We start from the raw sequence: 144,179 nt of genomic DNA on the forward strand, positions 1-144,179 counted from the left end.
CAATCTTTTTGACCTCATTACTGTTTTGATATTAGGCCCCCTGAAGTCCAAAAGAGACGTATTTGGCTTATGTGGTACAATAAAATCATACACGAATTATTGCCAAAGATGAAATGGTGTTTAATATTCTTTAGATTATATTTATATAAACGTGCTTTTAGTAGGTGTTCCAAAATTATATGAGATTTCTGCGATTCTGATATGTCTTAGTATATATTATCAGTAGTAATTATGATTGTTATGTAAAATTGACACAGAAATAACAAAATTTCCTTGTCAGTTGTATCTTTAACCATGGCTAAGACTTTTGTCATTCACAATTGTTGTCTTACTTTGATCCTTTTATAGGGTGGTTTATAATCAGCTATAGAACTCTGAGGAGTATTATTAAATATAGGTTTCTGATAAATTTAGAAATTATGCCATTGGGCCAGGAATGGTGGGTCACACCTGTAATCCCAGCACTTTGGGAGGCCGAGGCGGGTGGATCCCGAGGTGAGGAGTTCGAGACCAGCCTGGCCAACATGGTGAAACCTCGTCTTTACTAAAAATACAAAAAATTAGCCATGCGTGGTGGTGGGCAGCTGTAATCCCAGCTACTCATGAGGCTGAGGCAGAAGAATCACTTGAACCCAGGAGGCGGAGGTTGCAGTGAGCCGAGATCAAGCCATTGCACTCCCATCTGGGCAACAAAAGTGAAATTCCATCTTAAAAAAAAAAGATAAAAAAAGAAATTGTGCCAATGGAATAGAGTGAAAAACTTTCAGAACTTTTATGGAGAGCTGAATGTATTCATAAAGTTTACTGATCCAATATCAAGTAGAACAGGACTGAATAGAATACTGCAATACTATTTTATGACCTGTTTAAAACATTTGCTGATTCTTTTGGTCAGAGTCAAGAAAATTTTCTCTTCTTTTAAGCTATTTATAGCTTTTAAAAATTGAGCAAAGTGTACTCTAATGAGCAAGATTTAAAACATAATTTCTTTCTACCTAATTTCTCCAAAATTTGGAAACTATTTGTGAGTATTCTTAACTTATGGCAATATTGTTATTTGCATAAGTTCAATAAGAATTTATTTCATAACCAGACACAATTGGAGACACTAGAATGACATAGTTTCAGGCGGCCTTGAGAAAATGAGTCTGACTTATGGAATTGATAAAAGCCCCTTGGAAAAGCTGGCCTCATACCTTGTCCTTTACAGGGTTCTAACTTCTGGTAAGTAAGGAATGTCACTTTCTGACAGGTCCAGGAACCCCAAGTTTTCTTGGGACCTCAAAAAGAGAGGAATTAACCCAATTCATTCAGTTATCTGTGGGCACAGATAAATCCTTGGCTGAGCTTGAGACTTTTAAAAAGGTCTAATCTTAGATTTGTTATGGAAACGTTTCCAGCAAAGCCATTTTTTTTTAAAAAGAGCCTATATGGCAAATGATGACTCTTGCTGCACTTTATGCAAATAATCAAGCCAAGTATAATAAGACTAAAACTTATTTTACAAATAATTGGTACTACTCTCATTTTGTCTTTAATAAAATTGGGGAATTGGAGAAAAATTACACTTAAAAATAAACTATAGTACACCTATTATTAGTACATTCTAGCCTTGTCCAGTGTTTTTCCATTTTTATTATTTTCTGCAATTTGGACTGAATCCTAAATTTTTTGTAGCTACAAATCTCCAAAATAATGTTTTCAATTTCTTTTCCTTTTCCCCCCATTTTCCCAGATTTGAAATCACTAAAAAAAATTAAACTGCACTTTTCTTAAAGCCCTGTGAACTGAAGCTAGACAACTTAAACTTCAATGGAAAATAACAGCAACATATTTATATACATAAACCATTTTCATACCTGCCTACTGATATATGGACTTCAGGGTAATATGGCCTATATCAGTTTTCTAGGATTGTTCTCCCTTTTTTGTTTCTCATTTCCTCCTTTTTTCTCTGTTCGCTTTCTCCCTTACTCCCCCTAATTCTACTTCATGGGATGTGGGACTTCACAACCTACTAAAAATGAGCTTGCCTAACTAACAACATGGGACCTATCCATCTAGGAATGAACTGTCACAGTCATAAGAGATCAGGCAAAAGCCAAGACCACAGACTCAGTTCTTTTAAAATGCCTTCTCTGAAAGATTTTTAAAATGAAAGGGGGGATAAATGTGAAAGGAAGAGAAAAACTTGGACCCCAATTCACTATGCCAAAAGGAAAAAATTAAGCTGAAAGCTGTGTCATGCAAGATGCTACCTTTCCTTTTGTTCCTAATCAAATAGCTACATATAAAAGGATAAATATCTCCCAATAGCTACTCTGTGTTCACCTTATCTTATGTAAAGTGCTGATTTACTGAGCACGTGATGAATACATAATTAACTATTCCCCTACCTGTTCCTTTTCTCTTGCAACGTGGGGATTACTATCCCTTCCCTTTTTCCTCTGCAGCCCACTTTCCCCCTTTAAATACTGAAGGTTTTAAATTCATCTTTGGAGAAAGGCACAGACCATAGACTCTTTCTGTGACTTTGTGTTTTTTACTTCTGGGCATGTCCTTAACCTTGGCAAAATAAACTTACAAATTGATTGAGACCTGTCTCAGATACTTTTTGGTTTATAAAGCAATGAACAAAATGTACTACAACGTGTAAGTGGTTTGTGTCTTCTAACCTAGCCAAGCTTATGCAATGTCTGTATGTTCTTTGCCTTCATGGCTAGAATTATGGCTTTCATGATTTAATGTGTATATTATTGGACCAAACTTGAAGGTGTCTCTTCACGGCCCTGTTTGTCATTAATTGCTTGCCTTTTAGGTCTATCTGCTCCAAAAGTTCTCCCCACTCTGCCATTGGAGTTCTTCCTTGTTTCAGTTATTCACACATCAACTTCACAGTTGCTGCATGTACTATTACTTATTTTACATTTTTATTTTGGTCAAACTTAAATTGACATACTTCTCTAAGCTTTTTCTCGAACTAAGCACTAACAACTGCAAAAATGCACATAAGATTTATGACAAATCGAAGAAAATGTTCACAAAACATATCTGACCAAGGTCTTGTATCCAGAATACATAAAGCTTACAACTCAATATGAAAACAACCCAATTAAAGATGGGCAAAAGATTAAATAGATGTCCTACAGAAGACAACACACCAACAGCCAATGAGCATGTGTTAACATGTTCAACTTGGTTAGACATCAGACAAGTGCAAAGTAAAACCAATGAAAATAGCTTTGCTCTTCCTCTAGGATCCTTGGAATGATATTCCTCCTTTCCTTATATTTTTGTATTACGCTAGAATAAATCCTATTTTGGATTTTTAAAATTTGCTCGGTTTTGAATGAGGAGTAACCTTGCCCTGATCTTCTCAACAGACAGGTATAAACTGTCTTTGGCCCTATTCTTTGCCTGCTTGGGTGCTGTTCTAATTCCTTTTCAGATGTATACCTACATGGTTCATGTGCACAACTCCTAACTCAATTCCCAGTGTTTACTTGTTTTTTTCCTAGCATGGATTATCTAAGATATGATTTTCTCAAGCCTGGTTTTCTCACATTCTGAAAATAACTGAAAGCATGAATGTTGTAAAACCTTAGCATAAACTGCTAATAACCCTCTTGTTCCTGTTCCCCCTCAGAGAACTGTACTTATGGAAACTACACCTTCCAGGACTCATGTTGCTTCTGATAGTCTTCCACCTGGTTCATATACAATTATTTTGGGGAGTTAACAATCTTTAGGTGTAGAGTGAAGTACTAGTGGATAAGACAGAAACTGTGATTGCCTTAAAAATCAGTCTCACAAAGAAGAGTGAAATCGCCATTTTCTCCTTTGGAAAGATCTTGTGGCCTGGCACGGTGGCTCATGCCCATAATCCCAACACTTTGGGAGGCTGAGGCAGGCGGATCACCTGAGGTCAGGAGTTTGAGACCAGCCTCACCAACATGGTGAAATCTCGTCTCTGCTAAAATACAAAATTAGCTGGGCATCAACGTGCGTGCCTGTAATCCCAGCTACTAAGGAGACTGAGGTAGAAGAATCACTTGAACCCAGTGGGCAGAGGTTGCAGTGAGCCGAGACTGTACCATTGCACTCCAGCCTGGGCAAAAAGAGCGAAACTCTAAGAAAAAAAAAAAAATAGGAAAGATCTTGTGTGGTCTGACTAAACCATGAGGCAGGTAGTATTGTGAACCTTTGATTCCATCTCACAGCCCAGGAGTTTAACTTAGTGAAAATTCTTCTCAGAGTTTAATAATAGTTTTATCAGCAGAGCTATTTTAATCCACTTCACCCCAGAAATATTTAAATGGAAAATACAGAGAGACTGGAGACCAGATGACATTTTTTATTATGCATTTGCATTATTTCACATCTTCAGAATAACAATACTAATGCAACCACTGCCAAAACTACTGAAATAGTTTAGCATATATCTATACTCTTTCTTTTTTAACCCTCATTTTGTTTTAGTTTTACAAGTTTAATGTTCTCCAATCCTTTTATTGATGACTCTCTAGTCTTTCTGGTTGTTTAAAGCTTGTTCTTTTGTAGATTACTTAGGAAAGGCTTTGGAAAACAATAGTTACCAAGTTTTTGCATTCTATACTGGTTTATGCCTTTATATTCACAATTAAGTTTTGTTGGGTGTAAAATCCTTGGCTCACATTTTTTTCCATCAGGATATCAAATGTGGTACAACACTTTCTTAAGGCATAAGGCAATGCTGTTGAAAAGTCTGGTGATGATCTAATTTTCTTTCCCTTTTAAGTAATTAGTTTTTGTTTAGATAACTAAAGACATTTACTTTTTATGGTTCAGTAATTTTACTAAAATTTATATTAATGTTGGTCTTTTTGGATGTATACTCTCTGGTGCTCTTTCAACATTAATTTCAATTTTTTTTGTTAATTTCATGATGATTTTTCATTAAGTAGAGTTTTTAGTATTTTTTTCTTTGATTTTTGTCTTCAAGGACTACTGTTATTCATATGTTGGATATTCTTTGCCTATCTTCACTATTTACCACTTCCTCTAGAATCCTTTTTATTTGTTTTATTTTTTGAGATGGAGTTTCACTCTTGTTGCCCAGGCTGGAGTGCAAAGGTGCAATCTCGGCTCACTGCAACCTCCGCCTCCTGGGTTCAGGCAATTATCCTGCCTCAGCCTCCCAAGTAGCAGGGATTACAGGCATATGCCACCACATCTGGCTAATTTTGTATTTTTAGTAGAGACAGGGTTTCTCCATGTTGGTCAGGCTGGTCTCGACCTCAGGTGATCCACCTGCCTCGGACTCCCAAAGTGCTGGGATTACAGGCATGAGCCACCACACACGGGCCTCCTTTTTATTTTTATTTTTTTAAAGATTTACATTCTTTTTACTCTTTTCTTCTTATATAATACGTATTTCCTCTTGTGCTCTTTCTAGTTTAGTCTTAGTATCCAAAAACATTTTTGTATCTTTACTGAGATATGGTTCAAATTAGATACAATTCATCTACTTAAAATGTACAATTCAACATTTTTAAGTATATTCATAAGTATGTGCAACCATAACCACACTCAACTTTAGAATATTTTAGCATTTCAAAAACATCCTCCCAACCCTTTAGTTATTATCCCCTATTCCTGTATCCCCTGAGCAGCCACTTAATTACTTTATGTCTCATAGATTTGCCTGTTCTAGACATTTCACAGGAATAGAATCACTGCTGATAAAGACATATCCAAGAAATTAAACCAAGAAAAAGAGGTTTAATTGGACTTACTGTTCCACATGCCTGGGGAGGCCTCAGAATCATGGCGGTAGGTTAAAGATACCTCTTACGGAGTGGCAGCAAGAGAAATGAGTAAGATGCAAAAGCAGAACCCCCTAATAAAATCATCAGATCTCATGAGGCTTATTCTCTACCATGATAACAGTATGGGGGAAACCACCCCCATGATTCAAATTATCTCCCACAAGGTCCCATGTATAACACATGGGAATTATGGGAGTACGATTCAAGGTGAAATTTGGGAGGGGACACAGAGCCAAACCATATCATCCCACCCCTGGCCCCTCCAAATCTTATGTCCTCACATTTCAAAACCAATCATGCATTCCCAACAGTACTACAAAGTCTTCATTTATTTCAGCATTAACCCAAAAGTCCACAGTTCGAAAGTCTCACCTGAGACAAGGCAAGTCCCTTCCACTTATGAGCCTGTAAAATCAAAAGCAAGCTAGTTACTTCCTAGATACAATGAGGGTATAGGTATTGGGTAAATACAGCCATTCCACATGGGAGAAATTGGCCAAAACAAAGGGGTTACAGGGCCCATGCAAGTCCAAAATCCAGCGGGGCAGTCAAATTTTAAAGCTCCAAAATGATCTCCTTTGACTCCAGGTCTCACATCCAGGTCACACTGATGCAAGAGGTGGGTTCCCATGGTCTTGGGCAGCTCTGGCCCTGTGGCTTTCAGGGTACAGCCTCCATCCTGGCTGCTTTCATGGGCTGGTGTTGAGTGTCTGTAGCTTTTCCAGGCACCTGGTACAAGATGTAAGTCGATCTACCATTCTGGGGTCTGGAGGACAGTGGTCCTCTTCTCACAGCTCCACTAAGCAGTGTCCCAGTAGTGACTCTGTGTGGGGGCTCCAACCCCACATTTCCCTTCTGCACTGCCCTAGCAGAGGTTCTCCATGAGAGCCCCACCCCTGCAGCAAACTTCTGCCTGGGCATCCAGGCATTTCCATACCTCTTCCAAAATCTAGGCAGAGGTTCCCAAACCCCATTTCTTGACTTCTGTGCATGACCCACATGCTCAACATCACGTGGAAGTTGCCAAGGCTTGAGGCTTTCACCCTCTGAAGCCATGGCTTGCGTTTTATGTTGGACCCTTTCAGCCATGGCCAGAATGGCTAGGAAACAGGGCACCAAGTCCTTGGACTGCACACAGCACAAGGACCCTAGGCCCTGCCCACAAAACCATTTTTACCATTTTTTCCTCCTAGACCTCCAGGTCTGTGATAGAAGAGGCTGCCACAAACATCTCTGACATGCCCTGGAAACATTTTCCCCATTGTCTTGGAAATTAACATTCAGCTCCTTGTTACTTATGCAAATATCTACAGCCAGCTTGAATTTCTCCTCAGAAAACAGGATTTTCTTTTCTATCGCATTGTCAAGCTGCTAATTTTCTGAACTTTAATGCTCTGCTTCCCTTTTAAAACTGAATGCCTTTAGCAACACTTGAGTCACCTCTTGAATGCTTTGCTGCTTAGAAATTTCTTCCACCAGATACCCTTAATCATCTCTCTCAAGTTCAGAGTTCCACAAATCTCTAGGGCAGGGGCAAAATGCCACCAATCTCTTTGCTAAATCATAACAAGAGTCACCTTTGTTCCAGTTCTCAACAGCTTCCTCATCTCCACCTGAGACCACCTCAGCCTAGATTTCATTGTCCATATCATTATCAGTATTTTTGTCAAAGCCATTCAACAAGTCTCAAGGAAGTTCCAAACTGTCCCATTTTCCTGTCTTCTTCTGAGCCCTCTAAACTGTTCCAATCTCTGCCTGTTACCAAGTTCCAAAGCTGCTTCCACATTCCCGGTATCTTTGCAGCAATACCCTACTCTACTGGTACCAATTTACTGTATTAGTCCATTTTCATGCTGCTGATAAAAGATTTACCTGAGACTGGGGAAAAAAAAGAGGTTTAATTGGACTTACTGTTCCACATGGCTGGGGAGGCCTCAGAATCATGGCAGGAGGTGAAAGGCACTTCTTACATGGTGGCCGCAAGAGAAAATGAGTAAGATGCAAAAGCGGAAACCCCTGATAAAACCACCAGGCCTTGTGAGAGTTATTCACTACCACGAGAACAGTATGAGGGAAACTGCCCCCATGATTCAAATTATCTCGCACTGGGTCCCTCCCACAACACGTGGGAATTATAAGAGTACAATTCAAGATGAGATTTGGGTGGTGACACCCAGCCAAACCATATCAGGATGTTTGGGTTGTTTCCACATTTTAACTCTACGTATAAGGCTGCACCCAAGATAACGCTTCCATTCCATGAATGGGGGCTAGCTACGCATCAAAAGAGAACTTTAACAAAGAAAGTAAACTCATTTTTGAATTTTAAGATCACTCTGGCATTCTGTGAGGTCTGCTAAACTTGCAATGCTGGGTGAAGATGACTTCACAAAAAAACCAATGTTGAAAGACACCAAGAGACTGTAACTAGTTGAGATTCCATTTTTCCTTTATAATTTATTTGCCACAATTTTAAATACTGTAGATCATACAGAATCTGTTTTTTCTGCCCAAAAATGGGGGTCCGTTATCAACAGACTCAGCCCCAGCCTGGTTCAGGACAAGCTGTGTGGTTCAGAAGGTAGATCACAGAGCAGGTTGTACCCATGCCTTTGCCAGCATAATGAAGTTGACTCTTTTGGGGTGTCAAAGCTCCTCTCATGTTCTGTTACATTAAGGTAAAAACTGAGGGCCCATAGCAAGGGCCCCTATCTAGACAAAGCCTAATCATCTTATCTTGGACAAATTTCTCTGTTCTTTCTATAGCCTGTGGTAGACAAAACGTGCCCATCAAAGATGTCAACACCCAAATGCCTGCAACCTTTGAATATATTATATAGGAAAAGGGACTTTACAGCTATAATTAAAATTATAGATTTTTAAAATAGGAAGATTACCCTGGATATCTGGGTGGGTCCAATCTAACCACATGAGATCTTAAAAGCAGTGAACTCTTGCTAGGGCAAGAAAGATACGGCAGAAGGGGAATTCAGAGAGATTGAAAGTATAAGATTCATCTACTAATGCTGAAGAGGCCCACAAGGGAATTCAGAGAGATTGAAAGCATGAGATTCATCTATAATGCTGAAGAGGGTCACACAGAAAGTATGAGAAGGAATGTGGGCAGATTCTAGAAACAAAGACTAGCCCACAGCTAACAGCTAGCAAGGAAATGGGGAACTCGGTCCTACAACTGCAAGGAACTGAAATCTACCTAATGAGGCTGAAAGAACTCTTATCTAGGGACTTCCCCTTACAGCCTCTAGCTAAGAGCCCAGATCAGCTGACAATCTGATTTCAGCCTTCTGAGGCTTTAAGCAGAGGACCCAGTTGAGCCACATTGTGCCTAGATTTCTGGGCCATGGAACTGTGAGATAATAAATGGGTGTTGTTTTAAGCTACTAAGTTTGTAGTAATTTGATCTAGCAGCAATAGAAAATTAATACATAAATTTTTTTTTAAAAAAGCAGAATTTGCAAGCAAATGTGACTTTGAGCGTAATTCTTTTTCTTCAATGCAAATATGTGATGTAGGAGTCTTTGAGTTATTTGCTTGAGAATAACAGTGATAAACTATACTCCTATCTGTGCTCCTCAGTATTTGGTTGCATTCATTGGAAGACTGAGGCTCTACTTGGGGGATTTTTTTCCTCCAAGTCCTTCTAGAATACCCTGGAATGGAGAATGAATTTTAGGAGATCAGGACTGCAGCATGAAGATGAATTATCAAGCTACTGTACTAATCCAGCTGAGGGATGACAGGACAGGGTTAGCTGGTAGGGAAGAGTCAGACTGGAGAAGGGGACATTGATGTTGATTCCTAATAGTTCTAGAATGGCTTACTAAGTGGATGGTGGGGTGGTATGCAGGAAGCAAATGGATATTGAAAACTGAAGCTCAGCTGATTCTCAAATTAGTCACTCCCATTTGGGAATTAACATGTTAAGTTGATAAAATCATGTCAGTGGAGATTACCCAGGAGATATTTATGGATTTGTTTTAAAATATAAAACATAAAAGGAGGAATGAGGAAGCATTACATATAGCCACTAATAGAGAGGAGAATCTGCTGCTTGGGACTGGAGAGAGAAAAAAGAAGAGGCTTAGAAAAGATGAGAAAGATGTTGGCTAAGTTAGATTTGATACATCGCAAATGAACTAAAAAAAAGTGGTACATGGTCTCTTTTTGTATTAGTCCATTTTCACACTGCTATAAAGAACTACCTGAGACTGGATAATTTATGAAGAAAAGAGGTTTAATTGACTCACTGTTCTGCATGGCTGGGGAGGCCTCAGGAAACGTACAATTATGGTAGAAAGCAAAGAAGAAGCAAGGACCTTCTTCATAAGACAGAAGGAGGTGGGGAGGAAATGCCACACTTTTAAACCATCAGATCTCATGAGAACTCACTTACCATCACGTGAACAGCATGGGGGCAATCACTCCCATGATCCAATCACTTTCCACCAGGACCCTCCCTCGACATGTGGGAATTACAATTTGAGATGAGATTTGGGTGAGGACACAGAGCCAAATCATCTCACCCTTAGATGGAAAAAAATAAGTAGGGGGAAGGCATGAAGCTACAAAAAGTTCTTGTTAGCTACCAGGGAACACTACCAGTCCAGGACAGCTAGATTCCTGTCTTTGTGAATAATGATGATGGTGGAATTGGCTACAGAAGACAGAGGCACAGGAAAAAGTGATAGTGTTCAACCAGCCATTTGCACATAGGAAGCTTCACAAGCTGGGTGTCTGTAATTTGGGGAATATTAATATTGTGTTCCTCTTGAGTATATTATTCATTCAGCAAAGATTTAGCTGTTTACAAAATCATTTAGAGAAATTGGAGACTCTTTCATCCCCTATTTCTGTGAAAATATTGCAGCTGTACTAAGACTGAAAAATCCTAGTTAGCTTATATAGTAGCTACCTATGCATTCAACACTTTCCTCACGAAAAGCTCACAATGACTATTCTTGGTACCCTTTGTTGATCTGAATCTGTGAAAGTATTTGACAGTTGCACAAAGCAGCAGGGAGAGAAAATAAGTTGCCCACATGCAAGAACCTAAGAGGGCTTCCTGCTGAACCACCAGTTGTGGAGAAAGCAGCCAACCAGGGGAAGAACCATTCAAGGCAGAATGTTCCTCATTTTTCCAGCTGATTTAGATGGACTAAAGAATTAAAATTCAACCCATTCCAAAGCACCAAATAATAACTTTATGCTGTGGAACTAGACACTATACTTTCATTCTCTTTCCTAATGTCTTTGTTTTTGGCTAAGAATAAAAATAGCTGTCAAAGTTCCCTCTCTCAAGCTCTGTTAACACACCTAGTCCAAAGGCGCATGTGGGTCATGTCTCTAATGTATTTTATTGCTGCCTTTTAAAATTCCCCTTGAGATGCTGGCCCAATATTGTTGCATTCAACCACATTTCTACCACAAGGATTAAAAAGAACTTACGCATAATTTTATTCTATTGTGCATCAATGCCATACACACACACACAAATGTTTGGATCACTTAATAAGTTATAACATTCTATGTTTTAACATTAAAAACAAGGACATAAATGATCATTTCCTGAGTTAACAGTGCAATGTAAAATTTCATCTGTATTGCTAATAAGACATTTTATAGCATAGAAACATGATCAAAGTGATCATTTACTTTATTATGTCATAAAACACAAGTGCTTATTGTAGAACAGTGATATAATTTAAATGGCAAGGAAATTTGTGATTCATAACAAAGAATCCTGTATGTATTTGTTGCCATGATTAACTTTCCAGGTAAAATATCAATAGTAAAATAAGTTATGGTACAAAAGAAAGCCAAGAAGTTATCTATACTGAAGGAACATTTGATTTCATTTAAGAAACTGAAGGCTGGATTCTAGTTAACCTTTTATTATGTGCAAAAATGTTCTCTTAAAAAACCCTAAGCAATCACAAATTTAGATAAACTAGTTGAATAAAGGACAATGACAGCTCTTCATTATGCTGTAAAACTATGGATCTCATTTTTGGAAAAGTTGAGATCATGCAGCAACCTGAAAAACAAATAAAAAGCACATGTTTCTTAGGGAAAATGCTTTAAAATGAAGAAATAAGAGCAGTTTACCACCATAATCATGACACTTTTTCATTTTCCCCATTCACTATGTAGTTTTTTTTAATAAAAAAACTATCACTTCTTAAAAAATTAGTGATTAGTAGTAACTCCTAAATATCATGAAATATCTAAGCAGTGCTCAAATTTTCAACTAGCTCATAAATGTCATAATTTAAAAAAATAGTTTCAATCAATATCCAATTAAAATTTACTCATTATGATTGGCTGATAAGTCTTTTAGGCATCCTTCGATCTATAAGATCCCCCAGATCCCCACTCCATCCTGCAATTTATTTGTTGACAAAAATCAGATTTTTATTTGTTGAGTCTCCTAAAACCTTCATTTTTCTACATCCCTGTGGTATTCCTTAATAATATGTCTCTACGTCCTCATATTTTCCATAAGTTAATAAATGGATCTAGAGGCTTGATTAGACACAGGTTCAAATCTTTTTGACAAGACTATTTCATAGGTAATGCTCCTCTATCTGGAGGCATGTAATAAATGGTTGCCTCTCTTTTTGGATGCCAGCTACCATTATGATCTATGTATAGATCCATTAGTTCATTAAGCACTGCAATTGGTGATATTCCACTTCTATCATTCTTTATTCATTAATCAGCTGAGGAATCCTATAAAGAAAAATGTCTGCTCATTTATTATGTGACTATTTAGTAGTATGGCTCATATAACAAAGGGAGAATAAACGTTTAATTTTTTCCCCTTTATTCACCAGTTTTCAAAGAAAGGAGTTGATTCCCCTATTATTCTATCTTCATTCTCCCCCTACTGAACAGGAAAAGCAGAAATACTGCGTATTATTCAACTAGGAAAATAGTATAATAACTACTTTTTTACCACTTACTCTATTATAAATGTTGTCACTTTGCTACGCACTTCACATGCTTAGGTATTATTACTTATTCATTTTTATAGATAAGTGCACTAAAGCTTAGAAAGGTTAAGAACTGCTCTAGGACACCCAGCAAATGATTGTAAGATGCTTGTAAGTGGTAGACCTGGGATTTAAACCCCAGCTGGCAGCTCCCAGAGGGCATATATATACTCACACAAAGGGCCAGTAGGGCACAGGAGCTGAAGCCAACACAGTGCAGCAGTAAAGCCTCTCAGTATCTGGGCCCACGCTACCATTCCATCCTGTTCTCCCAGGAAGCAGCTTCACTCTAGCCAAACCAGTCTAGTCTTTTGTATAAATCTGCACCCCTAACGCATCTGCCAGTTCTCTCTGCCTGTACTATCCCCTTCTCCATCTCTCTTGACTGGTAGGTTTTAGTCCACGTGCAGTGCACATGATTTTTTTGACCATGCAGCTCCTGTCTCTCCAACACACACATCGCTAGGTGAAAGTAACCCATCTCTCCCGGAATTCCTGTAACATCTCGATTTTATCTCTAGTAAGATATTTATGGTGTTCTGAGTCATACTTTAGTTATCAGCATGCGCATTGGTTTCTACCACTAGATAGTGTGGTCCTTGAAAGCAGAGACTGTTTTACTAATCTCTGTAATAAAGTGCATATTTAACGGATAAAGAACCATTACTGGCCAAGTAATGATAAGCTGCTTATCTATATTTAAAAAAAAATAGGTTTGAGTCTTTCTCTGTTATCATACCATACAAATTGACAAATGTTCACCAAATATGGAGAAGATGTCTGGGATGGCTCTATTTATAATATAATCTATGTAGCAGACATGAGGTTAACTTTGGAGCACTATAGGAGTGGACATCATAAGAAAGACTCATTTTTCAGAACAGCAAAAACTATAATAAGAAACCCACATAATTGCCAATCAAGAAAAATACACCACATCCATTAAGATGATGAGGATAAGGAAAGCAAAGAAATGAGTCCTAACTGGAAGTCACAAGGGCAGCTACTATGAATTTTAAGTACTGATTTGAATCAAGTTACATCTCAAAATGCAACTCTATGCAGCATGTTCAGGAGTGAGTAATAACAGGAATCCATATGTAATGATTAATAAATACTCCTGAGCAACTCTGGGTAAGCCAGTTAGTACAGCATTGAAAGACTGGCTCTGAGGTAAAACTGAGAAAAGAAAGCCATATAGGTTCTGGTCAAATTTTTTTTTTTTTTTTTTTTTGAGACGGAGTTCTGCTCTTGTTGCCCACGCTGGAGTGCAAAGGCACGATCTTGGCTCACTGCAACCTCCGCCTCCTAGGTTCAAGCGATCCACCTGCCTCAGCCTCCCAAGTAGCTGGGATTACAGGCGCCCACCACCATGCCCGGCTAATTTTGTATTTTTAGTAGAGACAGGGTTTCACCACGTTGGCCAGGCTGGTCTCGAACTCCTGACCTCAGGTGATCCACCTGCCTTGGCCTCCCCAAGTTTATGGTCAATTTTAAAAATGCAAAAATGCTTCTAATTATTTAAAAGTATTATTATACTGCAATCTATAAAGTACTCATTGAGATACTTCTAAAATAGCAGAAGCAATACAGCAGAAGACAGTACAGTACAGCTCTTAGCCTTTTTTCCTAAAAAAAAAAATTTTTATATTCAAACTATGTTAGTCTTCATTGTAATTTTAATAGTTTTGCTTGAGCTTTAAAAGAGCAAAAGTTTACGCAGAAACTTGAAAAATCTTCTTAAATTGAAAGAGTTTAACTAAAAGAACATTTTTCTTAAAGCATTAAAATACAGAAATATATTTAATTAAAAATAAAATACATTTTAAAGTCAACATGGAAGAAAAAAGTTTTTAATGCCTTTATTGATTTGGGGGGGTCAATCTTTTCTATAATTAAAATCTTAAATAAAAAAGTAAGATAAAAGATTATCTATGAGGACTAAACTCTGATTTTTTTTTTTTTATCTTGCCCAAATTCCTATCTAAGAGGTCTGGGAAGTCATGCCCTACAAACCATAACTTCTCATCAGATGGGTTTTATTTAACCCTATATATCGTGACTTACTGTCCAACCTGACTCTGGTATAACATTATGAGACAAGGAAGAAAATAAATATATTTTACCCCAAAACATGTTTCTTTGCCATATCTTGAAATGGCCCTGCAAATCTATCCTTTGTGGGGGAAAATTTGCATCTGTAAAGAATCCTGTTAACATAGCTAGATCTTTTTCTTCCAGGCCGGCCCAATCTGAAGAGGTTAACTAAGAATCTAATACCTTTTAAAGGTCTGAATAGGAAACATTGTCATCTATCATCTCTAAGGGCAGCCACTGCAAGACTTCAAAAGAACCTTGGTCTCCACAATCTTTTATCTTAACCTGAACATTCCCTTTCTATGGATCTCAGGTCTTTAGACAAACTCAACCAATTGTCAACCAGAAAATATTTAAATGTTTAAACTTACCTAGAGCCTGGAAACCCGTGCTCCGCCCCCAACCCAGCTTTGAGTTGTCCTGCCTTTCTGGACCAAACCAATGTATTTCTTAAATGTATTTGATTGATGTCTCATGCCTCCCTAAAATGTATCAAACCAAGCTATGCCCCGACCACCTCGGGCACACGTTCTCAGGACCTCCTGAGGGTTGTGTCACAGGCCATGGTCACTCATATTTGGCTCAGAATAAATCTCTTCAAAGATCTTACAGAGTTTGACTCTTTTTATCAACATCTAGAAATGTTAGGCTCAGTCACCTACTAAATAAGAATAGGGCACTTAAAAGAGCCATATTTAAAATTATCTAGAAATCCAATAGGGGCTATATTTAACCAAATATTTTAAAGTGCCACTTTAAAGCTAAATCACATTAAGATGAATTTCAAACAGGATTGCCACCACCACTGATTTTTCACGATCCATGCTTCAACTATTAGTCTTGCCTTATTTGTGTTCTAGTCTTCCCTTTTTGTCTTTCTGCTTGACTTTTGATCACATATATTATTTACTAACTTTCACCTAGTTACAGAGAATGAAGATGAAAAGCTACAATGAGATGAACATTCCTCATTAATTACTATATATTATAAAGCTTTGATGGAAGAAGAGGTTGGGCCTAATGTCCCAAATAAGATTGTGGCACCAATCTTCTGAGTGTAACCATAATGGCAGCCATCACGAGCAGAGAACACTGACTGCTAGCTGTAACTTACTTTTGTGTTTTATCTAACAATATGCATAATCCTGACCTCCAGCTCAAACTATACGAAGATTTAAAGACTTTGTTATTTTCTAAAACTGTAAGATTATTAAAGTGCAGTTTCATATAAATAGGAAGAACTGAGAGATGCTTGTTATGAAAGATCTTCATTTCAGGGTTGGGCAGTCTGTTTCCTACTCACCTTACTCCTTGTTCTGTAAATGGCACTGGTCCACAAATGCAGACGAGAACTTTGGATTTGTCCAAATTTCTTTTCAAAAATTCAGAAAGAAGAGCTGGTGAAATATGTCCCTGTTTGCCATTCCATTCAGAAGTAGGTGCTGAGAGAACAAATTCAACATCCAGTCTAGGGAAAAGAAAAACAGTTTTTTAAAGTTTAACATATTATTAACATGTTTCAAGTTCAAGAATATATTTCTCCCCTAAAAGAACAATTTAATATATAAAGACACACTTGCTAGAAAAACACTGAAAAAAATTATAAGATTTAACAAAAACATATAGGTAAATCTATATTTACTAAGGATTAGCTTTTCCTATAGATAAGGAATGTAATTTGGCATTTTTTTTTTAAATTGAACTAATTATCCAAGCATGGTAGCTCACACCTGTAATCCTAGCATCTTGGGAGGCCAAGGTGAGAGGATTGTTTGAGAACAGGAATTTGAGACCAGCCTGGGCAACACAGTGAGACCTAGTTTCTACAAAAAAACAAAAAAAACAAACAAACAAACAAAAAAAAAACTGCTTAAACTTAGCCAGGTGTGGTGGCATGTGCCTGTGGTCCTAGCTATTTGGGAAGCTGAGGCAGGAGGATCGTTTGATCCAGTGAGCTATGATTGCACCAGCCTAGGCGACAGAGCAAGAACCTGTCTCTTAAAAAAGAAATTAATTAAAAATAAATATATAAATGAAATAGAGATCCCAAGGGATCTCAGAGAACGCCACATTTCTATTAATAATCTACTAGTATTGAAACGAAAAGAACAAATATTGCACGTTCTCACTTATGAGTGGAGCTAAACCCTGTGTACATAAGAACATAAAGATGCGAACAATAGACACTGGGGGGTCCAAAAGGAGGGAAGTGTAGGGAAAGGGGCAAGGGCTGAAAACCCTCCTAGTGTGAACTATGTTCACTGTCTAGGTGACAAGATCAATAGAAATCCAGATTTCAGCATCACGCAATATACCCTTGAAACAAATCTGCACATGTACCCCCTGAACCCAAAATAAACAATAATAATATGCGGGTATAAATCACAGCAAATAGCAATTACCAGTGACACATGCATTTTAATCTCTGGCTCAAACCTCTCCAGTGATTTCCAGATCCTTACAACCAGTTTGATTAAGAAGCCTATTTGACTTCTTACTGTCACTGTCTCAAAGGCCCTCAACCTCAACCTCACAATCTCTGTAACTGGCACCACAGTCTGCTTGGTTATACAAGCCAGAAACCTGCCATTTATCCTGGGAACCTCTCTCTCTCTCACCCTCCATATCCAATTCATCACCAAGTCCTGGCTCTAACTCTGTTTACCTTTCAGCCTTCACTGCCATAACACTGCCTGTTCTCTTTCTTCTTTCTGTAATGGCTTTACCACCCCCATTCGTCAGTTTTCAGCTCAAGCATCATTTCCACAGGGAAGTATTGTGCCTCCACAAGGTTGAGGTCCTTTGTTTCATGTGTTGTAGCAATGTTTTCTTTTTCCTTTTCTTCACAGCCATTTACTTCAGATTTTAAATATGTGGTCACTAAGCTGATTACCTATTGTTTACCTTCTCCACTAGACCCTAAACTCCAAGAGAACAGGGGCTATGTCTGCTTTGGCTATCACTGTATCCCTACAGGCCAACACACAGGAGGCACCCACATAGTATAATGAAGCAGATGAAAGCAAAAGGGTACAGGATTAAAACAAAGTCTCACAATGTAACAACAGACTATTTCTTCCCATGGGCTTAGTAATCTATTATACAAATTGCTGGTGAAAAGCCACGGTAAATCAAAATTCTGTGTTGTACCTGCTCTCTCTGCTCTGCTGCAGCAAACACAATTAATTCTTACCATTTCAATAGCATCAAATCGAAAGCAGTTCTAGATGTTCCAGTGAGTAACTGAGTAGCAGGAATTCATGACACATTAATTTAAACCGAATGAAAAAGCTGAAGTGAACAGCTTCTCTTGTGAGGGGACAAAGGAACTAAATATGAAAACAGAAACAAGGTAAGGCTGGTACAGCTGCCCTCACATTGCTGTGCCGCAGCTGGATTAAGTTTCCCAAGAACTGAGGAGCCTGGCACAAGCAGCACAGACCAAAGAAGAGACCAAAGAAGAGCACCAGCAGGGGTTGGAGAACCCCCCTCAGCTCTCCACAGACTCCAGCAGGGGCTGGAGAACCCGCCTCAGCTCTCCACAGACTCCAGCAGGGGCTGGAGAACCCGCCTCAGCTCTCCACAGACTCCAGCAGGGGCTGGAGAACCCCCCTCAGCTCTCCACAGACTCCAGCAGGGGCTGGAGAACCCCCCTCAGCTCTCCACAGACTCCAGCAGGGGCTGGAGAACCCCCCTCAGCTCTCCACAGACTCCAGCAGGGGCTGGAGAACCCCCCTCAGCTCTCCACAGACTCCAGCAGGGGCTGGAGAACCCGCCTCAGCTCTCCACAGACTCCAGCAGGGGCTGGAGAACCCGCCTCAGCTCTCCACAGACTCCAGCAGGGGCTGGAGAACCCGCCTCAGCTCTCCACAGACTCCAGCAGGGGCTGGAGAACCCGCCTCAGCTCTCCACAGACTCCAGCAGGGGCTGGAGAACCCGTCTCAGCTCTCCACAGACTCCAGCAGGGGCTGGAGAACCCGCCTCAGCTCTCCACAGACTCCAGCAGGGGCTGGAGAACCCGCCTCAGCTCTCCACAGACTCCAGCCTCTAGGTCTTTCCATTTGTGGAATGAGGTTGAGAAACGAGTAATCTCTTACATCTCTAATATTCTGTGATTTTATATTAAAAACCCCTACAGAATTATGTTTTATTTCTTAACTTCGAGCTTCCCATTTAGGATTAGCAGCAATGCTAATCCACAAAATAGCCTCCCCAAAGATATTCGCTAACTTACTTTTACCTTCCGAGAACTTAAAACTAAGATAGTTTCAAATAACTTCAGGATGTGATATTTGCTTACTGCTTCATGAGGGCAGGGTCCTTGTCTGTCTTGTTCAGTACTGTATCCAGGCCTCGCTCAATTAAGCACACAAAAAAATGCCTTTTGAATAAAGAAATGTATTTACAAAGAGGCCATGTTGGCTAAAAATAAAAATTGTACTTAAAAGAACAAAGCCATGTGCTTTGTTCTGGGATCCATAAAATTACATATAAAAATGTATATGAATTCACCAGTGCATTTTTCTGGAAAAAAGATCCATAATCTTTCTTTCATCAGATCAAAGGGCCAAAAGCAGCCATAAAACCACTGTCTTAAATTTCCAATTATACATAGATATTTGAATAAAACGTGGAAATTGTCCTGTTAAATTAAAAGATAAAAGATGGTCTCCTGTGGCTCTATTTCAAATAAGCCTATCACTGCAATAAAATTGCTAAACTAATACTGAAGTTTCTGTAGTCTGCTGTAAGTACCTTACTGGGATGCTTTATAAAAAAGACTAATCAGTGATATATTTTCTGCAGGTATCTACTAAATGGTGATAAGTAACAGATCCTTACATAAATGGCATAAACTTCTCATACATTTTGTATTTATTCACATAACGGTCCCTTGACTATAATTTTACACACTCAATGGAAAAGGTGAACAGAAAGCACGGTTGCAATTTAAGGTATTGTAAAGAGGCTGTTATCCTGCTTATCTCCTTTTCATAGGCTGAGAAAAGAGCTTAAACTGGAACAGGAGCATTCCCAAGTTAAGACTCAATAATTCTTTAATGAAAGATTTTTTATATCAAAATATAGATAATTCCTGTGGAATACTCTCTCCTGGGTTTTCTGAATGAAGGTTAACTTACTGTCTAAAAAATTACAGCTTTGAGATGCTGGAGACATGTGGGGGCACACAGTAAACATCTTGAAATTCCTCTATAATTTCAAAAGTGCCAGAAGGGGTTGGGACCCTTGAAAAGGTTACCTGAAAATAAATTCAGATAACCCATAAAATACAAAGTAATATGAAAGAGGGAGAGAACAGACCTGCTTCTGATGAGTGCCTATGTGATCTCAAACGTCAATCTAAGTAAGCTTGTCAAAAATTTCATTTTAAAGTAGGCTGATAGTGATCTGAAATGACAAGTCTTGAAACACAAATGTATTCATTTAGTCTAAATCATTAGCAGTCATCCAACGACTTATTCCCTCCCCAATCAGCTTCAGCAACTTACCTCCTTCATTTTCTCACACAAAGTCCCTTACCTTCCGATTTTTACTGTCACAACTCCAGATCAGGTTCTTATATCTCATCTAAAATATTACATTAACAGCCTTAGCCCTTAATCTATTTGATATACCATTGCCATATTAGTTCCCCTAAAAACTGATACAACTTTGCAACTTTTTTGCTTAAAAGCTTCATTGATTCCTCACTGCTCTCAGATTGGTATTTCAGAGTTCTTGAGGCCCCAGCTTTTCCTGTTTTTCTTTTTTCTAGCTAAAGAAAATGGCTGCAACTGTAGTAAAAATTGCTATGTGCTCACAGGAAAAAAATCCCACAAAACTAGGAATCAAAATTAGATAAAACATATACAATTATATATGTTTCTATAATTACAAGGAAACATTTCTTAAAACGAATCTAATGAAACACTAGTATGCCTCCAGATGTTAGTAGTTATCCCATGAAAGCAGGCTAACTATCAAGTAAGTCTGTGACATAATGGGTTCAAAAAAGTTAAATATATTTCCTTAGAATTTCAGAAAGCCTTAAATATGCTAAGTTCAGAGTAAATCTTCAAGAAGGTATATACTGTTTCCCAAATTTATTCAATCACAGAGTCCATTCCGGGGAACACATTAACATTTCAAAGAACACATTCCAAGCAACACAACATCTGAGGACCATCTCCTGGAAGAAACCAAAAGTGCTATAAGGCTCCAGATTAGTGGGCTGCATATCTGTGTGCATAAGAGGCTGGGGAAAAAGAAACAGTTTCAGGTATACTGTTCAATTTACTTCTTCTTCGGGCATCATCAGCTTTTGCTATCTTAAATGGAACTGCCACATTGCTAGTCCCAATACTGACATCAGAAGACAAAAACATATAGTCCACAGAGCCTGTTAGCACGACAGGGAGATGAGCCGCAGAGTGTCACTGTGCCTTCTTCCTATGTCTATCTGATATACAATATTTACTTCACACATTAATTACATTCAAGGTCTTTCAGCACCTGATTTTAGCCTATCTTGTTTCCTCAATTGTAAACAAAAAGGATCAGAAATGATAACTATTAAGATTCCTTCTAAAACTGATGTAAGGTTTAATGGGTTTATTTTTAGTTATTCTGCATCATTCTTCTTCATGCACAACATTTCAACAAAACAACTCTACTCTGTCATTAAAACACTAGAATATCCTGGCCCTCATGTCTTATGCAATCCCACTACCCAAATTTATTTTCCCGCTCCAAGAAATGCTAATCATTTCCCAAAGCCCAGCTCAAAAGCCCCTTCTTCCATGAAGCTCTGATATTCGCACCCTCACAAAAATGGAATAAAATTCTTTTCGCTAGATATCTATGGTATGTTTTTTGTTCCTCTCAAGGCACAGACTTTACAGTCACTTACGTACTTTAGAACTTCACCACCACTAGGGTAGTCTTACTGATTTCTTACCTTTTTGTAATGTCAAGCACATTTTGCAGGGAGTGAGCACACAAATGTTTACTGATGTAAATGGTCTTCTATCTTCTGTTGGTGCATATAAGTGGGTGAAGAGTCCCCTTTCCTTTGTGACCCATTTCCATGCTGCTTAGAATCCCTTTATTTCTCCTCTTTCTTTTGCCTCAACTAACCTCCCAATACACTCTAGTGTAAAAATAATGACACTAACAACATCACCGCTAAGGACACTGTCAGTGTTAATGTCATCATCAATGACAATGTAGGCTGGGTATAGTATTCTCTGCTAAGTGCTTTCATTTTCAGAGGCTATTTGTCAAAATGTAACAGATGCTGGAGAGGACGTGGAGAAATTTTACACTGGTAGTAGGAGTGCAAATTAGTTCAACCATCTTAGAAAACTGTGGCGATTCCTCAAGGATCTAGAACCAGAAATACCATTTGACCCAGCAATCCCATTACTGGGTATACACGCAAAGGATTATAAGTCATTCTACTATAAAGACACATGCACATGTATGTTTATTGCAGCACTATTCACAATAGCAAAGACTTGGAACCAACCCAAATGCCCATCAATGTTAGATTGGATAAAGAAAATGTGGCATATTACACCATAGAATACTATGCAGCCATAAAAAAAGGATGAGTTCATGTCCTTTGCAGCGACATGGATGAAGCTGGAAACCATCATTCTCAGCAAACTAACACAGGAACAGAAAACCAAACACCGTATGTTCTCACTCATAAGTGGGAGTTGAACAATAAGAACACATGGACACAGGGAGGGGAACATTCCACACTGGGGCCTGTTGGGGGGTTGAGGGGCAGGGGAGGGATGAATTAGGAGAAATGCCTAATGTAGATGATGGGTTGATGGGTGCTGCAAACCACCATGGTACATGTATACCTATGTAACAAACCTGCATGTTCTGCACATGTATCCCAGAACTTAAAGTATAATAGGTATCAAGAGCCTTAAAACATTTTGACCTAATGATTCTTCTTTATCCTCAATAGTTAGAGAGGTATTGAACAATTTCTAGTCACTATGTCAAATAATAGAGAATTAGTTAACTAAATTATGGTATGCTCACATGACTGAACACAATGCAGTTATTAAAAATCATGGTATACTGCAGGATTTACTAACTGGCACAACTGGCACTTTGGGCTGGATAATTCTTTGTTGTAGAAGGGCTGTCCTGTGAATTGTAAGATATTTTGCAGCAATCCTGGCCTCTACTGACTAGGTGTAACACCTCTTCCCTCAGTTGTGACAATAAATGTTTCTGGGGTGGCAGAGTTGCTTAAGGTTGAAAACCACCTGTTGAAAATATTCTTTATGTAAAAAAAACACAATATAATAAGTAGAAATGTAGTTATAAAAATTATAGTTAGTATGACTACATTATTTTAAATATACAAAACAAAAAGGTAGGTATGCATATGAATAGAAAGATACAGACCATAAGGTTCATAATTGTTCTTTGGGTGGTAGGATTATGGGTGATTTTTTTCTTACACCTTTTCTATATAAACATGTATTAATTTTATAAAGAGAAGGGAAAATCAACAAATGCTGTTTATAAAAAAAAGTACCACTACCTTTACTAAAATAAGATTAATGGTTTCCAAGAACGACTCATTTGAAACAAAAGGAAAATATTTGTTATATTTATATACCACAAAATGTTTTCTAGAAGTCAACTTCATTGTCAAACTGTACCACCTGTCCCACCCCTCAAAACTCATTCTACAAAAGCACAGACATCACAGAGCTAGGGCATTCTGCTGATGGGAGCAGGTGGGCCAGCGTGTACTGAATGAACTGAGCCTCATACACTGATCACGTATTTGGGAGAAGGATAAGTGGAATTTAGTGTGGATTTCAGTTTACATAATTAGTTAAATCCACTACTGCACATATTTGCCTTATGTTTTGTCTCATTTTTCATAAGAAGAAAAGGATAAGATTTTGCTAGACTTGGAACGTGGTGAATTGAATCCAAATTGCTAGAACAGTCAAGTTTAATAACACATTTGGATAAAATTTGGGTACACATTTTTTTTTTCTGTTCAGATTTCATACTTAATGACATGAAAATCAGATTGAAATAGAAAGAGTAGTATTCTAAAAATTATTTAGGAAGTATCTATATTTTTGCAATTCTACTGAGGGCAGTAATTAGGGAAAACGAAGAGAATCATTCCCTGGGCTGCATGAGAAAATAAGCAAACACAGTATCGTATCACTGTTGGATCCATGTGTACAGGTCCATAATAGATGTTACACATATTTCATGAATGAATGAATGAATGTCTGCTACAAACATACTAATTCTGGGCTAGGCACCTATATATGCTAACTCACTGATTCCCATGTCCAAATGATTCTGTGCTGTAGGTATTAATGTTTGTTTTATAGATGGAAAAACTGAAGCTCAGCCAGATAGAGTAATTTGCCCAAGGCCAAGAGATTAATAACTTTCCATTATACAATTTTATTTTGAAGAATTCCATTTGCTAGTGATATTATCTAGATAAACTCTGAGGACAAGCATAGCACGCTTGCTGAAAATATTCGATCATATGTCAGCCTCAGAATCCATAATTCCTATCCCTCTCCTTGTTCCACAAAGGATGGAGTAGAAGACCGGGACCTAATTATATAGACAGTAGGGTATTTCTCTTAACTACGAAATTTTTTTTAATATTTACAATTCGATAATAATTTAACGACAGAAGTGTGTTCCAGTAACATATTTTGGCATCAGGAACTTTATTACTAAAACTATAAGTGATATAGAGAGGGTCAAGATGTGGGAAAGAGTGATGATTTACTGTATTAGAAAATGAAGATCCTTAAATGCTAACTAAAATACAACTGTGACTAATTAAAATCATCTCAACTTAAATCTTAACTTTTACTTTCCTTTTTTGCATGGGACACAATAATTATGTTTTGGCTGAATAGTACTAGCAAACCCAACTGATAAGCCTTTAAGGCCAGGGTTCTCCCATTTTTACATCAAGCCTCAGAATATGGTAAAATTCCTGCTAAATCTTCCAAAGCCATATACACAGGCATGGTCATTTTGTTTTCTAGCTAGGGCTTGACCTGACCTCACTAAAACAAAACAAAACAAAACAAAACAAAATAAAAAAACCCAAAATGACGGGAGTCTATGGGGATCATAAATTACACAATACTAGGAGTCAGTGCCTCAAGCAAGGACAGCAAAGTCTCCAGAAAGACGTTAGGGAGGAGAGAGAAAGAGCACACCCAAGCCAGCAAGGGAGAGCAAGAAGAGAGAGAAGGAACAGTAGAGGGAGGATAAAGGCAGGCCAGAAGTTGGAACACTATCACCTCTGTCAGCAAGCTGGAGAGTACCACTCACCTGCTGAGTGCTGTTAGAGCCAGACACCCAGACATGAAAAAAGGGGGCCTTTCCTCATCCTCAAAACTCCAGCCTATGTAATCTCACCAACCCAAATTACGTAGATCAAAATGGAAGAAAAAACACAGTTGACTCTGTTAAAAGATACTTTATGTTCAGAGACTGTCAATACATTAACAATTAATTTATAAATCAAGTTAAAGTCAAAAGTACAATGTGTATTCTTCAAAAAATAAAATTTTACGAAATTTCTTTTATAAGGTAACTATCTAAAAGAATACCTTAGCCAAAAAATCATCAGAAATACTTTTCTAAAAAACCGTCTTAAGCCTACCTATCTCTGTTTACTTTTTAAAAAATTATTATACTTTAAGTTCTGGGATACATGTGTAGAATGTGCAGGTTTGTTACATAGGTATACATGTGCATGGTGGTTTGCTGCACCCATCAACCTGTCATCTACATTAGGTATTTCTCCTAATTCTATCCCTCCCTTTGGCCCCCACCCTGTGACAGGCCCTGGTGTGTGATGTTCCCCTTCCTGTGCCCATATGTTCTCATTGTTCAACTCCCACTTATGAGTGAGAACATGCGGTGTTTGGTTTTCTGTTTCTGTGTTAGATTGCTGAGAATGATGGTTTCCAGCTTCATCCATGTGCCTGCAACGGACACGAACTCATCCTTTTTTATGGCTGCATAGTATTCCATGGTGTAATGTGCCACATTTTCTTTATCCAGTCTATCATTGATGGACATTTAGGTTGGTTCCAAGTCTTTGCTATTGTGAATAGTGCTGCAATAAATATACATGTGCATGTACCTTTACAGTAGAATGATTTATCATGCTTTGGGTATATACCCAGTAATGGGATTGCTGGGTCAAATGGTATTTCTGGTTCTAAATCCTTAAGAAATCACCATACTGTCTTCCACCATAGTTGAACTAATTTACACTCCCACCAACAGTGTAAAAGTGTTCCTATTTCTCCACACCCTCTCCAGCAGGTTGTTTCCTGACTTTTTAAATGATTGCCATTCTAATGATGTGAGATGGTATCTCATTGTGGTTTTGATTTGCACTTCTCTAATGACCAGTATGTTTGTTGGCTGCATAAATGTCTTCTATTGAAAAGTGTCTGTTCATATCCTTAGCCCACACTTTCTCATGGGATTGTTTTTTTTCTTCTAAATTTGTTTAAGCTCCTTGTAGATTCTGGATATTAGCCCTTTGTCAGATGGATAGATTGCAAACATTTTCTCCCATTCTGTAGGTTGCCTGTTCACTCTGATGATAATTTATTTTGCTGTGCAGAAGCTCTTAATTAAATCCCATTTGTCAATTTTGGCTTTTGTTGCCATTGCTTTTGGAGTTTTAGTCATGAAGTCTTTGCCCATGCCTGTGTCCTGAATGGTATTGCCTAAGTTTTCTTCTAGGGTTTTTATGGTTTTAGATTTCACATTTAAATCTTTAATCCATCTTAATTTTTATTTATTTATTTATTTTTTGAGACGGAGTCTGGCTCTGTCGCCCATGCTGGAGTGCAGTGGCTCAATCTCGGCTCACTGCAAGCTCCGCCTCCCGGGTTCACGCCATTCTCCTGCCTCAGCCTCTCTGAGTAGCTGGGACTACAGGCGCCTGCCACCACGCCTGGCTAATTTTTTGTATTTTTAGTAGAGACAGGGTTTCACCGTGGTCTCGATCTCCTGACCTCGTGATCCGCCCGCCTCGGCCTCCCAAAGTGCTGGGATTACAAGCGTGAGCCACCACGCCCGGCCAATCCATCTTAATTTTTGTATAAGGTGTAAGGAAGGGTCCAGTTTCAGTTTTATGCATATGGCTAGTCACTTTTCCCAACACCATTTATTAAACAGGGAATCCTTTCCTGATTGCTTGTTTTTGTCAGGTTTGTGGAAGATCAGACGGTTGTAAATGTGTGGCATTATTTCTGAGGGCTCTGTTCTGTTCCACTAGTCTATATATCTGTTTTGGTACCAGTACCATGCCGTTTTGGTTACTGTGGCCTTGCAGTATAGTTTGAAGTCAGGTAGCATGATGCCTCCGGCTTTGTTCTTTTTGCTTAGGATTGTCTTAGCTATATGAGCTCTTTTTTGTTCCATATGAAATTTAAAATAGTTTTTTTCTAATTCTGTGAAGAAAGTCCATGGTAGCTTGATGGGGATGGCATTAAATCTATAAATTACTTTGGGCAGTATGGCCATTTTCATATTGATTCTTCCTATCCATCAGCATGGAATGTTGTTCCATTTGTTTGTGTCCTCTCTTATTTCCTTGAGTAGTGGTTTGTAGTTCTCCTTGAAGAGGTCCTTCACATCTCTTGTAAGTTGGATTCCTAGGTATTTTATTCTCTTTGTAGCATTTGTGAATGGGAGTTCACTCATGATTTGGCTCCCTGTCTATTATTGGTGTATAGGAATGCTTGAGACTTTTGCACATTGATTTCGTATCCTGAGACTTTGCTGAAGTTGCTTATCAGCTTAAAGAGTTTTGGGGCTGAGATGATGGGGTTTTCTAAATATACAATCACGTCATCTGGAAACAGAGATAATTTGACTTCCTCTTTTCCTATTTGAATACTCTTTCTTTCTTTCTCTTGCCTGACTGCCCTGGCCAGAACTTGCAATATTCTATGTTGAACAGGAGTGGTGAGAGGGGATATCCTTGTCTTGTGCCGGCTTTCAAAGGGAATGCTTCCAGCTTTTGCCCATTCAGCATGATATCAGATGTGGGTTTGCTCTTATTATTTTGAGATATGTTCCATCATACCTAGTTTGAGTGTTTTTAGCATGAAGGGGTGTTGAATTTTATTGAAGGCCTTTTCTGCATCTATTGAGATCATCATGTGTTTTTTGTCATTTGTTCTGTTTATGTGATGCATTATGTTTATTGATTTGTGTATGCTGAATTAGCCTTGCATCCCAGGGATAAAGCCAACTCGATTGTGGTGGAAAAGCTTTTTAATGTGCTGCTGGATTCAGTTTGCAAGTATTTTATTGAGGATTTTTGCATCGATGTTCATCAGGGATATTGGCCTGAAATTTTCTTTTTTTGTTGTGTCTCTGCCAGGTTTTGGTATCAGGATGACGCTGGCCTCATAAAATGAGTTAGGGAGGATTCCCTCTTTTTCTATTGTTTGGAATAGTTTCAGAAGGAATGGTGCCAGCTCCTCTTTGTACCTCTGGTAGAACTCAGCTGTAAATCCGTCTGGTCCTGAGCTTTTTTTGTTTGGTAGGCTATTAATTACTACCTCAATTTCAGAACTTGTTACTGGTCTATTCAAGGATTCAGCTTCTTCCTGGTTTAGTCTTGGGAGGGTGTATGTGTCCAGGAACTTATCCATTTCTTCTAGATCTTCTACTTTATTTGTGTAGAGTTGTTTATAGTATTCTCTGATGGTAGTCTGTGTTTCTGTGGGATCAGTGGTGATCTCCCCTTTATCATTTTTATTGTATCTATTTGATTCTTCTCTCTTTTCTTCTTTATTAGTCTGGCTAGCAGTCTATCCATTCTGTTATTCTTTTCAAAATACCAGCTCCTGGATTCATTGATTTTTTTGAAAGGGTTTTTCATGTCTCTATCTCCTTACATTTTTCTCTAATCTTAGTTATTTCTTGTCTTCTGCTAGCTCTTGAATTTGTTTGCTGTTGCTTCTGTAGTTCTTCTCATTGTGATGTTAGGGTGTCAATTTTAGATCTTTCCCACTTTCTCCTGTAGGCATTTTGTGATATACATTTCCCTCTATACACTGCTTTAGCTGTGTCCCAGAGATTCTGGTACATTGTGTCTTTGTTCTCATTGGTTTCAAAGAACTTATTTATTTCTGCCTTAATTTCGTTATTTACGCAGTAGTCATTCCGGAGCAGGTTGTTCAGTTTCTATGTAGTTGTGCAGTTTTGAGTGAGTTTCTTAATCCTGAGTTCTACTTTGATTGCACTGTGGTCTGGGAGACTGTTATGATTTCTGTTCCTTTGCATTTGCTGAGGAGTGTTTTACTTCCAATTATGTGGTCAATTTTAGAATAAGTGCTATGTGGTACTGTGAAGAATGTATATTCTGTTGATTTGGGGTGAAGAATTCCATAGATGTCTATTAGTTCTGCTTGGTCAAGAGCTGAGTTCAAGTCCTGAATATCTTTATTAATTTTCTGTCTCGTTGACCTGTCTAATATTGACAGTAGGGTGTTAAAGTCTCCCACTATTATTGTGTCAAAGTGTCTCTTTGTAGGTCTCTAAGAACTTGCTTTATGAATCTGGGTGCTCCTGTATTGGGTGCATATATATTTAGGACAGTTAGCTCTTCTTGTTAATCCCTTTAGCATTATGTAATGCCCTTGTCTTTTTTGATCTTTGTTGGTTTAAAGTCTGTTTTATCAGAGACTAGGATTGCAACCCTTGCTTTTTTTTTGCTTTCCATTGGCTTGGTAAATCTTCCTCTATCCCTTTATTTTGAGCCTATGTGTGTCTTTGCACATGAGATGGGTCTCCTGAACACAGCACACTGATGGGTCTTGACTCTTTATCCAATTTCCTAGACTGTGCCTTTTAATTGGGGCAGTTAGCCCGTTTACATTTAAAGTTAATATAGTTATGTGTAAGTTTGATCCTGTCATTATGATGCTAGCTGGTTATTTTGCCCATTAGTTGATACATTTTCTTCATAGTTTCAATGGTCTTTACATTCTGCTATGTTTCTGCAGTGGCTGGTACCAGTTTTTCTTTTTCATATTTAGCGCTTCCTTCAGGAACTCTTGTACGGCAGGCCTGGTGGTAACAAAATCCCTCAGCATTTGCTTGTCTTTAAAGGATTTTATTTCTCCTTTGCTTATGAAGCTTAATTTGGCTGGATATGAAATTCTGGGTTAAAAACTCTTTTCTTTAAGAATGTAGAATATTGGCCCCCAATCTCTTCTGGTTTGTAGGGTTTCTGCAGAGAGATCCCCTGTTAGTCTGATAGGCTTCCCTTTGTGGGTAACCCGACCTTCCTCTCTGGCTGCCCTTAACATTTTTTTCCTTCATTTCAACCTTGGTGAATCTGACGATTATGTCTTGGGGTTGCTCTTCTCAAGAAGTATCTTTGTGGTGTTCTCTGTATTTTCTGAAGTTGAATGTTGGTCTGTGTTACTAGGTTGGGGAAGTTCTCTTGGATGGTATCCAGAAGTGTATTTTCCAACTTGGTTCCATTCTCCCCGTCACTTTCAGGTACACCAAATGTAGTCCCATATTTCTTGGAGGCTTTGTTTATTCCTTTTCATGCTTTTTTCTCTAATATGGTCTTCTCGCTTTATTTCATTGAGTTTGTCTTCAATCTCTGATATCCTTTCTTCCGCTTGATCAATTCGGCTATGGATACTTGTGTATGCTTCACGATGTTCTCGTGCTGTGTTTTTCAGTTCCATCAGGTCATTTATGTTCTTCTCTAAACTGGTTATTCTAGTTAGATACTCCTCTAACCTTTTGTCAAGGTTCTTAGCTTCCTTGCATTGGGTTAGAACACGCTCCTTCAGGAGTTTGTTATTACCCACCTTCCGAAGCCTACTTCTGTCAATTTGTCAAACTCATTATCCGTCCAGTTTTGTTCCCTTGCTAGTGAGGAGTTGTGATCCTTTGGAGGAGAAGAGACATTCTGGTTTTTGGCATTTTCAGCCTTTTTGCATAGGTTTTTCCTCAACTTCATGGATTTATCTACCTTTCGTCTTTGCTGTTGGTGACCTTTGGATGGAGTGTTTGCTTGGTCATCCTTTTTTTTTTTGATGTTGATGCTATTCCTTTCTGTTTGTTAGTTTACCTTATAACAGTCAGGCCCCTCTGCTGCAGGTATGCTGGAGTTTGTCGGGGGTCCACTCTAGACCCTGTTTTCCTGGGTATCACCAGCAGAGGCTGCAGAACAGCAAAGACTGCTGCCTGTTCCTTCCTCTGGAAGCTTCATCCCAGAGGGCACCCACCAAATGCCAGCCAGAGCTCTCCTGTATGAGGTGTCTGCTGACCCCTGCTGGGGGGTGTCTCCCCGTCAGGAGGCTTGGGGGTCAGGGACCCACTTGAGGAGGCAGTCTGTCACTTAGCAGAGCTCGAGCACTGTGCTGGGAGATCCACTGCTCTCTTCAGAGTCAGCAGGCAGGAATATTTAAGTCTGCTGAAGCTGTGCCCACAGCTGCCCCTTCCCCCAGGCGCTCTGTCCCAGGGAGATGGGAATTTTATCTATAAGCCTCTGATTGGGGCTGTTGCCTTTCTTTCAGAGATGCCCTGCAGAGAGAAGGAATCTAGAGAGGCAGTCTGGCTATCATGGCTTTTCGGCGCTGTTGTGGGCTCTGCCTAGTCCGAACTTGCCAATTGCTTTTTTTTTACACTGTGAGTGGAAAACCACCTACTCAAGCCTCAGTAATGGTGGACGCCCCTCCCCCCACCAGGCTCGAGTGTCCCCCATCAACTTCAAACTGCTGTGCTTGCAGCGAGAATTTCCAGCCAGTGGATCTTAGCTTGTTGGGCTCTGTTGGGGTGGGATCCGCTGAGCAAGACCACTTGGCTCCCTGGCTTCAGCCCCCTTTCCAGTGGAGTGAATGGTTCTGTCTCTCTGGTGTTCCAGGTGCCACTGGGGTACAAAAAAAAAATCCTGCAGCTAGCTTGGTGTCTGCCCAAATGGCCGCCCAAGTTTGTGCTTGAAACCCAGGGCCCTGGTGGTGTAGGCACCCAAGGGAATCTCCTGGTCTGCAGGTTGCGAAGACTGTGGAAAAAGCGTAGTATCTGGGCTGGATAGCACAGTCCCTCATGGCACAGTCCCTCGTGGCTTCCCTTGACTAGTGCCAACCACTTGAGCTTCCCGGGTGAGACAACACCCCACCATGCTTCTGCTCGCCCTCCATGGGCTGCACCCACTGCATAACCAGTCCCAATGAGATGAACCAGGTATCTCAGTTGGAAATGCAGAAATCACCCACCTTCTGTATTGGTCTCGCTGGGAGCTGCAGACTGGAGCTGTTCCTATTTGGCCATCTTTCCCGGGAATCGACCAGTTTAAATTCTTTTAAACATTTACTTACAAAAACAGAAGCTCTAACAGTGAAGACAGAAAACAAACATGTATATAGGTGTCCTCTATAACCACAATTCAAATGTGTGAGGGAGGGCTTCACAGGTTCCAAAGCATTTACATGATCTTCTCCAAAGCTCACAATACTTTATGAAGTAGAAAAGACAGCATTATTTTCTTTTGAAGATAAAGAGGCCCCTAGAGGTAAATAATTTGTGAATAAAGTTTCATGCTGGTGAGGAGTAGAATGGCAACTGGAATTTAGGTCTTTAGGCTTCTTGATAAATGCTTCCAATTTTCCACTTTGAAAATGTGTTAAAAAATGCTTGAAAAACTACGAACTTGAACTTCTTTAAATAATTCTCTAAAATGCCACACAACTACTTATAATAAATATTCTTAGGTTTACGTTTTTAGTACGTAAAGAATAGTAAATACTTCAAGGATAAATAAGTTCAGGTGTCATCCTTAATTCTGAAAGTCATTTATTAAAAGACGAAGTGGAGGATGATGGGAGATAGCAGGGAGGGAAAAATGGGAAAAGATCACAGCATTTTCTTATTATGGATATTCAGAAAATATTCAGAAGAACCTCGAGCCGCTGGACAGCTAACAAAGTTCCAAGGGCTTTACTCTTTTAAAAGGCCTAGAATTTTATGTATACCATCCTATCATATACATACATATTTACTTCAGATCTTTTGTGTAATTTATAAAGCCCTAAAATTCTTAGAAATAGCTTTTAATGATTATAGAAATGCTTCATAAAGTACGATAGCTTATTCAATTCACTTTTTGTGAAAAGATTGTTCTGAACTTCCTACTGCTTTCAAATCTTTTTAGGGGAAATAGAGTATATTCATTTAAATTATCTTCTTATTTTAGTTTACTGGGCTGAGCGCTTTAATCAATAAAATAAGATTTTACTTTTGTTATCCTTTCTGTCCCATTCCACTACTGAGTTCAGCTTGACTAGAACATTTTTCTATTGTCTGTACCAGCACTTCCCAAAGTGTGTACCAAGGATCACTAGTGATAGAGCGAAGAAGCGTTAATGCAAACAAACAAAAATAAAGGGAATTTTACTAAGCAATGCATAAAAAATTTCTCTCTTGGAAAGTCACAAAGGATACTAACATATAAAAGGTGTTAGAAATCCCATATCATGTTTAATTTTGCTTAATCCATTCTCACCAAATTCTTATTGTATCAGCCCCAGTATAATAAGAAAAAACTTGCATTACCAAACTGGCTACATTGGAACATTTTCAGTGAAACCCAACTCAGTATAAATCACATAACATGATCATAAAGCCCAATATGCATCTTAGTGACACATATACTTATATATGTGTCACTTATATATTGCCTAGATCTTGCCAGACAGTGTTTCTTTGAGGGAAGGAGAACATTTAACATGATTTCTAGTTAAAGAATTATTGGTTAATTTTTTTTCTTTGAAGGAGCTTCCTGGCCAATCAAAGCTTTAATCAGAGAAGATAAGGCCTAGACTTACTACACAGGTATAAATAACTAAATGCAGAGCTAATATCAGTTTAATACCTTTTATCTTTAAATGCTAATTTCTCCAGTTGACTTCTCCAAATTATATCATCCTCTGTTTTATTGAAGAACATCAGCTTCACTTTCCTTAAAAGAAAAAAAAAACTCAGAAATAACTAATTAATTACATTTAAAATACGCACAAATGGAAAGTCTAAAGTGAACCAGTGTGAATGTTTTAGTGCCCAGTAGGAAACTAAAAATCATCAAAAACTGAAATGAGATAAAAGAACCTAGTTAATAAAATAGCTAGGATTAGAGGAGGCAGAGTAAGAAATGATGAATGAGGAAATGGTAACATGTCCATTAAGGTCCAGGGAGTAATCAATTTAGAATACCTTATACTAACATAACAGCCTCAAAAAGGATAGTAACTAGAGACAAAATTACATACCTGAGACTGGGTATATCAGTCAAAGCATAATTCAGTATTTTAACCATTGGTGTGAAGCCTGTTCCAGCTGCCAACAAAAAGAGATCTTCTAATTCTTGGAACTTGGATATTTTAAAATTGCCCTCAGGACTGCTTACAGAAACCAAATCTCCTAAACAATGAAACATAAGCTAAATCAGAAAAAAACAAAAAACAAAAACAAAACAAAAAACCCAGCAGGGAAACTAAGAAGCCAAAAGTAGCTGAATTTAAAACACTGAGGAGTAACAGTATAAATACTTAACTTGCAGACTATGTATCAGTCTTTAAGATATGTAAGTAGTCTTAAGGATACTCATTAGGCCCCTAAGTATGTCTGAATTATATCATTACAGTCAAATTAATAATGAGGTTTTATGATATAATTTCCCACCACTATTTTGCCAAACCATCTGAAGTCTGAAATTTACAAACTACTGCAAAGTATTTATCCACAAATTATCAATAAAGGATCGATTGCTAAACTAAATTCTAAGTACTTCAAAAGCAGAGTCCATATATATCTGTCTTACATGGTACAGGGTAAAGAACAGATATTCACTATTTACATATTGATTATTAGCCACAGTAACAGGATTAGTAGGAGAGAAAACTGAAATAGAAATGCATTCTAAAATCTTATGTTGATAAACACACCAACTTCTCTTCTACCAAATTTTTGAAAAGACCTATTAAGAAGGGCTGTTCTGAGTTTAATTCCCATAAAAACAAAGCAAGATCAGAAATGCAGTCAACTATACTTAGAGCATGCCACTTACCAATCTAGAATCAACACGGTTGAGAAATCAGTGCCCATTTTCTACAGCCCCGTTAATATAATCACCATGTACCATTCATATGAGAAAATTACCTTTAGGACTAGATTCAGAAACTTGAAATGTAATCTTAAAAAGGAAAAATAAAGCTCCCATAATTTTTAAATGATTTAAAATACTCTTTTAAAATGCTTGGATGCTCGCAATTTTTCCTTTGTTTTCCATTGCAGGATAGTAAGAATCTTGCAGTAGTTGATGAAATAAGTATTTGAAAATAGGGCTGCGCATGGTGGCTCACACCTGTAATCCCAGGACTTGGGGAGGCCAAGGCAGGTGGATCACCTGAGGTCGGGATTTCAAGACCAGCCTGACCAACATGGAGAAACCCCATCTCTACTAAAAATAAAAAAAATTAGCCAGGCATGGTGGCACATGCCTGTAATCCCATCTACTTGGGAGGCTGAGGCAGGAGAATCGCTTGAACCCAGGAGGCGGAGGTTGCGGTGAGCCGAGATTGCGATGCCATTGCACTCCAGCCTGGGCAACAAGAGCAAAACTCCGTCTCAAAAAAAAAAAAATAATAATAATAATAGAAGCTCCCCACTATAGTTTGAAAAAGACCGTAAAATTAGAGTGTCTCTAGGAAAGCCAGATAGTTGTTTACTAAAGAAGGCTCAGAGGATAGTATTAACTTGGTAACTTTTACCCACAGCCCAGTCTTTCCAATGTTAACAAAACTGATTAGACTCACATAAGATAACTGATGCTAATCAAATTCAGAAGAGATTAAAGCACACATGCCAGAATGGCAATTGATTTACAGCTGGGGTTACATGTATCTAGTGACCTGAACATTACAGGTCCCATTGGGGATATCTTGTTTCCAGTATCAGAACACATAGAAAGCCAAATTAATCATGTAAAATCATGTTGCTTAGTGAACATGGGATTGAAACAAAGAGATGGATAATTTTATGGGTTCATTCATTTAGTGTACAACTCTCTAAGTGACACAAATATTTGTGCCATGTCGAGCCTCCCTAAATGAAGTTGAAATAATACTTCTTCTTGTTCTTTGAGCTTTCCCTTTCCACACTCTAGGACAACTCTCCACCCTGCTATGTTCGCAAAAATCTCCGTAAATAGGCTATAATACCATTCCTTAAGTTTCCACTTACTATATTACAATCATGTGTCAGTCCTTCTTTCACAAGGTGATAGTCACCTTCACTAGATTTGTACGTACTCCAAAATACTTCAGGTTCAAATTCATATACAATATTTTGGTTTATGTAACCAAGGATGACTAATTATACCTATTATGTGAAGTAGATATAATTAGCAGAATCATATCTACTACATTTCAGAAAGTAATGTAATTTTGTTTATTTCCAAATTTTAGTAATCCACTTCACTGGTATCCCAATGTATTGCTAATGCTGCCTTGGAAAGAGGAACACTTTCGCCATTAGGTAAAAAGCAGTGAAAAGAAAATACAGAAAAAGGAATAGACACCAAAAGGGAGCAGAAGCAAGAAGAGAAGTTTTTAAATCTTAACAGATCTCATTATAGTTCTTTATTCATTCTTTCAAAGTACCTTTACTGGCTGGGCACAGTGGCTCACACCTGTGATCCCAGCACTTTGGGAGGCCGAGGTGGGCCAAGCACCTAAGGTTAGGAGTTCGAGACCAGCCTGGCCAACACAGTGAAACCTCATCTCTACTAAAAATACAAATATTAGCCAGCATGGTGGTGTGTGCCTGTAATCCCAGCTACTTGGGAGGCTAAGGCAGAAGAATCACTTGAACCCAGGAGGCAGAGGTTGCAGTGAGCTGAGATTGAGCCACTGCACTCCAGCCTGGGCAGCAGACCATCTCAAAAATAAAACAAACAAACAAAAAAACAAAGCACATTTACTGACAGCCTATTATGTACCAACTGCCATGCCAGGTAGTGGAAATACAAAGATAAGTAAGACGATTTCTGCTCTTAAACTCAAAGTCTTATAATGAAGAAATATATTTATTCTTATAATAGAGCTATGAACAAACTGTTAGTTATTGAGGGTTTCAGGGGAAGAGGAGGGCTCCATAAAGTGATATTCTGTTTAGGTCTTTTTATTTACTTTTATTTTTTACTATTATTTTTTTGAGACAGAGTCTCACTCTGTTACCCAGGCTGGAATACAGTGGCATGATCTTGGCTCACTGCAACCTCTGCCTCCCAGGTTTAAGCGATTCTCCTGCCTCAGCCTCCCAAGTAGCTGGGATTACAGGCGCCTGCCATCGTACCCGGCTAATTTTTGTATTTTTAGTAGAAACGGAGTTTCCCCATGTTGGCCAGGCTGGTCTCGAACTCCCGACCTCAAGTGATCTGCCCACCTCAACCTCCCAAAGTGCTGGGATTACAGGCGTGAGCCACCGCACCCAGCCCATGTTTGAGTCTTTTTAAAAAAGCACTTGACAGGTAAAGAAAAGGTTGATGGGCATCTTGGGTGTGGCAACTGCATGTACCTGTGAATGAGGATGACAAATCTGTGGAACTCTGAGTAGCACAAGTATTTTGGTATAGCAAGAGATGAAGCTGGAGAGATTATCAAAGTCTTCGTAGGTCATGTAGTACAGATAATGGGGACCCATCAGAGGTTTCAATGCTGCAAAGCAGCTAGGGTCAGTTGTGAGAAAACAGAAGCCAACGAAGATATGATGAAGGCTTACTATAAGACAGTGGCAGAACGAAGATATGATGAGGGCTTACTATAAGACAGTGGCAGAAGAGGTAGCTGAAAAAGTCACTGAGATGTAGACTCAACAGAACTTAGCGGCTGACTGGACTGGGAGAGAGAAAGTGGGAAGAATCAAGGCCAACTCGAGTTTCCAGATTGGATCAAGGATGAACAGAGATGCTGCAAATAATAAAAATAAGGAGTATGGAGTATGGCCACGCTGGGTAGGACAAGGAGAAGATAACTTTGGTTGCAGACATGTTGAGTTAAAGATATCTGATAGACGCCTGCATGGAGATAACTAGAGGGCAATTTGATCCAATCTAGAGCACAAATGAGGTTAAAAAAAGGTAAAAATACTAACCAATCTGAAGACGATCAAGCTCTGGTGTGAAGAGTCCAGTGGGATAGATTTTTACCAAAAAGTAGATGTATTTATTGTTGGGAAGGACTGGTTCCTTGAACTCTGAGAGTAAGGAACCAGATACAGGTGTATATGGCTTTACTATTTCTGTACCTAGAAAAAAAAAATCACAGCAAAATAATTAAATTCTAAAAATCCAAAAATCTCAATGAAGATGAAACATCCAAATTTTGACACTATCAGTATATATTTAAAATTATATACCTAATGGGTATATAATTCTAATGATTTTTCTATATGTATATAGTATATATACCCCAAGCCTATGTGTGCCAAAACAATTTTCACAAACCAATACTGTACCCATAATATAAACAATCTGTTTTTAGGATGTATAGTCTAATTTAATAGAAATATATGGTAATAATTTTAGACAACCATCTATTCCACCAGCAAATAAACTTTGTAATGGGCCACAACAAAAATGGCATCAAAAGTTTACCATGGAGATGTAAAAAAAAAAGTATCTACCTAATAATTTTAATTATACGCCAAATTTTAAAAAATGGTTACTGATGACCAATGGGATCATTTGGGGGAGAAAAAGGAAGACATTTCACTTTTTACTTTATGTACTTTAAATTGTTTTAATATTTTAACATATTACATGTTACTTTGGAAACTGAATAAAAAGAATGTTAATCCAGCTACTTCTAAGAATATATTATTTTCTTAAAGAGTTAAATAAATAAGAACTCATTTTATTTTAGGTAGCCAAATTCCAAAGAGAAGAATCATCGCATGTTTGAAAGACCAAAAATTTTATACATGGCTCCTTAATGTATACAAAATACATATAGAAATTAAAATGCATTGGCAATAACTGGAGAAGATACCAGCTCTTGAATTAGGTAACCAGGCATTAGTGATGAAAAAGAGAAAACCAGCCATTAGTGATGAAAAACAGAAAACCAGCCATTAGTGATGAAAAACAGAAAACCTTAACAGTGCCTCATCATAATATATCATATCTTCTGAGACCTAGCTGGTAACATTTTAGACGATTGCCGGAAACACTACAGCTGACAGGAGAATTTTACTATTTGCAGCTTCAAAAGGTCAAGAAAATGTTGGACGTCAATAAGAAGGGTATTCAAAACAAGTGAGGTAAATTTAGGATGAAAATGAAAGAAAAAAGAATTCATATTTATACATTTATAGAGCTTCTTATACTGGTAGCACATATAATAAAATCATTTTCAATCATTCACTCATTTTAAATTTTATAGATTGAACTTCATAAATGATACAACCCTAAGTAGCTACTAAGAGACACCAGTATGAGCTTCTAGCAGTTGTCTTCATGGAGGACTATTTGTGCAGTCTCTCATCTCTTTCCTTTAGGGTTTTGTTAGTAATGAATTACAATGCTGGTGGAATCATCTGTCTAAACTACTGGCAATATCTTTGTTCCATATGATAATGTGGTACAGCTATAGTTCCAGCATGTAGGACACGTTGCAGTCACAAACCTGGATTCTGACTATCACTAAATCTAGCTGCCTGAAAACATTTATTAATAACTTAAATGGTTGTTTTCTAGAGAGAATAGTACTGATTTTGAACTGCTTATAAAAGAAGAAAGTGTGTCCCAAAGCCTCTATTCACCTTACCTGTAATAGGTAGCTTGAGGTAAACATGTTGCCCAATGGGCACCTGAAGATGAGTGCTGGGTGGCAGCGTCAAACAGAAAAGCCTCGTATCATGAGTAACATCTTCCTTGGAAATTAACTGGCACTTTCTGTAGTACAAACCTAAAAAGTGATTCATTTTCTCTTATTGACACATAAATAAATAAGAAGTAATACTAAACCACTAAGAGAAAGCACATACTCAGCTTCTGTTTTCTAGAAAGCTTCAATTTCACTAAAATGCCTATACATTTAAAAAATTAATCAATATTTTAAGTTTAATTTTTCCATTTTATTTTCTGAGATATGTGTTGACCAAGACCTGCAAATACTTCTATAACTTGAAAAATGAACTTAATGAGTGTTATTTCCTCATATCTGTTACTATAGCATGTTAAACCATTATGTTCTAAAAAATAACCTAATTTTATTTGATAATGAATAAATTTACATTCTAAAGTCTTTTTTTTTTTTTTTTTTTAAGAGATGGGGTTTCACTATGTTGCCCAGGCTGGTGTCGAACTCCTGGACTCAAGCAATCCATCCACCTTGGCTTCCCAAAGTGTTGAGATTACAGGCATGAGCCACCGTACATTCTAAAATCTTTTCTTACACAATGGAAAAGTCCTGAAACTCAAGCCTTTAAGGCTTAACAACAGTAGCACTATTAAGCAATTTTAGAATATCTCTTTGACAAAGGCAAGAAAGATATACATTCTTGTGTCTCTATGTTTATGTGTATGTATTTTATATACATGATTAGAGAACATTTTAACTATCAAAAATGATTAAAACAAAAACTTTTATGCTTAAAGGTGTAGGTTTTGGTATCTGGAAAATTAATTCAAGTGAAAAGCTGAAGATGGTAGGAATAGGATTATGGTACTAATATGTAAATAGATAAAAGGAATCAAATATTTTTATAAATACTAGAGAAATTTGAAATACTCCAAGCTCAGAAAATATTGTTTGTATACAGAGGAAATAACACCATTTGGATTAGAAGAATTTATTATAGAAGTTCTGAAAGAATTAAGATTTTCACTTGTAAATTATTTTTGAACATAAATAGCATATCAGAATAACATGAAGATATTAACTTTTTATTTCCTCTCTCATAAAATAGTATTTACAGAGATGTAAATGAATAAACCCTGATAATATATTTCTTACTCTAGTTATTCTCTTTTTTTAACCTAAAAATATTCAAGTAGGTGCAGAAATATTTTCTCCAGATCTTAGAAAGTGAAGGGCCAACAGCTAATAATCAATGCTTAGTAGAAAACTAAAATTCACCTACAATCCTAAGAAATCATTTTAGTCACAAGTGAATCCAACTTCCCTTCTCCCTTTTGCTCCCGACCGATCAGTCACTCAATTTTCCACCTGCTATCATGGTAGCAGTAAGTATATAAGCTTAGACTACATCGCTTTATGCAAAGACCTTGGAGTATCACTAGAGGTCACCTCACTCTAGTGCCAGGGCACAGGCTTGGACCAGATTACGGCTAAGAGCCCACCCTAAAGTTATCCCGGAAGGCCTAACAAACACTGGACTAACCAAAGGGTCAAAGGACATAGGCCCATGCACAAGGAGAAATGAAGGTGCAAATGATCTCTTTATTTCTTTCTCCAGACCCTTTCTGGAACCCACAGTAAGAATACAACTAGAGACCCACATACTATATATGTATAAATATTTAACAGTTATAAATCAGACACATAACTGTCAAAGTATGTTCTATGCTATATCTTGAAATATATACCTTCACAAGGTCCTAGAAGGCTAGGTTCAAATTCGGCATTCTTAAACTCCTCAAAGTATCAGTGAGATGGCAGAGGAATGAGACCTGCATTCCCACTGCCTGTCCCCCTTGTCTTCTCATCCTTGGCTCTGTCTGACAATGAGTAGGGGCTTAAATGGGTGTGGATACATTAACACACAAGCTCAAGCTCATGCACTAGCTTTTCACATAAACAGCCCTGGCCACTCCTTGGATAGAAGTAGATTTGGGGTCATTTGGGCAGGGAATTCCATGGTTCTAGATACATACAGGGTGAAGTTGAAAGAAAAAGGATGAGCTCCAGGTGGATACTTCGTGGCCTTGCAACACTTCTCACCTTGTGGGAGGGGTGTGGCTGGAGACAGTCACGTGGGGCTCTCCAAGTGTGGAACCCAGGGCAGGTGCCCCTCTTACGCAGGTCTAAGGACCACAGTGTTGTTTTCTTCTAATAAAATCTAATGCATATCATCTTGAACTTTACAGGTGTATGAGAATGCTCACCTTCTGGATTGACAATTTCTACTCTAGCATTTGCTAGAAAAGTTTGCTATAGTAACCGTGCAACTCTCCAGTGATATTTAAAACACAATGAAATCCTGGGTTACAGTGATTTACTGACTTTCCTTGCTAGGGAGTTGACACAGCATTCTTGTTATTTAACATTACTAAGATAATTTCAATGTTCTACCCATAAAAGCCTGACTATAATTTCAAAAGAACATCCTAACTATAGGTTGCAAGGATTTTAAGAAAGATTTAAGAAAGTTTTCATCTTTCAATTGCATCAAGGAGAAAGACAGCACAGGCAGATGGGAACTGCAGTATATAAGATAAGAAAAAAGAAGTGTACCATCATTCTCAGCAAACTATCTCAAGGACAAAAAACCAAACACCACATGTTCTCACTCATAGGTGGGAATTGAACAATGAGAACACTTGGACACAAGAAGGGGAACATCACACACCGGGGCCTGTTGTGGGGTGAGGGGAGGGGGGAGGGATAGCATTAGGAGATATACCTAATGTAAATGACGAGTTAATGGGTGCAGCACACCAACATGGCACATGGATACACATGTAACAAACCTGCACGTTGTGCGCATGTACCCTAAAACTTAAATAATAAAATATATTATATATATATATATATATATAAACAAAAAAGAAGTATAAGGCAGATGTCACTGACTACTTCAGTCTGCACAATGCCATTATTTAACTGTCTGCTTTTTGGCTTTCTAAGCACACGTAATTATACTAAAAAATGAGAAACTGAAAATAAAGACAGTAAAACAAAAACATAAGACAGAAACATTACTGCCCCAAATACCTAACTTATTTGAATTAAATACATACAATTAATATTCAGATACTCAGGGTACGGCTGAAATACTGAGGATAATAAGACTATTTGGGCATACTTTTTTCTTAATGTTAAAAAGAAATTGTATTTTCCCGTTTAAAAAATAGAATTTCACAAGGCCAAAATAGAAAACACAGGTAAAGTCTTCAATGGGAGATAGAAGAGAAAGAGAAGACTGCACTAGGAGTCCACACTGCCTTCAACTGGCTTCTCCTTCTTGCACTTTTGAAGCACTTAGTTACTCTTATTTTCCCTGCTGGAAACAGAAGCTTATAGAAGTTAAAAAGCCTGTCCGACATCTCAGGGCAGCTAGAAAAGATGTGGGATGGAGTAAGAAGCTATTAGGGTTTCTTGTCCCAACTCAGTAGGCCTTGTTTAAAAAGTTTGAGAACATGACTAGTAATTATTAGTAGCCAATCACTAAAGCCAAGTTGTGGATGCAATGGAAAAGCTCTCGAAGGAAATTAAAAGTCCTACTTCAGTGAGCACATGAATGATCTGATAAGAAAGCGAAATAGCCTTATTGCTGATATGTAGAAAGTCTGAGTGGTCTGGACAGATGAAACCAGCCAGAATACTCCCTTAAGCCAAAAACCTGGTCCAGAGCAAGGTCCTACCTCTTTTCAATTCTAGGAGGGCTGAGAGAGGTGAGGAAGCTACAGAAGAAAAGTTAGAAGCTAGAAGTTGGTTTAAGAGGTTTAAGGAAAGAAGCCATCTGCATGACAGATATCTCCACCAGAGTTCTTGGGTGACTAGGCGCACTGTCAATGAACGATAACAATTTGAAAGGAATCTTTTTTTTTTTTTTCCCACATAGTAAGTCTCAACAGTGGGCTTCAAATGTGGAAGTTTCACCATTCTAGATGCCATTAAGAACATCTGAGATTTATGGGAGGCAGTCAAAATAGCAACATTAATAGGAATTTGGAAGGTGATTCCAGTTCTCACGGATGGCTTCGAAGGGTTCAAGACTTAAGTGGAGGAAGTAACTGCCGATGTGGTGGAAATACAGCAAGAGAACTAGAATTAGAAGTGGAGCCTGAAGATGTGACTGAATTGCTGCAATCTCATGATAAAACTTGGAACAGATGAGCGGTTGCTTCTTAGGGATAAGCAAAAAATGTGGGTTCTTGAGATGGAATCTACTCCTGGCAAAGATGCTGTGAAATATTGTTGAAATGACAACAGAGAATTTAGAATGATACATAAACTTAATTGATAAAACAGCAACAGCGTTTGAGAGGACTGACTCCAATTTAGAAAGCAGTTCTACTGTGAATAAAATGCTATCAGAGAAATCTTTTGTGAAAGAAAGGGTCAATCGATGTGGGCAAACTTCATTTTTTCTTAAGAAGTTGCCACAGCTACCCCAACCTTTAGCAACCACCACCCTAACCAGTCACCAATCATCAGCATCGACGCAAGACTCTCCACCAGCAAAAAGATGAGGATTCACTGAAGACTCAGATAACTGTTTGCATTTTTTAGTAATATATTGTTTTTTTAATTAAAATGCATAAGTCGTTTTTTAGACATAATGCTATTGTATACTTAACAGACTAAAGTATAATGTAAATATAACTTTTACACGCAATGGGAAACCAAAAAAATTGTGTGACCTGCTTTATTGTGATACCCTATTGCGATGGTCTGGAACCCAACCCACAACATCTCCAACACATGCCTGTAAGTGGCTGTTCACATATCAAAATTGTGAGGCAATTTTTTTTTTAAATCTTGTTTCCTAAAACTAATTGACTGGGTTATTTGTTGGCATATCTTTAAAATTACCTTTGTTTGGTGATCCAAGACTCCATATTAAAGACAATATCAATTAAGATAAATGCTAATGTTACCTTGGGTATAGAAATAGCAATTCAATTATCTATTGATTTCTGACCCCTAATAGAGAAGTTCCTCAGCCATCTCTTTCTCTATAGCTTTCTCTCCCCCTGCCTCTTTCTCCCACACACCCCCCAGAGCTACTCACTCATAATCTTCATTTCCGGGAAGAAAAAAATTAATTGGAAGCATCACACTTATAAATTATATTGGTTCAATTCATACAATTTAAAATATTGACCCATTATATTTGGATGGAAGATAAAAAATGAAAGTTTCTCTTCTCTGATTGATGTTCTGTGATTGATGTTCTGATATATGAATCCTTCATGTAAGTATATTCTAGATTTGACATGACAAAACATTATATTAAAAGTTTTTCAACTTATACGCTTGTTTTCAAACAAATTCTTTCAGCTAAGAAACTAGTAAGATGGAGCCAGCATACTATTATCATAAAGTCAATAATTACCGCAATACATATTGAAAATCTAGGAACCACACAATCGGCTGTAAATCTTTAAGGCTACTCACAGCAAGTTAATTATAATACTTTGCTGATGTAAGCATTCGGCTTTGCTAGTGAATAAAATAACCTACAGTTTTTGTCATGATTTAAGGAGGAGAAAAGAGAAAGATGAAATTATCTTTGCTAATGCAGTGAAATAAACAAAAATATCTCCTAAACTCCAAGTCATTTTCCAAAGTGGAAAACCTTCACTGAAAAACACACTATAGCTCCCACTTCAACCAAGAAAGCTAAACCTTTCTTTTTTTATGGTGTTTCAGGATTCAAGGAAAAATTTACAGCAGAAATAAAAGAATTCATGGAAAGCCTCAAGAAATTACAGAGACTATCTGAATGATGGTCGTTCTAACTAGTATTTCCAAATGGAGGTCAGCCCAGGTTCTCAGTAGCACTTATTTCTTGGACTTGGCTTTTACCTGGTTTGCTATGGTTTTTCAATCACTAGATAAGTCAGATAACTTCAGGGAAAGAGACTTCACTCTAAAAATACCTTTTCATTTCCATTGTCCCTTTTCTATTCTTTTCTGATCTGCTATATCACACTATCATTTCTCTCTGTTCTCTCTCCTTACCTCATACCAAAAAATTCAGACTGCTTGCTCTGGTAAAATTAACCCATTTGAACTTTCCTATATATGCCACTTACATTTTTCTCTCTCTACACCCAGCAAAATGCCTGGTGCAATATGCAAGCACTAATGATCTGTGGCTCTACCTGGAAAGTCCCATATAGTTTTTGTTTTGTTTTTTTCTGAAAGCCATGGACCTCACTTTGAAAATACTGCTTCAAATGCACTTCCTTGAGGCAGTCATTCAAGACCAAATTAATCTACGTCTATTCACTTGGGGCTACCACAAAACATGTTTAGTTTGTACTGTATAACTTGTCCTCGTCGGCCTGTTTCCTTATAAAAGTATTCTTCAATTTCATGTTTGCTTATTTTCTATCTTCCACCTGGGAAACTAAATTTCCCATACTCTGTTTCATTCCAGTGCCTAAAACAGTCTCCTACACACAAGGTGTACTCAAAATAAGGCTGCCTCATACTTTTCTGAAAATTATCTACAAATATATTTTCATAGTTGTGAGTTAAAAAGAAATACTTACTGGTCTGTGTCCCTGGTTCCTCACACAGAACTCCTAAAATCTTTGTAAACAGAGACATTAAAAGAATCTTCTATTCTAATATTTGGTCTTTAACCCGGTTCCTGACACTGAGCTCCTAAAACTTTTTGTAATTTCCTAAGTACTATAAGTGTCTTAAACAGAATTCCTAAACCCCTGAGATTTCCTGGGTGATAGAAGCATCTTTTTTTCTAATGGGGAGACTCCTGGTGGGCTCCTGGATAGCCTCAAGATGGGACCTGTCTGCCTGGGAAACCAACCATGTGATTAAAGGATTGGAACCAGCAGCCCCCTTCCTAGATCTCTGAGGACAGGACAGGCTGAAAGTTGAGCTGCTCACCAATGGTCAATGAGGTAATCAATCACACCTATGTAATAAAGCCCCCATAAAAACTCAGAACGACATGGTTTGAAGAGCTTGTGGAAAGCTGAACACATGAAAATATTTGGAGGGTGATGCAATCACTGAGGTCATGGAAGTTCTGTGCCCCTTTTCACATATTTTCCCTATGCATTTCTTCCATCCAGCTATTTATCCGTATCCTTTGTAATATCCTTTACAGTAAAATGATAAACTTAAATGTTTCCCTGAGTTCTGTGAGCCATCCTAGCAAATTTTTGAACCCAAAAAGGAGGCTGTGATAACACTCATTTATAGGTGGCTGGTCAGAAGCATAGATCACAACCTGGAATTTGCAACTGGCATGTGAAGTAGGGGGCAGTCTTGTGGGACTAAGCCCTTAACGTGTGGGGTCTGCCCTGGACTCCAGGATGTATCAGACTTGAGTTAAATTGTAGGACAGACAGTTTGCTGTAGAATTGGTTGCTGGTGAGAAGAAATCTCACACTTTAGTGTTCTGAGTGGAGCGGTAAGACTAGGAAAAAGTTTGTATTTTCCTATCTCATGCAATAAATTATATATGATAATTTTATATATTTAAAGAAGATAAACTGAATACATGCAGTTAGTTCCTTCTGAATCCCCTAAAATAACAACAAAGAGGGTTTTTGTATGTGTGTTTGATTTTTAAGGCATAAGCCCACACAGACAGAAAGAATGGAAATCAGAGACAAAAGCAACAAACTTTAGGAGCTGACAAGGCAGAGAGAAGACTGGTAAATGATTCAACAGACCCAAGACAGATGAATGCTAAGCCAGAAGTGGAGAAAGCCAAGAACCAACACGCTTATAATACAAAATTCCTTTAAGGCTCAGAAACTGGCAGGACCAAGTACCTCTGGCATCAGAATCAAGGTAGAATTAAAATTACTTTCTCAATACAAGTTCATTTAAGAAGGTTGGATGGGTCTTCCCATCCCCTTGAAGTCCTCCCCTACTTAGCACAGCCACATGACTGACACTTCCCCACATGAGCAAAATATAAGAAGTTTGCACTCTAGAGGGTAAACAAGGGGTCTTTGGATTGGGTCTACGCTACAGACTGAATTGTGTCCCCTCACCAAATACATATGTTGAAGTCATAACCCCCAACACCTCAGAATGTGATGATATTTGGAAGTGGGGTCTTCCTTTAAAAGGTAATTAAGTTGGCTCTAATTCATTGTGACTGGTATTTTTATAAAGAGGACATTAGGACACAGACATACAGAAGGAAGACCATCTAAAGAAACAGGAAAAAAGGAGACCATCTACAAGCTAAGGGAAGAAGTCTCAGAAGAGACCAACTCTCCCAAAGACACTCAGTCTGTAGTAGTTTGTTACTGCAGTCCTAGCAAACTAATATAACGTTCTAAGGAAAAAAAAAAAAAAAAGAGAGAAAGAAAAAATTAAGTGACGCTTACAGATATACCAGAAGCTAGTCCCAGCCTTCTTCCCCACATGGCTTCTGAAATGCTGGGTACAAGGTAGGAGATTGTTCACTCTAGGGACTCTTGGCATTGGACTTTTCCCAAAGAAATGTTCCAGCCATATAGTGAATATAACCGTTGACAAGCCACACCCACATGCACAGTTTCCAATTAGTTTTACAGTCCCACCCTGAAATATGAGCAGATAGTAAAAGATTAGGAAACATTCAAAGAAAGCATTTAATATTAAAGACACCATAACAAACGAACAACAAACCTGAGGGACACACAAGTTATACAGTGAGAAGAAAACATTACCATTCTTTAAAAGATAAGCTAATAAGAATAGGATGCTAAAACAAAGGAAAATAAATCAAAGGAGTTATAGAAGTTAAAAATATGAGTAGAAATGAGTAACTCAATAGAAGAGCTAGAAGACACATCTGAAGACATCTTGCAGAAAGTAGAACAAAAGGACAAAACTGAAAATAAGAGAGAAAAGATAAGACAATTAGAAGAATAGTTAAGGAAGTTCAATATGTACAAAGTAAAACAGACCATGGGGAGAAGAAAAACCAATAATAGTTTCCAAGAACTGAAGATCATAAGTTTCCATATTGAAAAGATTAGCACAAAAAATATATACCCAGCATGAAGGATGAAAAATCATCCATGTTCTGGCACATCATTGTGAAATTCCAAAACACTTAGAACAAGGAGCAAATACTACCAATTTCCAAAAAGAAAATACAGGGTATGTTCATTTTGCAAAATATCATCAAGTAGAGCACTTCTAATATGCACCCTTTTCTATATATATGTTAAACTTAGATAAGAAGCTTTTTAAAAATGAAAAGAAATGAATGGTATCATCTTTTAGAAAAGATATGGTTTGGATCTGTGTCCCCATCCAAATCTTAGGTTGAATTGTAATCCCCAGTGTTGGAGGTAGGGCCTAGTTGGAGGTGACTGGAGCATGGGGGCGAATCCTTCATGAATGGTTTAGGACCACCCTCTTGGTGGTGTTCTCATGACAGAGTTTACACAAGATCTGGTTGTTTAAAAGTGTGTAGCACCTCCCCCATCTCTCTCCTCCTCCTTCTCCAGCCATGTAAGATGTGCCTGTTTTCCATTCACCTTCTGCTATGATTGTAAGTTTCCTGGGTCCTCCCCAGAAACGAAGCAAATGCCAGGACCATGCTTCCTATACAGCCTGTGGAACTGTGAGCCAATTAACCTCTTTTCTTTATAAATTATCCAGTCTCAGGTATGTCTTTATAGCAATGTGAGAAGAGACTAAGACAAGAAGTAAACTGAGAAACTAGTTTAATTAAGAAGAAAAATAGTAAACATGTCTTCCTCAATAGGAAAAATATCAAGCAGACATACAAAGCATAAACTTAAACTTGTTTTTGCATCTTTCACAAAAGGGGACCTGAAAGAGTATAAATGGTTGATCAACAGTCTAAGCACAAGTAGGCTTCTTCACTCAGGTATCATTACGTAATGACTTTGCTATGCCTAAACATTAGAGAGTAGAGTCTGAAATTTAACTTCTACGGGAGAAAAAAGCAGGACAACAGACACATTGTCCCTTTCAAACTTCCTAGCGGTAGATACAAGGACCCTTCAGCTCATTTCAAAGCAGCCTTCTAAACTCTGGTACAACTGTACAACTAACAACAATTTCATGAATGTGAAATTAACATAACAAAAGAACACAGCATACCTGTATCTTTCCTTGGAATAAGTGAATTATGATTCTTCAGGGGATGGCCAAGAAAGTCCCAAGAAGTATTCTCTTTTTTTTTTAGAACAATCTCTATTTTTCCCACACTCTCAACAACCCGCACTGAAAAGAAGATAAATTCCATTTGTGTTCAGCGATACTAAATACAAGATTTTATTTTAAAACCAGTATTTCTCAAATAGTACAAGTGCCCTGATCTAATATGAATGGTACTGATTATTAGTGGGATAAATAAGGTTTTGTTTACATATTCAATCACAATCATAATTGTTTATCCTTATATGTTTTATTTTATTAATAGATTCAGATTAATTTCTTTCAAACTAATTTATTAAGGGCCAAACTACTATGTGTTGTTGGTTTTCATACAAGCTCAAATATAGCCATGGCAACTAATTGACATAAAGCTTAAAAAAAAAAAAGGTTGAGATGTACACATTAGTATTGAATGCCCCCACAAAAGCAAATTTAATTCTTTTTTTCTTTTTTTTTTTTTTTTGAGACAGAGTCTTGCTCTGTCGCCCAGGCTGGAGTGCAGTGGTGTGATCTGGGCTCACTGCAAGCTCCAGCTTCCAGGTTCACGCCATTATCCGGCCTCAGCCTCCCGAGTATCTGGAACTACAGGCACCCGCCACCACGCCTGGCTAATTTTTTTATTTTTATTTTTAGTAGAGACGGGGTTTCACTGTGTTAGCCAGGATGGTCTCGATCTCCTGACTTCGTGATCGGCCCACCTCAGCCTCTAATTTGTTTCGTTAACATTCGTTAGTCAGAATCTGAAGGATTCTGATGAGTAAATTCAGTAGACTAATACTGAACCTACTAAACGCAAGAAGAGCCTCATGAGAATGAGCTCCTAGTCAATACAGTAAATTGATAAAGTGCATGTGAATCTTTGATAAAAATATTTTAGATTACCTTTCTATTTATTGAATAATTAAAATGTTTGTGACATGTGGGTATAATAATAAAATATATGCTTTCATATGCTGATTTAAATTTTATGAATTGAACATGCTTTTCAAGATTTAAAGCATATTTAATTTTTCTTCAGAAACAATGTTCTGCTCTCCCCCACAGTGAACACAAAACCCAGTAACAATTTAACTTTTAAAGATAGATGAGTCAAATGAATTCAATTCAATGAGCAGTGATTTGAAGCTTAACCAAAATAAAACCATGGTCTTTGTCTTTAAAGAGCCTGATTTATACAATTTACAGAGCCTATAATGATATATGGAAAAGAGGAAACACTGGACCAGTGTAAGGTACCATGACAGTACTTGAAAACAAGAAAATATCATTCTATCATGAGTCTTCTATTATTAAATAGCTGTGTAAAACCTATGCTGCATGTTTATATGCAGCAATATTCATAATTTAGTATGCTCTCTCAACATTAAACATTTAAATATATAGATGAAAGAAAACTTTGTCTAATATAGTATATTTCTACACGCTGCATGTCAGGAGTGGGGCAGACATGAGGAATGAATAAAAAGGAGACAAGATTTTTTTTTTTTAAGGAGAAAAAAAATAAAGGTTAAAGAGAGAAAAAACAAATGAGGGGGGCCAGTCGGGGCGACATGGTGAAACCCTGTCTCTACAAAAAAAAAATTAGCCAGGTGTGGTGGTGTGTGTACTGTGATCTCAACTACTCAGGAAGCTGAGGTGGGAGGATCACTTCAGCCTGGGAGGCAGAGGTTGCAGTGAGCCAAGATCACACCGCTGCAGTCCAACCTGGGTGATAGAGTGAGACCCCGTCTCACACACAAAAGAGGAATAATGGGGAAAAAAAATAGGAAAAAAACCTGAAACCAGAGGGAGGGGTATATTTAAAAATTAATGTATTTGTTTGTATCTGTACAACAAACGCCCATGACACACATTTACCTATGTAACAAACTTGCACATCCTGCACATGAATCCCAGAACTTAAAAGTTTTTTAAAAAAAGAGAAAACATCACATCTTTGTTTTGCAACATGGAAATATAGACATGGAAAATAAAACAAATGCTAATTTTTCAATTTTTTCTTATCTCTCTCTCTGTACATATGTGTATATGTGCATATATACATAATTTTTGGTTTTTGGTAGCTTACCAGAAAAATCTTCCTGAACCTCATGGCTTAGCCCTAAGACAGACAAATTTATTTAGTTAAACTTCAATTCATACAGTTTTTGAACACCATATGTCATTTAAATGGCTCTTTTATGTACTATTTCAAATCCCTCAGGACAAATAAAACATGTTCTGAGAGACCAAAACAAAGAAATTCTACACAATCAAAATAAAGAATCAAATTATTTAAATATATATATTTTCAATTGTTTCATTTTTCTCACTTTTAACTAAAGAGCAAATACTCAATTGCCCACAAGTGGGTAACCCACACTAGTCCAAGCATGGATGGTTCCAGACTGGGAATCCTACAAACCAAGAGAGGAGCAGGCTACGGAGAGGCAGCAGCTGAAGCACGCAAGCCCCAGTGTGTGAGTGTGCGTGTATGTATGTGAATAGAGGCCAGGTCTGGGTGTAGCTTACCTTTTCTTATTGTTCTCCAAAGTTGACTATCCATTCAGTTATTGAAAAAAAAAATTTTATTGAGCATCTACATGTGACAGGTATTTTCTAGGCATTATGGACACAACAGTTAATAAGACAGAAAAATTTCTGCCCCTATGGAACTTATATTCCAGAAGGGGGAGATGCAAGAAATATGCTTACAAATGTCTGCTATAAATTTCACTGTGTTCATATGGTTATCTGGAATTTACAATTTTGCATTATTTCAGTCATTCCAATGCAATATTGGCAACCAAGAGTTTCATATTTTTAACTGTGGGATTTTTAGTTTTTTAAAATATGTATGCTAGTGTAGGGTTCCCTGGTTTCTACTTTTTTCTCTGTCCTGATAAAAAAATACAAAGTTGGTCTTTAGCCACAAAGGGACTGACAGCTGGAGGGTACAATACAAATTTGTAGTCCAGGCTGCTTTGCTGTAGCCACTGACTTCCTATGGCAGAGCTGGCAAGGAACAGACCAGTGGAATGGGCCACCTACCGAAAGACAGTCAGTAGGACATGTGACCAATGGGCCTTGGAAGACTTCTGGTAGGTGTCAAGCATGAGAGATTTTACAAAGCTGGGCCAACAAATATTTTATATTATTGATTTTGATTGCATCTAATTGCTTAAACTTGGAAAGGTGGGGTCACACCGTCACTTGCTAGTACTTTTATTAGTGTAAAGAAATTACAGGAAAAAAACTGATCAAAAATGACAAACCAAAATGGTAACAGCAGATACAATATTACAGTTACCTAGACTGTAGACCAAGTTATTCCCACATTTAAAGAAAACCAGAGCTCTTTCCATTAATAATAATAAAGTACTCACCAATATGTATAAGATATAAATAATCCTTAATAATTGTTTCTGCTCTAAAGGAATCATTCTGATGATCAACTATTATTGAGTCTAAATTGATATCCTTAAAGAGAAAGCAAAAATAGAAAGATTAGAAAGTAAAATTTTCCCCCAAACTTCTACAACTATAATTTTAATGTGATCTGTGGTAGTTCATATGGTGCTTCTTTATTGAACCTTCAAGCTAAACAAATGTGACTTCTGTTTTTCTCTTACAACGCAGTTCTTCTCCTTCAATGGACATATCAAAATTTTAATTACTACATATTTATCTCTGTTTAATATCTACCTTATCCACTAATCTCTAAGCTCTAAGGTTAAGGGACTATCTTTAGAACATTGTTTGGCACCTAGTAGGTGCTCAATAAATATTTTTTGAATAAGCAATATGGAACCTCCCCACCCCCCAGAAAATTACAATCAGAGCAGAAACCAAGATATTTGTTGTTCATCTTTATCCTTCCTGTAATGTATGATCCTGGGCAAATTACATAACCTCTTGACCTTAGCTTATAAAAAAAATCAATTCACTAACATATTTTTAGATGTCTCTAACTTCTACATAGCCTTGGTGTAAGATATATATTATTTATATTATTCAATGAATACATTATTCCACATGGAAACCGTTCCTTTTCCCTTAGCCATCCATCCTCTGTGTCCCATTGATATTACCAGTACAAGTGGACCTCCCTAGAGCCTGTGCTCTGCGTTTTGAACTGTGTGATGAAGAGACAATATCAAGAGGGAGTGGAAGACAGGATAAGTAGTGCCTCTGGCCGTCTTGGCTCTTTCCAAGCAGAGGCTGGTCACTCCTGCAGAATGACCAAATCATGCTGCAAGAGTCAGAGGAACCCACTGGTCCAGACATGGTTCTGTTACTATAGAAGTAGCATGAATTCTCAAAAATTCCTAGCTGCCAGAGCTTGTCTTTAAATCTACGTATCCCTCGAAGTGTGGGAACCTCAACAGTTGCTGGAGGATGTGCTTGGAGATATTTTAAATTGTCTGCATATTTACCTGATTTTCCAGCTGGACTGTAAGCCTTTTGAAAGTCAGGTCTCTACATATCTGGCCTATCATTAGATCCCTGATAGCTAAGGCTGTGTTCTACATGAAGCAGGTTATAAATACTTAGTGAATGAACTACCTCCCTAACTTTAGTTTTGATGGTTAATGAATTACCTCCCTAACTTCAGGTTCAAATGGGCATCTGAACACCATTAGGGGTTTAAACATACTAAGCCACAGCCACAGCGAAATACCTTCTCCAATCTCAGTTTATGTCTAGGAAATTTGTTCTTATGGTGAAGTTAACTGAGATTCGTTTTTTGTTATCCATGCTTTACACACACACACACACACACACACACACACACACCCACACACACACACAGAAAAACACATAAAATACTTCCTACTCTGATTTTTAAGAGGCTATAGTAATGGCTGTTAAGAGCAGATGTTCTGGAACCAGACTGCCTGAATTCCAAATGCCAGATCTGCCACTCAGTTTGTAACTTTGGGTGAATTACTTAATCTTTTCTTTGTTTCCTCTTCTGTACAAAAGAGATAACAATACTATCTACCTCAAAGAATTGTAGTGAGAAGTAAATAATATAAAAAAGTGTTTAGAAAAAGACCTGGTACATAAATTAACATTTATTATTTACTTCTTTTCTGATTTTAAAGACATATTTACCTTCTGTTTAGTATATATGGCAACGGTGACTAAAGAGCCTGTTTGGAACCAATCATAGCTGTAAAATATAAATAAAAGGATGAACAATTATACTGACAATCATGTGCATTAACACATATTAATCATTAAATGTTTAAAATTTATACTGAGACATATCTGTATTTCTCTAGGTTAAGCTTTTTTTCTAAATAAACAGTGGTCTTACCATGTTACATTCTTCATTATACAGCTGACAACTATTTCTAAATTTAAAATACCTATACTTCCATGTACTCCCACTTGAATAAAAACAAAATATCCTCCACAAGACCCTTTTTATAGAGCCTACACATCTCTTTACTAAAATCTTCTTTTATCAGAGCAAAGCCAAAACAACATATTTTGTTAAACAGCATGAAAAAATGTACATGTTTATTATCTTCATTCCTCCCTGTCACAAATATATTAGTAGTGAAGAAATGAACTCATCAAGGTTGTTTAATGGGTCCATAGTGAAACTTAAAGTGAAACTAAGTCTTCTGTTTTGTTATAGCTATTGATCAGATTGATACTCTTTTTGCACTTATCACCTATATAGGCTAATCTACAGAGGGCATCCTTAGTCCCTAACTTAAAATTGTATATGAAATAATTTAACAAATATAGCAGGATGCTGATGTTAGAATAATATAGACTGGTGGTAGAGAGAAAAGGGGTAAGAGAAAGAACTACAAAGAACACACCTGAAGGCATTTTAAGTGTCACTAACAAAATATATATGTATTGCTTAAGTTACTGTTAACTGTTCAAGACAACTACTGGGCAATACATTTTGAAAAATTCCCATTAAAAATTGATAAAAATGAACTAGATATAAAAAATAGAATATTTAAATACGTTATGGCATGGTCATATGATGGAATGCAGAGGAAAAATGCTTTCACAAAATATTTAACGGCATAGAAAAATGCTTATATGCTGTCATACCCAATATTATAAAAATAGAATAATACGGAAGTAGGTATTATATTAATCTAACTGGAAAATATAAATAATAGTATATATCTAAGGATGGTGAGATTACAACTGATTTTATCACTTTCTTTTGTATTTCTCTATATTCCCTAAGTTTTCTACCATTAATGTATTTTTTTATAATCAGAAAAATATTTCAAAATAGTTTTTTAAAGTATTGGTGTTTAAAATGGATCAAACTTCAGTTATATTTAAAATTCACATTTATGGAACAGCTCATTCTCCAACAACATCTAATAAATGAGGCACTACAGTTCTTGTGTCAAAGATGCATGACTAATAGTAAGCAATAAATCAAACCCAGAGCTACTTTATTTTTTAAATGTATACATTTTTGTATATAATTGATTTAAGTTTAAAAATTTTAAATAAGAATGCATACCTTGGATAACTAGGACCTTCTTTGGCAAGTGTATCTGTTACTTGGCTCTTGGGAAGCATGCCTTTACAAAGAAAGATAGCTATAGTTCATCTACAAAGTATTTTTAATTTTTTGTCTTTTAAGTTAACTTCTTAGTGAAATATCACATATATTCATAGAAGGATACAAATCACAAATGTACTACTCAATATATTTTCATTTGATCTTAGCCAAAAGGCCGTGATAAAGCGAAACATACCCTTGCAGTCAGCACTCTCTTCATGCCCCCTTTTCAGTCACCATCCCTGCCTCAAGAGTAACATGTATTCTGACTACTAACACCATGGTTAGTATTTGCCTGTGTTTGATTTTTATATAAGTAGAATAAGACATGTTCTCTTTTAGTCTGGCTTTTTGTCCAATATTCTAGACATTACAGTTCTTATGTGAAATAAGCATGATAAATAATAAGCAATAAATCAAATCTAGGCTTTCTGAAATTTCATTCATGCTGTTGAATTCATCAGCTTGGTCCTTTTTGTAACTGAGTAGTATTACATTATATGAATAGTTCACAATTTATTCATTCTCCTGTTGATGAACATTCAGGTTGCTTCCAGTTTGGAGCTATTATACACAGTGTTGATATAAATATTCTTTTACAGGTACGTGCATATTCTTAAAGAACACATATCTACATGTTTGAGTTAGTATGAAGGGTGTTTGTATGTTTAGCTTTAGAAGATACTACTGAATGGCTTTTCAAAATGGTTGTACCAATTTACACTTTTTACCACAGTAAAAAGTTTGAAAGTTCCAGCTGCTCCACAACCTCACCAACATGTGGTCTTCTGTCTTTTCCCATTTTACTCACTGTTGTGGGTATGCATTCTTGTGGGTATGCACACCCACAAAATGTATCTTGGGTGTATGATGCATTTTAAAAGCCCACTAATGCTACGGTTTTTAAATGACCTCAGAAAACTCTGAGGCATGGAAGAACTCAAGATATTGCAAACATTAAGTATTTCCCCCCTACAATAGAAGTGCATTGTTTGTATATGGTAAGATTTAGTCTGGAAAAAAGACGTACTGCTGCTACATGACTTTTGAAAATCATTGCATCAATTATATTATTATTTTTCAAACTATACAGGAACAAAAATTAATGGTTAGTATCTGCTGAGTCTTGGGTGCCCAAATTAGAAATCACAGTATTTGACATAAATTTAAGAGTTGCAAGACACCTTTGGGACAAGACAGTTTAGAGGTTTTCAAGATTCTTTTTAGACACAAACCTTTTGTTTCAAGACAAGCTCAAGTGCAAGTAAGATGTAAAACAGTCATATTTTTCTGAATGGGCTGATGGCGAGCCCTGAGTCCAGGCCTTACTCATTCAGCTTCCATTTCTTCCCACATAACTCTGCAGAACACTATTTTCAGATAAACAAAGGAAGCCTCAGAGATGTGACAACAAGGTCACAGCTGTGAACTAATAATTAGCAGTGGGCACTAAAAGAAGAGTGCTCTACTACAAAACTACATGTAAAACAAGAGACGACTACAAGAATTGAATGTATTTTTTCTAATATGGTAAAAGCAAGACAAAATAACCTTATTAAATTAAGAAGCACTGAAAGATTTAAGAGATTAATGTTGTTTCTCTTTCGGAAGTCTCTTAGGTATATAAATAAAAACCAAATGCATCAAAATCTAAGAATTTCTGTAAGAAAACGCTATAAACAGAATTCATAAATTGTAAGTCACCACTGATCTTGTATCACCTAATTAGGACCAGAAAATCTATACTTAAGCTCAGCGCCAGTACTGTGATTTTATGCAAGCCACCGTTTCCTCTTCCTCAAATTGAAACTATTAATAGCAATGAAATGCTCCCTGCAATCTCATGGGTGAGCAAATGAGACAATAATCAAACATTCTAAAAAACTATTTAGTATAATTAAGATATATCTTATTAAAACAGAATAATAAGCCATGGAATGTATCTTAATTAAAAACTAACTAAAAACAAAAAAAAAACCCTCAAACTTTACATAATATTATTTTGAGTAAGTTGAAAGAATAGGGGGTGAGTGTGTAGCGAAAAAAAGTAAGTAATGCAAGGTGGACTGGATGCATGTTCTCCCTTCCATAAGTACTGGTTGATTGAATGCTGTCAATTTGAAGGGATCGGGTCTCTAGTGGAATAGGAAAGTAGTCCAACCCATTCAGTATTTTAAGCAGCTATTGGAATAGTAACATAGAATGCAGGCAGATCACATTTGCAAATACAGAGACATACCACATAGACTTAAATGAGCCAAAAGGGAAAAGCAGCTAATAAGTATATAGATAGACAGATATGTTCCAATCTTATAGGGTCCAGGTCACAAGAGGTAACAGTGCTAACCAAATCACTCGTGGAGTGCTATATTCCATACTTAACGCCACCTTTTACTGAGAAATTAGTCAAATGCAGCGCATCCAAAGAAGGCAACAGAAAAGTATAGGTTCTGGAAGCCACATGTGGTGGAAAGGAAATGCCTAGTCTATCAGTAATCAATCATTAAGCAATGGTTGCTTTTGTAGTGCCACAGAAGAGTCAATCGTCAGACGAAACCAAAGATCAGTCCCTCATTTAATGGAGTGTTATATTATCCAACGAACAACTTCAGGTACTATAAATTGCATAAATTAGTCCACAGTATAGACTATTTCCTCCAGTTAACAAAGAAAAAGGTAACTCATCTGGCAATCTAGCTTGTTAGTTACATTTCTATAACTGTCTTTTGCAAATGAAAGAAAAAAATGTTTCTAAATGTACATCAATATAGTTCAGTCAGAGTTAGCACCATGCATTTTATGTCAGGAGTGACCATCATGCCAAACTTTTTTGTGGGGGAGAGGAAGTGTCAGTCATTATTTGCAAGTCATCCAGAATGGCTGGATGCACCACTCAGCTTAGAAAACTGTAGATTAATAAACTATTTGGCATGTGTATGCAAACACTGGAGGTGAGCTCACATCTAAGAAAATTGACTTGTTTTGTCTTGTTTCTGAGGAAGAAACTCCTAATTGCTACAAGTATTCAAACTGAGGGAAGATAACATGTATTCAGGGATGTCATAGAAGGCACGACTATAAGAGTAATGGCTGGAATAAGGAGCCTATAAAACCCTACAAAAGACTTTTAAGTTTGGGCCAGTAAAGCTATCTTTCGGATTTAAAAAAAAAAAAAAAAAAATCTAGGCCGGGCACAGTGGCTCACGCCCATAATCCCAGCACTCTGGGAGGCCGAGGTGGGTGGATCACGAGGTCAGGAGTTCGAGACCAGCCTGACCAACATGGTGAAACCCCATCTCTACTAAAAATACAAAAATTAGCCAGGTGTGTGGTGTGCACCTGTAATCCCAGCTACTCAGGACACTGAGGCAGGAGAATTGCTTGAACCCGGGAGGCGGAGGTTACAGTGAGCTGAGATGGTGCCACTGCACTCCAGCCTGGGTGACAAAGCAAGACTCCATCTCAAAAAAAAAAAAAAAAAAATCTAAATGCCCCAGACAATTCTGTGAACCAATACTATTCATAAGCATGTGAATATGATTCATTTATTATAAATTTATAGACTTACCATTTAAGACTTTCTTTTCCTCCTCACGATAGTCTGTAGTGATTTAGAAAAAAAAGTCAAATAAGAATACTTTAATGTCAATGAGAATGTCAGTCCACATTACTGATTTCAAGACAACATCCCTTCTTTTTTGAAGGGCTTTCTTCTAAGGCCTGAGGAGAGAAACAGGTCAATATAGAAATGGCCTTTGTTTTAAACAAGTAAGTTTCATCTCTGAAGATTGCCAGACCATATTTCTCCAGATGTTTGTCTCTCATTTCATTTGGATTTTTTCTAATTCTTTGGTCACTTTTTTCTAATATCTTGGTTAATTTCTATATGAGCATATGTAAATGTCAAGTTTCATCCAGGTTGTCATATTTTAAATTAGTCCAAGTTAACCAGAATTTATTAGATTATACTTCATAAATGAAACACACACATTAACAACTCAAAGAAAGATGCCTTCTTATCTTTCCCTTTTACTGAGTTCAAGGCATAAAATGATCGTTATTACAAGTTTAAAATATGTTCAGATTTTTGCATGTATAACCAATGCAATTATTAGTGTTACAAACCAAGAAAAAAACTAACAGGTATTTTCTTTCAGGATGCGGCCAACTCAGAAAGCTATATTATATTCTAATAACTACAAGTGTTATACCATTATGGTCAAAATAAACACCTCAGCAAGTTGTCAAAATTTTTTTAAAAAATGGGATAAGCTAACAAAAATATTCAAGTAGTCAAATGGAAAGACATCATTTCTTAAGCTGACATCACCTAGTTTTATACAAAAAGAAACTAACGTATTTAAAATCAAAGCTTTCAAATTTTTTGTGTTCCAATATTTAATCACCAGAAATTCCATAATTAACTCCACTTCACTCATCCATCCCAAAATAATAATAATTAAGGAAGCCAAATGACCATCCTTTTCCTTTTCTTCATTTTACCAAAATAATTTTACAGCTGAAAGGAATTTTACAACATACAGCAAATTATCACCTGGTCTCCTAAAAAAGGCTGAAAATCAGAGGTCAAAGGACTTGAATGAAATCTACCACTCCAGTAAAAAAGCCAAAATTAGATTTGTCTCTCCTGAAACACAGTCCTGTTTTTCTTGGCAATCCAGGAGTTAATACTTCCTAAAAGGTTAGTAGGCCTAAAGACCATTTAAACTATACTTCAAAATGAGCTTTGTTTATCAACTGCCAGATACAAATCCGGCCATTAGAGTTTGCAAAGGATCACTGATGTCCCTGTTTGGCCATGTACTTTCATCCAGTCAGTTTCAACTGTCTTTGCTGTTGCAGTTGTGGTTATTTGTTTTATCTTAGAAATTCACAGAACATGTATCTATTTTCAGTGTACAATAAGGTCAACAGTTTAATAAATCTCATTTATCATGTAAAACAATTAGTTTTTACCTAAGAGGTTCACAGATTTTGAAAAATTGTCCCAGGTAATTTATTTCTAAGAAGGAAATATTATCTCTTATGATTACTTCTTGCCTGATATGATTTGAATCTGTCAGAACTTTCTGGATTCTGCGAAATTAGTTCGTTTTTTTTTTCCCCCCGACTCTTTTTTAAATACAAGAAGTACTAGTAGAAAGAGAACTTCCACTTAAATAATCTGGGTTACCTTCGAAAATTCTCCTAGTCTGTTTTTACAACTCTCTTCAAAACCTGTGTTATGGAAATGGAGGAGACTGTTTTTCACTTTTAAGCATATTTACATCTGAATCATTTTAGTCACAGGAGATACTTCCTTCTCTGAAAAGAAATCTGATGTTTTCTCTTGGTAACTAATTCCATCATTTAGTTGGCTCCATGGCCAATCAAATTTGTATCTTCTCATAATGCTGGTTAAACTGCTTTACTCTGATGAGAATCTTTATTTCCGGAGAGGTCAGAGTCATTTAGAAGGCTGGTGCTGTGATCTAATAGCATTCAGCTCTTCCTTGGTAAGGATATTTAATTATCACCCAAATCTAGTTTACCTCTGCTGAGCAGAGGCACAGAGGATACCCTGGAATAAAGATAGATCCAGTAGGAAGTTCTTTTACCAATATGCTCATTCTTTAATAAACATCTATTGATCATCTTAACAGGGATATTGACATAATACGGATATTGACATACCATTTGGATAAAAAGTTAGAAAAATAAGAAAATATATTCAATCTGCTTATCATACATAAAGATAATTTAGAAAGAGTCACAACAACAACAAGAACATCAACAGAAACATGTCCTTGGCATGTGCATGGGAGAGGAAAACAGTAGATGGGAGGCAGAACTATGATAAGGGTGCTTCTTCTTGAATCACATGAGTGCAATACTTATTCAAAAAATACCACAAACGGAATTAAAAATAAAGTCAATAGGCTTTTTTTTTTTTTTTTTTTTTTGAGACAGGGCCTCTTTCAGGCTGGAATGCAGTGGTGATATCTCGGCTCACTGCAACCTCTGCCTCGTGGGCTCAAGCAATCCTCTTGCCTCAGCCTTCCGAGTAGCTGGGACCACAGGCATGCACCACTAGGCCTGGTTAATTTTTTTGTATTTTTTCTTTTTTTTTTTTTTTTTGTAGAGACAGGGTTTCACTATGTAGCCCAGGCTGGTCTTGAACTCCTGAACTCAAGTGATCCACCTGCCTTGGAGTCCCAAAGTGCTGGGATTACAGGTGTTAGTCACCGTACCCAGATGATATGCTCTTTTTAAGATTGCGTGTGGCTGTAAAAGAGGTACACAGGAGGTGTTATTGAAGCACAGAAGAAGAACGTTTCTACTAGAAGAAATTTGAAAGGACTCTACAGAAGAAGTAGTATTTTAGCTAAGTTTTGAAAATGTGTAGGCATTTGTCAGAAGTCCCTGAAGAAAAGCATTGTAGGAAAAAAAAAAAAAGCTGAGCATTAATTGAATGTTTTACAATTATCTTGTAGCTACATTCCTCATCTCTCTTTCTTATTCCAAAAGGTTGGTATTATGTCACCATCAGACACGAGCTCAGTCTTGTTGCCAGGGATCTTACTCACAAAGTTCTAAATTTACCATTCTGTATTCCTGTACCTGCTTAGCCTTGCCAGAAGACTTCTTGGTTCTGTATAATGTGTTTAATAACCATTTTTCCTCTAGAAATTCCTCCATATCTCTAAACAGAACTCTTCATAATACAACTTAGACCTCATTCTTTTTTTAATTAAAATTTTTTTTTTTTTTTTAATTTTTGTAGAGACAGAGTTTCACTATATTGCCCAAGCTAGTCTCAAAATCCTGGGCTCAAGCAATCCTCCTGCCTTGGCTTCCCAAAGTGCTGAGATTACAGGCATGAGCCACCGCACCTAGCCAGGCCTAATTCTTGTTTTTGATTTAAAAGTCATACTTATTTCTCAAATCTTACAAAACTTCATAATTTTTGCAGTCTTAAACTATCTTTACCTTACTTTCTTCTATTCATCTTTGTAATCATCTTCTGAATCATCTTTTGATTTTATACATCTCTCAAACTTCTAGTTCACTAGCAGAATTAAAATGAAGATTTAATAGTTCAAATCCACATATTCTGAAAACTCCGAGGATTAAAAAGCTTTACAAATACAAGAGTATTAATTTATCCTAGGATCAGCTTTTCCTCCATTATTCATTTAATCACAGCATATGCTGTATTTTTAGAAGTTCATATTTTCTCCCCAAGTTGGATTCAATTGTCATTTTTTTAATCAATTCTGCAATTTGTCAGTTATTTTCCATTCCTGTCCTATCATCAGAGGGGTTACGATTCCTTTCTTATTTGGAATCACCTGTACATGAATATACACATGTTCAAAATTCCTCTTTCTATGAAAACAAAACAAATGCTAACACAAACAAAACATCAGTCAGTCACACCACTACAGCAAGACACACTTCCTGTTTAGGTCTGCATCTGCCCCCTAACCAGGGACTTCTTACTTCTACCTCCCATTTTTAATTACCTTTCCCTTAAATCTTTCTGGCAAGAATTACCCAGACAACCAGCCCTATAGCAGAAGGAGCAAATTAAGGCAGCCAGGCTGAGATAGCAAACTTGTCTGTCCAGTAAAGCCCGCTTTAGAATGACTCCCAGCCTCCCTCTCTCCACCAGTAACTGTCTTACTTCTCCCCATCAGTTAGTCTCTGAGCTTGTGCTTTGTCTACCTAAATTGTCTCCATTTTACCAATGAGGAAACTGAGGCTTCTAGAAGAAAGAACTTTGACTGACTTTACAAAAGTTGAACTTCCAACTGGCAGGCAGCCCATTCAATAGATGTCTTGTCCTTGCTCACAGTGCTGTGACAGTAAAAGAAATCTTTGAAAGTAATGTCTCAGCCCACTATAGGTCCTGGTGTCTATCTCCACCCTCAGGTGCCAGAGTTTGCCGAGGATGAACCAAAGAGCTGTCCAATGCGTGCATACCATCTTAACATGTATGTGCCATTAATACCATCATTTTTAATAATAAAAAACTAATGCATATAAGATGGTTTCTCTACTTCAACACTATTAACATTTTACGCCAGAAAATCCTTTGTTGTGGGGGTCTGTCCTGTGCAACGCAGGATATTTAGCAGCATCTCTGACCACTATCAATTAGAATGCCAGTAGTATTTACTTTTGTTCTAACAACGAAAATGTCTCCAGACATTGCCAAATGTCCCCCCGAAGAGCAAAATCAACCCCAGTGAAAAACAACTGGCATATACTAAAAGAAAATACATTACAAAAAAGCAGGTAACATTTAATGAGGCAACTCTCTGCCTTACAAAAGGTTTGTTTACCCATGGTTTCTTCAAGTGGGCTTTTTCAATTAAATAACTCTGTAGTTTTTAGTAAGATACAATACCTACAAGCCTCAGTATCTTCACTTTTAAACTGCTCTAAATCCCTCTTCCATTTCAGAGCTAGGGGGAAGAGACTGGTTATACTTTAGAAGTTTAAAGTAAGAATAGGGGTTATCTATAGTGAGGGGGCAGAGTCGGAAGGTTCATGGCAAATGGGAGAAAAAGCTGGGAGGGAAAATTTCACTGTATAACTTTTTATATTTTTAAATTTTTGAATCATGTGACTATATTATTCAAAAAATTAAATTCTAAAAAGCTAATCTAAAAATCAACCCTAAGTGTTGTACTCCTCACACTGAACTTTCTCTAAAAAACAGTCAAACTTTTAAGGGAAAGTCACAATATGATTCTAGAGAAGAAATGAAGGAAAACCTTTGGAGTGGCTAGACCAGGAGGCCAATGAAAATGACAAAACCATAGTGATTTGTATAGACCTAGTTGTTTAAATCCAAGCTAAAAAAAAATACATGATCTATGCCGGTTTAGCACCAGCACCACTTACCTTTCAGAACAGCAGGTTTAATGGCCATTCTGCCAACCAGGCATTCTTTCAGCATGGATTCATAATTGACCCAACGATGAACCTGGTATGTACAACAAATGATGGAAAAGCAACATGACTAACTCCACAGGATGCTCTCATTTTAGTATGAGCAAAACTAAACTTTCTGAAACCACTCTCAACACACACCTAAAAACTAAGAAGCATATTCAATTAGTCTACCAGGGTGTGACAGAAAGGCTGCACAGATATGGAGTGTTTAGAATAGTATTCTCAAAGTGTTGAGACCTTTGGAAGTTCCTGACACCCTTTCAGGTCTCCATGAGATCTCAATCTGTTTCATGATAATACTAATAAAAAGTTACTCGCTTTTTTTTCAGTTTTGACATTTGCTCTGATGCTATAAAAACAATGGTGGGTAAAACTGCTAGTATCTCGCATTAATCAAGGCAGTGGGTCCAAACGGTACTAGTAATTATTATCTTCTTCACCACCATGGACAGGGGAGGGAGCATGAGGAAGATTATTTAAGAATACTTAAGAATATCCTTCATGAAGTAGAAAAATTATTAATTAAATTTTGACCCTTGGGTACATATTTTTATTATATTTTGTGTGACAAAGTGGGAAATTCTCAAAAAGATTAGTGCTACAAAGTATGAGTTTCCCTGTGAAGAGACACTTAGACGATTGTTTGATTTGCAAATGGAACTGGGCTTTTTTCATGAAAGGCCATTTGACACATGTTTACCTACATAACAAACCTGGACATCCTGCACATATACCTCAGAACTTAAAATAAATTAAAAAAAGAAGAAGACATACACGCAGTCAACCAGCAGTGAAAAAAGCTCAATATTACCAATCACTCGAGAAATGCAAATCAAAACCACAATGAGATACCATCTCATGGCAGTTAGAATGGCTATTAATAAAAAGTCAAAAAATAACAGATGTTGGCGAGGTTGCAGAGAAAAGGGGACGTTTACACACTGTTGGTGAGACGGTAAATTAGTTCAACCACTGTGGAAAGCGATATGGTGATTCCTCAAAGAGCTAAAAACAGAACTACCATTTGACCCAGCAATCCCATTTCTGAGTATATATCCAGAGGAATATAAATCATTCTACCATAAAGACACATGTACACGACTGTTCACTACAACACTATTCACAATAGCAAAGACATGGAATCAACCTAAATGCCCATAAATGACAGACTGAATAAAGAAAATGTGGTAGATATGCACCATGGAATACTAGGCAGCCATAAAAAAGAACAAGATTATCTCTTTTGCAGGAACATGGATGGAGCTGGAGGCCATTATCCTTAGTAAACTAACGCAGAAACAGAAAACCAAATACTACATGTTCTCACTTATAATTGGGAGCTAAATGATGAGAACTCCTGAAAACAGATGCAAGCCTGGTTCAACATACACAAATCAATAAACGGAATCCAGCATATAAACAGAACCAAAGACAAAAACCACGATTATCTCAATAGATGCAGAAAAGGCCTTTGACAAAATTCAACAACCTTCATACTAAAAACTCTCAACAAATTAGGTATTGATGGGACGTATCTCAAAATAATAAGAGCTATCTATAACAGACCCACAGCCAATATCATACTGAACGGGCAAACTGGAAGCATTCCCTTTGAAAACTGGCACAAGACAGGGATGCCCTCTCTCACCACTCCTATTCAACATAGTGTTGGAAATTCTGGCCAGGGCAATCAGGTAGAAGGAAATAAAGGGTATTCAATTAGGAAAAGAGGAAGTCCGACAAATACACTCTCCCAAGACTAAACCAGGAAGAAGTTGAATCTCTGAATAGACCAATAACAGGCTCCGAAATTGTGGCAATAATCAATAGTTTACCAACCAAAAAGAGTCCAGGACCTGATGGATTCACAGCCAAATTCTACCAAAGGTACAAGGAGGAACTGGTACCATTCCTTCTGAAACGATTCCAATCGACAGAAAAAGAGGGAATCCTCTCTAACACATTTTATGAGGCCAGCATCGTCCTGATACCAAAGCCTGGCAGAGACATAACCAAAAAAGAGAATTTCAGACCAATATCTTTGATGAACATTGATGCAAAAATCCTCAATAAAATACTGGCAAACCAAATCCAGCAGCACATCAAAAAGCTTATCCACCATGATCAAGTGGGCTTCATCCCTGGGATGCAAAGCTGGTTCAACATACGCAAATCAATAAATGTAATCCAGCATACAAACAGAACCAAAGACAAAAACCACATGATTATCTCAACAGATGCAGAAAAGGCCTTTGACAAAATTCAACAACGCTTCATGCTAAAAACTCTCAATAAATTAGGTATTGATGGGATGTATCTCAAAATAATAAGAGCTATCTATGACAAACCCACAGCCAATATCATACTGAATGGGCAAAAACTGGAAGCATTCCCTTTGAAAACTGGCACAAGACAGGGATGCCCTCTCTCACCACTCCTATTCAACATAGTGTTGGAAGTTCTGGCCAGGGCAATCAGGCAGGAGAAGGAAATAAAGGGTATTCAATTAGGAAAAGAGGAAGTCAAATTGTCCCTGTTTGCAGATGACATGATTGTATATCTAGAAAACCCCATTGTCTCAGCCCAAAATCTCCTTAAGCTGATAAGCAACTTCAGCAAAGTCTCAGGATACAAAATCAATGTACAAAAATCACAAGCATTCTTGTACACCAATCACAGACAAACAGAGAGCCAAATCATGAGTGAACTCCCATTCACAATTGCTTCAAAGAGAATAAAATACCTAGGAATCCAACTTAAAGGGATGTGAAAGCCCTCCTCAAAGAGAACTACAAACCAGTGCTCAATGAAATACAAGAGGATACAAACAAATGGAAGAACATTCCACGCTCATGGGTTGGAAGAATCAATATCATGAAAATGGTGATACTGCCCAAGGTAATTTATAGATTCAATGCCTTCCCCATCAAACTACCAATGACTTTCTTAACAGAATTGGAAAAAACTACTTTAAAGTTCATATACAACCAAAAAAGAGCCCGCATTGCCAAGTCAATCCTAAGCCAAAAGAACAAAGCTGGAGGCATCACGCTACCTGACTTCAAACTATACTACAAGGCTACAGTAACCAAAACAGCATGGTACTGGTACCACAACAGAGACATAGATCAATGGAACAGAACAGAGCCCTCAGAAATAATGCTGCATATCTACAACTATTTGATCTTTGACAAACCTGACAAAAACAAGAAATGGGGAAAGGATTCCCTATTTAATAAATGGTGCTGGGAAAACTGGCTAGCCATATGTAGAAAGCTGAAACTGGATCCCTTCCTTAAACCTTATACAAAAATTAATTTAAGATGGATTAAAGACTTACATGTTAGACCTAAAACCATAAAAACTCTAGAAGAAAACCTAGGCAATACCATTCAGGACATAGGTGTGGGGAAGGACTTCATGTCTAAAACATGAAAAGCAATGGCAACAAAAGCCAAAATTGACAAATGGGATCTAATTAAACTAAAGAGCTTCTGCACAGCAAAAGAAACTACCATCAGAGTGAACAGGCAACCTACAGAATGGGAGAAAAATTTTGTAACCTACTCAGCTGACAAAGGGCTAATATCCAGAATCTACAATGAACTTAAACAAATTTACAAGAAAAAAACAAACAACCCCATCAAAAAGTGGGTGAAGGACATGAACAGACACTTCTCAAAAGAAGACATTTATGCAGCCAAAAAACACACGAAAAAATGCTCATCATCACTGACCATCGGAGAAATGCAAATCAAAACCACAGTGAGATACCATCTCACACCAGTTAGAATGGCCATCATTAAAAAGTCAGGAAACAACAGGTGCTGGAGAGGATGTGGAGAAATAGAACACTTTTACACTGTTGGTGGGACTGTAAACTAGTTCAACCATTGTGGAAGTCAGTGTGGCGATTCCTCAGGGATCTAGAACTAGAAATACCATTTGACCCAGCCATCCCATTACTGGGTATATACCCAAAGGACTATAAATCATGCTGCTATAAAGACACATGCACACGTATGTTTACTGCCGCACTATTCACAACAGCAAAGACTTGGAACGAACCCAAATGTCCAACAACGGTAGACTGGATTAAGAACATGTGGCACATATACACCATGGAATACTATGCAGCCATAAAAATGATGAGTTCATGTCCTTTGTAGGGACATGGATGAAACTGGAAAACATCATTCTCAGTAAACTATTGCAAGGACAAAAAACCAAACACCGCATGTTCTCACTCATAGGTGGGAACTGAACAATGAGAACTCATGGACATAGGAAGGGGAACATCATACTCTGGGGACTGTTGTGGGGTGGGTGGAGTGGGGAGGGCAGCATTAGGAGATATACCTAATGCTAAATGATGAGTTAATGGGTACAGCAAACCAACATGGCACATGGACACATATGTAACAAACCTGCACATTGTGCACATGTACCCTAAAACCTAAAGTATAATAATAAAATTTAAAAAAAAAGGAAAAGAGGAAGTCAAATTGTCCCTGTTTGCAGATGACATGATTGTATATCTAGAAAACCCTATTGTCTCAGCCCAAAATCTCCTTAAGCTGATAAGCAACTTCAACAAAGTCTCAGGATACAAAATCAATGTGCAAAAATCACAAGCATTCCTATACACCAATAACAGATAAACAGAGAGCCAAATCATGAGTGAACTCCCATTCACAATTGCTTCAAAGAGAATAAAATACCTAGGAATGCAACTTACAAGGGATGTGAAGGACCTCTTCAAGGAGAACAACCAACCACCGCTCAACAAAATAAAAGAGGATACAAACAAATGGAAGAACAGTCCATGCTCATGGGTAGGAAGAATCAATATTGTCAAAATGGCCATACTGCCCGAGGTAATTTATAGATTCAATGCCTTCCCCATGAAGGTACCAATGACTTTCTTCACAGAATTGGAATAAATGACTTTAAAGTTCATATGGAACCAAAAAGGAGCCCACATTGCCAAGTCAATCCTAAGCCAAAAGAACAAAGCTGGAGGCATCACGCTACCTGACTTCAAACTATACTACAAGGCTATAGTAACCAAAACAGCATGGTACTGGTACCAAAACAGAGATATAGACCAATGGAACAGAACAGAGCCCTTAGAACTAATGCCACGTATCTACAACTATCTGATCTTTGACAAACCTGACAAAAACAAGAAATGGAGAAAGGATTCCCTATTTAATCAATGGTGCTGGGAAAACTGGCTAGCTATATATAGAAAGCTGAAACTGGATCCCTTCCTTACACCTTATACCAATATTAATTCAAGATGGATTAAAGACTTAAATGTTAGACCTAAAACCATAAAAATCCTAGAAGAAAACCTAGGCAATACCATTCAGGACATAGGCATGGGCAAGGACTTCATGTCTAAAACACCAAAAGCAATGGCAACAAAAGCCAAAATTGACAAATGGGATCTAATTAAACTAAAGAGCTTCTGCACAGCAAAAGAAACTACCATTAGAGTGAACAGGCAACCTACAGAATGGGAGAAAATTTTTGCAATCTACTCATCTGACAAAGGGCTAATATCCAGAATCTACAACGAACTCAAACAAATTTACAAGAGAAAAACAAACAACCCCATCAAAAAGTGGCCTAAGGATATGAACAGACACTTCTCAAAAGAAGACATTTATGCAGCCAACAGACACATGAAAAAATGCTCATCATCACTGGCCATCAGAGAAATGCAAATCAAAACCACAGTGAGATACCATCTCCCACTACTGAGAATGGTGATCATTAAAAAGTCAGGAAACAACAGGTGCTGGAGAGGATGTGGAGAAATAGGAACACTTTTACACTGTTAGGGGGACTGTAAAGTAGTTCAACCATTGTGGAAGTCAGTGTGGCGATTCCTCAGGGATCTAGAACTAGAATTACTATTTTACCCAGCCATCCCGTTACTGGGTATATACCCAAAGGACTATAAATCATGCTGCTATAAAGACACATGCACTTGTATATTTATTGTGGCACTATTCACAATAGCAAAGACTTGGAACGAACGCAAATGTCCAACAATGATAGACTGGATTAAGAAAATGTGGCACATATACACAATGGAATACTATGCAGCCATAAAAAATGATGAGCTCATGTCCTTTGTAGGGATATGGATGAAGCTGGAAACCATCATTGTCAGCGAACTATCCCAAGGACAAAAAAACCAAACACCGCATGTTCTCACTCATAGGTGGGAATTGAACAATGAGAACACATGGAGACAGGAAGGGGAACATCACACACCGGGGCCTGTTGTGAGGTGGGGGGAAGTGGGAGGGATAGCATTAGGAGATATACCTAATGCTAAATGATGAGTTAATGGGTGCAGCACACCAGCATGGCACATGTATACATATGTAACAAACCTGCACGTTGTGCACATGTACCCTAGAACTTAAAGCATAATAAAAACAAAAGAGAGAAAATGGAACTCATACACTGTTGCTGGGAATGTAAATTAGTACAACCATTATGGAAAACAGTATGGAGATTTCTCAAAAAACTAAAATATTAATAGAACTACCATAGCAATCCCACTATTGGGTATCTATCGAAAGTAAGATAAATCATTACATCAAAGAGATACCTGTATTTGCATGTTTATTGTAGCACCATTCACAATAGCAAAAATATGGAATCCACCTAAGTGTCCACAAAGAAGGAATGGATAAATAAAATGTGTTATAATATATGCCTACAATGGAATACTATTTCACCATAAAAAAGAATGAAATTATGTCAGTAGCAGCAACATGGAAGGAACTGGAGACCATTACATTAAGTGAAATACACAGACACAGAAAGACAAATACTGCATGTTTTCACTCATAGGAGCTACAAAATTTGATCTCATTGACACAGAGAATAGAATGATAGACATCAGAGGCAGGGAAGGGTGCAAAGCAAGAGGAATGTTGGGAATATTTACCCTGATATACTCTTAGGACCTCACATGCCAGGCTAACGAGTGTAAATTTACTTCCCTGTCAGTGGTGAGCCACTGAGAGTTGCAGAGGAAGGTGCTAAGATGATTGTCTTTAAGAAATCTAATCTAGCTGTCATGTTACCTAAATTGGTACTGAAGGTAAAGATATCAAGAGAGTATTAAAATAATATGGCTACAGAGGGTGAACTAAGGTAGTGCGAAGGGAGAAAAAGACAGATCATAGGATTTGGCCAGTGATTGGATACTGGGGCACAAGGAGAGATGAAAAAGATTACTCAGGGACTTCAAGTCCCTATTACAAGAAACAGGAAATAGAAGGAAGAAGAAGGAAAAAGAGGAAAGAAAATGACTTGATATTATTTGAGGGCATAATGAGTTGAAGTATAGGGCATCAAATTGCCTATCAGGTATTTGGAAATGCGAGGTAAGAGGTCAGTGGTGGGATAAAAACAGAAATAGGACAATAAGGAAATTATTATTTGTGCAGCTAAAATACTGGGCACAAGTAAATTATCATATTGAAAAACGCAAGCATCACTGTAGTTTCTAGTTTACTTCTGTGGTGAGCAAGTCATAAATAATTAAACATCACTGGTCTTATTAAAGCCAAGAAGAATGCAATCTAATTGTTCTGAATCTAGCAATCTGCTAAATATTGTTTTAAATACTAGAAAACTTAACAATATAGCACTTCTTGTGAATTCTCCAAAACAAGCTTTCCTTAAATAAGGTCTATATAACCTCATAACACTCGAGAACAGAAATAAGACTAGACTTTATTGGAAATTCTTCTTGTGGCACAGTACATTCAACATTAGGAGGTTACAAGGCAGATTCAAGAGAAAAGTATAGCAGGTAAGTTTCTAGGCAAATGTTCCTAAACCTTTCTATTTGGCTTGCATTGCTAGATAACAAATACCAGGCCAGGCACAGTGGCTCACACCTATAATCCCAGCACTTTGGGCGGCTGAGGCAGGCAGAGTACTTGAGGCCAAGAGTTCAAGACCAGCCTGGTCAACATGGCGAAACCCCAACTCTACTAAAAATACAAAAATTAGCCAGGTGAGATGGCACACTCCTGTAATCTCAGCTACTCGGGAGGCTAAGGCACGAGAACTGCTTGAACCTGGGAGGCGCAGGCTGCAGAGATCCCAGATCACACCACCGCACTCCAGCCTGGAGGACAGAGCAAGACTCTGTCTCATAGATACACAGATAGATAGCAGGCAGGCAGACAGACAGAAAGCAAATACCAAATGACAATGGCAACTTGCCTTAAAACAGCAATAAAAACCTTCCAAAGAGAATGCTGTTGAGACCAAGACTAAACATGACTCTTCTCCAACCCAGGAAGAACATTAACAGCAAATGAGATCCTGCCATTTAAGCAAATGCACCTAAGTGCTCTCAAACACAATGGGCCCTTGAACAACACAGGTTTGAACTGCAACCGAGTCCATTTATATATGGGTTTTCTTCTACCTTTGACACTTCAAGACAGAAAGACCAACCCTCCCTATTTCTCCTCCTCCTCCTCAGCCTACTCAAGATGAAGATGAGGATGAGGACCTTCATGATGATCCACTTCCACTTAAGGAATAGTAAATGTATTTTCTCTTCCTTATGATTTTCTTAATAGCATTTTCTTTTCTTTAGCTTACTTTATTGTAATAATACAGTATATAATGCATATAACATACATATATATATGTTAATTGACTGTTTATGTTATAAGTAAGGCTCCTGGTCAACAGTAGGCTGTTAGTAGTTAAGTTTTTGGGAAGTCAAAAGTTATACATGAATTTTCTACTGCGTGGGAGAGTGAGGGTGTTGGCACCCCTAATCCCTGTATTGTTCAAAGGTCAACTATATAAAACAAATTCTATTTCTGGCAACATGGTCAAAAAACAAATCCTAAAATGGATAAGAAAATAGGAAGAACAGAAATCAAATTATATTTGATCAAAAAAACAGCTATAATATAACCCAACCTGATTCAGGTATCTCGAATGATAAAAATCCAATATTACAACATGGTTAATCATCATTAAAATATAAAATAAAGCATATATGAGACAAATGCAAATTTCTCTTTCTAAAGACGGTTGTCTCAGAATAACAGTTCAGCAAACTGATAGTAATCAACATTCTGTATAACTTTAAAATAGTTTAAGAGCTAATGCTAGTTTTTAGTAAATATCAGGGGAAAAGTGACTAATTTAAATATCTTTGAGATAACCTATACAGAATCTCTGCCATCATGCTAGGAAAAATAAGTTTCTATTCATTAATCACTGTCGGCTAACTTTCTACATGACATGCAAATTCAGTATATAGCAGTAGGCTGAATATATAGCAATCCCTAGGTGACAAAGGACTAAGAGAAAAGAAGCTAAGTTACTTGTTTAAAGTGATTCAGCAAGTTAGCAGTGGATCCCAATGTTCCTTTTTCCAATTGTCACTACTCCCTTAAGCCAATCATTACCAAAACTAATCAAGACTGAATAAACACTTACCAACAACAACAAAGGAGGCAGCAAACACTTAAGAGAAGACCCCTAGACACAGATCTGAAACATCTCTAAAATTTTAATAACTCAAAGGGCAAATTAAATGAACAGCTGCTACTTGTGAGCATCTTCCCACACTTCAAAATTCAAGCCAATGCATCTGGAATTTATGCAACTATTTTCTTTCTTTCTACAAATGTCACACTGACAAAACTAAGAGTACTCTTCACTGGAATAATTTGGTTACTTTCAGCACATCTTACCTGATCAAAAAGTTCAGTACCATCTGATCCTGCTGCTCTCATTAGTTCATCTTCTCCACCAGGATGATACTCCATATAAGGGCTGACATTATAAACGAAACCTGTATCAAGGCAAGCAGAAATAATATCCTAAATGAACTTCTCAAAAATTGTAAAACTTATAAGTTTCAATAAATCTTTCCAAATATGTTCCATTTAATTAATCACTGTTATTTCAAAGTATCAAGAACTAACTGTAAAGGATCTGAGATTTCATCATACTTGCAAGCAAACAACTTAACCTGCCACTTTCATGGATCCTGGCAGATGACAAGAGACTCCTAGGTCAGAGACAAAGAAGAGTTTAGCACTCACATCAATAGCAGTAGTCAGAATATAAACATTTGTGTCAGTTCACTGAACCCTAATTCACAAGAGTGCTATGTGAAGAGGGCCAGGTAATGCCTGCACACTTAATGTGCTGCATTACAGAAGAGGAACTCTGAGCTCAAGAAACTTGAATCTTTCATAAGCATGCCTGCCCTTGTTCCTGAGGGAGATATTTATTACACAGAAGAGTAAGCAAAGCTGTCCTTTGTTCTAGAGGGAGACACTAACATTCAAGGTTATTCACAACGCAAATATCCTTTAAAAGACTGTACAAAAAGACAGTGCCTCTGCTCACAAGACATGCAGAAATGCAAAAGAAAATTGCCTCCCAACACAAAGAAATGAAATACTGTGTATATAATTTTTGAAAGTACACACACGCACACAGAGAGAGAGAGGGAGGAAGAGAGAGAGAGAAAGTGACTACTACACAGTCATAACATTTCCATATTGCCCTGGTAGAAGAATCTGATGAGAAAAGAATCAAGCTCTAATCCACGTCTGATCATCTCAGCAAAGGTTAAGCAATGGTGACCACTGAGGCACGCTCTGTGAAAAGGAAGCCCAACTCTTCTCAAAGATTACTATTCAGAATTTAATCATTTTGTCTTCTCCAAATATTTCTTTCATCTGTTCAACTGTTATTTATTTTTATCTTTTAAGAAAGAGGAATAGGGAACAACAAAGACAAAATATCTCAATGCATAGGTCTCCCAAGGAAGTAAGTTGCTTTTTCATTCTTGAAAACTAGATAGATACCAGACAAATCTAGCCCTAAAGTCATCACGAAAGTGCAATAACAACGACTTTTTTTTTTTTTTAAATATCCAGGACTATTTCCTCTTTATATGATGACTTCCATGAATTTAAATAACCTCAGATAACTTAAAATGTTCATCCTGTATAATAATTTTGGAAGGAAAGAAGAGGTTGGATTTCAGACCCAAGAAAAGTACTGCAGTTTTTTGACCAGCTATATTTTACAAAATAACCAACCAGCCCAGATTTCTTTATAAAGTCTCTTAAAGGTAAGCACAAAAGAAAGTAAATTCACAGAATTTCTTTCAGCAGCATTCCAAATAAGTCTGAACAAAACTAGTTAAGTTCCCTCTTTTTTCCTTCCCCATATGCCTAGAGTCCCACAAGATTTAGAAGAATTTTTTCCCATTGTTTAATGCTCCAAAATCCAGAGACCAAAAACGTGAGTCAGAATTATTTCCAATAGGCTTTTCAAGACAGAGGATGCCAGAGGATGCTTCCCAAACAAGAGTTCCAAACCTTCTCTACAGTCAAGTCCTGACTGGAGTTCTACAGTTTCTCAAGAACAAGAAATCTACAACCCATGATCATTTGTGATGGAATTCCATGAGTTTCAGCAACCAGCTTTTCTGGTAGCTTAAACAGCTATCCATGATGAGCACATAAAGCCTAAAACATTCTATACATGTTCTCTGCTAACCTGCTAGCCCTTTACATTGACCCTTATACTGTCACAATCTTATCTTTCTTTCTGATAGGGGCTAGGATCACTCCGTGGACGTGAGGAGTATCCCATGCTTTCCGGATGAAAAAAACTAGGAATGTCTAACCCTTACTACAAGGAATTAACAATGTGAAATAGTGTCTCAGTCCAAGATGCATTAGATCAAAAAGCACTAGGCTGTGTTAGTAATTTGCTAATTATGAAACTTAAACCTAGCATCAAAACAGAACAGGTGCATTTCTTCTGATTCAGAGGCTCTTCTTTGCTCTTTCTTCCTTCTTTTTTTTTTCTAGTAATAAATTTAAGCTTTTATTGTGTATGTCTACATTTTTAAATGGTTTCTTAATGAATTCATTTTTTTTTATTATTATTATACTTTAGGTTTTAGGGTACACGTGCACAATGTGCAGGTTTGTTACATATGTATCCATGTGCCATGTTGGTTTGCTGCACCCATTAACTAGTCATTTAGCATTAGGTATATCTCCTAATGCTGTCCCTCCCCCCTCCGCCCATCCCACAACAGTCCCTGGAGTGTGATGTTCCCCTTCCTGTGCCCATGAGTTCTCATTGTTCAATTCCCACCTATGAGTGAGAACATGCGGTGTTTGGTTTTTTGTCCTTGCGATAGTTTACTGAGAATAATGTTTTCCAGTTTCATCCATGTCCCTACAAAGGACATGAACTCATCATTTTTTATGGCTGCATAGTATTCCATGGTGTATATGGGCCACATTTTCTTAATCCAGTCTATCGTTGTTGGACATCTGGGTTGGTTCCAACTCTCTGCTATTGTGAATAGTGCCGCAATAAACATACGTGTGCAGGTGTCTTTATAGCAGCATGATTTATAATCCTTTGGGTATATACCCAGTAATGGGATGGCTGGGTCAAATAGTATTTCTAGTTCTAGATCCCTGAGGAATAGCCACACTGACTTCCACAGTGGTTGAACTACTTTACAGTCCCACCAACAGTGTAAAAGTTGTTCCTATTTCTCCACATCCTCTCCAGCACCTGTTGTTTCCTGACTTTTTAATGATGGCCATTCTAACTGGTGTGAGATGGTATCTCACTGTGGTTTTGATTTGCATTTCTCTGATGGCCAGTGATGATGAGCATTTTTTCATGTGTTTTTTGGCTGCACAAATGTCTTCTTCTGAGAAGTGTCTGTAATTTATAGATTCAATGCCATCCCCATCAAGCTACCAATGACTTTCTTCACAGAATTGGAAAAAACTACTTTAAAGTTCATATGGAACCAAAAATGAGCCCGTATCGCCAAGTCAATCCTAAGCCAAAAGAACAAAGCTGGAGGCATCACGCTACCTGACTTCAAACTATACTACAAGGCTACAGTAACCAAAACAGCATGGTACTGGTACCACAACAGAGACATAGATCAATGGAACAGAACAGAGCCCTCAGAAATAATGCCACATATCTACAACTATCTGATCTTTGACAAACCTGACAAAAACAAGAAATGGGGAAAGGATTCCCTATTTAATAAATGGTGCTGGGATAACTGGCTAGCCATATGTAGAAAGCTGAAACTGGATCCCTTCCTTACACCTTATACAAAAATCAATTCAAGATGGATTAAAGATTTAAATGTTAGACCTAAAACCATTAAAATCCTAAAAGAAAACCTAGGCAATACCATTCAGGACATAGGCGTGGGCAAGGACTTCATGTCTAAAACACCAAAAGCAATGGCAACAAAAGCCAAAATTGACAAATGGGATCTCATTACACTAAAGAGCTTCTGCACAGCAAAAGAAACTACCATCAGAGTAAACAGGCAACCTACAGAATGGGAGAAAATTTTTGCAACCTACTCATCTGACAAAGGGCTAATATCCAGAATCTACAATGAACTCAAACAAATTTACAAGAAAAAAACAAACAACCCCATCAAAAAGTGGGCGAAGGACATGAACAGACACTTCCTTCCTTCTTATCTCCCTTTTTTCCTTTTCAAAAGTATTACTGAACAACTAAAAACTTGGACCTCTGGATGTGGCAGAGAAATACAAACACAAAAAAACAAACTTTATGCTTTTGCTTCATGCTTTATTATACAGGTGAACCTCAGAGATATTGCAGGTTTGGTTCCAGACCACTGCAGTAAAGTAAATAAAGCAAGTCACACTAATGTTTTGGTTTCCCAGTGCATATGAAGGTTATGTTTAGGTCAGGCTTGGTGGCTTATGCCTGTAATCCCAGTAGTTTGGGAGGCCCAGGCAGGAGGATTGCTTGATGCTAGGAGTCCAAGACCAGTCTGGGCAACATAGTGAGATCCTGTCTCTACAAAAAAAAACACTAAAAATTAGCTAAAACACTAAAAATTAGGCATGGTGGAGTGTGCCTGTAGTCCCCCTGCTACTCAGGAGGCTGAGGTGGGCGGATCGCTTGAACACAGAAGTTTGAGGCTGCAGCGAGCCATGATCATGCCACTGCACTCCAGCCAGAAAAAACAGTGAGTCCCTGTCTCTAAAATAAGTAACAGTTATGTTAACGCTATATTGTTGTCTATTCCAAGTGAAGGAAGTGTTCCTAGTTTTTTATTTGAAGTGAGAGATAAACAACATTTCCTTCACTTGGAACACTCAGAGCCCAATGTAGGGATATTAATGGTCCTAATTTCAATATTGTTGGGTCTCAGGGAATGGAGTGGCCCAAGAAGAAGGTGAGACAGGAATTGTCAGTCAGGGGAGCAGTGAGAACATATACATTTGTCCATTCGGTTTACCATCTCATATGGGCTCGGTTTGTGGCACTCCAAAACTATTACAATAGTAACATCAAGATCACTGATCACAGATCATCATAAGAGATACAACAATAATGAAAAAGTCTGCAAGAGCTATCAAAGTGTGACACAGAGACATGAAGTGAGCACATGCCCTTGGGAAAATGGTGCCAAAAAGTTGTTAGACACAGAGTTGCCACAAATCTTCAATTTGTAAAAAATCCATTACCTGCAAGGTACAATAAAGTGAAGCACAATAAAACAAGGTATGCCTGTACTCTATTTGTACTATATATGGCTTTTAGAAAGAAAATCTCTCATGTGTAAGGTTCTAGCCTTCTATGAGTTCCACCTGGTTTTTAGAAACTAATTTTGAAACCATCTAAATTTTCCAATGACGCAATTTTATTAACTTACTCCCACATCTCTAATTGCTCTGGTCTGGCAGATCTGAGCATTCAATTACTCACTAAATATAAATAAATAATAATTATGGGCCAGCAGACATAATCTCAAATTGATACTAGGCTACTAGTGAGTTCTGCAAAACCTAAATCCTAATAATAACATTAAGAGCAAAAATGGGCTTAAACAGATTCATGAAACACCAATCCTCCGTGGTGCAAAACTAGACTATAAATAAGGATTCCTGGTCACAATACAACTGGTGTTTTTAGATCATTGACATGGGTGATCTTCAGTGGCAAAGGGAGGATTTAGGGAGAATACCTGTCTATCCATCCATCTACCCATCCATCCATCCATCTATCCATTCACCCACCCACCCATCCCCTCCTTTATGCTGATACTTTATTTTTGTGTGTGTTTTGTTTTTTAAACTCTAACCAGGAACAGACCCCAAAAAGGACTGACTGAGAACTGTTCAGAAGAGCCACTTATTAAAACTAAAATACAACGGTTGTATTAGGAAGGTATACTCCAGTGTTTAAATAAATCACTTTTACATGCCCTAGCAATATTAGGGGTACACTGTATAGCTAATTCATCATAGCAGAGAGGCAGCACAATTTAAAACACTTATTCAGAACAATAACTACACTGAGTTTCTCTAGGCAACGTACTGGTAGTATCTGTTCTTAATATCTTTTCATACTAAATTACCTCTTTTGTGTTATATCTGGAATTCTGAGCTCTCAAACAAGTTCTTTGAATAAAAATTACCCATTTAAAAATTACCATTTAGTACTTTGTATTGTCAGAAATGTAAACTTCAAAATCACAGAATGATAGTCTTAAAGACTAGGAGAACTTTAAGGCAATTTTCAGCCTCATCCAGCACAGGCTTTATCTCTATAATATCTTACAGACAGAGCATCATCCAGCATCTGCTTGAACAGATCCAGTGCCTAGTAGCTCGCCACTGTTTTAAAAAGCTCAGTTCAAGGATATCATTTTTATACCTAAAAACGAATATTGCCTTTTTATACAGAAAGAATTCTTTCTCTCTTGAAAGACACTGCCTATAGTTTTTCATTTGTGCATTTTATATTTATTTGTTTTCAATTTAACCCCAATTGCCTCTGATAAAGACTGTGGGCATCCTACAATAAAATATTTAAATTTAAGTTTGTGAAAGTCTGTGTGTAAAAACTTTAAAAACCCACAACAAAATGTGTATTAGAAAAGAAAGTATACCAATTGTCTAACCTCACTAACAGCATTACTGTGAGCATTTAATATAATCCTGAACTTCCTAGCAGCCAAGGCCAACAGACACTAGTAACAGTGGTCTCATTATCTAATTTTAAAAATTATTAAAAATAAAACAAAGAAGACTTGTTAGCTCATCAGTTCTTTAAAAGGGAGTAACTCTTGACACTGTGAAGAATTATGAGTCCTCATAAAGGGAACACTAACCACATAACAGATATTACAATTTAACAGTACACAGAAACATCCTCACATGGCATTACTCTCATCCACCCTACTCCTAGGTAACCATTAGTCTACCTTCTGTCTCTATAGATTTGCATATTCTGGACATTTCATACAAATGAGATCATACAATATGTGGTCTTTGTGACTAACTTCTTTCATGTAGCATAGTGCCTTCAAGATTCATCCATAATGTTGCATGTATCAGCATTTTTTCTTTTTATGGATAGATAATATTTCTTCTATGGATATACCACATTTTATTTATTTATCAGTGGATGAGCATTTGAGCTGGTTCCACTTTGCTATTGTTTAAATATTTGTCCCCTCTAAAGTTCATGTGGAAATTTAATACCCAATGTAGCAGTACTGAATGGTAGGGCCTTTAAGTGATTGGGTCATGAGGGCAGATTCATGAATTAATGGATTAGTGGGTTCATGGGAGTAGGGCTGGTGGCTTTATGAAAAGAGGAAGAGAGACCTGAGCTTGCACGCTCAGCCCCCTTACCATGGGATGCCCTATACTGCATCGGGACTCTGCAAGGAGTCCCCACCAGCAAGAAGGCTCTCACAAGCTGTGGCCTGTTGACCTTGGACTTCTCAGCCTCTATAACTGTAAGAAATAAATTCCTTGTCTTTATGAATTTCCCAGTTTCAGGTATTCCGTTATAAGCAGCAGAAAATGAACTAAGGCACAGTTTTTGGCTGTCATGAAGAATGTTGCTATTAACATTCATGTACAAGTTTTTGGGTGGACTTATATTTTCGTTTCTCTTGAGTATATACAACTAAAAGTAAATTTGGTGGGTCACAGAGTATTCTATATTTAACCTTTTGAGGCACTGCCAGACTGTTTTCCATTCTTACCAGCAATAGTTAGAAGTTCCAATTTCAGGGAGCTCTTTTTCAGTCACTATTCCAACTCTCCACAGAGAAGAAAAGCCATCTATAAAATCTGAATCACATCACAAATAGCTCAGAAGACCGAATTCAGAACTGGATTACAGCATGCTCCAACTGAATCTCACACCCAGCTCTATATGATAGGGTTTGGTTAAAGGCAGCACAATATAAGACTAAAGCGACATTTTACATCTACTAATCTATCTTCCAGATGAAGTTCCCACAAATTTTCAGGTTAGGTAACCATACATGTGAACCATAATGGCTCACCAATAAGGAGTGAACTGTATCACCATGGTTCAGGCCACACATCCACTAATTAATAATTTTTCGTTTCTTCTTTGTTTACTTCTGTAAGTCAGAGAGTCTCAAAATATGGTCTAGGGACTCCTGAGGGAGCTTAAGACCTTTTTGGTGGCTCAAGGTCAAAAATTCTTCATAGTAATACCAAGATGTTATCTGTCTTTTTCTGTTCTCATTCTTTCACAAGTGTAACATTTTCAAGATACTACATGACAAATAAGATAGAATATCAAAGATGCCATGAAAATAGTCATCATCTATTAAGCCACACATTAAAGATATTTGCCAAAATGTAAAACAATGCTACTTTTCTATTTTTCATAAACATAGGTACTATTTATAACATATAGTGGGCTCATTATTTGTAAAACTATCTTAAAAATATTCTTTACATTTCTTAGTTTTTGAAAGATAAATATCAATAGATATGTCCTAAACAATAGTCCTTTGGAGTCTTCAACAATTTTTAAACGAGTAAAGATATTTTAAGACCAAAAAGTTTGAGAACCACTGCTTTAAGTAAAAGTGGTATTTCTGTAATAAGATTAAAAAATAATTTGGGGTTTTGAAATTCAAACAAATATTTAATTCCAAAAGACCCACATTATATTCATTCAACAAAAATTCATTTAATGCCTATCACGTATATACCAAATATTATGCCAGTACACTGTAGCATTCTTGCAATTATTCACCACTGTTCATTTCCTGTCTATAAAATAAACGAGAAAAGATGTGTTCACACGATAAAATTACAGCATATTTCACTGTATTCAAATGCACAGGTCGATTGTTACAACTACTGTGACTACTTTGCCATCTTGTGTTCAGTAACAAAATTGCACATTATTGTAATTACTTCCTGTCGACTGCTGAGGAAAGGTGTTAAAATATGCAAATGTGGTTGAGGATTTTAATTCTACCCCTCAATTCTATCAATGTTAGCTTCATGCCTTTTGAATCTTTTCTATCACAGGCATAAACAGTTTTCCTAATGAAATGACCCTTTTTATCATTATAAAATGTCCATACCTCTGTTAAGATTCTTTGCCTCAGAATCCTTTTTATCAGATACTAATATAGTCCAACCAATAATAAAACTTACTAGCTGGATAGCATACTTTTTCCCAAACATTTATTTTTAGCCTATTTGTGTTTTTAAAGTATATCTCCTATAGACATCATGTAGTCAGGTCTTGATAATACATACATCTGCACATGGGTGTACATAAAGAGATAATCCCTATCTTGTCTATAATTAAGATAATTATCAATAGATAATGATTATAAACTATCATTTATAATAGTTTTAATTAGAGTGCTTGATTCATTTACACTTAATTATTAGTATGGGAGATTTTACTAATCTCCTTCCCAGCCCCAAGTTTTCTGTTATATATCTCTGTTTCTCTTTCCCTGCCTTCTTTTGGGTTAATCAAACTTTTTTTAGAATTTCATTTAATCAATTGGCTTTTTGGCCTTTCTCTTTAAATTATTTTTTAAGTGATTGTTCCAGGAACTGTAGTATATATCCTCAACTTTTACCTGCTTACTTAAGAGTTAATATTGTATGCCTTCCCATGTAATATAAGAACCATTGACTGCTCTCTAATTCCTATCCTTTAACTCCACAATACAATGTTATAACTTTTAGACTCATGTATTTTTTACATGTATTTTTATAAAATGAAGAGGACAAAAAGTAGTATTTTCTCTTACTCACATATTTACCACCTCCTAAATATCTGAACTTCTATCTGGTATCACTACCTTTCAACCTGATGAATGTCTTTTAGCATCTATCTTATATTGCAGATCTACAGGTAATAAATTTCCAGTTTTGGTTTATCTGAAAAAGTCTTTATTTCATCTTTATCTTTAAAGAATTCTGTCTCCCTACGGGTATAGAATTCAGGGTTGATAGTGTTACTTTTTCTTCAGCAGTCGTTTTTATCATTTCCTAGTGTGTTTTCTCTGGAAGCGTTCAAGATTTTCTCCTTATTTGTTAGCTTTTCGCAGTTTCGGATGTGCCTAGATGTTATTTTCTTTGTACTGATTATGTTTAGATCTGCTAAGCCTCTGAGTTTACAATTTATGTCTCTCACTCAATTTGTAAAATATATGTCCACTATTTCTTCAAATATTTTTCTGCCCCATTCTTTCATTCCTTCTAGAATTCCAATGACACATTTATTAAACATTTTTATTTTGTCTGATAGGCCCCTGAGTCCCTGTTCATTTTATTTCTGATAATTTTCCTCTCTGTTCTTCAGGTGACATTTCTATTCATCTATCTGCAAGTTCATTAAGTCTTGTCTATGTTACCACCAATCTGCTATTAAGCTCATTCAACAAATTTGTTATTTCATATATTTTTCAATTCTAAATTTCTATTTTTTAGTTTCTATTCTTCTGAGAGTTTCTATTTTTTATTCATTATATCCATACATTCCTTTGTTTCTTTGTTTTTTTGAGACACAGTCTCACTCTGTCACCCAGGCTGAAGTGTAGTGGCACAATCTTGGCTCACTGCAACCTCTGCCTCCCAGGCTCAAGTGATTCTCCTGCCTCTGCCTCCCGAGTAGCTGGGACTACAGGTATGGGCTAATTTTTTCTATTTTTAGTACAGACGGGGTTTCATCATGTTAGCCAGGATGGTCTCGATCTCCTGACCTCGTGATCCGCCCACCTCGGGCTCCCAAAGTGCTGGGATTATAGGTGTGAGCCACCGCGCCGGGCCTATATCATATATTCTTTTACTTACTTACTTAGCACGGTTATAAATAGTGCTTTAAAATACTTGTGAACTAAGTTCAACATCTGGATCATCTCAGGGTCAGACACCAATAACTGTCTTTCTCTAGAGTACATCTAGTAACTTTGGATTATATTCTGACCTTATAAATATGTTGTAGAAACTTTGGATTCTGTAATATTCCTGCAAAGATTATTGACTGTTTTAGTAGGCAATTAACTCGACTGGACACAACTCCAAACTGTTTCCCCTTTGCTGGGATGAAAAATGAAGCCTCTGTTCAATGTTTTTAGCCTTCAGGTAGCATAGGGTCTGTCCCGTATACAAGATTTAGACAGTTTATACCCTTCTCTGAATCTTTTTCTGGATTTTCTCCCTCACTTTCCAGTTACTGCAGATGCCCCAACTTCTGACATCTAGTTATTCAAGCCAGTAAGACTTTGAGTCTCCACCTGAGTTTTCACCTTAACAGCACCAACACACACATAACCTCAAGTTCAACGCCATAAGAAATGGGAAACACACAGTGACATCCCTTCTTCTAAATATAGATGACTGTTACCCTCTAGTTTCTGTCTGCTTTGATTGTTCACCAGTATCTTTAGATAGCATTTTAAAATATTTTGTCTGAGTTTATAGTTGGCATTTGCTGGAGTCTTGGTCTAATAGGAGATAATCAGCTATAATCACTGAAACTCTGCATATTATTTTAGAGCACTCAGCAATAAAACTTGCCAACTTCAATGAAGACAAATGGAAAATAATGAAAGACAAACTGATTTTATAATAATTTAAAGTAATTTTTTATATTAAAATTATAAATATAAATTTTATATTTCTCGTTATATTCAAGAATGGTAACTAAAAAGGCTTAAAAGCTGTTAGGACAACAGAGATCTTAAGACTTCTGAATTAAAAGCATTCATTTGTCTCCCACATGCTGAAAACTTTCTAAAATGACTGTAAAGGATAAATAAGACATAAAATCACAGAGCTACAGAAATCAGAAGAGATGACAGCAACTAAGTTCTGCAAGCCTGAAAACCAAACGGATGAGTAATAACATATTTAGAAGAATGAAGAAAGGTGAAACTAAAGCTTATGTATAAGGTGGAGAGGAACTTCTATAAAAAACAATTTGTTCAACAGAACCCCCAAAAGGTACAGGAATGAGATTCCAGGCAGTTCCGAAAGTCATAGTGTAGGAAATCATTGAATTCAATACAAGAAGCAGTATGAGGCTGGGTGTTGTGGCTCACGCCTGGTAATCCCAGCACGCTGGGAGACCAAGGAGTGGCGGGCTGCTTGGGGACAGAAGTTCGAGACCAGCCTGGGCAACAAAGCAAGATGCTATCTCTATAAAAAATTTAAAAATTAGCCAGGCATGGTGGCATGCACCTGTAGTCCCAGCTACTCAGGAGGCTGAGGCAGGGAGATCACTTGAGCTCAGGAGTCTGAGGCTGCAGTGAGCTAGTATTGCGCCACTGCACTCCAGCCTGGGTAACAGAGCAAAACCCTGTCTGTAAAGAAAAAAAAAAAAAAAAAAAGGCAGTAAAATCCCCAAATCCTCTGTGGCATATCTCACATAACCAAGGAACAACCCTCCTACCCAACCCTGTGAGAAGTGTAGGTGTGCTCTCTGGAGAAGATAAACCAGAGAGACATTATACTCAGGGAAACAGACATACTTGAAGTGAGGAAAGGGAATGAACTAAAAACAAGAAGCAAAAAGTCTGCATGTCAAAACATTATAATCCACCTCCTATTACCACCACCCATTCCTAAACAGCTCCCAGGACACTTAGATGACTGTAGGATTCTCCTTAGTGAGAGTGGACCGGCCCAATATTGATGCCAATGCAGGAGGAAAAATATTTTTAAATAGCTACCTCCTTAATAAACAGAATGTGATAAAGGTCTCTAAGCACTTCAGAAGATTAACTAGGCATAATTATCAAAGATCATCTTATGTGATGTTATTACTACTAGGAAAAACAGCCCTGACATTTAACTAAACGGAAATTGACCAGTAAAAGCATAAAAAATTAATCAGCAACCTAAGCAATCAGTTACATTCTAAATGTCTTGGAAAAAAATATAAACTTCTCCTAGGGAGACTAGAAGTCATTAGCAATAGCCACATTTACAATAATTAAATCAGATTTACAACTTACATCAATATTACACAAGTATTCTCTTTAAAAAAAAAATCAGTTTCCCTGCCTTCCTCCATGTCTTTTCAACTTCATGGGTTCATTTTCCTGACTGTCTATGCCTTAGGTTTAACAGTGACAGTTAGCAGCACTTAACTACCTTTGCTGTTAGTCACTTGGATGGAAAAAAAAAAAAAATTAAAGCCAATGAGTCCTTCCGCTCTTGGCTATTTCCTATTTTCCAAAACAAGTCAGCTGCAAAGATTCATTAAGATAAAATAAACTTAAGAAGTAGATTGTACGTTCTCATCACAAAGAAATGATAAGTATTTGAGGTGATCAATAGCTAATTACCCTGATTTGATCATTACACAATGTATACGTGTACTACAATGACACATGGTAGCCCATAAATATGTACAATTACGTGACAATAAAAAACAAAAATTTAAAAAGTGGGAAAAAAGGAGAAGGCCACAAGAAAACACTGCTCTCACCCTTAACAACAAGGCAGATAATCCATTAAAAAATCATAAAATTTCGAGCCCATCAGAGAGGTGAGGTCACAAGGCAACCAGATGATCTAAATTCCAAAGGGTGACACGCCCCTCTGAGGAGATGAACCACATGAAGGCTTTCAGCTTCGGCAGAGCACAGAAAAATGAGACGTCACCATAAAACAACTGAAATTTTAACAGACTTTAAGGGCCAAGTGCGCACTAGGGCCAATTTAGAATCCCTGAGAACCTCAGACACAAGGGGATTCTGTCCCCACTTGCCAACTCTTTTTTCATAATCTTTCACCTCTTGAGATGCTCATGAGAAATACTACAGGCAAAGCAGACATGAGAAAGGCCCACTGGTAGCACAGCTGTATAACACCTGCAGCATGATCAGAGGGTAGTGCAAGCGTACAAAGAAAAGTCCATCCATACTTTAAGGCCTACAGAAGTACACGGTGTTATTGAGCTAGGGTAAAGGGAAAATTTCACCCATACCACAGATCCTATCTGGAGGCAAAAGCCATCTATTGATGGAAAGGGGCAGTAAAGCCTCCCACCACCAGTCCCTGTACTGACAGGAGGCAAATACTAACTGCTGCTGGAGAGAGTATAGAACACACACTCTCCCTTATCCTGCACTAACACTAGGCAAATGCTAGCTAAATACTGGGAAAGAACAGAAAATGTACTCAGACCCAGATTCGGTGTGAATACAAAACACTGATACTCTCACACTGGAAAAGAGACAGGGAAACTGCTCACATCCTAGACCCTTTGCCCTGCCCTCCCCACCTGATACAAGGCAAAGTCCAGCTGCCACAAAGGGAAGAGGCTCACGAAACCTGCCTGCATTCTAGATGCTGCATTGAGTAGGATGCAGGGGTTATCTGCCCTTGGGGAAGTACAAAAGCAATGAGAAAGCTCAGCCCCTGGGGCTCAGGTGCATAAAACCTGTCTAAGACTGAGGCTGAAACAGGAAAACTGCAAACCCCTTCTGCCCCCACTACAAGTCTTACACCAAGTAATAAGTCACAGCATCTGCCTTTTGGAGAGGGGGAAGAGCAATGGAGAAAGATCCTACAAAGATATATAGGGTAAGGTGTCAGCTAAGAGTAGAACAAGAACAACGGAAAAAGAAAAAGAAAAACCTCTAGCATTGCAGGCCCTGAATTAAAACCAAGGCAGCAGTGGCCCCACCACTGGAGGAATTTGAAGTCGGTGGCACACTGATGGCAACAACAGCAAAGCACACTCCAAATCCAGCTCCACTGCTTCCTAGATTGATTCCACCTAACTACCTGACAGAAAAAAAAAAATGTACTATATGTCTGAGTGTAAATACCACAGTTTCTATTATTCCTCTATATGTAATCTGTGACATTCAATCAAAAATTACAAAACACGGCTGGGCGCGGTGGCTCACACCTGTAATCCTAGCACTTTGGGAGGCCGAGGCGGGCGGATCACAAGGTCAGGAGATTGAGACCATCCTGGCTAACACTGTGAAACCCCGTCTCTACTAAAAATACAAAAATTGGCCAGGCGTGGTGGCATGTGCCTGTAGTCCCAGCTGCTGGGGAGGCTGAGGCAGGAAAATGGCGTGAACCCGGGAGGTGGGGCTTGCAGTGAGCCGAGACTGCACCACTGCACTCCAGCCTGGGTGACAGAGCGGGACTCTGTCTCAAAAAAAAAAAAAAAAAAAAAAAAAAAAAAAAAAATATATACAAAACACATCTTTTTTAAAAGATACAACAACTCACTGTCAAAAGAGAAAACAGCAACACAACCAGAATGTATTGGAACTATTAGACATGTCAAAATACCTATGATTGATTTTTTTTTAATCTAGTGGAAAATGTGGATGACATCTAACAGATGAGAAATTTCCAGCAGAGAGATGGGAACCATAAAACAAAGTCTAAAGGAAATAGCAAATTGAAAGACATATTAGAATGAAGAATTTCTTTAATGGGCTTATTGGCAGACTGGAAATAGAGGAAAGACTCTGCAAACTTAAAGAAAGATCAATAAAAATTATTCAAACATAAACAAAAGAGGAAAGAGTGAGATAATATAATGGTGCATTTAAGAGCCCTGGGACAATATAGGCTAACATGTTTGTAATTGGAATCCCAGACGAAGATGCAAAAGAAATATTTGAAGAGAGAATGGCTGAAAATTTCCCAAAATTAATTTGGAGAACCCCAAGCAGGAAAAATACAGGGAAAACCATATCATAGTCAAACTGCTAAAAACCTAAAAGAAAGTCTTAAAGGCAGTCAGAGAAAAAAGAAATCTTACTCGCTGCTATGATTTAGACATTTGTCCCCTCCAAACTTCACGTTGAAATTTGATCTCCAGTGTCGGAGGTGAGGCCTAATGGGAGGTGTCTGGTTCATCCTGAACACATTAATGCCCTCTTTGGTGGATGAGTTCTTAGTCTATTAGTTCCTGTGAAAGCCGATTGTTAAAAGGAGCCTGGCACATCCTCCCCCACCCATCCACTCCTGCCCTTCCCCCTCTCTCACCATGTAATCTTTGTACACGCTAGCTCCCTTTCATCTTCCTCCTTGAGACCCTCACCAGATGCAGATGCCCAATTTTAAACTTTCAAGCCATCAAGCATCACGAGTCAAATAAACCTTGTGTCTTTATAAATTACCCAGCCTCAGGCATTCCTTTATAGCAACATAAAATGAACTAAGACACATACTATGGGAAAAAAAGGATGACGGTAGATCATACCAATGATGGTATTCTAGTTTGCTATGCAAACTAGACGATAGGGTGACATATTTAAACTGATGGAAAAAAGAACACTGTCAATCTAGAAATGTATGCCTAATGACAATATATCTTTAAAATGAGGCAAAATAAAGACATTTCAGAAATAAAAGTGAGGGAATTCATAGCCAACAGATCTGCGCTATAAAAAAATGTTAAAAAGGCCAGGTGCGGTGGCTCATGCCTGTAATCCCAGCACTTTGGGAGGCCGAGGTGGGCAAATCACGAGGTCCGGAGATCGAAACCATCCTAATATGGTGAAACCCGTCTCTACTAAAAATACAAAAAATTAACCAGGCGTGGTGGCATACGCCTGTACTCCCAGACTGGGGAGGGTGAGGCAGGAAAATCCCTTGAGCCCGGGAGGCAAAGGTTGTAGTGAGCCAAGATCGTGCCACTGCACTCCAGCCTGGTGACAGAGCAAGACTCCATCTGAAAAAAAAAGTTACAGGAAGTTCTTCAGCAGAAATCTGGATCAACAAAAAGGAATAACAATCACAGAAAATGGTAAAATGTGGGTAAACATAAAATATAATTTTTTAATTGTCTTTATCTCTTTGAAAGATAAGTAACTGTATGAAGCTAAAATAGTAACATATTGTGGGGTTTACAGCTTATATAGAAGTAAAATGAATAACAACAACAGCATAAGGCACAGAAAAGGAAAACGGAAGTATATTATTAAAAGGTTATTATACTATATGTGAAACAGTATACTATTTGAAAGTAGACTGATAAATTAGAAATGTATATCATAAACCCTTAGAGCCACTGCTAGAAAAAAAAGCAAAGAAGTATAAAAAATAATAGTGGAGAAAAAATAGTTTCATTAAAATATAATGATAACTATGTCAACAATGGATGAATCCAGGCAGTTGAAGAATTTATGGAATTCACTGCATCACACTTGCAACTTTTTTGTAAGTCTGAAACTTTTTTCAAAATAAAATGCTTCATTAAAAAGTATTCAATGACAAAAATGACCCGTAAGAAATCTTCAATATTTACCCAATCCCCACAGTGTGCAAAGTCTACAAAAGAAAATGCAAAACTACACAAAGGAGAGAAACCATATGAAATCTATCAGGCTGTTGCTCACATTTGAATTAATAGACCATGAATCTATATCAGAGAACTGTCCAGAAATAACAAAGTTTCTTATTAAGGGACTAGTATATTCCCCAACTCCAGGAGCTAATAATATGGAAACACGAAAAATGGAAGTCCCTCAGCTGGGTTCTATCTTGTGATATCATTAGAATATCCCTACTGTCAGAGGCGTTCGAACCAGAGCGACTCCATTTTGAGAGAGGGCTAGCAAAAAGAGGCTGGGACCCGCTGGGCTAAATTCCGAGAAAGTCAGGCATTCCTAGCCTCTAGATGTTTGTGGTTAAGGGAACAAATTAATAGTATCCACTAAACAGACCCAGACTTGGGAGTATCCAGATATCCTGATATCTGGAGAACAAAGGCATTCCTAATTTTAATTCAAAGATGATAATATTGATTCTTGCAAAATGTAGTAATAAAGAAAATTAATCCTTTATCACAAACCTTTGTAGCAGAGCACATCTCCACATGTATACAAGCACTGTACCTAGGATGGATGCATTCCTCCTCTTACTCTGAGGAACACCCTACTCTGTCCTATGGAGTAGCTGTGCTTTCACTACTTTACTTTCTTAATAAACTTGCTTTTACTTTGCACTATGGACTTGTCCTGAATTCTTTCTTGCACAAGATCCAAGGACCCTCTCTTGGGGTCTGGATCAGGAACGCCTTCCTGTAACCACAGAAGGGACCACAGTGCAGAAATCCTGACCCAGTGGCTACCTTTGGGTACGTGGTGGTGGTCCTGTAACACTACCATAACGTGGCTTAAAAGTCCTGCACATCCTGTAGTCCCAGCTACTCAGGAGGCTGATATAGGAGGACTGCTTAAGCCCAGGAGTTTGGGTCCAGCCTAGGCAGCATAGTGAGACTCAGTATCTAAAAAAACATTAAAATTTTCTTTTAATTAAACAATTAAAAGTCTTGCACATATCAAAATCTACACATGCCTCAAAGAACATTTACTGAATACTAACCATGAGCTATGCCCTCTGCCAGATGCAAGGGATATAGGGAGAAAAGTGGTACATTAATATCCTGAAACCTAAGAATAAAGATGGCCGGGCATGGTGGCTCACGCCTGTAATCCCAGCACTTTGGGAGGCTGAGGCAGGCAGATCATGAGATCAGGAGTTTGAGACCAGCCTGGCCAACATGGTGAAACCCCATCTCTACTAAAAATACAAAAATTAGCTGGGCATGGTGGTGTACGCCTGTTATCCCAGCTAGTCAGGAGGCTGAGGCAGGAGAATTGCTTGAACCTGGGAGGCGGAGGTTACAGTGAGCCGAGATCACGCCACTGCACTCTAGCCTGGCAACAGAGTGAGACTCTATCTAAAAAAAATAATAAAAATTAAAAAAAAAAGAATAAAGACAAAAATATAAAAAGTGGCCAAGAAAATGAATAGATGTTCTAACAAAAGTCCTACATACCAGGTACAGAGGAAGAGAGCCTCGGGGAAGAAGCGGTCAGGGAGGCTCAGAGTCAGGTTTTCAAAGATGAAGAAACTGAAGGAAAGAAGCTGCTGGAAGAATCAAAGGCAAGAATTGAAGATAGCAGACAGTTAAGGATGAGCAATGGCCCAACATCATAAAAAAGGCTGGAAAGGACTGACAAGAACACATAAAGGGATTAGCCTTAGGGGGAAAAAAAAAAAAAGGTCTGAGAAAGAATGAGGTCTTTGAGGCCTGGCACAGTGGCTCATTCCCAGCACTTTGGGAGGCCAAGGCAGGAGGATTGCTTGAGGCCAGGAGTTCAAGACCAGTCTGGGCCACACAGTGAGGCCCCACTCTACAGAAAAATAATTTTTTTTTTTTAAAGTAGCCAGGCATGTTGGTGCACACCTGTAGTTCCAGCTACTTTGGAGACTGAGGTGGGAGGATTACTTGAGCCCAGGAGGTTGAGGCTACAGTGAGCTATGATCATGCCACTGCACTTCAGTCTGGGTGACAGAATGAGACACTGTTTCAAAAAAAATAAGAGGGAAGGGAGGGGAGGGGAGAGGAGGGGAGGGCAGGGGAGGCAGGCAAGCAGGCAGGAAGGAAGTCTTTGAAAGAAGTGTCTTTCTGATAAAAAAGAGAAGACAGAATAGGCTACCACTTCAAGTTCCTTATATTCACTGTAAACACCTGCCCGTGTACATAATTTCTTTTATCACAAAGAAATCACACACACACACACGACCCATCCTTTGCATGCTTTTCTCCTGAAGCCTGGAATAATGTTCCCATTCCTCTCCTCGCCTAGTTCACTCCCACGTATCCTTCAGATCTCAGCTCAATCTTCTGCTGTCTTCACTCAGCACAGCACACCCTTCCTTAACAACACCTAACAGACTGGATTAACACTTTCTCTTCCCCGAGCAGGTTGTAAATTCTATGAGAGCACAACCCGTCTCTATTTTAAATTTGTATTACCCTCCAGAACCTGGTGTAATGCACACACATAGCAGACCCTTGAGAAATATTCATTAAATGAATGAACCAACAAAGGAAACTTAAAACCTGTCTTCTCTATTTTTTATGAGCAACAACTACACACAGTCATACAAAAAAGCAAAAACTATGTTTCATCAAATTACTAAAGATAAAAACTGTCTCAGAAGGTGGCTCACGCCTGTAATCCCAGCACTTTGGGAGGCTGAGGCAGGTGGATCACTTGAGGTCAAGAGTTCAAGACCAGCCTGGCCAAGATGGTGAAACCCCATCTCTACTAAAAATACAAAAAATTAGCCGAGTGTGGTGATGGGTGCCTGTAATCCCAGCTTCTTGGGAGGCTGAGGCAGGAGAATCACTTGAACCCAGGAGGTGGAGATTGCAGTGAGCCGAGATCGTGCTACTGCACTCCAGCCTGGGTGACAAAGTCAGACCCTGTCAAAAAAAAAAAAAAAAAAAAAGAAGAAGGATACCCTATATGATTCTTAACTAGCAATGTTAATTAACACAAGAAGAGTTATAAGTAACAGACACTCCATGATAATTTCTTAATTCATTTATGTTATGTCACTCGAAGTGAGAAATACACACAAATGCTAAACCACGATTAACTTTAGAGCTGAATATAGTAAAATGGGAGGCAGCACAGTCTACAGCTTAAGTGTAAAGGCTTAGAATCAGGCTGCCTAGGTTGAAACAGTGGCTCCGTTCTCATCAGCTATGCCTTTGGCAAGTTACCAGACTCTCTGTGGTAGACATTACTGTTTTCCCCTAGCATCCAATCCCTTCTAGCAACAGTATCACTTTTTGTTCAGGGAACTACTCCCTGTCATATATGCTTCAGTTTGGTCCCACGCTAGGCTACAGGATGCAGTTTGTGACCTAGGTTTAAGTGAGTAAGTATACCATTTTCCCTTAAATAGAATTACTGTACCAGCAATGGGAACTTGATCAAAACTGTGACAATCAAAGTCAAATCTAAGACCTTTATCTCAGCTATTAGAGAAACAGAACAGAACTAGAAAATAACTAGGGTTGGAGTTTCTGTGGTCATCTTCAGGCTATGAAGTTAGAGTTAATCCTAAAAGAGTGATCTCAGAAAGGAAACCAAAAGATAATGTGAAAGCAAGTCCTGGGGACTTGGTCTGAGCCCCTGCATCAATCCTCACCTCTAACTTTTTTGTAAATTTTTGCTTCTGCTTAAGCCAAAACAGTTTTCTATCACTTACGTCTATGACTCCCCACTAATAGATTTTTTCAGCTTCATTTTCTTATTTGGAACATGCGGATTCTCTAAGCTTCAGTACCCTCAATCTGTGAAATGGAGGACCCACCTCATTGGTTTGTGGTGAAAATTAACACTTAGCACATAGCATATAACTGACACATCAATAACCCTGCTAGGGTACTTAAAAAAAGAAAGCACTTTCTAAAAAGAATATTTAACTATATATCAGGTTTTAATTTAAACCTGAGAATTATGTGACTGGGTAATACATCTGAATGTGCAAAAAGAGAATGGCAACAGCCAAAACACAAATAGGAGTAAAAATTGTCACTATCAAGTAATTCAGGCAATAACCAGGAATATAATGAGAGTTACTGCAAACTGTCTCTAGAAATATAATGATGCAAATGCTGAAGAAAAAAAATCTTAAACTAACTACATCACTAATAAAAGTAACAAAATAGAAAACAACAAGTAATGAAACAATAAACAATGATACAGAAAAGAAGTAACAGAGAAAATGCAAACCAAAATTAGTTTATTCAAAATATTACTAAAATTGATAAACTTCTAGTAAGACTGATCAAGAAAAAAAAGAGGGAAAAAATTAGCAACGCCAGAAATGAAAAAGGATATATAGGGTATATCATAGAACTTAAAGACATTAAAGAAATAAAAAGGGAGTATTACAAATAACTATATGCCAATATATTAAATGAGACAAAATTAACAAATTCATTGAAAAACACAACTAAAACTGACACAAAAGTAAAGAGAAAATTTAAATAGCCCTATATCCTTTTTTAAAATTAAATTTGTAATAAAAAAGAAAAACTTTCCCACAAAGAAAATTTCAGAATGTTGGCTGCAGTTTTTAAAGCACTGTGTCAACCAAACAGAACACCTGAGGGTTGGATGAGGCCCTCAGATCAGCAGTTTTTCCTCTCCACTAGATTTTTAATGAATGGGAGAGAAGTACAGAGAGAGAAATAGTGAAAAAAAGGAGGAGAAGGAAAAGAGTGAATGACAATTTAGGAGACAAAGACAGGGTAAAAGTAAGAGAAAGCAAATAATCTTAGATGTCAGTAAGACAGAGGAATTAATACAATCAACAAAGACTAGATTATTTGCATAATGTTGTGAAATAAGGCAACTTGAAAAATCTATGGGTTAGGTTAGAAATCAATGAACGGGCCAGGTGTGGTGGCTCACACCTGTAATCCCAGCAGTCTGGGAGGCCAAGGCTGTGGATCACCTGAGGTCAGGAGTTCCAGACCAGCCTGGCCAACATGGTGAAACCCCTGTCTCTTACTAAAAATACAAAAAAATTAGCCAGGCATGGTGGCAGGTGCCTATAATCCCAGCTACTCAAGAGGCTGAGGCAGGAGAATCGCTTGAACCCGGGAGACGGAGGTTGCAGTGAGCCGAGATCGTGCCATTGCACTCCAGCCTGGGTGACAAGAGTGAAACTCCATCTCAAAAAAAAAAAAAAAAAAAAGCAAACAATGAATGAAGGGAAATGTACCACTAAAATAATGTTGATTTTCTTCAAGGCAGAACATTGTTGATTGGTATTCAAGGCAGAACGCTGCCTTCTTTGACCTCAGCTAGGAACCTGCATGTTGGGCAACAAAGATTTTTTCACTGCTCTGTGCGTGTCTTTGAATGTCTAAAAGCACTGTGAGTACTGAGTTTGAGGTTACAAATACAGTGGGTTTTAATCTAACCTAAACAAGGAAATGGCAGAAGACAGTTGCTCAAAAATCTGCCAAGAAAGTAATGATGATAGCACACAAAGTAAACTACAGAATGGTTGAACTAACTGTAATAATAATACATTATTATTTAGATAGTATATTACTGGGTCAATATGTTCTATTACAAATTAAAACATTAGTTCCAAATTTGAAAAACTGCTCCTAAAAGAGCAGGTAGAAAAATTTCCCTGCTATGGACAAATAATACTGCAGTTTCTGAAAACAGAATTGAACCAGGGAGCCAAGGAAACCCAGGGAAAAAAAAAAAAAAAACAGATAAACCAGCTCTATTTTTGGTGGGTCTGAATTTAACCTAAAAAGTACAAAGCTTTCGTTATCATTACTGAAGTATAAATAAAAGATAATCTAAAGAAATATAGTTGGTTATCCTTATTCATGGCAGTCATTTCCATAAAATTGCCGCAAACACTGAATTAGTAAATACTGACCCATTGCTCCTTGGAAAAAATACAAAGTTGGGTTCCTGTATGCTGCAAACACTGAATTAGTGAATACTGACCCACAGCTACCGTTAAAAAATACAAAGTTGGGTTCCTACAAGCCCATATATATTGTTGATTCATGAACATGGAACTCAGAGCCAACAGCTGTAACTCACTATAACTCATGTCTGAATGAAGCCGATCTGACATATATTTTCTCCATAAGGCATATTACAGCTTTCTTGCCACAGCACTTCAGCACTATTCTTGGGGGCCATTTTAAACAGTAAAATAACCAACCAAAAACACAAAAATGTAAAAATTATGGCACTAAACAGACCTCAAAAAAGACACTTTTTTTTTTTTTTTTTGAGATGGAGTTATGCCCTTGTCGCCCAGGCTGGAGTGCAGTGGTGTGATCTCAGCTGACTGGAACCTCTGCCTCCCGGGTTCAAGCAATTCTCCTGCTTCAGCCTCCTGAGTAGCTGGGATATGTGCCACCTTGCCCAGCTCATTTTTTGTATTTTCAGTAGAGCTGGAGTGTTGCCATGTTGGGCAGGTTGTTCTCGAACTCGTGACCTCAAGTGATCTGCCTGCCTTGGCCTCCCAAAGTGCTGGGATTACAGGCGTGAGCCACCACGCCTGGTCAAAAAGACACTTTTTTACAGTATAAGAACAAAAACAAGAAGTCAGAACATAGCCTTGTCTAACCTCAGCTAGGAATGTGCACGTTGGGCAACAAAGATATTTTTCACTGCTCTGTGTGTGTCTTTGAATGACTAACAGGCACTGTGAGTACTGAGTTTGAGGTTATGAATACAGTTTAGCAAGTAAGTAAACTTGCAAATATAATGTCCATGAATAATGAGGATCAACTATAGTCACAAAAATTTACACTACCATCCTATGGGTAAATTTTAAAAGGTTTGTTGTAAATGAACCTAGAAATCTAAATAAATGTAATGGAAATATAACAGGACTAAATACTACTTCTTAGGATCCACTTCACAAGTTTTAAAAAATAGTTATGAAATAAAAAATAAAGACCAATTATAAGCCACTTTTGCAGTGGCATCAAGCAGGCCTCTTCAATTTACTAGTATATGACAATCAGCATAAGGAGAAATCAAAATGTGTTCATTTTTAAATAAGTGAAATCCATTAAAATACCATTTGGAGAACCTAACCTGCTAAATTTTTAGCAACAGAGACACTAGTCCTTTGGCTGTAGTCAACTTTTTTTGAAATACCATTTATTCAAATGGACTGTTACTGAGTATCAAGCCACACTTCCCTCACCCTCACTAAGATAAAAGGCTGAACCTTGCTGCCCAAACAATGATTTCACTACTTAATGCATCATTGCTAACACTGAATATACTACAATAAAACATATCATATTACAGTAAAAACAGTCTGATCTAGGCTTGACAGAACTCTCAGATGAGTGATTTAGCTACTTGCTCAACACTTTACATGTTTGTAAATCTTTAGTTCTTGAGAGAGGGAGAAACAACAATAAGAGAGAAAAATATAAAAGCATGAATTAATGGTAAATTCAAGATTTTAAAAAAGCAGTAATCCCCCTACAAACCCATTTCTTTGGCATTCCAATTAACTACTACTGCATTACAATAATTACGTACTTTACAGAAAATGGTGAAAATTGAATGAAAAAACTAGGAACTTGATACACATCTTAGAGATCATTCCAAACTGATGCTCATTTTTTACATCCCACTGTCGGCCAAGTGCTGTTTTTATACCATCATTTTAAGGTATGTGACTAGGCTCAGCACACCTGAACATGAAGCAGAAATGCTGCTACTTATTCAAAAAAAGAAAATAGTCCCCAAAATATTAGCCATAAAAACCCACACCAAATTGTATATTTTCTAAGATTTCCTGAAGAAACTGATTGTGTCTCCCACATTGTGATCAGTTCAATTCAGACCTAATCTAAAAATGGGGCAATTGTCACAAAATGAAGGAATTAGTACTTTAAAAAAGGAAAAAAAAATGGCACTATGACACCATGCTTCCCTGTGGCACAGTTTTGATGAAAACTTGGGTCCAAACACTATCTCTAACCTTCAAGACTAAAGTTGGCACACACATTCCCCCTTTAAGAAGCTATCAGTAATATTTTAAATTAGAACAGCTGTGAAGAAAAAGATAATTTTGTTTAGTCATGTTGTCAGGTTCTAACTGAGGTCTGAGGGGAGTGGATGGGCAAGTGGAGGGCAGCTGGAAAAACACTCGAGGAATCGTTGATAGTTTCAACACGGCTTTTCTCTCTCACTGGGTGTGGGCAAGCTGTATGTATGGCGTAAGCACGGCAATTATACTTACAGACAATAGTGACTCAGAGCCAAGCACGAGCTCACGACATGGTTACATAATGTGCAAGGTTATGTGCCTGCGCTCCAAACCCGCTGAGTCATGCCGCGCAGAAAGGCCACCTCGGCCTACTCCTGACTAAAGCACAGCCATTTCCCTTACACATGTATTTTTAGTTTCATTGGGATCATGCTAGAAGTTACCAGTAATCTGTTTGTCTCACATTCCTCCTATTATTCCATGACCTTTGTCAACATCCTGGTTCACCTCTTGTTATCATCTGAACTTCTGTAAGAAGATAAATGCTTTCCTTATCCCATTTCAATTCACCACACCTGCCACCAGATTAATCTTTCCAAGGCATACTCTTATAACACTGTCCCCACATTCAAATCCCTTCAAGAGTACACACTGCCATCTATATGAGGAACACATTTCCCAGTCTGGCTTTCAAGGTTGTCCACCATCTGACCTAACATACCTTTCCAGCCTTCCTTCTTATAATTCTCCAACAATTAACCTAAGCTCCAGAACACCTCAAACTTTCCTGTGTTTGTACCTTTGTTCAGGCCTTTCCTTCCACCTGAGTGCACTTTCTCATTTCCTGTTGAAATCCTGTCTACTGCTTCAAGGCTTATCTCTACCACAAAAGCATCCCTGATTTTCCTAACTCATGTGTCTCCCTTCCAACAGTCTGATATCACTATACTTTGTAGCCCTCTTAAGGTGCCTCACTCTGCCTGCTAACAGTCATTTATCCTTGCTCCATCAGCAGAGTCTAAACTGAGTGTTTCTTGATAAAATAAAAGACCAAACTCTGTCAAAAAGATTTAAAAAAAGACACATCTTATTTCTACAAAGAGGGGAAAACATCTTACTACTGATAGAGTAGAACATGTTCCCCAGCAGAAACCTCTAAAAAATTCATGGCCAGTTATGGTAGTTCATGCCTGTAATCCCAGCACTTTGGGAGGCTGAGGCAGGAGGACTGCTTGAGACCTGGAATTCAAGACCAGCCTGGGCAACAGAGCAAGACCCTATCTCTAGAAAAATATAAAAAATAAATAGCTGGGCATGGTGGTGCACACTTGTCATCCTAGCTACTTAGGAGGGTGAGGCAGGAGGATTACTTGAGCCCAGGAGGTCAAGGATGCAGTGAGCCAAGATCGAGCCACTGCACTCCAGCCTAGGGCACAAAGCGAGATCCTGTCTCCTTTAAAAAAAAAATCATGATTAAATCAACAACCTTACCAGACGAGGTGCTATACATTCAAATCATTACAAGGGATATGGAACCGGGAGAAGTGTAGAGGTTAAGTATCCCAAATTCATAAATCTGAAATGCTCCAAAATCTGAAACTTTTTGAGCTTCAATATATTTAACAGAAACACTCAATGGAGCATTTTAAATTTCCGGTCTTTGGATTTGGGATGCTCAACCAGTAAGTATATAACGCAAATATTCCAAAATTTGAAAAAATCCCAAATTCAAAATACTTCTGATCCCAAGCATTTTGGATAAGGGATACTCAACCTGTATTACTTTTCAAACACAGCAATCCAGTCCCCATCAATACATCATATGAATAATAAAGTCTAACTATTCTAATAATGCCTCTATTATCTAATATCACTAGGATATGAAGGGTTCACATAACCGAGTTTTCTGAAGAAGTGGTTTCCTAGTGCAGAAACAGAACTCAGGCATGCCTGCAGCCTGGGCCAGCTGAAAGGTGTTCTTGGGAAACTAATCTTGACTTCACCCTATCTAGCAGAAAACACTCAGGCACAATGGGGAAGTTATTTTGTACCAGTTATTTGCAGCTGGTAAACAGGTAGGGAGCATGAAGGAAGGATAAAGAGGGTGGCAAAAACCCTATAAAATGTCAAAAGGATCTTTTTGCACCTGCCAGAATCCTCATTCCAGATTGCTGGTACCATTCACATTTGTATGTCTCTGAAGAACTTTGGGGAGCTGAACACCTGTTATGTCTCAATACAAACTATGTCATCACCTGCTGGGAGTTTCCATACCCTTTGCCACTGAAAATTTCACACTCTAATTGTGTCTGTTATGGGTTGAACTGTGTCCACTCCCAGATTCATAGGTTGAAGTCCTAACCATCAGTAGCTCAGAATATGACCTTATTTGGATATAGGGTTGTTACAGATGCAAAATTAGATGAGGTCATACTGAAGCAGGGGAGGTCCCTAATTGAGTATGACTAGTGTCCACATAAAAACAGAAAATCTGACCACAGACAAGCACATAGGGAATATGCCATGTGAAGATGAAGTCAGATATTAGGGTAATGTTCTATAAGCCAAGGAACTCCAAAGATTGCCAGCAAACCACGAGAAGCTAGGTGAGAGGCATGGAACAAATTGTTACTCAGTCCTCAGAAGGAACCAACCCTGCTGACACCCTAATCACAGACTTCTAGCCATCAAAACTATGAGACAAATTTCTGTTGTTTAAGCCATCTAGTTTGTGGTCCTTTGTTATGGCATCCATAGGAAATTAATACAGCATTTATTGGTGTTGATATCTGTTGATATCACCAATCCACTGTGAAAACCACCAGACACCTCTTTAAGTGACCGTATTTCTTAAAAGTAAGTGTTACACTCATTGAACAAATACAAGTCAATGGCCTCTATGTGCCAGCCACTAAGGACAGAGCAGTAAGACCGACAATGTCCCTGCCCTCATATAGGTTATAGTGTAGTCAGGATAACTGACAACAAACCAAAATTACACAATGATAAAATTACAATTGCATTAAGAACAAAAATGATATATTTCCCTTCCTCTCTACACAGATGGTAAACACAGTTAACCATGTATGGAGCCTCATGGTATAGTTGGATGCCTTTCGTTTTTATTTTTGTTCCCCTACTAGATGTCAGGTTGTTGGCTACCACAAAGTCAGCTTTTATCAGCTACCTTCTTGTCTGTCTGCTCACCTCCTCCAATACATTTATATCTAATTTGGAGTTTCTAATGCACTCTGAGCTAAACAAAATCAAGTAACTAATATTGCTAAGAAACATATACCATGTAATGAAAATTGCTGCAAGGGAAAACTGAAGATTTGGCTTTAATGCAGGACTTTCAGGTTTAATTTAGATTCTCAGAGATTTTTTTTCCGACAGAATTCTGTTATAAGGCTCTGAGACAGAAAGTTATTGCTATATAAACCGGATTTTACCAAATAATTTTGTACTATATCGTCTGGCAAATGCTTGTTTCCTTTCAAAAGAAATGCAGTAAAAGGAAGCAAGAAAAACTTTTTCATCAGAAGTTCACTGTTTTCTGCATCAGAATATAATGGTTACTTAAGGAAGAAATACTATCCAAAGTCAGAATTATATAAGTTATTGTCAAGCACAAGGCAGATTTTTGTTAAATAATTGTCAATTGTTTAAAACAACATGACTATGAGGTTATATAACATTATAATTGGAAAGTTCAGGCAACATTTTTTGAAAGACTTAATAAATACCACCTACCTCTTATGCATATCCAACAATCATCTTTTTTGTTGTGTTTCTTAAGTTCTTCTTCAGTTACTTCAATTAACCTGCCTTTTAATCCCGTTAGATCCTTTCCACTTTTGGTCAGTCGAATCCAATCCATAAGGCTTCTGCCCTGTTTTAAAGGTACCTAAAAATGGAAAAAGGAAAAATTAAATCTAGCTTCTTCATTACTTTTAATTCCATTTTAAAAGATAATAAAACTCAAATCTAACAATTCTATAAATCCTTTTACAGCTTTAAGAGGCTGTCAACATTGTTTATGCTATATTTGAATTATAAAAGGCAGGGCTTAGAAATTCTACCACACAAATTTTCACCATATTGATGTCACAGTACAGTAGTCCATCAGTATTCGTGGGGGACTGGTCCCAGGACTTCCCCCTACCCTATACCAAAATCCAGGATGCTCAAGTGTCTCATATAAAATAGCAAAGTACTGACATACAACCTATGAACATCCTCCCATATACTTTAAGTAATCTCTAGATTACTAATAATACCTAAAGCAATGTAAATGCCATGTATATGGTTGTTGTATTGTTTTATAATTCTTATTTCTTTACTGTTGTATTGTTATTTTTAATTTTTTTCCCCAAATATTTTTGATCCAAAGTTGGTTGAGTCCTTGGACGCGGAACCCAGGGCAACACAGGGCTGACCATGTAACAGGAATGGTATTGAACCAGAAACTAGAAAAGAGGTTCTGGTCCCAGCTCTGACATTAATATGTTACAGTCACCAGTTTGGACCAAAATTTCTTCACCTTAAAAATCAAAAGAAATTTGACAGAAGAAAAGGTAAAGAGACAATTAACTATAGTTGATTTTCCAGACTGTCAAGATAAACAGACTATTAGAAATCATTAGATAGCAATCTTATCTAAGAATCCATTGAATAACAAAGTTTATCAAATAATGGAAAATAAAACTTGTAACACTGTAGGGAAGGGGTGGCAAACTACGGCCTGCACCTGTTTCTATACAGCCCTTGAGCAAAGAATCACCTTCACATGTGGTGGTGAAGAGCCTGAAACCTTATGAGGCTCTCAAAGCCAAAAATACCACCTGGCCCTTTGCAGAAAAAAAACTGCCAACCCTTGCCTAGGGAACTTGGTAACAGGATGGTTTGGGTTTTTCTTTTGTTTTGTTTTATAAAACACATTTTCAAAGTTTTCAGATGAGAAGTATTTTTAGTACTTTGACCAGAACATTTTCAAGATATCTCTATGGAACTAAGCTTGTCTGACTAATTTGTAACATAGTAACAGAAGAATGTTTAATGTAAAAGCAGACACATTCAAGGATGTTTACATATCTCACTTTCCTGAATCATACCTATTTTAGACATCCTTTAACTCCCAAAGTAACCAAGTTAATAGGTCTGTGGTGCCTTTCACATTCCATCCTGTCAATCTACATCATTCCATTCTGGCTATCACTGAAACTCTAGGTCTCTTGATCCCAATAAATGAAGTGTGAGAAAATGACCTTTCCCATCCCAAACTAAAATCACTCACCTCTCTCCATTCCATAATCCACAGGAGAGTTAAAGCAATCTTTCAGAAATGCAAATCTAATCACAGGCTCTCCCTCCTTCAGTGGCTCCTCAGGTCACCTTATAACAACGTCTCTAAATTCCCTAGGGATTTACCAGGTCTTCACAATCAGGTCACAGTTGACCGTACTAGCTCCATGTTCTAACTTTTGCTCCTTTCCATTATATACTTTAGCCAAATGGGAACTGATTATTTGATTCCTTTACTGCTGTCAAGTACTTGCTTATGGTAGTGTTGCTTTCCCTATATGGATCAACCTCACTTTAACTCCCATTAATTCCTCTGGAAGGCTTCTTTGATCCTCAACTCCTTAGTGGTCATAACACCCTGTTGTAGTACTTACGACATTATAACTGAATGTTCACTACTTCATGCAACCTATGAGACTAAACACCTTGAAATCAGAGACCACAAACTCCAGCATATGGTAGGTTCTCAGTAAGTATTTGTTTACTAGTATTAATAGAAACAATAAGTATCATATGTTGAGTGCATATTCTGTGTCACACTCAAGTCTGTGAGATCTGAATCAAAGCCTCAGGACAAGTAGCATTTACTGGGTGCTTACCAAGGCTGTGCTAAGAGAAACATTATCTCATCGAATCCTATGAACAATCCTATAAAATGGATACTGTTATTCTCATTTACATCTGAGGAAACAGACTCAAAGAGATTAACTGGCAGATATGGTAAAAGAATCTAGGTCTTTCTCACTTCAAAATCTGTGCCTTTAAAAAATTACAATAAGTCTTCACTTAAGCTGGTCACTAGGTGCTTGGAAACTAAACTATGTACAACGAAACTAATTTACCGTGGGTTAATTGACATAAACAAAAGTTCCTGCAGCATATTTCTGGTCACAAAAACATCACCAGACTTCTAAATAAAGACCAAAATACTTCTAATATTAAACACTGAAAGAAATGTTAGCTATATATACATTTAAGAAAGATTAATCAAAAAACAAGTAAGATAATTATTTACCCAATTATTCCAGTTCAATGTCACTGGTAGTCAGAGCCTATCCCAGTAGCTGAGGGCACAAGGCAGGAACCGACCCCGGACAGGATGCCACCCTATGGCAAGGCACACTCATACACACCCAATATTCACGCAGACTGGGACCATTTAGACACACCAATCAACCTAACTTGCATGTCTTTGGGCTGTAGCAGGAAACCAGAGTACCCAGAGAAAACCCACGCAGACACAGAGCGTGCAAACTCCAAAGACAGTGGCCCCGGCCGAAACGAATTTTTTTTTTTCTCATCAATATTATAACTAAATGCTGTTGAATGAAACAACACTATTTGAGAACGTTTTGTATAATATACAACCTTCCCAACTAGGTTCTATTTTCTCAACCTCTACCCATTTCATCCAAACCTGACTCAGTTTTTACATTCTCAGCATCATCTTGTTTCACAAAGAAAAGAGGAAAAAGAGTGGAGTCTGAGTTTTCCTTAGAATTGCACAATAATCTTATTTTGTTCTCTTTTTGGACCAAAGACTCACCTTTGCCATCGCCCCCTGTGTGACTTTTTGTCTTTGCTTCTAAGTTTTCTCCTTTAAATGGATGCTAGGAACACAGCTGGTATTTTTAACGAAGAAGGGCAGCAACTCATATTCTAATTCAGAGATTCTCTCTGGAAAGACTACGTTATTCAGTCAAGTATTTAGCTTCAAGAAATAGGTCAAAAACCAGTGAGAAAAATATACATGATTGGATGGCTAGATGATTGATGTATCAATCAGTAAATGAAATTTCACAACAGAACCACAACACAAGCCTACACAATTTAGGGCAACATTTCTTAGCCAGTTTCCTTTTCTGTGAAAGAGACAATAAAAGCTTTCACTTCACAGGATAATTGTGAAGATTAAAGTTAATACATGTAAAGCACTGAGAATATACACGGCCACCCGTAAGTACTGAAGAAATCTCTGGAAAGCTAATGAAAACTACAGATCCCTGAACCTATATTCATTCTGAACTAGAATCAGAACGCCAGGTCTAAGTGGAGAAAAATAAGAAAATCGATTAAGGGTTCCAAATGATGCTAAGACTCAAGAATTAACCGAGTGGCCCAAGTAAGTGGAAGTGTCACAAACGAAAGATAAAGATATGGTTACAGAATGAGGAACTAACAAATAGGAACAAACAACATTCGCAAAAGAACAAAGAACACAATTTTTATTGAATTTTGCAAATATGAAATATATCCGTACAGTATTCCACCTGTTGCTAACAGCAACTGTGCTCAACAAAAACTCCAGAGTATTATATTTGCTTCGAAGTTAGCAAGTGATACTAGTAGAAAAGGCAATAACAGAACAATCAGGTACCAGGGGAAGAAAGAAAGGCAGTGTGACTTGGATAGTGTCTGTAAACCTGACCTAGCTCCCCAGCTCCAGAAGTCCCCATCCTTGCACCGACGGTCACTGTCGCCACCGCCAAGCCTTTCCCTCCTGCGAGGGAACCCACACTGAGTGACGTGGTACAACTCCTTCAGGCAGTGAAGAACAAAAGACCAGGGAGGAGATGAGGTTGAGGGAAGGAGGCTGATACCGAGCGCCTACAACACCGCAAGCACAGTGCCTGGCTCTGTCATAGAAATTTAAATCGCGGGAAAGGACTTGGAGGAAGGGAACGGACAGAGCGGGATGAAGGACCAGAAAGAAGAGGGGCTACTAGGAGAAAGGGAGTGAGGTAAGGAGAGTTTAGGGACTGTAGACAGAGTGGAATCAGAAGGAGGTTTCAGGCAAGGACAGCAGGGAACGGCAGCTCAGAGAGGGGAGCAGGAGCTGGGAGTTGGGGCGGAAGAAGAGAACACGCTGCCAAAGCTCGAAACGCAGCGACGGGAGAGACTCACAGAGCCACCCGCTTACCTTGCTACGCCCCCCGGAGGCGACACGCTGCTGCGACCTGGGGGCCGGGAAAGACTGGGAAGGGACGTTCAGCATCTTCAAAGCCCGGCCCCGGGCCCTGCCCGGGGATCGCCGCCGGACGGGATAGCACCTCCAGCTCCGGCTCTGTGGCCGGGCAGAGGCCAAGCCCCCGACCCACTTCCGGGGTCGCCAGGGGTGAGACGCGTTCTGACGCAACACGTCCGCGGTGGGCGGAGCCAGCGGGACGGAGGGAGGGCCGGCAGGGAGGAAGTACGCATGCTCAGCTAGGTCCGCCTCCCGAACTTCAGCACCGGAGCAAGGTGACAGCTATTCCTTGGAAAGATGAGAGAGTGAAGCTGTTCCTTGGCCTTGGTGCTGACCGAATCTGGGAACAAATTCTTAGTCTTGTTAACCCGGAACAGCAATGTCTGTTCATTGTGAAGCAGTACCATCACACTACTGGAAATATGGACTAAAACACACTACTGGAAATATGGACTAAAACGAATTTTAGTTTCTCTGAAATTCTTTCCTGTAAGGCACTAGGCTGTACTGGAAAGAGCATCTCACACCTTCAAGAGCAAAAATATCAAATGTCAACAGCCACTACTGCGGGGTAAGAAGAAAACCTCACCTTTAAGGATCCTTAAACCTCAACTTTAAGCATGCTGAGGGCTAATGAATGCGCGAAAGACGTTAGTGAAGTCTCCTTCTGCTCTATTCACCCACTCACAAATTCTCCCTCCTTATGTAACTTCCTGTCTTCCCTGGGAATTTTGTACTGATGCAGCTCACCTCCAGCTGTGGTGATGAAGCAACGTTTAAAAGTCAGATTTGGTTTGCATGCCATCCCTGCACTTAATGACTGAGCCGTCTCATGCAACTTACTTTAGTATCTCAAAGTCTCATTTTCTCCATCTGCATAATGAGTTTATTAAAGATTAAAGGATCGTATGTAAACTACATACTGCAGTGCCTGGTTAATATTAGGTACTGAATAAGTGGCAGTGGCTGTTTGTGCTATTCCAACATATTAATGGGAAAATGACAAACACTGTGCAGGTAAACACCAGGCTCTAATGCTCAAAATCTGATGTTTTTTGTTTGTTTGATTGTTTTGTGTCCCTTGGGGAATACATAGATCTTGAGAGTAGAATCCAATAAGGGAGAAAGTTTTCAGGAGAAGAAACAGTTCTAAATAATCCTCCCCATCCTCCTTTAATTACCAACTTTTCCTAACTCTGAACATATTGTCATGCTTTAAACTTTCTCTGTTTAACTACTTAGTTCTTAAAGTGCCTAAAAAATCAAGGCTATGTTTGCAGAATCAGAAGAAAAAGTGTGTGACTATATGTGGCCATTCAAAAAAGGTAGCCACCTATGACATTCACCTCTATCATTTTTATTTGCAATTGAAATGCTTATTATGAGAAGACTGAATTTGAGCTAAAAGAACATCATGACTATAATTAACTGTATTACTTTGACCTTGCAAATTGCTTCTGTGTTCTCTCTCCTTAAATGATGACATATTCTTCTAGAGTCTACATAAGAAAAACTAATCACTGAGATTTATTTCACTTCTCATGAGAAAACATTTAGATAAGAAGATCAAAAGCAGAGAACCAGAGCAAGGAAAAGTTAATATTGTTGAAGAATGTTCCATACCTTCCAAATTTCTTAGCTCCCCTTTGTACAGAAATGGAAGATACTATCAACTTCTGGCCTTTAGACCCCACTTTTTTAGACTCCATATCAATCACTCAAATTTAAACGTTTTGTTTTAATTCTAGGGATCCCTCAGTGTAGTACATTAAGTATTAAACATCCATACTATTTTACTACTGGATTTAAGGACTGAAGAGGAGTATTAAAATAAGAGTTACTTTGCTCATCATTTATTTAAAATATCTATAACTTAAAAGCCCTAAGATTGATTTCCTTTTTCAATTAGAGGTAATGATTTAATGTGTTTTTCTCCATCTGCTAAGAAACCTTTACTAATAAATGAGTGATTTCTAACATAAGGCTATTTTCTTCATTATCTAATAAGATAATATTAATCTGTAACTACAACATCCAACTGGCATCAATAGGAAATAGCAGATGTTAAAACATTCAGTCTTGAGAATTAAATACTGTCATTCTTTGCAAAATTATAACTAAATATAAATTTGCAATTTAACAGAGAAAAATTTATTCTTTGTAAGCCCCAAATATTTATAATACAATCAAGACATTTGTAGATGGCACCTGTTTTAGATTCCAACATTCAATTCTAGTGTAGGGATAAAGAAAAGGCCAAATACCAGAATAATTACAAAATATTTCATTTTATTAATAATTTATATACAAATAAATTAGTTTAAAATAGTTATGATACATTTGTACACTAAATTTAAACCCTACGAGCTTTGGATATAATCAAAAGTAGCTAATCAGATTAATTTTCACAGGTCAGCTCCTCAATTTCATCTTCGCTATCAGAATCTTCATAAAATGAAATTGTGGCTTGAATTGGAAAATTTTTCAGAAGAGCTTCTGCTTCTTGATATAAGTAATCATAACATTTTGATTTTGGCCAAAATAGTCTGAAAGAAGTAGATAACATGTTTTATTTTTTCACATTCAGAATCTTTAAACTCATGAAATGGTCAAATTTCAAGAGCTCCATATATTTAACAATTGACTTACACATTTGGATATAGCCTTAAGATATAGAGTTAAAATATGCTACTATCGCAGCTTTTATGGAATCTACTTGCCCAAGTATCAATAACTGTTTGATTATTTTAAATCTTTATTGAAGCTGTAAATTGGATCAAACAAATTCACACTAAACCCTGGATAAGCATAAGATCAATGTTTACCTTACTTTGTACATTATGGATATATTTATTCTTATAATATATAGAAGATTTGTCTTCCAGTTTCTAAATTCCTTTGGAAAAAATGAATTGAGTTCTACCACTACATTAAAAACTTTAATGATAGCCAGCTTTATAAAGATGACAAAATATGCACCTTACAAAAAGGTGGAAATCACCTATTATCTTAAAACTCACAGATTTAACTCTTATAGAAGTAGACAATGTAAGTTTAAAAATGTATAAAAACCAGTATTTTAAAATTTTTGTCTATGGACTCACAACTTGAGGCATAGGAAGACTACTTCTGACCTCAACTTTGATTCTATCTGCCTGTCTTCTCCCCATTCAACTAAATTTGTGAATATCATATGAAATATTGAGAAATTATATATGTTTTATACAAATAACTGGCATGTAAGTATGATTACCTCAGAATTTCAAAAATCTGACAAATACTAATCTTGCCTTCTGGTCTTCATCAAGCAAAAGAAAGAGGAGAGATAAGGCTGAATCACCAAGTACAGTGCAGTCATTTTAGTGTAGGGTAAACAGCCCATGTAGCCATACAATGGAGTCATTCCAACAAATGGAAGATTACATTATGTTCAGTATGCTTCACTTTAAAAGGCAGAAAAACAAACAATGCAGTTTATAAATGTTTCCAGCAAACTCATTAAAAAGTTTCTATTTTTGATGCTTAAACAAGTAACTATCAATTATTCAGTCATTCAATAAATATTTTAGTGATCCCTTGTTTCAACATAATTCACAATTTAAAGACGAATAAATCATGGTCCCTACCCTCAAAAAGTTGACAGCTGAATAAAAAGAATAAAACACACCATATTAGTCAAGATATAAATGAATAAAAATAAAATATAAGAGAAGCACAATTAAATTGTAACCGTACTACAGAAAAGAAAGGAATTTCTTATATAAGAAACAATTTATTTCCTAATGGGTAACTGGAACTGGCAAACCCAAAGAATGCTGTTTAGTCATTATGATACTCTGTCCAGAATTTCTCACTGTGGGCCATTTTTCTCCCAGGGCCCACATACTTTTCTGAGTTTCTTCCCTTTCTGATTCTTCTCAGTCTCCTATGTGGACCTCTCTTTCTCTGTGTACTGGTTAGATGCTGGCCTTCCCTCAGGTTTTCATTGAGAACATCAGCCCTCCCTCTAAACAAACTAGGATGACCTGGCCCACTGTCATGATTTCCCCACCCTACATTTACCATGGACTCCCAAGTCTGTATTTCCACTTAAGATCTTGACTCTGGGCCCCTAACTTACGTATGCAGCTCTCTACAGGATATCACTCTTTGGATGCCCCCTTGGCACATTAAATATGATAAGTGTAAAACTTGACTCATGGTCTCACCTCCCAAATCTGTTTTCGGCCCTAATTTACATTCTTTTAGTACAGCATTCACCTGCTCACCAGCCACAAACTTAGGAACCATTCTGGCCTTTTACCTCTTCTTCATCTACCATATCCAATACATTATAAAGCCTAATCTACTTTGTCATCCAAGTATTTCCTAGATTCACCCAGTCTCACCCTCACTTCCACTGTCTTACAATGGCTCATCATTATTTCTTACCTGAAAAATTGCAGAACTTCCAGTTTTACTTTTGATGTCCTGACTAAGCCTATTTAACACATAACCCCCAAGACTACCTTCGAAATAAAGCCCATGGGTTCTCAACACTACATACAGTATCAGGACAAAACTGTACAAGAGTGTGCAAGATTTGGCCTCTGTTTACCCTAAAATGACCACAACTTCACACACCTAAACTCCTTGGAGTTCCCACAAGGAGCCACACCGTTTCATGACCCTGCTTCTCTTTTCCAATGCTATTTATTTTGCTCCCACTTCCCATTCATCTGACTAACTTTTCCAAGACTCAACCAGGTAACCACAACTTATACACTTCCCTGACCCTTTCCCCTACCACTGACAGATTTAGGCACTTCGTGCCCTGCCCATACTTATAAAACTAACCAAACTAAACTCCATTACAACACTTGCCATGTGCTGTGACTACTTTCTCCTGTGTCCTTCACCAGTGCTAGTACATGGTAGGAAATTAGATGTAATGACTTCTCTGTGCTATTTATGACCACAGGCACTTTACAAACATCATTCAGCTCTGCATTTAAGAGCTCTCGGAGGCACGAAAACTGCAGAATTATTAACATTTCACCTGAATAAAAGTGACACAGAATCTTAGATAAAGGCTGACTTCCTGCGGCTAGGAACAGTAAACTAGCTCTGCATGTTAAATAACTTTTGACTCTTTCTATAACCATCCTCAGTAATCTTTAGGATTTTCATTACATTTCTATTTTTTCCTACTCGGCAAACTTGATTTGCTGTAAGACTGTAACTGTTAATCCCATTCTTCCTTCCAGATTGTAAGACAAAAGCAGCATACACACTCTGCCTGATGTGAAGTCAATTTCATTCGAACCCTTAAGGATTTAAAAACAAAAACTGTTTTGCCAGCACAAGATGTCACCGCTCTTTTACCGTATCATCCCCTTTCCCTCTTCATAATATATTCATCAAGTTCACTGAGTATATATTGATCAATAGTCCCTTTACATGAGACCATGAGCCCCTACCTTTTTCAATTTGATGAGTGAGAAGATAAGTAACCTTGAAGCCAGATTTTCAGAGAGAGAGAGAGAGAGAGACTGCAGGACCAGCTGCGGAGCTGGGCTGCGCGATGCCCCGGGTTTCTCCCTGGGGCTGGAGGAGCGGGAGACCTTCGGCGAGGCCTGTCACTCACCTGACTGGGTGCCTGAATTGGGAAAGCTTTCCTGAGGCTGCGGTCATTCCAGGGCCATCGGGCATCTGGAGAGGAAAGGAAGTGAATCCAGTTATCACCCACCTCCTTCTAGAAAGTGGAAACGTGCACGACCCAGTGCTCCTGGTGCCCGCTGGGAATGGAACCCCAGGGCTCTCAGCAGCCTCGCTCCCGGCTGGGTGCCTGTGGCCCTTTGCTCCAGAGGACACATCCGCCGCGTCGGCACCTTTATGGCCACCGGCAGGCGGGATGTTAAGCGAGAGGCAGGACCGGTGTCTCGCATGTCTCTCTCAGGCCCTGCGTCCCGAGAGCCCTGGTCGATCTTCTGCACCCTTGGGAGGCGCGGCCTGAGACGCGTGGCTCACTCACCGCCTCCGCGGCGTGGTTCGGCGTGTCCGCTTCTTTCTTGCCTCCACCGTCCACCCAGGGTCTCCAGAAGCCTGCGTGTCTGCGGGATGGGGAGCGCAAGGCGCGCAGAGGAGACGTGAGCCCAGACCCGGGAGAAGCCACCGAAGCCAAGCGCTGGCACCGGGGAGTGGGGGATGGAGAGTTGGAGGGGAGGAGCTGGGGAGGCGCAGGCGGGAGAGACGGGGGAAGCTGGGAGGCGCAGAGCAGCGCCCAGAAGCCTACCCGGAGTCCGCGCCCGCGCGCCGCGTGGGGCCGTCGGTGGCCGTGCCCTCCGCGCCTCCTGCTGTCTCCATGACGCCGCAGAGCTGGGCGGAAGGCCGCTGCCAGCTCGCGGGCAACCTTGGCCAGTTCCAGTAGGTCCGAGACCCGAGCTTTATATAGTCCTGGAGGCCTGCTGCACATTGAGAGGTTCGCTGCCTCTCCGCCCCTCTCCCCTGCTAGCCGCGTAAACAAAAAGGCTGCGCGTGAAGGGCGCACAGGGCTGAGCCCCGGGTGTGAACGCGTGCAACCCCCAAATGGCCCGGGACGGGGTTTTGTCCAGCGAATGTTAATCGCCCTTCGACACATGGCTGCGGTGAAAAACAACATTCGCCTGAGCAGCCAATTTCCATGTGAAGAGGCCAGGAGGAGATGGAATTAAGCGAGTCTACACGTTTTGTGTATTTCTGCAAAAAGGCCAGGTGACTGGTTAATTGCTTGAATCGCTGGAGACTCAGGACTTGGCCTGGGGCAAACCAACTGGTTCTGCATCCCCTGTTCTAAAAGCCGGGATGCAGACTAGAATTCAAAGGAATAAACTTCATTCCTCTTCCTGGAACAATTTTTTTAAAAATGGGTGAATGGATGGACTCCTTAAGAAAGGAATGTCGGTTTTTAAAAAATGTATTGATAAACTAGGTTCATACTCCAGCCTGTTGTTATTTGAAGATAATAGAAAATTATTGGCAACAAGAGGTAAATTGTAAAAGATTCGCTGTTCTGGCTAAGAGAGCCAGAGACTGGAGTCATGTGATTTGGGCATATAGCTCTAAATTATCTTCTCGTGTCTTTTGTGATTTTCCCCAATATTTTATCAGTATCCTCCTACAATAACTTTTGAGTTCGGCTATACACCTCTGTCACTACTTGGTATTTTGTCCTTCAATGGTAATTAGAAAACTCTTTTTTGAGGGCAATGTTGTGGCATGATAATGAAATCTTGAAAAGTTATGATATGAGACAAGTTAATCAAACGTCTGCACCCCTGTTTCTCTGATTTGAGTTACCCCTCACTTATCTACCACTAAACTTTGTAAAAAGTGTTATGCATCGAGTGAAAGATGATATATAAATGTTATAAATTTTTTTCAAAATGTTTTAAATAATAAAACTGGACTTTCTCTTAAAATTTTAGAGAAAAATCTTGATTGTAAATTATAGTTGTCTCTGCTAGTCATTCAGCTACTGCATAGGAAAATAATTTAATTATTAATAGTAGCTAAGAGCCTATAATGATCTACCTGCCAAGAAGGTGAGATTTGGGTTGCTTCTGATAAGAAAATCAGTAAGGATAGATACCTAATGCATGTCTGCATCCCCTACAGTTATTGTTAGGCTAAATAAAGCTTATAGAATGCGTTTTGCAGTGCCTGACATACAGTAAGCCTTCAACAGATTTTAAGCTATGTAAAAAAAATAAGGCCTTAACAGATGTTATCCTTTCTGATAAAATGGCTTATTATTTCTGTTCCATAATGTAAACTAGTTAAATCATTGTGGAAGATGGTGTGGTGATTCCTCAAAGACCTAGAACCAGAAATACCATTTGACCTAGCGATCCCATTACTAGGTATATAAGCAAAGGAATATCAATCATTATTTTACAAAGATGCATGCATAATGTTTGTATGCATATGTTCATTGCAGCACTATTTGCAATAGCAAAGATGGAATCAACTCAAATGCCCATCAGTAATAGACTGGATAAAGAAAATGTGGTACATACACAACACGAAATACTATGCAGCCATAAAAAGGAACAAGATCATGGCCTTTTCAAGGACATGGATGGAGCCAGAAGCCTTATCCTCAGCAAACTAACGCAGGAACATAAAACCAAACACTTCATGTTCTCACTTATAAGTGGGAGCTGAATAATGAGAACACCTGGACACAGGGAGGGGAAAAACACACTGGGCCTGTCAGTGGGTAGGGTGGTGTGTCTGGAATTGGTGGGTTCTTGGTCTCACTGACTTCAAGAATGAAGCTACGGACCCTTGCGGTGAGTGTTACAGCTCTTAAGGTGGCGCGTCTGGAGTTTGTTCCTTCTGATGTTCAGATGTGTTTGGAGTTTCTTCCTTCTGGTGGGTTCGTGGTCTCGCTGGCTCAGGAGTGAAGCTGCAGACCTTCGCGGTGAGTGTTACAGCTCATAAAAGCAGTGTGGACCCAAAGAGTGAGCAGTAGCAAGATTTATTGCAAAGAGCGAAAGAACAAAGCTTCCACAGTGTGGAAGGGGACCCCAGTGGGTTGCCACTGCTGGCTGGGGCAGCCTGCTTTTATTCTCTTATCTGGCCCCACCCACGTCCTGCTGATTGGTAGAGCCGAGTGGTCTGTTTTGACAGGGCACTGATTGGTGCATTTACAATTCCTGAGCTAGACATAAAGATTCTCCACATCCCCACCAGATCAGTTAGATACGGAGTATCCACACAAAGGTTCTCCAAGGCCCCACCAGAGCAGCTAGATACAGAGTGTCTATTGGTGCATTCACAGACCCTGAGCTAGACACAGGGTGCTGATTGGTGTGTTTACAAACCTTGAGCTAGATACAGAGTGCCGATTGGTGTATTTCCAATCCCTGAGCTAGACATAAAGGTTCTCCAAGGCCCCACCAGAGCAGCTAGATACAGAGTGTCCACTGGTGCATTCACAGAGCCTGAGCTAGACACAGGGTGCTGATTGGTGTATTTACAATCCCTTAGCTAGACATAAAGGTTCTCCACATCTCCACCAGACTCAGGAGCCCAGCTGGCTTCACCCAGTGGATCCTGCACCAGGGCTGCAGGTGGAGCTGCCTGCCAGTCCCTCGCCGTGCACTCGCACTCCTCAGCCCTTGGGTGGTCGATGGGACTGGGCACCGTGGAGCAGGGGGCGGTGCTCGTCAGGGAGGCTCGGGCGGCACAGGAGCCCATGGAGGGGGTGGGAGGCTCAGGCATGGCGGGCTGCAGGTCCCAAGCCCTGCCCCGCGGGAAGGCAGCTAAGGCCCGGTGAGAAATTGAGCACAGCGCCGGTGGGCTGGCACTGCTGGGGGACCCAGTACACCCTCCACAGCCGCTGGCCCGGGCGCTAAGCCCCTCATTGCCTGGGGCCAGCAGGGCCAGCCAGCTGCTCCGAGTGCGGGGCCCGCCAAGCCCACGCCCACCCGGAACTCCAGCTGGCCCGCAAGTGCCGTGCGCAGCCCCAGTTCCTGCTCGCGCCTCTCCCTCCACACCTCGCTGCAAGCCGAGGGAGACGGCTCTGGCCTTGGCCAGCCCAGAAAGGGTCTCCCACAGTGCAGCGGTGGGCTGAAGTGCTCCTCAAGTGCCGCCAAAGTGGGAGCCCAGGCAGAGGAGGCGCAGAGAGCAAGTGAGGGCTGTGAGGACTGCCAGCACGCTGTCACCTCTCAGTGGAAGGAGAGAGAGGATTAGGATAAATAGCTAATGCGTGCTGGGCTTAATACCTAGGTGATGGGTTGATAGGTGCAGCAAGCCACCATGGCACATGTTTACCTATGTCACAAACCTGCACATCCTGCACATGTACCACAGAACTTAAAATGAAAATAAAAAATAAATCTTTTTGAGGTGGTTGTAATGTGCTAACTACTGTGCTTTCCAGGTAAGGACAGTAAGGTATTCCTCCTATCCTTGAGAAGATTACAATTATTACAAACTCTGGCCACTACAAAAAACACATAAGCAAAAAAAAAAAAAAAAAAAAAAAATGAAAGTGACACATTCAATAGTAAAAGCGCATTTTAGGCAGATAGGTGGGAGGAACTTAAGATGTCTGTTTGTGATAACCAGGAAAGCCTTCTTAGAGAGTAAATCAAATCTAAGTTGATATTTTTGGAAGAATTAATCAAAGAATGGTATTGTCTGGGTTGTTCAGGAGTGGGAGGAAAAGGGACTGGATATCTCTGGAGCAGAGATGCTGAAGAGATAGAAGGGCTTTGGACTATCAAGAGCCTAGAATGCTATGCTAGGTCATTTTCACTTTGTTCTGTAAGCACTGATGAAAGATTTTAAGCAGGAAAGTGGAATGACATTTTATAAAAATCACTCAGGCAGCCATATGGAAAATGGATTTAGGAAAGGCTAGAGACAGGGAGTCCATTTAAAAGGCCACAGTAATAGTCTAGGCAAGAGATAGTAAGATGTGCACTAAGAATGGAGATGAAGGGATAGATTTGAAGGATACTTAGGAAATAGAACCTGAAGAACTACTTGAGTCATAAAATGTAGGAGGACTTGAAAGTGGAGTCTGGATATATTCCCAGGTTTCTAGCCCGGGTAAGTGAGTAAATGGCGATGGCTCAAACACAGACATAGAAAACAGGGAGCATAGGATAAAGAGCAGGTGAGATCCTCTTATGTTGTTTTATTCTGTTAATGATGTGCAGGAAAAAATAATGAGTTTGGTTTTGGATCTTAAATCAGTCAGGATGGGCTGGGCTATTTGGTGGTAACAAATAACTCAAAAATCTCACAGGCTTGAAATAGCAAGGGCTTATTTTTCACTCATGCCCTATATCCATTTTTGGTTGGTGTGAGGTCGGCTCTACATCATCTTCACTTAAGGATGTAAGCTGATAGAGCCTCTTCCCTCTGGGATGTACAAGGAGAAAAGAATAAAATTATCTGCATACCAGGTTTTAGAGGCTTCTGCCTAGAAGGGACATACATTTCACTGGCTAAAACAGGTCACATGACACACCAATTTCAAAAAGCAAGGAAGTGCAATTCTACCGTGTGTTCAGAAAGACGAGAAACAGAAATCAACAACATATAAGGGTGCCATCGTCTGCCCTTCTGGCTACTAAATATTCAGTTCATCTTCCTTCCTACATGTAAAATACAGTCACCCCAAGGAAAAGAACTCAGAATAGATCTAAGACTTTGGAAGGCTCAGTAACATGTAGGTGGAGAAGATATTCAGGGGACAACCAGAGACATGAGGTCTGGAGTTTAGTAGATAATTTAAGGCTAAAGATTTAAGTGTCAGAGTCATCAGCAAAAAAAATGGCGATTAAAACAATAGGAATTGATTCGTTTTCCCAGGGAAATTTTGTAGCTTGAGTCCAGGACCAAGGACAGTAGCCTAGAGATCAACATTTGATTGTAAGGTGAGAGGATATGCAAAATGAAATAAACAAACAAACAAAAAACCTATCTCACTGAAAAGGAGTGGTGAAGCTGGTAGAAAGTGCATCAGTAGGCCAGGCACAGTAGCTCACTCTTGTAATCCTTGCACTTTAAGACACCAAGGTGGGAGGATTGCTTGAGCTCAGGAGTTCAAGACCAGCCTGGGCAACATAATGAGAGCTCATCTCTACAAAACAAGATTAAAAAAATTAGCCAGGCGTGGTGGTTCATGCCCGTAGTCCAAGCTACTCAGGGAGCTGAGGCCAGAGGATCACTTGAGCCCAGGAAGTTGGGGCTGCAGTGGGGTGACAAAGCAAGACTGGAAGGAAAGAAAGAGAGAAAGAGAGAAGGAAGGAAGGAAGGAAGGAAGGAAGGAAGGAAGGAAGGAAGGAGGAGAGAAAGGAGAAAGAGGAAAAAGAGAGAAAAGAAGAAAGAAGAAGGAGGAGGAGAAAGAGGAGGAGGAGGAGAAAGAGGAGGAGGAGGAGAAGAAGAGGAAGAAGAGAAGAAGAAGAAGAAGAAGAAGAAGAAGAAGAAGAAGAAGAAGAAGAAGAAGAGGAGGAGGAGGAGGAGAAAGTTTCAGTAAAGCAAGGTGTGAAAGTGCTTCAGTAAAGCAGGTGTGGTGGAAACATGGGATAAAAGAACTCCAATAAGGCAGCAGAGGTCCAGCGCAGTCAGGGCTACCAAGAGGTCACATAAGATAAGGACAAGTGTTAATTGGATTTGGCAATATAACCCCTTATAAGGGGTTATAAGTGGCTTTAGAACAATATCGTTTGACTGTATAGGGACAGAACTTTTTTTTTTTTTTTTTAACAGCAAGTTGAGTTGTAGATTAGCGGTGAAGAAGAAATCAAAACAGTGAGTTGACCTACTCTTTTGAGAGGAAAAATAGAGGGAGAATGCTGGGTCCATAAAGGGATCTTGGTTTTAGGGTGCAAAGACAAAAGTATGTTTATAAAATGAGGAGAGGAGGCAGGAGAGGAGATGCTTCTGGAGAGACAGGGGCTGGGTGATGGTTCATGGTCCCCAAAGAGGAAGGAAAAAATGAGATCAATAGCCCTGAAGAGAATCCTCATAAGAATGGAGTGTGTGAATCAGTGATGACAATAATCCAGGTCTGGGAACTCCCAGGAAACAAGTTGAATTAAGGTGACTAGTTCTGGCATGGAGAAGGAGGGATCTACTGTAGTGACGAGACTTGAATCTGAGAGAGTATCAGTTGTCTTAAAATTGTGAAAAAAATGCATTACTAGAAAAAAAGGAGAATCAATTAATAAAAATATGGCAAGATGTTTACTTGACCAAATTTGGGTAAACTGAGAAACAGAAATATGAATTATTAGAAAGATCCTAAACCTACCATTTATACATTAATTTAATGTATGTTACCTATTTATACAGATCTTGAAGCTGATTTTCATGAGGCCAGGATCAATAGGCTATTTTTCTTTTAGTTTTTTTTTTGCATGTTTATCATTTCCATCAAAGATGGGATTTCTTAGCTAAATCATTAAGGAGGATATTAACTATAAGCTGTGCCTAAAGAAGAGAAAACCAGTACAATTTTCAGGGACATTATATTTATTTTAGAACATAGATATGTATTTCTTATCCAAGCTGTGTGCAATATGAGGATGTAAAGCTCTATAAAATATAGAGAGATACAGAATCATAAAATAACATAATCTGAGGTACAACTTAACTCATTTTACAGTTTAAATTTACTTTAGAATTGTATACTGAGTTCCACTAGTACATTTTTAAAATGTATTTTATGTTAACATATCAACACACTTTTCATAACACACCAGTGAGGTGGATCAAACTTAATAGTCCATTAGGACAAGCATTTCTTAAAACTTCTTTTATTTCACAAGTATTATTGAACACCTACTATGTGCCAGGCACGATTTTAGGATCTTGGGATATGTTAAATGCACAAAACTGACAAAATTCTTATATTTTTATGGAGCTGCCTTCTAACAGACATCTGTGCCACCAAACTTTGTATTTTACTAAGAGAAAATATTATAAATTTACCTTATACATGGTGCTTGTTGGCCTAACACACTTTTTTATTTTTATTTTTTAATTTATTATTTATTTATTTATTTATTTTATTTATTTATTTTTTAATCTTTGGCTCTTTGCATGACTGTAAGATGTGAGAAAGGAAGTATACTCTGGCGAAAGGGTACTAAATGATGGTCCCTGAGGAGGAAAAAGAGAAGTCAAGACCACATTTAAAGCATTCATATGAGCTTCTGTATAATCCAGAGAACGGTAACCAATTAAAAGAAAAATTGGAGCTTGAACTAGGCTCCCACTTTGAATGTAACCTGGTGTTGCCCCACCCTTTTTGAGGACCTCAGCCCAAATACGACTGATTCTCCACTTAGAAAGTAAGGTGAAAAACAGAAGTGTGAAGGAATGAGAGGAATATAATGACTCACAGCTGCTGTTGCCACCATGTGCCTCCTAAGTAATGTTAGATTTGCTTATAACGAGAGCAGAGCTAGTCTCAGTTCATACACATCTCCCCTTATTCATGATCTTATGAATATTATTTAAGGAAAACTAGTATCTGCTTAATTAGCTGGACTCCTTTTTAAAAAGCTGTACATACAAAATTTGCTATTTTCCAGGCAAATTATTTAGTTGTGTCTGAATGCCAGCTGTCAAATTTATTAACATTTTTGGTATTCTATTTCAATTATGGCATTATGTTTTCACACAGAAAAGCTGTGGAAAAATTAAATAGAAAACCCTAAACATAATGCGTATGGAGGATCTTTTTGGGGTGATGGAAATCTTCTAAAATTGGATTGTGTTGATGGATGCACAATTCTGTAAATTTACTAAATGTCATTCACTTGTACAGTTAAAATGGGTGATATTTATCATATGCAAAGTGCAGTTCAATATAAAAACCTTAGATATGACAATGAAGGATTGAGTCTTAACTGCACTCAGTCTGGGCTTGTAGAACTAAACACCAGTCAAAATCAAGCCTACTCTAAATTTTCCTGATTTGCAGGTTTTTAAAACACATATTTTTGGTAGAGAAAGTGATTGTCATAATATCTCTTATAACTTTAGAATTTGTTCTAAAACTTATATTGTGTTTACAGTTCTCTGGGCAGTTCTAGGTAGTTTTGCTACAGTAAAGTATTCTGGAAATTCCTCTTGAATGCTCTGATTCGTGGTGATCAGAACAAGTTCTTTAGAAAAAATTGCACCAGGTCTGCAGTAAGGACATAGGCTGTCAAGCTATGGAGTGGGTTATTTATTGCCAAGTCTTTTCCAGAAAAGTCTCCACTATTGCTGACTCATCAAAACCCAGGACCTCACACTGGGGCCACTGTAAAAAGAGGTTTGCATCACTCTAACTTGAAGTTGAGCTAAAGAGAAGCAAGTGAGCTCAAGTGACTAGGAATTTCATTTAGGATTGTTAGAACAATAAACACATGAATATGTCCTAAACTAACTAGTAAGCTGAATATTCTCTATTTTTTTCCTTACAAATGGATTAGAACTTTTTTGGTCAACACTTTATGCCAACAAATTCTCATTTGAGATAGTTGATTTAATATGATTCTTTTTTCAGTTTAAGTAAGGTTGAGATCCTTAGTGAAAGGTGACATTTCCAAGCTTCAGGCATTTGAGAATCTTCCCAGGTTTAAGATAAAGATAACAGTTGTGGTAAAAACTGACTTAGAACTGAGCAGAGCTAGCGTGTTGTTTTAAACCAAGAAGGTGCTCACAGATGGCTCAGAGAGAGATTTAGCAAGTCTGTGCTAATCACACTCATACATGGGAATATCTCCACTGAAAACAGCCAGATTTCACTGTGCTTCTCCTGTAACTTTCCTATGTAGTTAATAACAGGAATAAAGTAGTTAATGTATTTACTTAGTAAAATACTTAATGCCTTAAAATAGTTCATGGTTCTCATTATTAGTTACAACTGAATATTTAATAAAACCACAATGAGAGTTCATGAGAGGTGGTTTCAATTCAAAGTATATTGAAGACACAAAATATTTGCAAAGTTCAGCTTTGGCCAAATAAACTATTGTGGGTTCTTGATGGCTTCACTTCTAGACATTTTAAAATTTCTGTGTTAACCCCGAATAGATTAATTTATCGTACCTAATAAATTATGTAAAACAAAAATACAGTGTATAAAAAGGTACCATCAGACATAAAAAGAGATTTATCTGTTCCATTATGAACTATTTTTTACAATGTTTTACCACATCTGACACTTTATGTTAAATGTTCATTAACTACAAAAATTTAGTATCTTGTATTATTAAATATCATTGGCCAAAATATGACAAACATCAAGATTTATTTTAAAATTTCTTTCAGAATAGAACATAAAATGTTTCAATGAGAGGTGATTCAGGAAAGAAAACTAAATTCAATTAACAAATATTTATTGATCAGTCATTATGAGCCAGGCACAAGATTAAGCTTTGAGCATACAGTATAGAATAAGACTAGCATGTTTCCCAGCTCTCACAGTGTTTACATTCTAGTTGGGAAATAGAAAATAAACAAATACATTAAGGAGGCAAGTGCAGATTTGCAAGACTTCTATAGACAGAATTAGAAGAGTGATTTAATAGAAAATAATTGGAGGAGGCATCTCTTAAACAAGGTGGTCAGAGAAGGCCTCAGAAGATATGACATTTAAACTGAGACCTGAAGGAAAAATGACAGAGGATCATTTTCTAAATTAGCTGTAAATTAACAAAATCATAGCAGAAACTATCTCCCAGCCCTAGTCGGCTCATACTATTAGTAGTAGGGCAGACAGCTGGTATGTGGGTTGTTCCAGAGAAAGAAGGCCATATTGGATAATATATTTCTGTATTTGTTTCTAACTTTTATTAATTACTTAAATTAGATAATTACTTGGCTTATAGAATGAAATTTTTATTTTTAAAATCTATAAATGACCCCAGTTTAACGAGAGAGACAAATTTTAACTGAAAGTATTAAGTTTAAATGGTAGGATACTATAATGTCAGCAATGACAAGCGTATGATAATTTAAGTAAGGAAACAAAAATGGAGTAGTATGAGATTGAATAGAGCTGACTTTTTGTTACTACTGAATGAAATATGTATGAGAACTTACAGACAACTACAAACTAAAATGAGCTACCAACGAAGATTTTTAAAAATGAAGCTACAAATTTTTAATGCTGTTAGACATTTATTATATTAATTGACCGAAGGAAAACAGGCAAATATGATCTTCATAAAACTTCTCTGAATTTTTATTATCCCATGATAGTCTTAGTTATTGCAATGAGACATTCCAGTTTTTGTAATTGTCAAAGACCTTACTGATTACTCATCCCATAGCTACTCCCCACCCCACCCTTATTCTTACTAAAAGAACAGCAATTTTGTGCAGATATCAAGAAGTGGAGTGCTTTTGGAAAAGCTGGGTCCTTCCTCAGCCACAAAGAGAGAATCATGATTTGTCTAAGCCAGTCATGATAACCTCGTTTCCCTTACCAGTGATTAATTTGAGCAGTCATATGATACAATACTGACCAAGGATACTTGAAAAGGAGCCAGTGTTAAGGTGCACCATGCTTCTGGGAAAAGTCTTTCTTACAGCCTAAGAGAAAGACTCCACTCGAGAAATACAACTACCCCATGTTGCATTTACTTTTGATGTCAGGATTTGGAGCTTATGGAAGGAGCCAGTTTACATGAGCCAAGACGCTGAAACTAGCAGATTGGAAGGATGTAAAGATCCTGGGAGTATTTTGATGCTGTCACACCTATGGAATAGCCATCTGTGGAAATATCCAACATCTGGACTTCTTGTTATATGAGAATATAAATTTGCTTATTTTAATTTTAGCCTCTTTTAGGTAAGTTTTAGTCATGCGCAGGTGCATGGATCCTTATTCAGTGACTAGCTCCTGGTCTCAGATATTATTCAATGGATTAACTGAACATACTCTCTTGCAGTCCAAATATGTAGTAGACTTGGTGTTTCAGCATAGATAGGCCAAACTACCTTTCCCAGCAATTAGATGGGTTTTTCACAATGCCATGTTCTTTGTGTACATAGCTACAAGTTATTATATCACTGGTCCTTAAAATCTTCCAGAGAAAATGTTATTTAGTAGTTATCTCCTTTGAAAGACTAAGTTGAAATTTACCAAGCAAGGTGTTATCTAAGATAGTGGTCCTCAAACTTTTGGTCTTGGGAACCCTTTAAATTCTTACAAGTTACTGAAGATAATTAGTTCAAAACAAAAAGCTAAAACAAAAATTATGAAGGACCCTGCAAACCTCAGGTTTATGTGGATTATATCTATCAATATTTACTGTATTAAAATTAAAACAAAAATTTGTATATATATATTCCTTTAAAATAGCAACCCTCTATTGCATATTAACATAAAATATGTATTTTTTAAATTCCTGTATTTTCCCACCACTAATTCCTTTGAAAATCTCTATAAGTGTTTGCCTAATATGAGGTGAGTGGATTCTCACGTCTACTCTACATTGTTTGTTACAGTATGTTGTCTTGGTTGAAGTACATGGAGAAAATACAGTGTCAAACAGATGAGTTTGGAAAAGGAAGGATTTTGTGGGCCTCTTAACTGCATTTTCTGGAGATTCCCCTAGAATTCTGCACACTTCTTAAATCACTGATCTAAGGTAACATAGACTACAATGATAAGACTTTGAAAAGTCATGTTGATTTGTTTTTTATCATCAGCTAGTTACAAGATAATACTGACAGATTACGAGAGTTAGATCTAATTCTCCAGCTTCTCAGGAAAATTTCACTTTCCATAATCAAAGTGAATATAGCTGGCTCATCCTATTAGCCAACCAAATCTTTCTTACCTCTAAAACTTTATTAAAGCAAATTTAAAAGACTGAAGTAAGACAATATGAGCTCAGAATTACTTGTGGGATGCTATATCTGGTAGGTAGTACTATCCAGTAATTCTGGGGTATTCATGCTGAGTACGTGGTAGGATTTCACCGTCTGCCCTTGAAGTTAGATATGACCATGTGACTTTAGTCAATGAAATATGAGTGGAAGTGATGTGTCTCATTTCTGAATGGAGACCTTAAGAACCAGTGGGAAAGTTGTCATGTTCTCTTCCTTCTTGATGGAAAAAATTCCACTGGCCTGAACATGGAAGATATGGAACAGAGCTTCCTGCTCACATGAAGTAAACCTTTGTTGTTTTAAACAGGCCATGTGACTTCAATCAATGAAATATGAATGGAAGTGATGTGTCTCATTTCTGAATGGAAATCTTAAGATCCAATGGGCAATATGTCATGTTCTCTTCTTCCTTGAGGGAAGAGATTCCATTGGCCTGAAAATGGAAGATAGGGAACAGAGGTTCCTGCTCACTTGAAGTAAACCTTTGTTGTTTTAAACGGTGAGATTTTGGAGTTGTTATTGTGGTATAACTCAGCCTGTACTTTATGATTCACCTTACTTTATGGTCTATTAATGAAGAGTTCCATGGAAGCAATGCTGTAATAAAAAATTGTCTTTATAATTTCAACCAGTTAGAAGATCAGATAGTGATTATATTGTTTTTGACCAAAGATTTACAGGGAAAGAAATGTATTGAATTTGCTCTTTGTAGCAATTTATAATTCTCAAAACAGTACCAAACAGAGATGAATTTCTAATATAGTTGCAGGTAACATTTTGAAATTGTTTTTCTAAAAAGAAACTTTGTTCATTGTAAAAATGTTCATCAACTGAAACTATATGAAGATTGCTAGGTTCTAGGAAGATACATTGATGGCCTCAACTCTCATGGAGTGAACCAGCTCCCAAAAATGTCACTGGGGTTAGGAGTCTAAGTGAGACCTTAGTCCCCCCCTTTTTTTTCTTGAAAAACCATCTGTTTTGTTATATATAATAGAAACTCAAATTCACAGCGACTTACACAAAATAAAAGTTAATTTTCTCTCATATAAAATAGTCTACCAGGTAGACATTCCAGGGTTGGTATAATAGCTCTTTTTAAATCAAGTTCTTCTGTCTCTCTGCTTCACCATCCCTAGGGTATGGACCTTGCCTGTGTTGCCCAAGATAACTGCTAGAGATCCAGGCATTACATTTATACTCCATGTGATAATATAGTAGCAGAAAAAAGAAAGGTAAAAGGACCTGTGCCTGATGTCTTTTAAGGAGGTGTCTTGGAAGTTGCCATGTTACTTTTCTGTTTGGTCTCCTTTGTCAGAATTTAGCAATTTAGCCACACCTAGCTGCAAGGGAAGCTCTCAAATATAGCCTTTACTGTGAGCAAATTTATCTCTACCTAAAAATCAGGGTGGTCATTACCAAGGAAGAGTTAAAGAATGAATACTGGAGTGGCAAATAGCAGATTCTGCCACACTGTTGTATAGAAGATATTACTTAAAACTACTTGCAAGAAGTTTTACTGGAAGAATAATTAAAAAAAAAATTGGTTCCCTACCTTCGTACTTACACACTTAGTGGAATCTGGGAGTCTAGAGCTATTTGCCTTTGTTCATAGCACTGAGCATAGTTTCTTTAAGTTTGGAAATATGAGATAACAGGATAAATTGATCTACTGTGGTCACCTGAATCATCTAGTGCCACCTAGAGAAGATTATATTTGAGAGGCAATCTTTTGGTCATGGCATTTTTTTAACTTTTAATATTGTATAATTTCAAACTTATGAAAAGATTACAAAGACTCCTATATGTCATTTGCCCAGGTTCACCAATTATTAAACATTTTGCCCTGCTTGATTTCTTGTCCTATCTCTATATATACACATACATATTTTTCTCAACTATTTGAGAGTAAGTTGCAGACATCATGCCCCTTTATCCCTAAATATTTCAGTATGTTTATGGCAAAATCAACAACAATCTCTCATAACCACAACACAATTGATAAAATCAGGAAATTCTACATTGATACAATAGATATTATCTAATCCCCCTAGTCAGTATTCAAATATCATCAATTGCTTCAATAATGTCTTTTATACCTCTTTTCTTTTCCTAGCGCAGGATTCAATCCAGGATCATGCATTGAATTTAGTTTGCATGTTTCCTTAGTTTCCCTTTGTCTGTGACAGCTTCTCAGCCTTTCTTTGTCTTACATAACCTCAGCATTTTAAAGAGTACTGCCCAATTATTTTGTAGAATATTTCACAATTTGAGTAAATCTGATGTTTTTTTCATGATTAATTCAAGTTATGCAAATTTAGGAGGAATAAGTCAGCCGTGACATTGTATCTTTTTCAATGCATCCCAACAGGTGGCACATACTGAGGCTTTGTCCTACTATTGTGATATGACCTTTATTCACTTGCTTAAGTTAATGTCTGTCAAGTTTCTGCATTGTGAAGTTATTTTCCCTTTTTAATTAATAAGTAGTTATAGGAAGATACTTTGAGACTTGATAGCTACCTTATTTCTCATTAAACTTTTACCACTAGTTTTAACACCCATTGATGATTCTTGCCTAAACTTATTACTATGATGATTGTTTCAAAATTATGACTTTCTAGCTCCATCATTCCTCCAGAATGCATTAGTTGGCATTCTAGGCCTTAGTATTTTGATTTGTAAAAATACAGCAATCCTATCATTCAGAATTCTGTTTGATATTTAAATCTATGGGTGTGGAAAAGAATAAAGCAATCTGTAGTATTTGTAAATGAAGCTCTTGAAATTCTGTCTTTGACAGCAATATAATTTCGAGTGGTTTCCTTTTTTATATAGAAAACTGAGGTATGTCCTAGGAATATTACAATAAAGATTTGGAAGAGGCCAGGCACCGTGGCTCATGCCTGTAATCCCAGTACTTTGGAAGGCTGAGGTGGGTGAATCAACTGAGGTCAGCAGTTTGAGACCAGTCTGGCTAACATGGCAAAACCCCGTCTCTACTAAAAATATAAAAATTAGCCGGATGTGGTGGCACACACCTGTAGTCCCAGCTTCTCAGAAGGCTGAGGCAGAAGAATTCTTTGAACCTGGGAGGCGGAAGTTGCAGTGAGCCAAGATCGCGCCACTGCACTGCAGCCTGGGCGACAGAGCAAGACGCCGTCTCAAAAAAAAAATTATTTTACATAAAAAAACTGAGGCACTGAGGGAAGTTAAATAACTTGTCCAAGATCCCTTAAGGGATAGGTAAACACAGAGCTTAAGTTTGGACTCAAGCCATTCAATTCCAGGGACTGTGCTCTATAACTACTGAGTTATAAATAATCAGTGGCTAGAGTGGAGCACTAGAAGTACACACTAGACCACACAGCATCTAGGTGGCTGGTCTATGAAAAACAGGGCTCTTTTTCTGGGCTAATGAATTTATGGTCATGTTTTCATCCAGTTCCCAGAGCAGACTATCAGGAGCAAGGGTATTCTCACTTCTGTGAGACCCTGAAGTTGTATTTGTTAAGTGATAGCTAAGAAAAGTTGTATTAAAATAGATACCTAGATATTAAAAATTCTGGAATTTATATACCCATTGATTATTTGCAGTCTATCTAAAATTTTTGGAGTATAAGATACTTCCTTGTAATATATATTTAACACTCCCTTCATTTCAATACAGTGCCTGACCCACACCTCAGCTGTGCCTATTCTTCTCAAATCCGGAATTTGTCAGGGTTGACCTTTCCAATCTTCAGCTGTGATTGGGAAAGGGCATTTACCTGGTGTATGTGCTGGGGAGGAAGAGTCTAACTGCTGCAAATACAGATTTTCAGCTAATTCTGTTTTTAGCATCTCCACACTTTCGCATCTTCAACAGTACTGGGTGCCTCCAATCCCTAAGCCTTCCCAGGGCTCTGCAGCATGAATCAGCTTGTTTCTGGCTGTTTCCTTCTCCCACTGCTGGTTGAGGTATCGGCTTTCTTCAGACTGATGAGTCAGTAGCTGGTCCTCCATCCACTCCTCTTCTCTTTGCCCTTGAACATGTATGCCTTTTGGTTGTTGCTGTTCCTTTACCGTCATCTGAGCAGGATTCATGAGAGACCTGAGACAAATGCATGGGTTCAATCCACATTTCCATAATATCTCTTTAATCATATGACTGAAGTTAAGTTGGACTGAAGCAAAACCAAAAAATCTCTAGGTCAGTATAAAATCAGAAATGCATACTCTTATTCTGATAGACTATTACTGATAAACTGCTGAGGCAGAAGCTAGAGGGATTTTTTTTCTTAATCAATGTTAATTCTAGCAAGATGGTGTCAGAGCTGGTTTCTATTGACAATTCTACTGACAAATGTGCCATAATAAACATAATGCATATATGTACACATAATACCCACTGGTTTGTTGACACAAATTAGTAGTGAATCACATGATGAGTTCAAACCTGATTGTTTTGGGAAGGTGATGAAATTACTTCTCAACCTTTGCCCTGCTAAGTAGCCCTGTCTTCTCTTATTTAATAATTGTTCTATCAGAGTCTGGCTTAACGAAAAGAGAATTTATTGGGATAATATCAGGGGCTCATAGACTCAATGCGAGACTAGAATTCAAGCTATGGAATGACGAGAACACAGAAACTCAAAACGGCTGGTGCTGGAAACAGGAAACAATGACTGTCACCCAAAAGGGACAGCCTGGTCAGAATGCTGCTGCCGAGGCCACCACTGTATAAGATTGACCACCAAATTGCTCCCATCCTTTGCTGCATACTCTTGAGAGACACTCAAGGTCAGGGGATGTCCTCTCCCTGTCCTAAGCTATTATAAGGGGATGTTATTAAGTTGTGCACTACTGTGGGAAACTGGACTTGATCCTGCCAGGACCTTCTGATGCATGTGTAGCCTGCCTCTCAGGTTTATTCACTCACCAATAAGGCGAGCTTAGGTCAGGCGGAGGACGGATCTCTACCCTTGGGTTTCAGCTTCTGAGCAATGAGACATCAGAGCCAGGAATTCCTAGCCCCCTAAAAATCCCCATAAAGAGATCAGGGTGCTTTTGGGAAGGGGGATGTGCATCAGACACCTGCTTCACATCCTGCCAGCCTCAGCACTGTTTGCAGCCTTGGCTTTGGCAAATAGTACTGTGTAAGATTCAGATGGCTTCACACCGACAGCACCTTGCCTCCAGCATGCTCTGAGCATCTTTTGCTCTCCGCCTGAGGGAAGCTGTTTTAACACCATGGAAGACAGCTCAGCATGCTCCAAACACAGCCCTGAAGTCAGGGGAGTCAGTGCCTTCTGGGGCCACCTCAACCAATGGGTTATGGATAAATATTTCTCCCTGTTGAATTGTCTATCCTTCAGTAGACAATTCTAAAACAGCCTCTGCATGCTTCAGCAGATCCTGGTGGGATCAAGCCCCAGTGCCCACTGTGGAGAATAACTTGGTATAAGACCCTTGTGGTAGTTCTTCTCCTTCCTTCTTTTATAATTTTTTTAATCATAATTTTTTAATTTATAATTTTTATAATTCTGGTCCCTTCCTCTTGCTTCCTATGATCACATGCTAGATAAGCTCCTGTACACAAGTCCTTGTTTTAGGCTCTGTTTCGGAGAAAACCCAGGCTAAGACAGACTAAATGTTTAGGAGACCAAACAAATTCTGATCAGGGATCCTGTCCATGAAATCAATGAGCAACATTTATGTGGGTCCTGTTTATTCTAATCTAAAATATTACAAACATAACACAAGGTAGCCAAGGTATCAGTAACTGGTGTCCCATCTCAAAGGAGTGAGGGCAGTTCAGTCTTCCCAAGTACAGATGCTGGACTTTTCTACCATCTCACTACCTTACTAGGAATCCAAGATGTGACTTCTGTTGGACTCAAAGGCATCTTAAGTGCAGTGAGGTATAACCAGTGGATAATCAGAAGTAATCTCATAACAGTATTTCTTACATATATGTCCCTCCTACTGTGTACTCACTGGATATGATGCTGGGGCCCCTAGGGTGAAGTTCTCTTGGGAATTAAAAGTAAAATCCACCGGGTTTTAGTCATGACAGGCTAAGCTATGCTGCAGTAACAAATAAGCCCTAACATTCACTGACTTTACACAATAAAAGTTTATTTCTCACTTGGGCAAAATCCAATGCAAATGTTCCTCATCAGGCAGCTTTCCAGGGCAGGTGTCTTCCAAGTGAAAGGGAAAGCAGGATCAAGCATAGATAATTTCTTATGTTCCAGGCCAGGAAGTAGCCTTCTTTATTACCACTCACATCTAATGAGCCAGAACCAGTCATACTACCCCACCCAGATCCTTGGGACTAGAGACCCTGTGTGAGCCCAGGGGGATATCTCTGGTAGAATGCTTTTGTTCAGTGAGAGCTGCACCATCATAGAAGAGGACTCCTGTCTCTCCTCTGGCCCACTCTCTTAGGATTGAGCATTTTTCCTTATTGGGCCGATTCCCCCAGGTCAATTCCCCAGGCTTCTGGGGTCCCATCTAGTATCACTTCTCTTTTGCTCCTTTGCTCTTCAGTCTTCCCCATCCCCACAATCTCTTTATCCTTCTCCATGCCCTGTGTTCTCTCACAACAGACTTCAATGGCTCATTAAATCTAGAGCCTAGATTAAAAGCTGCAGAAATAGCCAACTCCCTTCTTCAAGGGCATGAAGAGCTCAGTCTTTGAACTCCCCCAGGGAGTAAAAGGAAATTATTATATTCCATCCTTCTAACTCAGCAAGGAAATGAGAAAGAATAAAACACACTTTCATTCTGAAAAGGACTGAATATTTGTATTCTACTATGATTGTTTAATGTTCCCCTTTTCCCATTCCTCACCATCTCTCACTTGGCCTTGTCCTGAGTCTTGTCCTCCACCTACAGATATTGTTATCTTCTAAAATGAAAATCTGACCAAGGCATCCCACAGTTTAGGAAACTATAGTAGTTCTCAATAATCCTAAAGATATATTATCTTTATTATATCTCAAAACTCTCAACAGGATACCTGTGGTAGACAGAATAATGCCTCCTCACACCCACGCCTTCCACCCAGCCAGAGCAGGATATCTGCATCCTAATCTCCAGAACCTGTAAATATGTTACCAGACATGGTAAAATGGGCTTTGCAGATTTGACTCAGAACGCTGAAATGGGAGATGATTCTGGATTATTTGGATGAACCAATGAAATCACAAGAGCTCTTATAAGAGAGAGCAAGAGGATAAAAGTCAGTAGTAGGAGATGTGATAACAGGAGCAAGAGCTTGGAGTGATGTGAGGAAGGGGCCATGAGCCAAGAAATGCAGGCAGCCCCTAGAACCTGAAGGTGGTAAGGAATAGATTCTCCCCTGCAGCCCCCAAAGGGACCAGCCCTGCTGACACCTTAATGTTACTCCATAAGACTTATTTTAGACTTCTGACTTCTAGAATTGTAAGAGAATAAAGTCGTGTTATTTTGAGCCAGTAAATTTATGGTACTTTGTTACAGCAGCCATAGGAAGCTCCCATAGTACCCAAGCTCTTTCCATACTGGTTTCAGGCTACTTTTCCAACATCGTCTCCAATCTCTCTCCCCTCTATATCTTCCAACCACTGTAGAAGAATCACTGTTTATCAAATATCTTGAAACTCTGCCTTTGTTACTCCCCTACTCCCACTCTTATGCACCTAATTGCCCCGTGGTTAAACCTCTAATCACGTTCCAAGGCTCAGTTCAAAACTCCCTTTGCTCAGGACAGCCCTGGCCTATTTTTTTCTCTCTTGCTGTTTCCATGCCACTGTGAATACACCTAATCATTTATTTAGGTCGTTCTCCTTGCCAGAGCCTGAACTCCTCTCCAGAAAAGATCATTTAGGTACTTCCAGTTTTGAAATCAGTGCCTAAACTACAAGAGGTATTAATAAATGCTTGTTGAGGGGAATTCAGTTTTACACACTTGTCCATATGAAATGTTTTAGATGAAAAAAAACCCATTTCAATGTGATAAGGAGAGAATTTTCCAGAGATATGGACTTCAAGTTCTGTCCAATGTTAGACAATCTTCTTACCAATACTACCTTCCCTCATTTTTAAATTATCAGAGAATCAATAATAACAATGTGTATTAGTCCATTTTCATGCTACTGATAAAGACATACCCAAGACTGGGCAATTTACAAAAGAAAGAGGTTTCCTGTACTTATAGTTCCACATGGCTGGGAGGCCTCATAATCATGGCAGAAGGCAAAGAGGAGCAAGTCACATCTTACACGGATGGCAGCAGACAAAAAAAGAGAGCTTGTGCAGAGAAACTCCCATTTTTAAAACCATCACATCTTGTGAGACCCATTCACTATTACGAGAACAGCATGGGAAAGACCTGACCCCATAATTCAATCATCTTCCACTGGGTTCCTCCCACAACACATAGGAATTATGGGAGCTACGAGATTAGATTTGGGTGGGGACATGGAGCTAAACCTTACCATTCTGCCTCTGGCCCCTCCCAAATCTTATATCTTTGCATTTCAAAACCAATCCTGCCTTCCCAACAGTCCCTCAAGTCTCATCTCATTTCATCATTAACTCAAAAGTCCACAGTCCAAAGTTTCATGCAAGACAAGGCAAGTCCCTTCTGCTTATGAGCCTATAAAATCAAAAGCAAGTTAGTTACTTCCTACGTACACTGGGAGTACAGGCATTGGGTAAATACGGTCATTCCAAATGGGAGAAATTGGCCAAAACAAAGGGGCTACAGGTCTCATGCAACTCAGAAACCCAGCAGGGCAGTCAAATCTTAAAGCTCCAAAATGATCTCCTTTGACTCCAGGTCTCATGTCCAGATCACACTGATGCAAGAGGTAGGTTTCCATAGTCTTGGGCAGCACCACCCCTGTGGCTTTGCAGGGTACAATCTCCCTCCTGGGTGCCTTCACAGGCTGGTGTTGAGTGTTGTGGCTTTTCCAGGTGCACAGTGCAAGCTGTCAGTAGATCCACCATTCTGGGGTCTGGAGGACAGTGGCTCTCTTTTCACAGCTCCACTAGGCAGTGCCCCAGTAGGGACTCTGCATGGGGGCCCCCACCCCACATTTCCTTTCTGCACTGCCCTAGAAGAGGTTCCCCATGAGGACCCTGCCCCTACAGCAAACTTCTGCCTGGGCATCCAGGCATTTCCATACATCTTCTGAAATCTAGGCAGAGGTTCCCAAACCTCAATTCTTGACTTCTGTGCACTCACAAGCTCAACACAAAGTGGAAACTACCAAGGCTTGAGGCTTGCACGCTCTGAAGCCACAGCCCGAGCTCCATGTTGGCCCCTTTCAGCCACAGCTGGAGTGGTTGGAACGCAGGGCACCAAGTCCCTAGGCTGTACACAGCACAGGTACTCTGGGCCCAACCCAAGAAACCACTTTTTCCTCCTAGGCCTCCAGGCCTGTGATGGAAGGGTCTGCCACAAAGGTCTCTGACATGCCTTGGAGACATTTTCCCCATTGTCTTGGTGATTAACATTCGGCTCCTCATTACTTATGCAAATTTCTGCAACCGGCTTGAATTTCTCCTCTGAAAATGGGATTTTCTTTTCTATTGCATTTTCAGGCTGCAAATTTTCCAAACTTTTATGTCTTGTTTCCCTTTTGAAACTGAGTGCATTTAACAGCACCCAAGTCACCTCTTGAATGCTTTTCTGCTTGGAAATTTCTTCTGTCAGATGCCCTAAATCATCTCCCTCAAGTTCAAAGTTCTACAGATCTCTAGCGCAGGGGCAAAATGCTGCCAGTCTCTTTGCTAAAACATAACAAGAGTCACGTTTGTTCCAGTTCCCAACAAGTTCCTCATCTCCATCCAAACTGTTCCAGCCTCTGCCTGTTACCCAGTTCCAAAGTCTCTTCCACATTTTTGGGTATCTTTTCAGCGGTGCCCCACTCTACTGGTACCAATTTACTGTATTAGTCCATTTTTATGCTGCTGATAAAGACCTACCTGAGACTGGGCAATTTACAACAACAGAAAGAGGCTTATTGGACTTACAGTTCCACATGGCTGGAGAGGCCCCACAATAATGGCGGAAGGCAAGGAGGAGCAACTCCTATCTTACATGGACGGCAGCAGGCAAAAAAAGAGGGCTTGTGCAGAAAAACTCCCATTTTTAAGCCTATCATATCTCATGAGACCTGTTCACTATCAACGAGAACAGCACAGGAAAGACCCACACCCATAATTCAATCATTTTCCAACGGGTCCCTCCCACAACACGTGGAAATTATGGGAGCTATGAGATGAGATGTGGGTGGTGACACAGAGCCAAACCATATCATAATGTATTGGATAAAATCATTTAATTAATCTGGATTAAATTTCGACATCTACTTTAAGGTAATAGATAATTTTTACACGCAGTTTTTACGACATCTACAACATCACATTTAAATGTGAAAGTATGCAAAATCTTCAGGGCAATAATCATAACAAAGTTTCATGTAATGAAGTTAACTAATTTCTTTGAGTGAACATTTTAAGCACTTAAAGCCCTTCCAAAATTTAAACACGTCAACTCTAACTGAATGATAAGTTTTTGTATAGGCATTATGCAAAGATATAGGCTTATAACATCAAACCATGAGGTTATATTATCTAGACCAGCTGCTAAGGAACTGATCTTGAGCAAAAATTTCCAAACCTCCAACTTAAAAAAGGAACCCTAAAATGTTACGCAATTACAACTCAGAGCTTCCATAGTGTTATCCCTTCCTTTGATTGAACAAGAAAGGCAAATTTGGAAACAAGCTCCTGTAACAATCTGAGGCCTTAAAAATTTACAGGAAGAGCAAGAAACATTTCACAATCTCAAATTTATCCACAGAGTCTTAGAGGTATATTTTAATGATAATTTTAGTGTCTACTTATTTTGATGAAAAACTCATAGCTCTGTTAATGATGAAGATTGGATAATGTTAGGATTGAGTAGGACATAGAGAAAAATGGAAATGGTTACCTATTTTTAAATAAATACTTGGAAAATGAATTATGAATATTTATCTATTAATTTTTTATTTTTCCCATTCTTACAGAAACATATATGCCTAATATCAGTTTTGGGGAATTTTTAGTCACATGGATGTGGATTCTGGTCAGTCTATGACAACTCAATCATAATCCTAGCTTTATGTTACAGGTTACTAAAATTTTCTATGTTTAGTAATATGTTTGTTTAGAGATGGTTCTTTGAAAAGCTTAAAACATTTCTGCATACACTATATGATATAGATGTTTGTTACCTATGGCACAGGTATAAAGAGAATGAATTTTAGTGTTAAATTGACCAATTTCCACTATCACACACAGCTCCTTGGTTACTTGAGAATTTTGACCATTTCCATATCAAAATCCAGTGGCATGCTGCAGCAGCCTCTCCACTCCCTCCCTCTCTCCTTCCCTTTCTCTCTCTCTCTCTCTGTCTGTCTCTTTCTCTCTTTCTCTCCCTCTCAGTCTCCACCTCAAGAACTGATTGTTAACATTTGACTAGCCTGCTGCTAAACCACTGGTAGCTTGAAAACCAACATGGCAGGACTATCTACACCATGTAAATTGGCAAATTCTACAAAGTGGGGTCTTTTTTTCTTTCTTTTCTTACTGTTGGAAAGCAGGGTCCAAAGAGCCTGTCCACTAGCACACCAACGAAAATCTCCTAACTCCAGTTTCAGACCTTCACATCTGCAAATCGATAGGAGAAGACCAAGAATCTTGGTACAATAGTTTTTAGGTAACATTTTCCCCTAATGATCTATAAATAATAAAAACTGATACTCCTAATATTTAGATAGAGAAATGCAACAGAGAAAAGATAATGTCATATCATCGTCGTTGAATGCAATAATGCAGCCTAAATCTTGAGACTCTTGCTCAAGTGATTACTAGCTAGAGATCTTAGAATATACTAAATTAATGGGGATTTTATAGAAAGCCTACATGTTTATTCACAGAAATGTATTAATGTCATGCATAGGTGTGTTTATTGTCTTGGGACTGAATATACAGTCAATTTAAGTTAAATTTATATTTTAAGTCATGACCCAGAATAAGGATTTTTGTGTCATTTTATAAATCTGTGTCATTTGTATTCAATGTAGTAGAGCACATAGCTCAGAGCAAGAATGCAATAGTTTAGATTTTTTTAAAATTTACTATGAGACCTAGCAATAAAAACATGAAGATAAAAAAATATCATAATAGAGAAAAATCTAAAAGAAAATATGGCAGGCTTATTGCCTGCCTAATAACAATAAAAGCAGGATCCATTACTGTAGAAAATACAACATATTCCTATGGAAATTTCTTGCAAAGTCTTTTGTTATAAAAAGCACCTTTTAAGTAGTTTCCAAAAATAATGGATTTAGAGTATATTGAATTAGCTGGGATAAATGTTTTGCAACGAATTTAATGTGCTCCTTAGAATGTTTCTTGACAATACTCCACAACCAAAATGGATCTGTCTGCTTTGATTTTAAGCCAAGGTAAATATGATAGTGGAGACAGACTGGGTTGGAGAGGGTCATAACCTGCCTGACAAAAAATATTTCTCCACTTTCATTTATTTCCTTCAGACCTTTCGTGGTAAAATGTATCAATCAATGAAAACCTAAGATATAACCAGTTTATAACTTGCACTATTCAAATATAATGTGGAAACCAAATATTAATTGGGGATCAAGAATAACCCAAAATATATATTATGTCTTGTGTCTGAATTAAGAGAGTCATTCTGGGAAAGGAGGATGAGATCAGTGCACCTGCATTAGAGAACAAACTGTCCTCAGGAGAAACCAGTCTAGCCAAGGGAACAACTGTGCATGCAGTGGGAACGCTGAGGTAAAGATGAAACCAGGACAATGGATAGCAAAGTCCTTGGCCCAGAGAATAGAAGACTAAAGATAAGGGGTTTGGATGAGATTCAAGGGGCAAATTCAGAGTAGCTTTGTGCTGTGATGACACTTTACTGGGACATCTTCTTTAAGTTGGAGGGAATGGGCAGAGCAAAGTATGGGCAAATATTGGTTGATATTAGTTGTCCTTTTAGAACACACAAAAGGTGGGCCATCCAGAAACACTTGTCTAGATCAGATCAGCTACTATTACAGGACCAGGAGCTGCCTCCATGACGCCAGGAGTCTGAGATTTCCCAGCCCAAGTGTTTCAGCATTAACATTAATTCACACAGGTCTTTCAGCTGAGTAAACTAGATATCATTATCCCTATTTGCAGAGGTGGAAACTGAGGCCTAAGTACGTTAAATAATTTGTCTAAGGTCATATAGCTAGTATATACCCAGAAATGAATTCCAGGTTCATCTAATTCTAAATTTTCTGCTTTTAAACTCCATGTTATATAGGTTTACAATTACATTCTATATGACTGTGTTTTTATAAATATGGGTCCACTAAAGAGGCTGCGAAGCCAGTATCTTGAAGAAACCCACGTGCTTGTGACTAAAAGGATAATCTGCAAACCAGCAGCATCAAACTTATCCGGAAATTTGTTAAACTTGCAGAATTTCAGATCTGCTCAGATTTGCATTTTAACAAGATTCCCCTAGGAGATTCACAGATACACAGATACATTAATGTTTGAGAAAAATTGCTCTAAGAGACTTCATGGCCTGAAAGGTATAGGCTTTGGGCCTTGACTACCACCACATAGCCTGGCAGGTGCCCTTTATAATCTTTGAAAGTATAAAACTAGCATCCTCCAAAAGCTCTGATAGGAACCTTCAAGCATCAAACTGCTCATCAGAATCAACATTTGCTGAAGGCTTTTTAGGTATGAGGCCCTGATCTAAGGCCTAGAAGACATGTCATACTCTTCAAAACCCTTGAATAAGATTTTATTATTATCTCCACTTCACGGATAAGGAAATTGGAACAAGTAGGCTGAACAACTTAACTCTAGATCCCATAGCTGGTCAGTGGCAATGCTGGAATTCGAGCTCAGGCAATCAAGTCAACTCCTATCGTCTCAACTATCAGGCAGCACAGCAATAGGCCTGTCTGTCACTGCCTCTGAATAAGGTCACCGTTTTCTAGGTGACCTCCCCAGGAGGGTGACTTCTAAACACCCCAGCGGTCACATTGGATAGGTAGGGGTTGAAATGGGCTAATCAGAACATGGCAGATGTGAACGCCCTTGTCTCTATTGTTGGCCAAAGCTGTCTGGGGCTTCAGAGGTCACACTGGAAGATGCAGGGGCTCAGAGCCCTTAGGAATGTCTCTGTGCCCCCAGTGCCGACTGCTGCAATTGGAGGTTCCTGTCCACAGACACACGAGTGGTGTGTGGGAGTGCTCTTTCTGTGACAAATATAATGGACTCCAGATTCCACTCTCTAAAGCATGTCTGCTCCACTATATTAGATTTAATTATTTGAAGTTAGTTTGTTAATAGATAGAAGTTTCATTTTTAAAATAAAGTGGATTTTATTAATGAGGGTCCTACATATTTAAATTTTTAATAACCATATTTTCCTCATAAAATTAAACAGAAGAGTATTATTTTTAAGAAATTCCTCACCTTGATGGCGTTCTTGCCCTAAATAACATTTCTGGGCTCTCATTACTGTAAGCCTTGACAGTGGAACCAAGGCCTCTTGGATCCACAGGGGGGTGTGGACAGCAAAGGCCAAATGAAACTCCATCATAGGTTCAAATTCATGTCCTCTCTGAGGGTTGAATCTTTGACCTGGAGACATTGTATTCCTAGGCTTGGACTTGTTGTCTAGTTTAAGAAGCTTTCCATGGGCGAGACACTTATCCATAACCTTGGGCTCTGGGGTGGCCATGCTTAGCTAGCGGATATTTGCTCTGGCAACCATTAGTACCTGCCTCCGAGGTCAGACATAGCTGAAGGGATGCACTGGAAGTCAGTGTTTGGAAAGACCAACAGACTAGGGTTCAGCAGCACCTCCTCCATGACCCCTTTCCTAGTCTCCTCACCCCTCAAGTAGAAATATTATAACTCACTTCCTCTCTTGTGCCTCCCCCATTCTATGCACACTCTTGACCTAGCACCAATCATGTGATATTATAATCATTTGTTCACATCTATCCCTTTATAATAGACAACAAGCTTCTCAAAAGCAAATACCATGTTTTTACCTTATTCTGTCCCTGCTGCCCAACAAGATGTCTGAAACTAAAATTATGGAGCTACTTAATAAATGTGTGATTGATGAACGAATGGATGAATGAATGGATTCTGTAGGAGATCCCCTCCACACTCCAGCCAGGATTTTCAGGAGTAAGAATTTGTGAATGATGGATCTGCATGACAGGGCATCCATCCATCATGCTCACCTGAGGCAGGCTGGGCAGGTGGTTGAAGCAGTTCTACTGGAAGTCCAGTCTGCGAATGCTCAGAGGCAAGAGATAAAATGAGACTGAACCTGGCAGCCTCTCCTTCCTCTGGCCTCTATAGGCTTTTTGGCCTTGAAACTACCTCCTGGAGGCAGATACCAAGAGCCTACTCTCTGTGCAGGCTGTTTGAGCTTTTTACACTAGAAATAGGGCCAGATTGGCCAGTGTGGCCAGTGGCAACCTGCCCAATAGCTAAGGCATTAAGCCACCAGTTCAGCAGCGATGTGCATTAGGAGAGAGACTCAGTTCCCTCCTCCCCACTAGCACTCTGACTAGCTACGCTCATGTTCTCTGATTTCAGAATGACAATGAGGTGGGAGAAGGCTAAGAGACATCTTCTGCAGCTTTTCCAGGACTCTTGTTCTGTCATTTCTGAGTATGGCGAATGGAGCTTACCATTTTGGCCTTGATGGAGCTTATTATTTTGCCCTTGATTTTACTTACTAGTTTGTAAGAACTGTGTTCTCAGCCTGCAAAAGAGAAACCTCTTCCCTCAGAAAAGGACTAAGTGTAAAGTTAGATTCATGCTTTACATTCAGTTAGAGAGGAGAATGCATATAAATAGGCCAGAGCCTTATTCACAATGAGCATAAAAATGTACATACAAGGATGTACACAAGCAAATAAGTGGTGAAATAAACTATGCAACATCCAAATTTCAGAATACTACTATAGACTTTTTAAATGAGTGAGAAATTTTGATGACTGAAAAGTAAATAAGTCCATAATATACTTTTAAGTAAAAAAGCAAGTGATCTAATTTATGTTTAAAAAATATCTTATAGATGTGCATGTATGTCTGTGTATTTTGTAAAAGTAAATGTAATTGCATGAAAATATGCATACAATACTGTTGGGGTAGAGGTGAAGGGTAGTTTTAATATTTTTATTGTACATAATTATAATTCATTTGAGTTTTATAATGAGCATTTATTTTTAGTTTAAAAAACAAAAATGAGGAAAAACATCAAATTAACAACAAAAAATAGGCAACGGAAATAAACAATTTTTGAAAGAAAACATACAAACTGATACTCCTCCAATTACTGTCATTATTATTATTTTTAGAGACAGGGTCTCACTCTGTCACCCAGGCTTGAGCTGGAGTGCAATGGCGTAATCATAGCTCATGGCAGCCTCAAAACCCCAGGCTCAAGTGATCCTCCCACCTCAGCCTCCCAAGTAGCTGGGAGTACAGGTGCATGACACCATACCTGGCTAATTCTTTTTTTGTGTGTGTGTTTTGTAGAGATGGAGGTCTCGCTATGTTGCCCAGGCTGGTGTTGAACTCCTGGCCTCAAGTGATCCTCCCACCTCAGCCTCCCAAGTAGCTGCGAGTACAGGTGCATGACACCATGGCTGGCTAATTCTTTTTTTTATGTTTTGTAGAGATGGAGGTCTCGCTGTGCTGCCCAGGCTGGTGTTAAACTCCTGGCCTCAAGTGATCCTCCCACCTCAGCCTCCTCAAGTGCTGGCACTACAGGCATGAGCCGCAAAGCCTGGCTAGTGGTGCTATTTTTGGCATATCAAAGTGGAAAGTATTTTTTAAATGTTAATCATTAAATATGGATGAAAATGTACTGCGACATATAGGCCCATTATTTTCCACCAGTGGTGGGAGTTAATGCAATTCACACTGGTATCTTTATTCAAAACAGTAAGGGAAAAATGTATCATGAACTTTTAAAAGGTTTATATTTTACTCATCAATTCCAATTCCAGAATCTATCAAAAAAAATCAGAGATGGGATCCAAAATTTATGAATCAAAATTCTTATCACTGTTATCACCTACAAGAACAAAAAATTAAAAACAAC

General features: G+C 38.3%; 2 protein-coding genes across 4 annotated transcripts; both read right to left on the reverse strand.

The window, feature by feature from the left end:
- Positions 1–11,258: 11,258 nt before the first annotated feature.
- CYB5R4 (cytochrome b5 reductase 4) lies at positions 11,259–108,805 on the reverse strand. 2 transcript variants are annotated; one of them, XM_055274123.2, is made up of 16 exons: positions 108,560–108,805; positions 104,089–104,242; positions 75,358–75,458; positions 65,543–65,624; positions 60,198–60,230; positions 56,588–56,648; positions 55,192–55,249; positions 53,460–53,553; positions 52,163–52,195; positions 50,038–50,160; positions 39,838–39,978; positions 38,165–38,317; positions 34,282–34,432; positions 33,888–33,974; positions 16,221–16,385; positions 11,259–11,862 (listed from the first exon to the last, which is right to left on the reverse strand). In XM_055274123.2, the coding sequence occupies exons 1-16, from the start codon at positions 108,632–108,634 to the stop codon at positions 11,808–11,810; spliced, it is 1,566 nt and encodes a 521-aa protein (XP_055130098.1). In that variant the 5' UTR covers positions 108,635–108,805; the 3' UTR covers positions 11,259–11,807. The 2 variants fall into 2 exon arrangements, with proteins under 2 accessions (XP_055130098.1, XP_063493883.1); XM_063637813.1 differs by having other exon boundaries at positions 107,186–108,736.
- A 2,071-nt stretch (positions 108,806–110,876) lies between these two features.
- On the reverse strand, positions 110,877–115,604 carry RIPPLY2 (ripply transcriptional repressor 2). Of its 2 annotated transcripts, XR_008657028.2 has the most exons (5): positions 114,879–115,604; positions 114,618–114,696; positions 114,231–114,295; positions 111,858–112,047; positions 111,065–111,150 (listed from the first exon to the last, which is right to left on the reverse strand). XR_008657028.2 is itself a non-coding variant. In XM_055274133.2 (4 exons), the coding sequence occupies exons 1-4, from the start codon at positions 114,947–114,949 to the stop codon at positions 111,003–111,005; spliced, it is 363 nt and encodes a 120-aa protein (XP_055130108.1). In that variant the 5' UTR covers positions 114,950–115,139; the 3' UTR covers positions 110,877–111,002. The 2 variants fall into 2 exon arrangements, 1 of the variants encoding a protein (XP_055130108.1); XM_055274133.2 differs by lacking the exon at positions 111,858–112,047 and having other exon boundaries at positions 110,877–111,150; positions 114,879–115,139.
- Positions 115,605–144,179: the final 28,575 nt, after the last annotated feature.

This window comes from Symphalangus syndactylus, chromosome 4, assembly GCF_028878055.3.
Source record: "Symphalangus syndactylus isolate Jambi chromosome 4, NHGRI_mSymSyn1-v2.1_pri, whole genome shotgun sequence".
Classification (NCBI taxonomy): domain Eukaryota; kingdom Metazoa; phylum Chordata; class Mammalia; order Primates; family Hylobatidae; genus Symphalangus; species Symphalangus syndactylus.

Bases quoted from the DNA above. Each gene is read 5' to 3' on its own strand.
- RIPPLY2 (XM_055274133.2), bottom strand. From the start codon at position 114,949: ATGGAGACAGCAGGAGGCGCGGAGGGCACGGCCACCGACGGCCCCACG. The intron at 114,697-114,878 runs GTAGGCTTCTGG...CCCATCCCGCAG, and splicing joins CGCGCGGGCGCGGACTCCGG to ACACGCAGGCTTCTGGAGAC. The intron at 114,296-114,617 runs GTGAGTGAGCCA...TTTCCTCTCCAG, and splicing joins CGAACCACGCCGCGGAGGCG to ATGCCCGATGGCCCTGGAAT.
- CYB5R4 (XM_055274123.2), bottom strand. From the start codon at position 108,634: ATGCTGAACGTCCCTTCCCAGTCTTTCCCGGCCCCCAGGTCGCAGCAG. The intron at 65,625-75,357 runs GTAAGATGTGCT...TGTACATACCAG, and splicing joins GTACTGAACTTTTTGATCAG to GTTCATCGTTGGGTCAATTA. The intron at 39,979-50,037 runs GTATGCTGTGTT...ATCACTTTTTAG, and splicing joins TATTCCAAGGAAAGATACAG to GTTTGTACTACAGAAAGTGC.